General features: G+C 50.8%; 7 protein-coding genes and 1 long non-coding RNA gene across 16 annotated transcripts; 4 read left to right on the top strand and 4 right to left on the bottom strand.

Annotated features, from left to right (window-relative positions):
- Positions 1 to 16,155: 16,155 nt before the first annotated feature.
- Positions 16,156 to 25,018, top strand: KAT5 (lysine acetyltransferase 5). 5 transcript variants are annotated; one of them, XM_021685046.2, is made up of 14 exons: positions 16,156 to 16,173; positions 16,273 to 16,339; positions 16,665 to 16,733; positions 16,825 to 16,961; positions 17,246 to 17,401; positions 17,491 to 17,565; positions 17,671 to 17,745; positions 18,510 to 18,758; positions 18,837 to 18,926; positions 20,733 to 20,873; positions 20,952 to 21,045; positions 22,988 to 23,147; positions 23,272 to 23,353; positions 23,448 to 25,018. In XM_021685046.2, the coding sequence occupies exons 1-14, from the start codon at positions 16,162 to 16,164 to the stop codon at positions 23,580 to 23,582; spliced, it is 1,542 nt and encodes a 513-aa protein (XP_021540721.1). In that variant the 5' UTR covers positions 16,156 to 16,161; the 3' UTR covers positions 23,583 to 25,018. The 5 variants fall into 5 exon arrangements, with proteins under 5 accessions (XP_021540721.1, XP_021540720.1, XP_021540723.1 ...); XM_021685045.2 differs by having other exon boundaries at positions 17,219 to 17,401; XM_021685048.2 differs by lacking the exon at positions 17,246 to 17,401.
- RNASEH2C (ribonuclease H2 subunit C) lies at positions 24,086 to 25,322 on the bottom strand. Its single transcript, XM_021685049.2, has 4 exons — positions 25,112 to 25,322; positions 24,730 to 24,923; positions 24,532 to 24,651; positions 24,086 to 24,222 (listed from the first exon to the last, which is right to left on the bottom strand). Exons 1-4 carry the CDS (start codon positions 25,281 to 25,283, stop codon positions 24,196 to 24,198), a joined length of 513 nt encoding a protein of 170 aa, XP_021540724.1. The 5' UTR covers positions 25,284 to 25,322; the 3' UTR covers positions 24,086 to 24,195.
- An 18,256-nt stretch (positions 25,323 to 43,578) lies between these two features.
- Positions 43,579 to 46,733, bottom strand: AP5B1 (adaptor related protein complex 5 subunit beta 1). The gene is made up of 3 exons (XM_021685050.2): positions 46,708 to 46,733; positions 46,197 to 46,364; positions 43,579 to 46,093 (listed from the first exon to the last, which is right to left on the bottom strand). The coding sequence occupies exons 2-3, from the start codon at positions 46,344 to 46,346 to the stop codon at positions 43,610 to 43,612; spliced, it is 2,634 nt and encodes an 877-aa protein (XP_021540725.1). The 5' UTR covers positions 46,347 to 46,364; positions 46,708 to 46,733; the 3' UTR covers positions 43,579 to 43,609.
- A 7,404-nt stretch (positions 46,734 to 54,137) lies between these two features.
- OVOL1 (ovo like transcriptional repressor 1) lies at positions 54,138 to 65,531 on the top strand. 2 transcript variants are annotated; one of them, XM_021685553.2, is made up of 4 exons: positions 54,138 to 54,604; positions 61,905 to 62,122; positions 64,003 to 64,192; positions 64,454 to 65,531. In XM_021685553.2, exons 1-4 carry the CDS (start codon positions 54,505 to 54,507, stop codon positions 64,747 to 64,749), a joined length of 804 nt encoding a protein of 267 aa, XP_021541228.1. In that variant the 5' UTR covers positions 54,138 to 54,504; the 3' UTR covers positions 64,750 to 65,531. The 2 variants fall into 2 exon arrangements, with proteins under 2 accessions (XP_021541228.1, XP_021541229.1); XM_021685554.2 differs by lacking the exon at positions 54,138 to 54,604 and adding an exon at positions 56,228 to 56,238.
- A 1,214-nt stretch (positions 65,532 to 66,745) lies between these two features.
- Positions 66,746 to 88,825, bottom strand: LOC110575991. Its single transcript, XR_002480047.1, has 3 exons — positions 88,793 to 88,825; positions 67,100 to 67,260; positions 66,746 to 66,771 (listed from the first exon to the last, which is right to left on the bottom strand). It is a non-coding gene; the product is annotated as an uncharacterized LOC110575991 (long non-coding RNA).
- Positions 88,826 to 97,170: 8,345 nt separating this feature from the next.
- On the top strand, positions 97,171 to 109,194 carry SNX32 (sorting nexin 32). The gene is made up of 13 exons (XM_021685052.1): positions 97,171 to 97,206; positions 104,832 to 104,936; positions 105,319 to 105,429; positions 105,575 to 105,696; positions 105,883 to 106,006; positions 106,170 to 106,274; positions 106,468 to 106,573; positions 106,758 to 106,833; positions 107,094 to 107,133; positions 107,905 to 107,991; positions 108,110 to 108,269; positions 108,349 to 108,434; positions 108,767 to 109,194. Exons 1-13 carry the CDS (start codon positions 97,171 to 97,173, stop codon positions 108,818 to 108,820), a joined length of 1,212 nt encoding a protein of 403 aa, XP_021540727.1. The 3' UTR covers positions 108,821 to 109,194.
- A 1,033-nt stretch (positions 109,195 to 110,227) lies between these two features.
- CFL1 (cofilin 1) lies at positions 110,228 to 113,735 on the bottom strand. Of its 3 annotated transcripts, none has more exons than XM_021685053.1 (4): positions 113,537 to 113,735; positions 111,303 to 111,610; positions 110,974 to 111,050; positions 110,228 to 110,756 (listed from the first exon to the last, which is right to left on the bottom strand). In XM_021685053.1, exons 1-4 carry the CDS (start codon positions 113,696 to 113,698, stop codon positions 110,644 to 110,646), a joined length of 660 nt encoding a protein of 219 aa, XP_021540728.1. In that variant the 5' UTR covers positions 113,699 to 113,735; the 3' UTR covers positions 110,228 to 110,643. The 3 variants fall into 3 exon arrangements, with proteins under 3 accessions (XP_021540728.1, XP_044775437.1, XP_044775438.1); XM_044919502.1 differs by having other exon boundaries at positions 110,228 to 110,712; XM_044919503.1 differs by having other exon boundaries at positions 110,228 to 110,677.
- A 2,133-nt stretch (positions 113,736 to 115,868) lies between these two features.
- Positions 115,869 to 121,438, top strand: MUS81 (MUS81 structure-specific endonuclease subunit). 2 transcript variants are annotated; one of them, XM_021685054.1, is made up of 16 exons: positions 115,869 to 116,271; positions 116,360 to 116,489; positions 116,725 to 116,810; positions 117,361 to 117,459; positions 117,560 to 117,628; positions 117,800 to 117,885; positions 118,405 to 118,545; positions 118,742 to 118,837; positions 118,928 to 119,049; positions 119,143 to 119,240; positions 119,801 to 119,917; positions 120,016 to 120,111; positions 120,286 to 120,414; positions 120,490 to 120,593; positions 121,127 to 121,210; positions 121,303 to 121,438. In XM_021685054.1, the coding sequence occupies exons 1-16, from the start codon at positions 116,137 to 116,139 to the stop codon at positions 121,367 to 121,369; spliced, it is 1,659 nt and encodes a 552-aa protein (XP_021540729.1). In that variant the 5' UTR covers positions 115,869 to 116,136; the 3' UTR covers positions 121,370 to 121,438. The 2 variants fall into 2 exon arrangements, with proteins under 2 accessions (XP_021540729.1, XP_044775365.1); XM_044919430.1 differs by having other exon boundaries at positions 115,907 to 116,271; positions 118,928 to 119,056; positions 119,147 to 119,240.
- Positions 121,439 to 121,896: the final 458 nt, after the last annotated feature.

Raw genomic sequence — 121,896 nt, 5'->3', positions numbered from 1 at the left:
TTTGAGTTTTTTCCCCCCATGTTTCTTGTGCTTGAGGGAAGTTGAACTTCTTGGATCTATGAGCTTATAGTTGTCATTAATTTAGAAAATCTTTAGCTATTATTTCTCCAAATATCATCTGTCCCACTCTCCTCATTCAGGGACTCCAATCACACATGTCTCAGGCCACTTGAGGTTGTCTCAGCTCATTGATGCACTTTTCAGTTTTTGTATTCTTTTTCTCTGTTTCATTTTGGATAGTTTCTTTTATCAAAGATATAAAGATATAAAACTTGATATCTTCAAATTCATTAATCTTTTCTTCTGCAGTGTTTAATCTATTAATCCCATTCAGCATATTTATCATCTCAGACATTGTAGTTCTCATCCCAGGAAATTTGATATGGGAATTTTTGTATCTTATATGTCTCTTCTTAGCTTTTTTTTTTTTTTAAAGATTTTATTTATTTATTTGAGACAGAGAGAATGAGATACAGAGAGCATGAGAGGGAGGAGGGTCAGAGGGAGAAGCAGACTCCCTGCCGAGCAGGGAGTCCGATGCGGGACTCGATCCCGGGACTCCAGGATCATGACCTGAGCCGAAGGCAGTCGCTTAACCAACTGAGCCACCCAGGCGCCCTCTTCTTAGCTTTTTAAACATATGGAATAGTTATATTTTTAAATGTTCTTATCTGCCAATTCTAACATCTGTTCATTCTGGCTCAGTTTTAACTGACTGATTTTTCTTTTCCCTATGGGTCATATTTTCCCACATTTTTGCATGTTTGTCATCTTTCGTTGGATACCAGGCATATGAATTTTACTTTTTGGGGCACTAGAATATTTTTGTATCCCTATAAATATTCTTGACTTGTGTTTTGGGACACAGTTAAATTACTCTGAAATGGTTTGATCCTTTTGAGTCTTGCTTTTAAGATTTTGAGAGGTTTTTTTCTCACACCAACCGATTCTCTGACACCAACTGAATGTCCAACTATTCATTTCAGTTCTGACACTATTTGCAGTTAGCACAGACCTCACAGGTTAAGGGCTTAGTCTGACAAGACTGTTCCCCCTTCAGATGCCAGTTGCAGATGGGATGCCCAAGCTACCCACATTTCTGCCTGGCCTTCTACAAATTTGGGGGGTTCCCATGGCCCCCCTCCCTCAGGTTCAATAATTTAGTAGAACTCAGAAGACCTCAGGCAAGTACTTTACTTAGAATTACTGGTGTATCATAAAGGACATAACTTAGGAACAGCCAGATAGAGGAGATGCACAGGGGAAGGTATGGGGGTTAAAGAGCTTCCATGCACTCTCTGGACACACCACCTTCCTAGCACTGGGTGTTCACCACTCTGGAAGAACTCTGCATCCTGTTGTTTAGGAGTTTTTATGGAAATCTCATTATGTAGGCACGATTGATTAAATCACTGGCCATTGGTAATTAACTCAACCTCTAGTCCCTCTCCTTTTTTTAAGGTTGGGGGTGGGGCTAACAGTTCTAATCCTCTAATCACATGGTTGGCTCTTCTGGCTACCAGCTCCCATCCTGAAGCTATTAAGGGGCCCACCAATAGTCACCTCATTAGCCCAAATTTGAGTATCACTTTAAGGGCTCATTATGAATAACAAAAGACATTCCTATCATTCAGTAAATCGCAAGGGTTTTATGAGCTCTGTGCCAGGAACCAGGACAAAGGCTAAATATATATTTTTGATTATACCACAGATCTATTAGATGTGACCAGAGCAGCATTTAGTTTGGGGCTAATTATTCCTCACTACTGAGGCAAGACCCATCTAGGACCCAATGTCCCCATGTATTATGAAGTCTTTCATTCTGACGTGGGAAAAAAACACTATCTTTGTCTGTACCTCTGAAACAAATAATGCAATATATGTTAAGAAAAAAAAAAAAGAAGAAGAAGAAGGTAGCGGGAGGGGAAGAATGAAGCGGGGGAAATTGGAGGGGTAGACGAACCATGAGAGACGATGGACTCTGAAAAACAAACAGGGTTCTAGAGGGGAGGGGGGTGGGAGGATGGGTTAGCCTGGTGGTGGGTACTGAGGAGGGCACGTTCTGCATGGAGCACTGGGTGTTATGCACAAACAATGAATCATGGAACACTTCATCTAAAACTAATGATGTAATGTATGGGGATTAACATAAGAATAAAAAAAAAAACCCACTATCTTTGGCCCATAAATATCAGTTAGGTCAAGGTGGTCAATAGTATTATTCAGGTCTTCTATATACCTACTGTTATTTTCTGTACCTGTTTTTATCAATTCCTGAGAGATGAGTGCTGAAGTCCCTAATTGTGGATTTTTCTGTTTCTCCTTTTGGTTCTGTCAGTCTTTGCTTCATGTGTTTAGAAACTCTTACTGAATGCATACAATTAGGACTTCTATGTTTTCTTGATGATATAACCCCTTTACAACTATAAAATGTCTCTCTTTATCCCTGGTAGTATTTCTTGTTCCAAAGAGAGGTATAGCACTCAACTGCCAGGTCAAATGACTAACATCACAGCTCCAGGTAAGCCCCCCTTCCCTCCATCTCTACCTCAGATTCAAGTCCACATCACAAAAATTACTGAGATTAGCTTCCCCACCCTCCAGGCATGATGGACCTCAAAACAAAGATTCAGCTGAATTGTGGAGAAAATAAAGGTTCTCTGCTTTCTCAACACTGTTGGGATTACTGCATGGATGGAAGGACTGATGGATAGATGGATGGATGCTCTTTAATGTCATAGACAAAGCCCATCTATTCCTCCTGTGTTCCCCGTTTGTCAGCTTCCTCCCCAGCAGCAGCTTCTCTCTTGACTTCTAAACCATTCTCAACCAGCAACTCTCCCAGATTCTCTCACACATCCTCTTCCGGCCAGGTCCTCCACGCTCTGCCCAGCAAAGTCCCTACTCCCTCTGATCAATCTTCTGAGGACCCCAGAAGCCCCCTGAATGCAGCAATGAAGTCATTTTGCATCCTGATCTCAGCCCACCCCTTGGACAGCTCCCTCTCCAGTTCTCATTGTCAACTGCTCCAAACCCAAACCTCCTTTGGCCTCTACACCCATGCACACCTTCAACAAAGCACCTGGTCTCCCACTCCCCCCCAAAAAAGAGACCAAGGAAGAGGTTCTCAAACCTCACAAGACCTCAGCAGTGCTAAGGCCCCATGACATCACAAGCTAACCATGCAGTCCTTGATTCAACCAAATTTATTTTAGCTACTATCATTGTGTACTTACTCTACTGAAACCTTTACATTCGATAGTTATTTATCTGTCACAACTACCGACTGAAAGAGGTGTGATTATTCACACTTTATAGATTAGGAAATTGAGGCTCAGGGAAGTTAAATCACTTATCCAATCAGAAAGCTAGTAAGGGGCAGAGCAGGGATTCTCTCTGAAACATCATTTTTACTCAATAGTACGTTAAAACATTTTTAAGATAGGTAAGATTTGGGGGGCCTGGATGGCTCAGTCGGTTGAGCATCTGCCTTCGGCTCAGGTCATGATCTCGGGGTCCTGGGATCGAGTCTCGCATCGGGCTCCCTACCCAGCTGGGGGTCTGCTTCTCCCTCTCCCTCTGCCCCAACCCTGCTCGTGCTCTCTTTCTCTTTCTCAAATAAATAAAATCTTTAAAAAAAAGATAAGATTTACTTTAAATAAAAAAATAAAAGTAAAAGAATAAATAACAGTGTAAAATAAATTTCAACCATAAAGTAATATTGACAGGATATAATCCAAGTATATCATTCATTACACTAAACGTGGGGGACTGAAATGCTTGCAATAAAAGGTAAATTATGAGATTAGGTTAAAAAAAAAAACAGCCAAAAATAGTGTAATACTGGCATAAAAACAGAAATATGGACTGATTGGAATAGAATTGAGACCCCAGAGGGGCTCCTGAGTGGCTTAGTAGGTTAAGTGTCCAACTCTTGGTTTCGGCTCAGGTTGTGATCTTATGGGTCATGAGATGGAGCCCAAGGCGGGGCTCCATGCTCAGCTCAGTGTAGAGTCTACTGGGGATTCTCTGTCTCCTCTCCCTCTGCCCCTCCCTGTGCTCTCTCTCTCAAGTAAAGAAATAAATCTCAAAAAAAAAAAAAAAGAATTGAGAACCCAGAAAAAACTCTCACATATATGGACAATGGATTTTCAGCAAGTGTCAAGACCATTCAATGGGGAAAGGACAATCTTTTCAACAGATGGTGTTCGGGAAACTGAATATCCACATGCAAAAGAATGAAGTCAGACCCTCAACTTACATTATATACAAAAATTAACTCAAAATGGATCAAAGATAAATCTAAATTTTTAAGGAAAGCATATACCAATATGAACAGAATTATAATATCACATTGAAAGATGCTTTAAAAATGGAACAGGGGAATCTAGGTGGATCAGTTGGTTGAGCATCTGACTCATGATTTCAGCTCATGTCATGATCTCAGGGGTGTGAGATAAGAGTCCCACGTCGGGCCCTGTGCTGGTCGTGGAGCAGCTTAAGATTAAGATTATCTCTCTCCTCCTCCCTCTGTCCCCCCCCATGCACTCAAATGCTCTCTCTCCCTCCCTCTCAGAATAAATAAATAAGTAAGTAAGTAAATAAATAAATAAATATGGAACAAATAGTTATCTCAGGTTTTGGGATGGCTAGACAAAATAACATAAAATGGTCATGTATCCCCAAATTAATAGATACATTTCATATAATTTAAATTAGAATTCTAACTAGTTTTCTCTTTTAAATGGTTTAAATGATCCTAATGCTTATTTTGAAGAATACTACGCCTGGAAATAGTCAAAATATATAAAAAAGAATAGTGAGGGGGCCTTGCCTTCCTGGAAAGAAGTCATTATAAGGACACTATGATCAGGAGCACCTGGGTGGCTCAGTCAGTTAAGTGTCTGCCTTCAGCTCAGGGCATGATCCCAGGGTCCTGGGATCGAGCCCCACATCGGGCTCCCTGCTCACTGGGAGCCTGCTGCTCCCCCTGCTTGTGCTCTTTCTCTCTCTGTCAAATAAATAAATAGAATCTTAAAAAAAAGAAGAAGAAGAAGAAAAGGACACTATGATCAAATCAATATAGTATTTGCAAAGAAGTAGACAAATTTATGGAGCCAAATCAGGGACATAGAACTGGGTCCCAATCCATTTTTAGGATTAATATATGACACATAGGGTATTCTGATTCAGCAGGAAAGAGCTGAATTATGTAATGAGAGGTGCCAGCACACAGCTCACAGCTAATCTGGACCAAAATAAATTCCAGAAGGATCAAACACTTAAATGTTAAAAATAACATAATAAAAACCTCATAAGAAACTTAAAAGATGAGAAGACCGTCTTAACCAAGGCTGCAAACCCAGAACTTATCGTGGGAAGGATTGCCGTCTTTGATCTAATAAAAAACCCTTAAATGTACCCATGCCAAAGATGTCAACCACAAAGTAAAGAGACAAATGATAGATTTTTTTTTTAAAGATTTTATTTATTTATTTGACACACAGAGAGAGAGAGAGGAATCACAAGTAGGCAGAGTGGCAGGGAGCGGCAGAGGGAGAAGCAGGCTCCCCGCTGAGCAAGGAGCCCTATGTGGGACTCGATCCCAGGACCCTGGGATCACGACCTGAGCCGAAGGCAGACACTTAACAACTGAGCCACCCAGGCGCCCCAAGAATAGAAATATTTTTAAGCAAAAAGTATATTTACGGTGAAATAAAACTTTTTAAAAAATTAGTTTATGGGGGCGCCTGGGTGGCTCAGTCGTTAAGCGTCTGCCTTCAGCTCAGGTCATGATCCCAGGGTCCTGGGATCGGCCCTGCATCAGGCTCCCTGCTCAGCCAGGAGCCTGCTTCTCCCTCTCCCTCTGCTCCCCCGCCCCCCACTTGTGATCTCTCTCTCTCTCTGTGTCAAATAAATAAATAAAATCTTTTAAAAAATTAGTTTATGTATTTGGAAGAGAGAGAGAGAGGACACACATGTGAGTGAGTGCAGGGGGGAGGGGCAGAGGGAGAGGGGAGAAAGAACCCCAAGCCGACTCCATGCTGGGTGTGGATCCCGATGCGAGGCTTGCCCAGGATCCTGAATCATGACCTGAGCCAAAACCAAGAGTTGGACGCTTACCTGACTAAGCCACCCAAGCACCCCATGAGGTGAAATAAAACTTTGAAAAGCCTTCCTGAACCCTCCATCTTCAGGATGGTTCTAGGCAGAGCCCAAGTCAACCTTACGGCTCAGAAGACCACCTGACACGCAAAAGTGTGTTTATTAGGACAAATGGAGCAAGCACCAGATAAATGCTACCTAATAACAACAAGGAAAGTCCAACTTGTTTAGTTCGGGTAAGAAAATCTCACATGAACTTTAAGATGACAGACAGTACTTAAAGGATCTCCTGCCCAGCAGTCACTGTTGTAGCCACACAGACAACTGGCCAAGGCTCTCTGCTGAGGTGGGGTCTGTGCTCCTGGGGTCCCTGCCCCATTTGCTCTGGGTTTCCTAGCAGGGCTGGCAGTGGGTTGGACAGAGGATTGGAAAGTAGGGTCTGTGTTCAAATGATGTCTCAGCTAATCCTTGGTTCTATGGCTTGGTTAAGTCCCCAAACTCTGAGCCTTCGTGGTTTACCTGTCAAAGGGGTACAGCACCTGACCCCATTCGAGGGTAATTGTGGGGTCAGATTCATTTCTCCAGCAAATGTTCATTGAAAGCCTTTTTTTTTTTTAAAGATTTTTTATTTATTTATTTGACAGAGAGAGACACAGCGAGAGAGGGAATACAAGCAGGGGGAATGGGAAAGGGAGAAGCAGGCTTCCCGCGGAGCAGGGAGCCCGATGCAGGGCTCGATCCCAGGACCCTGGGATCATGACCTGAGCCGAAGGCAGACGCTTAACGACTGAGCCACCCAGGCGCCCCGAGAGCCTCCTTTTTGCAGGCCCTGGGAAATAGGGACAGACAATGCAGAAATGTCCCTGGCCCCAAAGAGCCTGAGTTTGGGAAGGTGGGGAGGGAAACAGACATGTCACCAGATGACAAGCAACCTGGGCTGTGAGGTCCAGAGGAAGAGTCATCTGAGCTGAGAAAGCATTATCACACTATCGAGAGGGCAAAGAGGAAGAGCAGAGAAAGGTCAGAGGAAGGACTCCAGGTGGGAAGGGAAGTGTCCTGGACCTCCTGTGAGAGGCATCAGCCCTTGTCTCTCTCTAGCCTCTAGGGGGCCTCTCTCTCTCCCCACCCCCCTCTCCTTTCTTTCTCTCACCTATGTACTCCTCCCTCCCCATGTATGATCCTGCCAAACCCACAAGTCATTCTGTATCTTTCACAATATTTTATATAATTTTATTTTTTTAAAGATTTTATTTATTTATTTGACAGAGAGAGAGAGACAGCGAGAGAGGGACCACAAGCTGGGGGAGTGGGAGAGGGAGAAGCAGGCTCCCTGCCGAGCAGGAAGCCCGATGTGGGGCTCGATCCCAGGACCCCAGGATCATGACCCAAGCCAAAGGCAGACACTTAACCAACTGAGCCACCCAGACGCCCCAATATTTTATATATTTTTAAATAAAAATGATTGAACATAAACACTGAATCATTTTCCTGTAATAGACTTGTATTAAAAGATTCAGGGCTTTCTGTAAAAAAGATATAATAATTGAAAGATTTATCATTATGAACCAATATATCACAAGACTGTATATGTCAATGACAACTAAAAATAATCTCCATCTGATTCAGACGTGTGAAGAGAGAAAAGATTAAAAGAAGGGAAATGAAGGGCCCCTGGGTGGCACATCAGTTAAGCATCCAACTCTTGGTTTTGGCGCAGGTTGTGATTTCAAGGTCATAGGATGGAGCCCCAAGTTGGGCTCCACGCTCAGCACAGAGTCTGCTTGAGATTCTCTCTCCCTCTCCCTCTGCCCCTCTTTCTCATGCAATCTTTTTCTTTAAAATAAATAAATAAATAATTTTAAAAGATTTTATTTATTTGTCCAAGAGAGTGCACACAAGCAGGGGGAGCAGCAGAGGGAGAAACAGGCTCCCTGATGAGCAAGGAGTCCAATGCAGGACTTGATCCCAGGACCCCAGGATTATGACCTGAGCTGAAAGCAGACACTTAACTGACTGAGCCACCCAGGCACTCTTCACTTCCTTTTTAAAAAAAATATTTATTTAGGGACTCCTGGGTGGCTCAGTCGGTTAGGCGTCCTTTGCCTCAGATCGTGATCTCAGGGTCCTGAAATCGAGCCCCATGTCTGCTCCCTGCTCAGTGGGGAGTCTCTCTCTCTCTCCCCTTGCCCCTCCCCTCTTTGTGTGCATGCACGCACCTGCTCTCTCTCTCAAATAAATAAAATCTTAGAAAAAGGAAATAAACAAGTTCAATGCCAATTAAAAGCCAATTACTGAGAATTAAATATGACAAGTATTTAATATTTAGAAGTTCCCCTTCTTAAAATGAAAATGTAAAACATACAAAGCATTGGGGCACCTGGGTGGCTCAGTCAGTTGAGCGTCTGCCTTCGGCTTGGGTCCTGATCTCAGGGTCCTGGGATCGAGCCCCGTGTGGGGCTCTCTGCTCAGCAGGGAGCCTGCTTCTCCCTCTCCCTCTGTGCTCTCTCTCTCTCTAATAAATAAATAAAATCTTTTAAAAAAAACTATACAAAGCATTAATTGGCCTACTTGATAGTCTTGACAATTATTTTGTGACAAATATTCTAGATGTAAAAACCTCTCTTTCATTTTACATTGACCTTTATCAAATTGTTGAAAGGGTGTCCGCAAGCAACTCCAACTTGGGCATATATCCTTCATATAAGCCCATTTCCTTTTTTTAATGAGGAGAATCTTTTATCTGCTTGTTCTGATTTTGGCTTTGCTGTTGAAATCAATATTGTTAATATTTCAGATCAGTTTCTGGTTTCCTGTTGGAAGTATTTCACAACATTCACGTCTTCTTCGTCTCTTTGCATTTCTCCCCTTGAAGTTTTTGCAAGGAACTGTAGCCTACAGCTAATATATATATATCTTTTAATCTTTAATTTTATTTTGAGCAGGTTCCGTACCCAACATGGGGCTCAAATACAACCCAGGGATCAAGAGCCGTATGCTCTACCAACTGAGCCAGCTGGGTGCCCCACCTACAGCTGATACTTAAATGCTGGAATATTCCAGTGAACATTATTGTGTGGTATTTGAATAATGTAACATTTGGATCTCCTAGCAGGATGTGCAGTACTATACAGAACCCCATGTCAAAATGACCAATTTAAGGACTTATTTTACTTCCAAAAGGTGTTAGCTCTTGGAACACCATTCATAGGATTTGTATGAAGGATACTTTGCATATAGACTTATTAGTATGTAAGTTGCAGGAATGATTCACTGACGTGGTCTATCCATGTAATGGAAAGTTATTCAGCCTTAAAAAGGAATGAAATCTGACACCTGCTACAACATGGATGAATCTTAAAAACACTATTCTAAGTGAAGTAAACCAGATGCAAAAAGACAGATATCATACAATTCTACTTACATGAGTTATCAAAAGCAGTTAAATTCTTAGAGAGAGAAAGTAAAATAGTGGTTATGAGAGGCTGGGGAGAGGGGGGAATGGGGAGTTATTGGGTAATAGGGGATTGTTGGGGATGAGGAAAACACTCTGGAGATGGATGGTGGTGATGGTTGCACAAAAATGTAAATATACTTAATACCATTGAACTGTACACTTAAAAATGGTTAAAATGTTAAATTTTATGTTATGTATATTTTACCAGAATTAAAACAAACAAAAACGAATGCCTCACTCTTAGCAGAGACAGGGCCACAAACCCATACTTGCAACATGGAAGCAACTATAAGCGAAACTAATTTCATCATGGTGACTTCTCCCTCATGTACTCCTATTTCTGCATTTGCTGTCAACTTGACATCAGTGTGTTAACGATTGCCCATCAAGCATTAATGTGCCCATGTTGACTGCTAAACTTTAACCACTGTAGGAGAATTATAAGACTTTTTCCTGATTTTGGGGGGTGGGAGGGACAGAGGGAGAGGGAGAAAGAGAGAATCTTCAAGCAGGCTCCATGTCCAGCATGACGTGGGGCTCGATCTCACAACCCTGAGATCATGACCTGAGCCGAAATCAAGAGTTAGATGCTTAACCGACTAAGACACCCAGGCGTCCCATTTTTCCTGATTTTTTGATGGATCAGGACCAGGCACACAATTTGTGGTGCCCTTGTTTAAAAGTTATTAAGAATTTTAAAGATGACAACAGAACATTAAACTAAGTGCAGGACCCTTCTAAGCTCTGGGCCCTATATAACCCCCTCTTGGCCCTGCTCAAGATTCAGAAAAACACATTTCCTGAGAAATGCTGAGAAGGAATTCCTGCATGGAAATGCTTGGTGTGAAAGCAGAAGTATGTGGCCCGGTGGCTACCGTAGGCATCCTACCACCTTAAAGGGAATCCCCTAGAGAACAAAGCCAACCCACTGAGTTGGTGGTCTGGAGAGACCCTAGGGGTGATGATGCCATCTTTGAGCTACTGGGTTAAGCAGTCTTGGGGCTGCTCTACCTCCAAGGAGGTAAGAAGCTCAGTTTATTAAACCAGTTTATTCTTGGCTTTCTGTTATTTACAACCGAGAGTGTCCAACTGATGCATGTCTTAAAGAAACTTCCTTCCTCGTCCTTACAGCCCCCTCTGGTTCCCCCCCAACCACTATCTTCCTTACAAAAAAATAAATGAAAGCTCATAGTGTATTTGTTTTTTTGTTTGTTTTTTTGGAGAGAGCAAGTGTGCGCATGCACACGACGCGGTGGCGGGGTGGGGGAGAGAATCTTAAGCAGGCTCCATGCCCAGCGTGGAGCCCTATGCAGGGCTTGATCTCATGACCCTGAGATCATGACCTGAGCTGAAATCAAGACTCAGTCGCTTAACCAACTGAGCCACCCAGGCTCAGCCCCACAGCTCATAGTTGTTTGTTTGTTTTATATAATTTTCTTCCATTTTTCATTTAAGCTTCTCTAACATTTCAAACTCAACCTACCCTAAAGGGGTGTCTGCTGCTTCCTCTTCCCCAACCCCTTTACAATCTAGCTTTCACCTACCACCACCTCAGCAAAGAGCCCCTCCTGAACTACTCAGTCCAGTGGGCATTTTCTTGGCCTTGCTCCTGTCTACACTGGTGATTCCCAGACCTGAGCCTTCAGCCTAGGATCCCGTGCCAAGCAGCCTTTATCGCCACTTTGAGTTCAGCGAGCATTTCAGTGGACTGGGATCTTATGAGGTGTAACTGCAGTGCGTGCTTTTGGAAAACACAAGTCCATGTTCATTGCCTCTGAAGAGAGGAGTTCTTGGCATAAGGATCCTCCTCCTGCAGGATCTGAGACCCCCAGAGATTTGGGGCCGGGGTGGAGAACCACAAGCCCCCAACAGGATTGAAGCCCCTGTCTTTGGGTCCCTGCCAGCCACGGCCTTCTCTACCACGCTTTTGGCCACACCTCAGTCTGCAGGCACCTTCAGTCCCTGCCCCATGGCCGTACGAGCAGTTGTACTCAGGCTGCTACTTATGCGTCGTGTCCCCAACAACCTTTATTTCCTCAGTCATCTTTTTTTAAAATATATATATATATATATTTTTAAAGGTTTTATTTATTTATTTGACAGAGAGAGAGAGCAGGAACACAAGCAGGGGGAGTGGGAGAGGGAGAAACAGGCTTCCCGCTGAGCAGGGAGCCCAACATAGGGCTCCATCCCAGGACCCTGGGATCATGACCTGAGCCAAAGGCAGACCCTTAACCTACAACCACCCAGACGCCTCTCATTTTTTTCTTTAAGATTCCACGTATAAGTGAGATCATATGATATTTGTCTTTTTTTTTTTTAAGATTTTATTTATTTATTTGACAAAGAGAGACACAGCGAGAGCAGGAACACAAGCAGGGGGAGTGGGAGAGGGAGAAGCAGGCTTCCCGCTGAGCAGGGAGCCCGATGTGGGACTCGATCCCAGGACCCTGGGATCATGATCTGAGCCCGAAGGCAGACGCTTAACGACTGAGCCACCCAGGTGCCCAACCAGTGGAATTCCATCCCCCTGGCCAGAGGCATTGGCTGAGGCAGAGACACATGCCCTAAGATGGTTCACGTTAAGGGAAGCCTAGGACTTTCCTTCCATAGCTGGGTAAGACATTTTTCTCCTTGGACATGGCCTTGGACACAGGTAGGCCCTAGAGCTGGGGCAGCTGTCCTTCGATCATGAGAGGAGCCCACCTTAATGTTGGAGGAAGGCAACCGTGAGGAGGCTGGAGTGGAAAGACAGAAGCTTCGTTGTTGAGGACACTGACAGTGAAGCCATCCTCAAGCCCTGCATGCCTTTGGGCCACATGGACCAAGACATTCCCTCACTGAACCAATTGGAAGCAGGGCACGGTGACACTCTGGGTGGTAGAAATCCTGACTGAAAGCCCTTAGAGAGGCCCACACTGACTGGGCCTCACTCTTGGCCAGATCACACTGTTTTATCGTCGACACTTACCAATCTCCACAGGGATTATTTTTGTTTTGTTTTGTGAACTGCTCTTGTCCATCCCCCTCGAATAGGGATCTCCTCTGTTTTCACTCAAGTTGCTCTGGCACAGTGCGGCACACAGTTGGTGCTCAATCAATGTTTTTGAATGCCTGATGCCCCGTTCACGAGCTGTTTCTTTTCTCCTTTTTTACTCTCTTTGTTCCTGGAATATCCCCAAGTCCTTTCTCTGGCTAACACTTACTCATCCTCTAAGCTGTAGGCCATATATCAGATGCTCTGGGATCCCTCCATGGATCTGCCTCCTTTGGGCCCTAGCTTTCCTTCCCATCTCACAAGACTAATCACTCTCTGCAGTAAATATCAGTTCACATCTCTGGCTCCTGGGGAGACCATGTGCTTAATCCATTTGACAGTTTTTAACTGAATGCCTACTATGAGTCAGGCACTATTCTAGAAGGTGGGAAAACAGCACCGGACAAAACAATATAAATACTGTGTTCATGGATCTTACATCCTAGTGAAGGAAAGACAGTTAACAAGTGAGTAAGAAAAACGATCGACAGCTGGTGATCAAGGCTATGTAGGACAATGAGCAAAGGAGGAGGGTGATGAGGTGGGTAGGGGATGGCAGGCTTAACTGGGGAGGTCAGAGGTGGCCTCACTGAGAAGGTGACCTTTGAGCAAAGGCTTGCATGAGGTGAGAGACTGAGCCAGGTGGATAAATGGGGAGAAAATGTTGCAGGTAGGAAACAGCAAAGGACCAGAGAAAGGAACTTCCTGCTATGTCCTGGAAACATGGGGAGGCCATTGTGGCTAGAACATAGTGAGGGGACAGCAGAAGAAGAAGCAGAGTGGTAATGGGATTGGATTTATACAGGGATTTTGAGTTTTATTCTGAGTGACAAACCACTGGTGGATTTTGATCATCAGGGTGACATGGTGTGAATTTATATATATATATATTACTTATAAAAATAATTTATTTATCTATTAGAGAGAGAAAGCATTTGTGCATGTGCACAAGTGGGAAGAGGGGCAGAGGGAAAAGCAGATTCCCTGACTAGGGGCTAGATCCCAGGACCCTGAGATCATGACCTGAGTCAGATGCTTAACTGACTGAGCCAGCCAGGCACCTGGGTGTGAATTAATATTTTTGAATGATCCCTCTTGTTCCTGTGGATGAGGCTATTGCAATAGTTCTGGGAGAAGATGGTGGTAGCTTGCATCAGAGTGGTAGTGGTGAAGGCAGACAGAAATGATGGAGCCTAGAGTGTCTGCTGACTGGCTGAGTGTGAGAGGAAAATTGGATGACTTCAAGGTTTTTGGTCTGAGAAACTGGATGGATAAAGCATCACTGACAGGGACAAGAAAGATAGTGGGAGGAGACAGTTGGGAAGGAAGACCAGGTGTTTGGTTTTGGACATGATCTCTAGACAACCAGGTAGAGATGCTGAACGGGCAGTGAGGGCTGAGTTGCGGGGAGAGATCTAAGCTGAAGATATGAATTTGAGAAACCTCAGCACATGAATGGTATTTAAAGCCATGAGCCTGCAGGGGATCATGAAGGGAGAGTGTGGAAACAGACATGAAATCCAGGGCTGAACCTGGGGCCCGTGAACATTTAGCGGTCATGGACAGGAAGAGGAACCAGCAAAGGAGATAAGGAGCAGCCACAGAAGTTGGATGAGAACCAGGAGGGTCTGGTATCCTGGAAACAAGGACAAGACTGTTTCAAGGATGAGACAATGACCAACCATGCCAAATGCCACTGCCAAGAGCATTAAGAAGCAGCCATGGGATTAACGTGGGTTGCTTGTGACTCTGACAAGGCAGCAGGGACTGAACTAGTGCTAACTGTGATACACAGCAGGCCCTGGATAAACATTTATTGATTTATTGACGGTTATCAGCGAACGGCCAATTTTGACAGTCTTCCGATTTGTCCTGTTCTGGTTTTACCTCCTTCAATCCAAGGACAGTGCCAGCAGGGTGATCTTTCCAAAAGGCAGATAAATCATTACCCCATTTATATCTTCTGTGCAAATCATGCTGGGATGAATATCTAGAAAGTTGTACATATAAAGAAGGATGCTTGTAGCACTGTTTGTAATAGGGGAAAATCAGAAATAACTTGGAATATTCAAGAACAATTGGTTATGGTAGCTAAGATGCATCTAAACAACAAAACACAATGTAGCCATTGAAGTAGTGCTATAGAGTATTTAGTGACAAGGGTTCAATTTATGTTGCTAAGAAAATGAACTGGGAACAGCACAATATACACAATCAAGAACCTACTTTTGAATTGAACAGACAACACAATAGTCTATAAAGCAGAGGTTGGCAAACATTTTCTGTAAGGGGCCAGATAGTAAATATTTTAGGTTTTGTGGACCATACCCCAGCACAATTATTCAGTCTTAATGTAAAGGCCTCATAGATAAAACATAAATGAGGAGTAGTCGCACCTCATAATTTTCATGTATCACAAAATATTCTTCTTTTGATGTTTTCCCAGCCATTAACAAATATAAAAACCATCCCATTTGCTGTAGGAAAATGAGCAGAGGGTTGGATTTGGCCCACAGGCCAGTTTGCCCACCCCCATTCTACAAGACAATCAACCAAAATGTTCACTCTAGACATTTTCTTCTGATGATCTGAGATCATACTTTTCTCCCCTTTATCGTGGTCTGTCTTGGGGGGACAGTTTCCTCCCAGATATGTGCTTGGCTCATTCCTTCACCCCTCTAAAGCTGTGCTCAAGTAATAGACTTACAGCCAGGCTTGCCCTGAGTACTCTATTTAAAACTGCAACCTCCCTACCCATCTCCTTTGGCTTGCACTTTTTTTTTGGGGGGGGGGGTGTTCTCATAATACGTATCACTTTTTTATATACTAAATAATTTAATTTTAAATACACTTGTTATCTATACCTCTCTTTCCTCCCAACCCACAAGGCTGTAAGCTCCATGAGGTCAGGCTCCTTTACCATATTCACTAGTGTATTACAGGCTCCTAGAATAATGCCTGGCACATGCTAGAAGATCACTAAATGTCTGCTGAATGCATGCATGAATATTATTTTTTGAGAAATCTAATATACAAAACAAGCCGAAACATCTGCATCCCCAACCCCACGGAAGGAAGTCCACAAACCCGACAGGCACAACGTCGGTTCGCAGTCCCGCCCACTTCTCCAGCCTCCCAGTCCCCGCCAGTGCCCCCCCCCACCGCGCCCCCGGCGCCAAGCACGCGCAGTTCCTCCTAGCGACACCTCCTGCTCCCACTAGAAGACGCCCGAGCCCGGCCGTCCTCGAAGCACAAACCTGGTCCCACGTGACCCGCGCCGTAGCCACGTGACCGGCGTCGCACCCGGTGGGCGTCACGTGACGGACTCCGCTTTCCTCCAATCGTTGTGCGCCTTTCGGGGATTCCGCCCAGGACTCGGACCGAAACTTAAAACACCCCACTCTCCCGCCAGCCAAAAGGCACGGCTGCCTGCTTCCAGCTGGGCAGCGGTGTCTCTCAAAAGTCTTCTTCTAGAGCGGCTTCAGGAGGCGCGGGCCTACAGCGCGTTCAGTCCCGGAAGTGACGTCTCCCAGAGGGGCCGGAAGTGGCAGTGGAGGGAGGGAAGATGGCGGAGGTGGTGAGTCCGGTGCCCGGGGCGGGGCGGAGGGAGCCAGGGGAGGTGGGTAGAACCCGAGGCCCCCCAGTAGCCGACCCTGGCGCCGCGCTGTCTCCCCAGGGGGAGATAATCGAGGGCTGCCGCCTGCCCGTGCTTCGGCGGAACCAGGACAACGAAGATGAGTGGCGTGAGTGACGTCGGAGGGCGGGGCTAAGGAACCTGAAGGCGAGGGGCGGGAGGGAGCCAACCGAACCCTCGGGAGGGGGTGGGACCTCCATAATCCTGGGGCGGGCGGGGCGCAGATACCCCCCGAGGGGCGTGGCTTTCTGCCGCACCGAAGAACAGGGCGGGGCTTGGAGAGGGGGCGGCACTTGGTGACTAAAGGGGGTTTGGGAGAAAGCTTCCAAGTGCTGGGGCTTAGGGATCCGGCCTGGGGGTGGAGATCAGGTCTCAGGAGGGTGGATTCTCATCGCCTGGCTCGACTAAAGCTCCTGCCTGTGTTGTTCCCACAGCCCTGGCCGAGATCCTGAGCGTGAAGGACATCAGTGGCCGCAAGCTTTTCTACGTCCATTACATTGACTGTGAGTCCTGGGCTGGGGTGAGGTAGGGCTGCAGGGTGGGGTTGGGAGACAGCCTCTGGCATTCCTTCCTGAGCCATCCCCACTGCTGCAGTCAACAAACGCCTGGATGAATGGGTGACCCACGAGCGGCTGGACCTAAAGAAGATTCAGTTCCCCAAGAAAGAGGCCAAGACCCCCACCAAGAACGGACTTCCTGGGTCTCGCCCCGGCTCTCCAGAGAGAGAGGTGGTGAGTAGGTCCCCTGTTTCACCTTTTCTCTCCTGCCTCCTACTTTTCTTATCTCTTGGCCTCAGGGGTTTTTGGATGGGTAGAAGGCTGCACCCTTCCACTCTGGCTTCAGCTTGCAAAGGATGGGGGCCAAATTGTAGCTTCCAGAGTCCAGTAGCTATTCCTATGTCCTTGAGAGGGCAGAGGGTGGGGCTTGATTACTCCATGTTGAGGGGCCCCTACTCCCCTTTCCCATACCACCACCATCCCCACCCCAGAGGAAGACCCTGGACCTATCTCTACAGCCGGCCTCCGCCCAGGCCAGCGGGAAGACCTTGCCAATCCCGGTCCAGATCACACTCCGCTTCAACCTGCCCAAGGAGCGGGAGGCCATTCCCGGTGGCGAGCCTGACCAGCCGCTCTCCTCCAGCTCCTGCCTGCAGCCCAACCACCGCTCAACGGTACCCTCAGCAATTCCAGGGACCTTGCTTTCCTCTGAGGTCCCACCTTCCCTACCTTCTGACCCACCTTTCTTGGTTTCTCTCTGCAGAAACGGAAGGTGGAGGTGGTTTCACCAGCAACTCCAGTGCCCAGCGAGACAGCCCCAGCCTCAGTTTTTCCCCAGGTGAGTCCCCCAAACCCTTTTCTTCTTCCTCTTGTTTTCCCTCTGGCAGCCGCTTTCAGGCTCCTCTCACCACCCTCCCTTCCGTTCTCACCACTTTACTTGCAGAATGGATCAGCCCGTAGGGCAGTGGCAGCTCAGCCAGGACGGAAGCGAAAATCAAATTGCTTGGGCACTGACGAGGTAGGTCTGGGGAAGAGGGAAGCTGGGTGAAAAGGGGGGGAACATAGGCAGAATGGAGAGTTCAGTGATTGGTTTAAAAATAAACAAGAAGGGGCACCTGGCTGGCTCAATCGGAAGAGCGTGCCACTCGATCTCGGGGTTATGAGTTCAAGCCCCACGTTGGGTGTAGAGATTAAAAATTAAACTAGGGAAGCCTGGGTGGCTCAGTCGGTTAAGCATCTGCCTTCGTCTCAGGGCATGATCCCAGGGTCCTGGGATCAAGTCTTGTGTCGGGCTCCTTGCTCAGCAGGGAGCTTGCTTCTCCCTCTGCCTGCTTTGCCTGCAGCTCTCCCTGCTTTGCTCTTTCTCTCTGATGAATAAGTAAATTAAGTCTTTGTTACAGTTGTGTTTTTTTTAATTTACTTTTTATTTTTATTTATTTATTTATTTATTGTAAATTAAATCTTTAATAAATAAATTAAAAAAAAATAAGCGATGGTAGGCAGTGATGGTTGTTGGAAGGATTAGGAGTCAGGTAGAGCTGGTTCAGGTCAGTCATTGGGTAATCTTTTTCAAACTGTAATTGAGAACTTTCCTAGTTTCCTTTTCTTTATTTGGAAAACGGGATATAATACAGTACCAGCGCCGCCCCCCCCCCGCCCACCCCCAACATAGGGTGGTTGTTAGGGTCGAACAAGGAAAGCTATGGAAGGGTTATGCGAGCTGTCAGGTGTCCTGCTTGAGCTGTCTCCTGTAACCTGGTGTTTTCCACTGGCCCCGGACAGGACTCCCAGGACAGTTCAGATGGAATACCGTCAGCGCCACGCATGACTGGCAGCTTGGTGTCTGACCGGAGCCACGACGACATTGTCACCCGGATGAAGAACATTGAGTGCATTGAGCTGGGCCGGCACCGCCTGAAGCCGTGGTACTTCTCTCCGTACCCACAGGAGCTCACCACATTGCCCGTCCTCTACCTCTGTGAGTTCTGCCTCAAATACGGCCGGAGCCTCAAGTGTCTGCAGCGTCACTTGGTATGAGGGGCCCCAGGGGGCTGCTTTCCTACCACCCCCCCACCCTGCTCCTGCCTCTGATCCTCCTCTCTTCCTCAGACCAAGTGTGACCTGCGACATCCTCCGGGCAACGAGATTTACCGCAAGGGCACCATCTCTTTCTTTGAGATTGACGGCCGTAAGAACAAGGTCTGTGGCTGAGGGGCAGTGGGGAGTCATTGGCACTGGTGGTCTGGGGGAAATTAAATGAACAGCTCTTCCCTGTTCAGGAAAACACTGAGCAGTCTGGCCAGCAGATTAGTTCATCTCATTTTTGTTGAGTTCCTGTCATAAGGCAGGTAATGGGAGGTATAAAGATGATCAGTAATTAGACAAAATCTCTGAGTTCACAGTCCACAGAAAAAACGGATTTGCCAGCATCCACTCAGATCCCAGGGGTAAGTGTCATGAAACAAAGGGTGGGTTATGAGGACCCGGAGATGGCCCACAAAGCTTCCCAGAGGAGGTGATCTTTGATCCTTGACATGAAGGATAAGGTGGGTAAGGGGATCCCAAGCAGTGGGGTTCTGAAGGGCAGGCATGGATGTACAGATGATGTGAAAGGTAAAGATCATTCTGGCTTAAAGGCAGAGAGGATGAGGTGAGGCGGTTCCAAGAGACAAGAGCTCAGGTGGTGAGAAGAAGGTCAGTTAGGGGAAGAGCAGGGGTCACTGCAGGTTTTGGGCTTCAAACCTGCCTTAGTCTGTGGCTGCAGGGAGGAAGGAGGGAGTAATGTGGATGCATTCAGCTAAGACTATGAGACCGCCCCTGGGGCATGGAGGGCAGTGAGGGAGAGGGAGGCATCCTGAACCGAGGGGAGAGCTCTGGCTGGGTGCTGAGGAAGCTTGAGGGAGATACTGCTGCTTTCACCGCTGTCCTGTTATTAAGTGTGGACTTAGGCATCCAGATGCAGTGCCCCGCAGGCTGGTTAGAAAGCCATGTCTGATGTGCAGGAGAACATACGTATAGAGGTAAAGCAGAGCAGCAAGATTAATCATTTGCTGGGGCGACCCCTGTGGCTGTTACTTTCTCTTTCTTCTTTTTTTTTTTTTTTAAGATTTTATTTATTTGACAGAGAGCGCGCATGCACAAACGGGGAGCAGCACGCAGAGGGAGAGGGAGAAGCAGGCCCCTTGCTGAGCCAGGAGCCTGATGCAGGGCCCAATCCCAGGACCCCAGGATCATGACCTGAGCCGAAGGCAGATGCTTAACCAACTGAGCCACCCAGGCGCCCCTAAGGCTGTTACTTTCAATTTCAGAATACCTTATCTCCGTTGTAGGACAGGAAATCAGTCTCCAGTAGGTGTGACTGTAGGCGGGAGAGCGTTGTGGTTTTTTTTTTTTTTTTTTTTTTTTTAAGATTTATTTATTTATTTGACAGAGAGAGAAACAGCGTGAGAGGGGATAGGGCCAGAGGGAGAAGCAGGCTCCGTGCTGAGCCGGGAGCCCGATGTGGGACTCGATCCCAGGACTCCGGGATCATGACCTGGGCCGAAGGCAGTCGCTTAACCAACTGAGCCACCCAGGCGCTCGCGTTGTGGTTTTTGACAGGCACATTCTTAGACTGTCACCAGGGTAGAGCTGCTCTCCTAAACCTTGGCAGAGTCTGTCTTCCTGGAGACACACCACAATGTGTTGACGGTTGGTGCTACAGCAGAGGGCAGTGGAAGCCCCCCCCCACCCCCCCAGCAGGAGTTAGCTGCAGGTGCGGGGAACGGGTAAAGCTGCCCCGGCTCCCCAGCAAGGCAGCTGGGCAGACACTATCCCGGAGCTGGTACCCGGGCTCCTTGACACCGAGAAGTAGCTGCCTGAGCGGCAGGGACAGCCTGACTGAGAGAATGAGGCAGGCCCCAGGGAGGAAGGCTTGTCCCGTATCAGCCTCGGGTAAAGAAACCACAATAACGGCCACGTTTAAGACAGGGTACCCAGAGTGGTGACAGGCCTTTTCCTTTGCAGAGTTATTCCCAGAACCTGTGTCTCTTGGCCAAGTGCTTCCTCGACCACAAGACGTTGTACTATGATACAGACCCCTTCCTCTTCTATGTCATGACAGAGTATGACTGCAAGGGCTTCCACATCGTGGGCTACTTCTCCAAGGTGAGCACTCACCCGGACCCTCTCTCAGCCCTGCCCCGAGCCGTGTCCCCTCCTCACTCACCCACTCCCATTTTGCAGGAAAAGGAATCCACAGAAGACTACAACGTGGCCTGCATCCTGACTCTGCCTCCCTACCAGCGCCGGGGCTACGGCAAGCTGCTGATCGAGTTCAGTGAGTATCTGCGCGCTAGGCCGGGGGCTGGGGGCTGGGGCCAGGCACCTGCAGGCCCAGGCCCGGGGCTGGTGCTGCCATCGCGCCTCCCCCATAGCCTTCTGGGTTGCTGTGATTGTCAGCCCTGCCACCAGGTGAGCTGGCCAGAAAGAAAGCTGGGACTCTCCCAAGGTTTTCTCCTTGCTCAGGGTGACCGCCCTGCTCGTCTGGGCTAGGTTTTCAGCCCCTCACTCTTCCTTGGCTCAAGTTCTAAGCACCACCCAACTTTTCCCAATCTGACTTCTATGCTCCCCCCGAGAGCCCTGGGCGGAAGCCAGGTGAGCCCCTGTTGCTCATCTGTCTGGTTCTGGACCATCATACAAATTCCTGAGTGAGGACCAGTGCTTTGTTTCCCTAGTTGTGGCCTGAGCCTTGCACACAGTGGATGTTCAAAATGCTGTTAACTCAGCAAAAGCAAGAAGCACTGACTCATGTGACTTTAGCCTCTGCTCCTTGGATTCGGGCAGGTCCATCTCATGAAGCCCACGAGTGACTCTGCCCCTGCGTACATGAACTCTTCTGTGTTCCCCAACTGCAAGGCCCCCTTCTGCTTCCCAGCAGCTTACCCCACTCCATTCAACTCACCACTTAACGGAACCCTTGGGATAATCAAGCTCTGACCTGAGAGATAGGAGGGAACCTGAGCTGTGAAGACATAGAGGCTTGACTTGATCCAGGTCATGGTCCATTTGAGGAACTTTATTAATAGAATCCTTAGGAAGCCCCCAGCTTGGTAGAACGGGCAGATTCTTAAAGAAAATGAATCTAAGTCTGGAAGCTCAGACCTCAGTGGAGACAGGACGTGGGCAAGGTCACCAGTGTGATGTGCTCAGTCCTGCCCTGCAGGAGTGGACAGGTGCCCCAGAAGTGCCCATTGCGGGCAGTCCTTGAGGGCAGGTAGATCCTCGCCGGGGGGGGGCGGGAGCTCCCTGCTGAGGCGAGTGTGGCCTCCAGCTGATCTGTCTGGACTCCACATGCACTGGCAGGCCCAGCAAAGCTGAGTGAGAACGCAGCCGTGCCCCCTTCCCCTTCCGTGCTGCCTTTCTCTAGAGCAGCAGCCTCTCTGTCCTGCTCCCAGCCAGGCTGCTTGGTGGAAGTTGCAGGAGATTGGGCCAGGCTGGCTGGTAAAGATGGGGAGGGGCGGGCAGAAAGGTCCGTGACCCAAGATAGTTATGACTGAGGGTGAAGAAGGGCTTCTAGAGGTAATGGGAGACACCCCAGGACCCTGAGGGAGAGAATGAAGACTCTGCCAGGAGACACAAAGCTATATAAGGTTTCACAGGGCCTGAGGGGCTCACTGGGAACTGTCTGCCAGTGGCCAGAAGTCAGCAGGGTAGAGGAGAGCAGAGTGAGAGAACCTCTGTAGAGGTCAGTTACCTGTGAGGAATGGCCGCCTTCTGCCCTGGGAAGTGCCTTGGTGCCTCTCTCTTGCTTCCTGTCAACACCTAGTTGGGGCGGCCTGGTCCTAGAGCAGCTGATGCTCCTCGGGTCACAGCTGGGGGGACTGATTCGACCGCAAATCCAAACATTCTCAGGCCTCGACCGCACGTGGGGGTCTGCCTTCCCTCTCACAGACCCAGGCAGAGTCTGGAAGGATGAAAATCAGAGGCGCTTGCCTTTCGTGTCATCTTCTCTGCACTCCCCTGGCTCCCGAGTACTCCTCCAGGTGGATTAGAGCTGCTCCCTCAGAACCCTCCACAGCACAGAGATGAAGAAGGAATTCTCCATAGTTCTTTTTGGGGAAACAGACACAGCAGACAAGCCCCATGTGCCAGGTCACAGACTCGCACGTGGCAGGGCCGAGATGAGAACCAGGCAGTTTACTTCTCTAACTCATGTTCTGAAACGTTGGTTGCACAAAGGTGTGATCGCTTACCCACCCCTTCCTGCTCCCTTGCTGTAGGCTATGAACTCTCCAAAGTGGAAGGGAAAACGGGGACCCCTGAGAAGCCCCTCTCAGACCTTGGCCTCCTGTCCTACCGGAGCTACTGGTCCCAGACCATCCTGGAGATCCTGATGGGGCTGAAGTCAGAGAGCGGGGAGAGGCCACAGATCACCATCAAGTGAGCCTGGCCCTACCTCCTGTCCTGGGGGTGCATGGCATGGCCCATCCTCACTCCTGGGGTTCCTGGGGGCTTGGGGCAGAGATGAAGGCTTCCAGAGGACCTGATCTTTGCCCTCCCACAGCGAGATCAGTGAAATCACCAGCATCAAGAAGGAGGATGTCATTTCCACTCTACAGTACCTCAACCTCATCAACTACTACAAGGTAGGGAGGCAGGCAGGGGGAGACAGGTGTGTGTAGGGCTGCAGAGTGCGGGCCCTGCGTGGGCTGACTCCCCCTGGCCCCATCTCCCATCCAGGGCCAGTATATCCTCACACTGTCAGAGGACATCGTGGATGGACATGAAAGAGCTATGCTCAAGCGGCTCCTTCGGATCGACTCCAAGTGTCTGCACTTCACTCCCAAGGATTGGAGCAAGAGGGGGAAGTGGTGACCAGACACTGTCCATGGCAGTGGCAACAAAGCAGAACTGGGGCTGACAGCACATCCCAGCCCTACCGGGGCCCCCAAGAGGCACACCAAGGGAGGTGGGGCTGAGGACAGCTCTATAAGGAGAGGACAGGTCTGGTAGGGCCTGGCTGGTGCCTAGCACCGAGGTGAGCTCAGGGCTCAGGTCAGCTCCAAGGTCAGCTGGCTGCAGGTCTGGCCCTGCTATGAACCAGGGACTCTACGGAGCCAGGCAGCTGTGTACAGTGCGAGGGAGGCGAGGGTGGGGGGGTGCGCTCTGGACAGAGGGCCAGTGGCTGTAAAAATTTCTTTTGTAAAATAGGAGTTGGGGGGCGGGGTGGGTACTGGCTGCAAAGTTCTGGCCTCTCTTGCCCTCACTGCCCCTTGGCAATAAATTGTTTCTATAGGCCAGAGCCATGGAAGTTCTTGTGGGAGAAGGGGCAGTGCCAACTTAGGGACTCCCAAGGTGTCCACAAACTCACAGGTGCTGTGAAGAGCTTGTTTATTGGGGGGTGATGGAATCCGTCAGTGGTTCCAAAATGAAGAGTTGGTTTACTGGGGTGGAGGGAGTGGTGGCTTTCAATGTCAAGTTCCAGTTCTCAGTCCTCAGGCACCTGTGCGTGAATCTGCAACAGGAGTCACTACTGGATTTTTGACATATAGTGACTCGGTGGCCCACATTCTCTCGGAGAGACCAAGCTACTCAGAATGTTAGCCCCTTCCAGACAGGTCAGAGGTGGGGAAGCCACACTGCTCCTGACCAGTCTAATCCTCCATTCAGACCCAAGCTCCATCTGCCCCATTGTACTCCCCAGCCCCGAAGCCCTGAAGCCCCGAATCCACTCGGGCAAGATTTTGGACAACCCAGGGAATAACCGTGAAGTCACAGGGTAATGGATGGGGCCTGGAAAGGTGAGGCCCATCCACCTACTCACCGCTGCAGCCAGACTGGGCCAGGTGAGCGCCCCGCGCACTTTGGCATCTGGACCGGGGATGGTCTCCAGGCCCCACAGCGTGAAGCGGCTGAAACTGGCGGTGGCTCTGATAAATTGGTCCTGAGGAAGGGGCCCGGCTCAACACTGGGACACCGCGGCCGCCCGCACCCCCCTCCAGCCCTGACCCCCTGTGCTCACGAAGTCCCGCTCCAGCGCCTCTGGGGGTACCGCCAGCTCCTGCTGCTCTCGCAGTTTCGACGAACCCTCCGAGAAGTCCTTCCCCAGCAACACCTCTCCCTTCTCTTCCATCACCATCACGTATCCTTCGAGGCCGGGCGGCAGCACCACCTCCTCGCCCCGTAGTCTGCGGCCCCGAAACGACACTTCGAGTCCTGTAGGAGGCGGCGCAGTGTCTCGGTGGAGGGCCTGATTCCGGCCTTGCGGGGCAAGCCCCTTGGAGCCCTCCCCCCACCTCCGGTGGACCACCATCCCCAGGAGCCCTCGCGCCGCTCCTCGCCGAGGAGACCGCGGCGTGGGCGCGGGGACTGCCGGGAGTCGTAGTCCGGCGCTGAGCACTCACCATCTGGACCCTGGCGGATGGCAGGGGTGAAGAAGCGCTCCACCGGGGCGGGTCCGTTAACCAGGACCTCGCAGGGCAGAAGGTGCAGCGTGGCGTGGGCGGCGTCGCGCAGCGTGCCGGGGCGCAAGTGGATGCGGCACTTCTCGACCGCCACCTCGTCGCTGCTTTCCATCCTTCGCCGCTTGCTGGCTAAGGCCAAAGCTGGCGCGGAAAACGCGCGGAGCCTGTCGGGAGGCCGGGGACGATCAGCGCAGAGGCTCCTGGGAGGCGTAGTCCTTCCCTGAGGCTCCTCTGAGCCTCTGTGAGCCCCGCCTTTCTGTGTTCAAGTCCCAGTCTTTTTTTCTTGAAAATGTTTTTCGGTGGTACGTTCTTATTGTAAAAAATTAAAACTATTCCGAAAAGTACTCTTTTTATGTTATTCGCAGGGAGAGTTGCTTGTTTGTTTTACGGGGTCATCAACCCTTCCTCAAATGAGTTGATATTTTATCTGAGTTTGTGTCTTGTTTTCCAAACCGTGACTTTTATTTCTTTGTAGTAGATTTATCAATCTTTTCTTCTTATGTCTTTTTTGTTTTCGCAGTACGTTTTCTTTTTTGGTTTCTTAAGTCCTCTCTAATGTTTATTTGTTCAGATACCCAAGTTAGATATGTTTTCTCAAGTTCTTTCATGAAACAAACACATACAAAACTGGCAATTAAGATTACAATTGCACTTAATTTATAGATTTGAGAAAGTGAAACACACCTCCAGACATCCAGATGCCGTGCGTGGTGTTCTGTTAAACATGAACAATTTCACAGAACATCAACATCAGAGGAAGTCACTCTGTGACGTGCAGGATCAAGACAAAAACAAGATCACTCTATAATCATGTGAACACCAACAAAGACAGGAACACTGTCCAAACCACAAAAATGATGAAACATCCCTCCTTCTTGGGTAATATAAGTGACATTTACCAATTACAGCTTTAGCTTTTGTCTAGGTAAAATTTGTTAACATATCCCATCCTAGAAATACTCTCACTTCCTGGCAGTATCCAACCCAGAGAAAAACTATGGCTTTCTTTTCTTTTTTTCTTCTCTTTTCTTTTTCTTTTTATTTATTTATTTGGCAGAGAGAGACAGTGAGAGAGGGAACATAAGCAGGGGGAATGGGAGAGGGAGAAGCAGGCTTCCCACCAAGCAGGAGCCCAATGCGGGGCTCTATCCCAGGACTGGGATCATGACCTGAGCTGAAGGCAGACGCTTAACGACTGAGCCACCCAGGCGCCTCAGAACTATGGCTTTCTTAAACCCTCCCCCAAATCACCTAGCACAAGCCCAAATCCTATAAATCCTTCCTAAACACCCTCTTACTGAGATGCCCAACAGTGTAAGAGTAATAATAAACCCATTTGTCCAACTATAGATGTATTCCTGGTAGTCTTTGGCTGGAGGGTATTAACAGATCAAAGAGTCTTGCTTTATTTAGTTTCTATCAAGAAAAAGATACATAATACCATTTCTTCACATCTTCTTTTATGTCTGTGCAATTGTGAAGTTTTCTTTGTATATAATAGTTATTACATATTTTTTAAGTTTATTCCTAGATAGCTTTTATTTGTTTCTGTTATAAATTAGATTTTTTCCATTTTATTATTATTTTTTTTAGAGACGAAGGAGTGGGGAGGGGCAGAGGGAGAGGGACAAGCAGACCCCGAGCTGAGCACAGAAACTGATGCCTGGCTTGATCTCATAACCCTTAGATCATGACCTGAGCCAACATCAAGAGTCAGTGGCTTAATCAACAGGGCCACCCAGGTGCCCCATTTTCCATTTTATTTTTAACTATTTTTTATCTAAAGCAGAGGTTGGCAAATCTCACATATGATCTCTGTCACAGTTACTCAGCTTTGTCATTGTAGCATAAAAACAGCTATAAACAATATGCAAATAAATAAGCATGGCTGTCTTCCAGGAAAACTTCATTTGCAAAAACAAGAAGTGAGCTGGATTTGGTCTGCAGACACAGTTTTCAGGGAAGCTGTTGATTCTCACACATTAGTTCTTAAACCAGATAGATACTGAATTCTTCTATTATTTCTAAGAGTTTTCAGTTTATTTTCTTGGGTCTTCCAGAATTAAGTCCTTCCACTTCCAAACAATGATAACTTTGCCTCTTCATTGCATTGTGTAATTTGTAGCATTTTCTAGCACTTTCAGAACAATCTCACATGTTACTAATATCAGTGGACATTTTCTTTTTCCTGAAATTTTCATGGGAATGCTTTGCTATTTCACCAATAATCATGAAGCTGCCTTTCGATTTGTTACACATGTCTGGTTAAAGCTATACTACTAACTGGTTGTTGTTGGGTTTTTTTAGATTTTATTTATTTATTTGACAGAGAGAGAGACAGTGAGAGAGGGAACACAAGCAGGGGGAGTGGGAGAGGGAGAGGCAGGCTTCCTGCGGAGCCCGATGCGGGGCTCGATGCGGGGCTCGATCCCAGGACCCTGGGACCATGACCTGAGCCGAAGGCAGATGCTTAACGACTGAGCCACCCAGGTGCCCCTACTAACTGTTTTTTAACTCAGGAGTAGATGTTAGATTTTATTTTTATATTTTTGGTTTTGCAACTTTCCCACAGTCTGGATTCTACTGATTGTGTTCCTAGCGTCATGGTCATCTGTCCTATATTTCCTGCAAATTAGTAGTAAGATCTAGAAGTGTCATCAGATTCTCTGGGGGGAGGGGGCAAGATTATTTCAAGGGGGTGGCATCTTTTTCTGTCAGGGGATACCTCATGTCTTTTTTGTGAGGTTAGCTGTCATAGATGATCACTACCTAGATCCTTTCATTCATGAGGGGTTACAAAAAGCTGATATTCTAAGTCCACCATTCTTCTTTTTTTTTTTTTTTAAGATTTTTTATTTATTCATTTGAGAGAGAGAGAGAGAACAAGCAGGGGGAGAGACAGAGGGAGAGGGAGAAGCAGACTCCCCACTGAGCTGAGAGCCCGACGTGGGACTCAATTCCAGGACCTGGAGATCAGGACCTGAGCCAAAGGCAGACGGGTAACCATCTGAGCCACCCAGGCCCCCCTAAGTCCACCATTCCTCTTTCACTCTCTATAATACTTCTATAAAGACAACTCCCCCTCATCAACTATCTGGTTGCCCCTTGGTACAGTGAGTTTAAGAAAAGCAAAATAATTGCTTGATGCTTTCCTTTTATTTCCGTTTTTAAAATAATAAGTTGTTTCCTTGGCATGCTCCAACTATGACCCTTTTAAAAAATTATTATTAAATGGTAGATTTTTAACATTTTGATATAATTTAGCTAATTGTGGTTATTATTCTTTTTAAAAAAGATTTATTTATTTATTCTAGAGAGAAGGGGAGAGGCAGAGGGAGAGGGTCTTTTTTTTTTTTTTTAAGATTTTATTTGTTTATTTGACACAGAGAGAGAGAGAGAGAGAGAGAAGAAGGAGGGAGGGAGCAAACACAAGCAGGGGGAGCAGCAGGCAGGGGAGAAGCTGACTTCCCACTGGGCAGAGAGCCCAGTGTGGGACTTGATCCCAGAACCCTGGGATCATGACCAGAGCCGAAGGCAGATGCTCAACCGCCTGAGCCACCCAGGCGCCCCGAGGGAGAGTCTTAAGCAGACTACTATGAGCATGGACCCAGATGCAGGGCCAGATCTCACAACCCTGAGATCAGGACCTGAGCCAAAACCAAGAGTCCGGTGCTTAACCAACTGAGCTGCCCAGGGGCCCTGTGGTTATTATTCTTATCAACCCCCACATTGTCCCATCCTGCCAATGAAAGCCTCTTCAAGTTAGCTCGTGAGTCTTTTTATGTTACCTTTTTTTTTTAGTCTTTTATAGTTTTTTTGTTTGTTTTCCAGAATCACAAGATGTTCCTGGCTCATCTAGTACCTCATTGCTTTTACTTTTTTATCTTTTTTTTCCTGCCCCAGATTGAATCATCCATTTCTCCAAGGATCCCTGGTTTTCTTACTAGGAAATTGTATTTACTAAACCAATGTGAAACTAGATGTGCTCATTGCCACTAGATTGTTTCTAGATGTTTTTAGTGGATGTTCTCAGTTTCTAGATGTTTTCAGTGGACAAAGCTAGGAAATATGTAGATTTCTCTTTTAAAGGGAAAATACCCATCATGAGATCCTACTGTTACTTCTAGGAGGACAGGGCCTTACTAGCCTCATTACTTGTACATTTGTATCCTTTTTTTCTCTTGCACTGAAAAATGCCAGTTCTCATCCACTTGGTTCCCTACTATATACACAACAGTCTCGGAAGAAAAATAACAACACCACAACTAACAATAATGAACAAACACATTTTAAGCATTTATTTTTATAGTTTCCTTTTTCCTTAAGATATATTCCACTACAGATATATATAATTCACTTACTGTTTTTAAAAGTCACTGAAACATTGGTAACATTGTTTATTCTTTTAAATCAGTAGCCTAAATTGATGTACATTGAATTCAATTTCCTGATATTTTGTTGAGGATTTTTACACCTGTGTTCATGAGCAGTATTGATCTGTACCTTTCTTTTCTTCTAATGTCTTTATCTGGTTTTGGCTCTAGGGTGATGCTGACCTCATAGAATGAGTTTGAAAGTATTACCTCTGCTTCTATTTTCTGGAAGAGATTATAGAGAATTTTTATTGTTCTTTCTTAAATGGGTTTTCACCACTAGAATTCACCAGGGGAACCAACTGGCCCAATGTTTTCCTTTTTGGAGGGTTATTAATTATTTTTTATTGTTGTTCATTTTTAAATAGATTTTTATCTCTTTCAGATTTATCACGGTATTATTGCTAAATTGTACATCATGATGATTTGATACATCGGGTTCCTCCCATCCAGTTAATTAACACATCCATCACCTCACATGTTTATTGTTATAATTATGTTATATATTAATAATATATAATAGTAACTTATATTTTATATACTTATTATTGATTCAAATTCTTTAATAGATATAGGTCTATTCAGATAATCTATTTTTTTGTGTGTAAGTTTTCTTACTTTATATCATTCAAGGAATTGGTCCATGTCATTTAAGTTACCAGATTATGGACATAGAGTTGTTTGTAATATTTCTTTATTATCCCTTTAATGACCATGGGATCAGTAGTGATGACCCCTCTTTTATTTCTGGTATTAGTAATTTGTGTCTTCTCTCTATTTTTCTTAGTCTGGCTAGAGGCTTATCAATTTTTACTGATATTTTCATAAAATCAGCTTTTGGTTTCATTGATGTTCTCTGTTGATTTCCTGCTTTCAATTTCATTGAGTTCTACTCTAATTTTTGTTATTTTTTCCCCTTTGCTTGCGTTAGGCTTATATTCCCCTTCCTTCTCTAGTTTCGTAAAGCAGGAGTTTAGATTATTGGTTTTAGAGCTATCTTCTTTTCTAAAATATGCATTCAATACCATAAACCTCACTCTAAGTAGAACTTTCATTGAATCCCACAGATTTTGACAAGTTATATTTTATTTTCATTTAATTCAAGATACTTTAAATTTTCTCTTGAAACTTCTTTGATCCATGTGTTATTTAAAGGGTGTTAGTTAATCTCCAAATATTTGAGAATTTTCCAGCAATCTTTCTGTCATTGATTTCTAGTTTAATTCCATTGTGGTTGAAGAACAGATTTCTATTCTTTTAAATTTGTTAAGGTGTGTTTTATGGCCCCAAATGTGGTCTTTCTTGGTGAATGTTCCACTGCACTTGAGAAGAACATGTATTCTGCTGCTCTTGGGTGTAATATTCTATAATCTATAGAAGTATTCTATAATTAAATCCAGTTGATTAATGGTACTGTTTTGTTCAACTACATCAATACTGATTTTCTGCCTGCTTGATCTGGCAGTTACTGATAAAAAGGTGTTGAAGTCTCCCACAAGCAGTGCATTTGTCTATTTCTCCTTTCAGTTTTACCAAGTTTTTGCCTCATTTTTTTTTTTAAGAGAGGGAGTGGGGAGGGGCAGAGGGAGAGGGCGAGAGAGAATTTTTTTTTTTTTAAGATTTTATTTATTTGACAGAGAGAGACACAGAGAGGCAACACAAGCAGCAGGAGTGGGAGAGGGAGAAGAAGGCCTCCCGCGGGGCTCGATCCCAGGACCCTGGGATCATGATGTGAGCTGAAGGCAGACGCTTAACGACTGAGCCACCCAGGCGCCCTAAAAAAATAATTTTTTTAATTTGTTGCCCTAGAGTTTGCAATATATGTTTATAATTCATCTAAGCCGCTTTCAAATGACACTATAGATACTTTGTAACAAAGTATTCCCAGTTTCTGCTTGTAACATTCCCTTGTTACATTGCTGCCATTCATTTCACATGTCCCTATAATTTCTTGAAGTTAACTGTTCCTGCCCGGCAGGGTCCCACTTCTGCTTTGCAGTCAAGTCTCCAGCTTACTATGTATTTGACCTCATGGGTAGTTCTCTAGGACCAACTAGCTGAAGAATAAAAAGTTTAAGCCGGGCTTACAGATGGTGTGGATCATAAGCTGGTACCAACTGGACATAGAATGCTGTATCATTATAGCCCATTGGTAGGGGTCCAGACGGAGAAGTGGACAGCTGGTTATCCACTTGGCCTAGAAAGAGGATGACCAGCAGTAGTATATCAAGATTTCTCCACCTTGACACTCCTGACATTTGGGGCTGGATAATTCTTGTTGGGCCTGTCCTATGCTTTGTAGGGTGTTTAGCAGCATCCCTGGCCTCTATACACTCAATGCCATAGCAGTGCCCCCCCAAGTCCCCTACAATTGTGACAACCAAGAATGTCTCCATCTATTGCTAGATATCTCTTAGAAAATGAGACACCTCCCCTCCCAGTTGAGAACCACTGTTCTATAGTGATTCACGGTGGAAGCTAAAGGTTAGGCAAATGTTCTGGGACATGGAAAGAACGTAATTAAAAAATTGGTGGCTCAGGGGGCGCCTGGGTGGCTCAGTTGGTTAAGCGACTGCCTTCGGCTCAGGTCATGATCCTGGAGTCCCAGGATCGAGTCCCTGGATCGAGTCCCGCATCGGGCTCCCTGCTCGGCAGGGAGCCTGCTTCTCCCTCTAACCCTCCCCCCTCTCATGTGCTCTCTCTCTCTCATTCTCTCTGTCTCAAATACATAAATAAAATCTTAAAAAAAAAAAAAAGTAATGAGGCATTGGGCCCAGGACCATGGGCATCACAGGTCTTACCTCGAGCCATCTTGGAACAGCAGGCTTTATAGAACAGTGGGGTGCTTACTCAAAACAGTTACTCTGCCTACTGGGGGACAATATCTTGCTAGCTTTAGGCAGCTCTCCTATAGGATATGGTATGTCCTTATCCTAATGGTACCTATAGATTTTCATCAATAGTGGTGACTGAGTGATGACATGGAGAGGTCAATGTCTTTGAGAGAAAAGTTCAATGTTACTTACAGTTCCCCTGGAAACAAGGGGCACAGCACGCCACACAGGGCCACGTGGGTAGCACCAGAGTTGACCAGGAGTCAGAGAGGGGTGAAGGGAAGGCATAGGCCACTGCCTTTTGGGGAGCTTCTGTGGGAAAGTCAAGGCAGGGCAGGGTAAACAGCTTAGGATTGGCTAGTTTGAATAATTCTGGTGGACTTTGGGACATAGGGACTGTCCCTAGGTATCTGGTACCAGGGCTGATTTAGGGCAGAGGAATATTGACTTGGTATTTGAGAAGTAAGTAGAGGAAGTGGTTCAGGGTTTGGGCTCTGGATCGCAGGGGAGATGTAAACAACTTTGGCTGTTAGTTTGGTGCTGTAACTAACAGCTGCCAAATAAACAAATACGGAATCTAAGAAAACAAAGAACAATCCTCTGAATCAAGGACTTATATGTTGTGTTTTTTCACTTTTGATCAGAATATAAGGGTCTGGGAACCAAGGGATAAAGTAGGAGTGGCTTCTTTTATATAAAATGATGATCTCACATTTTTTTTCAACTTTTATTTGAACTAGTTTTAGACTTACAGAGAACCTGAAAGAGTTCCCAAATACCCTTCACTTGGCTTCTCCTAATGTTGACATTTTATAGATCCAGAGTGCAATGATCAAAAGAAAGAAAGTAGCACTGATACAATACTATGAATGAATTTGCAGACAATATTCACATTTTGCGAGATTTCCCATCAATGCCCATTTTCTGGTCCAGGATCTGACCAAAGATCCCGCATTACATCTAATTATCATGCTTTCTAGTCTTCTCCCATATGTGACAGTTCCTTAGTTTTTTTTTTTTTCTTTTATGACCATGACACTTATGAAGAGCACTGGCCATTTGTTTTGGAGAATCTCTCTCAGTTTGGATTTGCCTGATGTTTTCTCCCAATTGCATTGAAGATATTTATTTTTGGCAAGAATACCACAGAAGCGCTATTGTGCCTTTCTCCATTAGCATATCACTGCACTTTTTTTAAAAAAGATTTTATTTTGAAGTAATCTCTATACCCAGCATGGGACTCGAACCCACAACCCCAAGATCAAGAGTCGCACGCTCCTTGGACTGAGCCAGCCAGATGCCCCATCACATATTACTGGTATGTTAACTCTAATCACTTGGTGAAGGTGGTGTTTGTCAGAGTTCTCCCCTCCAGAGTTACTATATTTTATTTTATAATTCATAAGTATCTTATAGGGAGATATGTTGAGACTCTGCAAATAATCTCTCCCTTATCACACTTTTCCCACTATTTAAGAATTCACTGATGATTGCCTGAAGCTATTACTACTATGATGTTTGCCTAGTGGTGATTCTATTTCTGACATTCCTTTGACATTGATTAATTAGAATTCTAAATATTTTATTTATTTATTTGACAGAGAGATAGAGAGCACAAACAGGGAGAGCAGCAGAGGGAGAGGGAGAAGCAGGCTCTCCACCGAGCAGGGAGCCTGATGCGGGACTCAATTCTACGACCCTGGGATCATGACCTGAGCCAAAGGCAGATGCTTAACCATCTGAGCCACCCAGGCACCCCTGATTAATTGGAATTCTAGAGCTTTCCCTTTCCCCTCATCTATTCATTCAATTACTTACTTATAGCAACATGGGCTCATGCATATTTACTCATTCTATAGGTTTTAATCCATTATTATCATTATTTTCTTACTTAACTCATTCCAGGCTTGGCCATCGAGAGCTCCTTCAAATTCCCTGCCTTCATACGTTGAAAAAGTCGCCATCATTAGAAAATTTCATATTGATATATAATTCACATACCATAAAATTCACCCCTTTAAAGTATAAAATCTAGTCATTTTAGTATATTCACAAGATTGTGAAACCACCACAATGATCAAGTTCCAGAATATTTTTGTCATGTTTAATGCTTTGCAACTTGAATTCTACTTTGCTTTATATCAAGAGCATTACCTCTGATTTTTTATTGTTTCCATTTACCTGGTATAACTTGTCCATCCCCTTTAGTTTCTCTGAATCATGTTGCTCTAGGTGTTTCTCTTGCAGGTAACACATAGTTGGGTCTTGCTATTTGAGTCCTACTGAAAACTTTAAAAAAATAGGTGAGTTAAGCCTTAGATTTACATTTATCAATATAATTGGTATGTTTGGTCTTAACTCTCCATCATAATATTTTATAATTATGTTTGTTATATTTGATATTTCTTTCTTTCCTCCAAGATTTTATTTAAATTCAAATTAGTTAACATATAGTGTAGTATTAGTTTCAGGAGTAGAATCTAATGATTCATCGCTTACATAAAACACCCAGTGCTCATCACAACAAGTGCCCTCCTTAATGCCCATCACCCATTTAGCCCATCCCCCCACCCACCTCCCCTCCAGCAACCCTCAGTTTGTTCTCTATAGTTAAGGGTCTCTTATGGTTTGCCTCCCTCTCTGTTTTTATCTTATTTTATTTTTCCTTCCCTTTCCCTATGTGCGTCTGTTTTGTTTCTTAAATTCCACATACGAGTGAAATCATATGGTATTTGTCTTTCTCTGACTGACTTATTTCACTTAGCATAATACCCTCTAGTTCCATCCACATCATGGATTTTTTTTCTATACAAAAATCTTTATTTTAACATTTAAAAGAATCACATGTTCATCCTGACCATTTTATTAGGCTTGACCACCCAATAAGTTATGCACAAACGTAGGTACTTGGAAGGTTAGTGCATACCTCTTTCACTGATGGAGTCAGGGTGAAGTGGCCACTCTCCCCACAGTCAGACCCCAACTTGCAAGTGGCAAGATTTCATTCTTTTTTGACGGCCAAGTAATATTCCATTGTATATATATGTATATATATATATATATATATATATACATATATATACATATATATACACCACATCTTCTTTATCCACTCATCAGCCAATGGACAGTTCAGCTCTTTTCATACTTTGGCTATTGTAGGCATTGCTGCTGTAAACATTGTGGTGCATGTGCCTCTTTGAATCGGTATTTTTTATATCCTTTGCATAAATACCTAGTAGAGCAATTGCTGGGTCATAGGGTAGTTCCATTTTTTTTTTTTTTAGGATTTATTTATTTGGGAGAGAGAGAGAGCAGGGGGAGGGGCAGAGGGAGAGGGAGAGAGAGAATCTCAAGCAGACTCCTTGCTGAGCGCAGAGTCTGATTCAGGGCTTGATTTCACGACCCCGAGATCATGACCTGAGCCGAAATCAAGAGTCGGACGCTTAACCGGCTGAGCCACCCAGGCGCCCTGGATAGGTCTATTTTTAACTTTTTGAGGAACCACCATACTGTTTTTCCAGAGTGGCTGCACCAGTTTGCATTCCCACCAACAGTGTAAGAGGGTTCCCCTTTCTCTGCATCCTCACCAACATCTGTTGTTTCCTGACTTGTTAATTTCAGCCATTCTGACAGGCGTGAGGTGGTATCTCATTGTGGTTTTGATTTGTATTTCTCTGATGATGAGTGATATTGACCATTTTTTCATAAGTCTGATAGCCAATTGTACGTCTTCTTTGGAGAAATGTCTGTTCATGTCTTCTGCCCATTTCTTAACTGGGAATTTATTTATGTTTTGGATGTTAAGTTTGATAAATTCTTTATAGATTTAGATACTAGCCCTTTATCTGACATGTCATTTGCAAATATATTCTCCCATTCTGTTGGTTGCCTTTTAGTTTTGTTGATTGTTCCCATCACTGTGCAGAAGCTTTTTATCTTAATGAAATCCCAATAGTTCATTTTTGCTTTGTTTCCCTTGCCTCTGGAGACGTGTCTAGTAAGAAGTTGCTATGACCGAGGTCAGAGAAGTTGCTGCCTATGTTTTCCTCTAGGATTTTGATGGATTCCTCTCTCACATTTAGGTCTTTCATCCATTTTGGATTTATTTTATTTATTTATTAAAAAAGTGGTCCAATTTCATTCTTCTGCATGTTGCTATTCAATTTTGGCAACACGATTTGTTGAAGAGACTGTCCTTTTTTCCATTGCATATTCTTTCCTACTTTGTCAAAGGTTAGTTGACCATATAGTTCTGGGTCCATTTCTGGGCTCTCTATTCTATTCCACTGATCTGTCTGTTTTTGTGCCAGTACCATACTGTCTGGATGATTACAGCTTTTAATACCCCTTGAAGTCCGGAATTATGATGCCTCCAGCTTTGGTTTTCTTTTTCAATGTTACTTTGGCTATTCGGGATCTTTTCTGGTTCTGACATTTCTTTCTCTATGAGGTGTATATTCTTTGATATAATTTTTAAAGATTTTATTTATTTATTTATTTAGAGAGAGTGAAAGTGTGTGCGGGGGAAGGAGCAGAGGCAGAGGGAGAGAGAGAATCTCAAGCAGACTCCATGCTGAGAGGGGTGGGGGATGTGGGATCTCACAACCCTGAGATCATGACCTGAGCCGAAATCAAGAGTTGGATGCTCAACCAACTGAGCCACCCAGGTGCCCCTATTCTTTGATCTTTAATTTATAAGATAAATAGGAAGGCTTATATTTTTTTGTTCTAGTGTTTACCACTGTATTTATACCTTTAAAAAAAAAAACAACCTCAGTTTCAAAACTCTGTCTGGCTTATCCATTTTTACTGGTACCTTTAACTCCCACCTATTGCCTGTTTTATCAGGGCCCGCCCAATCAGGAGAGAAATCACACAGTAATTTGAATGGGGGAAGTTTAATATAAAGAATTATTAACTATAACAGGGGACTGAAGTACCAAGGCATTGGCCAGTAATAGAAAAAGAGAACTCCAGAGCAAATAGAAATAGCAGATATAGGAAGCAGCTCCCCCCACTCCCCATTTACAGCAAGGCTGTGCCCGGAAGAGCACCTCCCTTCCTACCCACAAGTCTGAGATCCAGATCCGGCTGGACACAGCATGCCTGTGGCTCACAGGGTGACAGAGAAGTTACTGTGGTGCTGTGCTGGTAGAACTTGCTGGAAAACCATTCTGTAGGGTGCCAGGGAAGCCTGTTTATGGGGATGTGTCTCATTGGAGATACTTTTTTTTTTTTAAGATTGATTTATTTATTTGAGAGAGAGAGGGCACAAGTCAGGGGGAGGGGCGGAGGGAGAAGCATATTCCCCGCTCAGCGGGGAGCCCGCCGTGGGGCTGGATCCCAGGATCCCAGATCTCGACCAGAGCTGAAGGCAGATGCTAAACCAACTGAGCCACCCAGGCGCCCCTCTCACTCGAGATAGTTTGCTGCAAAACTGTCCAAGTGAGGTGCTGGCAAACTGCTGCCTGCTGGCTGCCATGCACGAGAGGAGGCTGGTGCGGGCAAAGCCATGGGTGCTGGAGTCGCTTGATCCCTGGAGCCTCCGGTACTGGAGAAGCTGCAGGAGGTTGTCCTAGTGAGTCCCGCCGACCGTGGACCGCAAACTTCCTTCTGCAGTGGCTCCTCTGCGCCCTCTGCTGGCCAAGCTTAATAATGAGCCAGCTGGCCGAGACCGATATTTAAAGGGCCCAGATTTATTTTCACAGAGCAGCCAATGAGAGTGAATTTGGAGCTGAGAGTCACCCCCACCACCAGTGAGCTTTATCCTATTTTCCTCCCTCTCTGTTCCTCTCCCACGCTTTTAATTACATTCGCTATCGCAATATAAAACATTTTTACTTATTTACCCTCATGCCACCTTTGTTTTAGCCTTAGGTCATACATACAGACATTCATCGTCTCTTGGTTGGATGAAGTGCATTCTCTTTCAGATTGGCTCATGGGTGCCGAATTCCTGAAGTACTTGTTGAAAAACAGAAAACTTTCCTATGGCCTTAATACTTGAAGGACAACTTGTTTGAATATAAAATCCTTGGTTCACACTTTAAAAAACAGAATGTTTAAAAAAAGCTGTCTCGGGGCGCCTGGGGGGCTCAGATGGTTAAGCGTCTGCCTTTGGCTCAGGTCATGATCCCGGGGTCCTGGGATCGAGTCCCGCATCGGGCTCCCTGCTCGGCGGGGAGCCTGCTTCTCCCTCTGCCTCTGCCTCTCATGAATAAATAAATAAAACATTAAAAAAAATAAAATAAAATAAGCTGTCTCATTGCTATATTGCTCTGTATGTTGGCTTTTAAAAAGCTGATGCCAGGGCGCCTGGGTGGCTCAGTCGGTTAAGCGACTGCCTTCGGCTCGGGTCATGATCCTGGAGTCCCGGGATCGAGTCCCGCATCAGGCTCCCTGCTCAGCAGGGAGTCTGCTTCTCCCTCTGACCTTCCTCCCTCTCATGCTCTCTGTCTCTCATTCTCTCTGTCAAATAAATAAATAAAATCTTTAAAAAAAAGCTGATGCCATTCTGATTCTTTTGCCTTTGTAAGTTATTTGATCTTTCTTCCTGAAGATCTTGAGCTTTTTTTTTTTTGAGAGAGAGAGAGTGAGTGAGCACGGGAGCCAATGGAAGAGAGGGCAAGGGGAGAGGGAGAAAGAAAATCTTAAGCAGGCTCCATGTCCAGCGCAGAGCCCGACCTCACTGAGATCATGACCTGAGCTGAAATCAAGAGTTGGAAGCTTAACCAACTGAGCTACCCAGGCGCCCCTTGAGAATTTTTTAAAAAATATTTTGAAATCTAATAGTTTTATGAGGATATGTCTCAATGTTGATTGTTCTAATTTTCCAAGGTTCCCAGTGGGCTCTTCCAATGTGCAGATTTTTTGCTCTTGGAAAGTTTTCTTACAGTGTTAATTATCAATTCTGGTTCATTGTTTGGTTTCTCTTCTAAGACTCCACTAATGCAAATGGGATTCCTTCTTTGACAATCTTCTACCATTATTTTGTTCTGACTTCTACTTCTTTATCTCATTTTCTTGGTTGTTTTTCTTTCTTCAGTGTCCCTTATTATACATTTATTTGAGTCCATTCTCCCTTGGGCATCTTATAATGTAATCTGTATTTCTGGATAATTTTGTCTGTTTCTTCCAATTCTCTCCTGAGTTCAGTCAACCTTCTTCATTCTTTTCCTGGGTTTTATCTATTTCCATTCTTTTCAAAATTTCTCATTCTGGGTGATTTTGCATATCTTCAAACACTTGTTTTGAGTATGTGTAGTTCTGTTTAGAGTGCTGTGTTCAGCTTTCTTACGTTTTGTGGCTGTTTATTCAGGGGTGTGTGTAAATTTTCCTTGGTTGATATGCAATGAAATTCCTTTTTTGATATTTTGCAATGACTCCATATGAACCTGTTAATCTTTTCTTGCTCATTTCTGTGGTGCTGGGTGTTTTATTCCAAGTTTAATTCTCCCTCTTCTGCCAGCTCAGCAGAGTCCAGATGCTTTCATGGATTTGTTTGGAGAGTGGGGAAGGAGTTGTGGGTCCTTTGATTTTGTTCTTTTGTCTTGCAGAGCCATGAAATTTCTCCATTGCTTCCCCTTTGACAGCCAAATGCCAAAAGGCACTTCTCCCTTCCTTTTTGCCCTTCGCTCTCCCCGAATCTGTGTGTTTCAAAGACTGCCCAGTCAAATCACCATGTACTTTGAAATCCCTCCCTTATAGTCAAAGCTCTGACCTGCTCTAGACATGTCTTCACATTTTCAGACTTCAGGTGGACTCAGTCAGGTCTTCCATCAAGCGTCAGACACTACTAGCTCCCCTCTTCTCCTAGTTTCTCTCCGCCAGTCTGCCCAGAGCCCGCGCCAGGTGGGGCTGGGACGGGGACGGGGACGTGGGAGATGGTGCGCTGTCCCTTGTTTTTTGTTTGTTTCTACTTACAGGTACTTTTAAGTTTGAGCATTTTGGTTTTGTGTAATTACATCTTTCTCTTTTCTTTATTCCAGATTACTTGGGTGGAGGGGGGCGGTGAGAACCTGCGCTGCTACTGGAAGTCTCTCTCAAAATATTGCCTCTCATCCCTCCAGTTTTGGGCCTTGCTAGTTTAGAGTCCTTGGTGAATGCTAATGGACACAGCACTGGTTCTTTTGAACTGGAAGGGAAGACCGCTACCTTGTTATTTTGCCCTTTTCATGCCTTAGAACCAACAGCTCTGAAAGGATGATTGGTCCTGATGAGCAAGGAAGAAATTGCTGTGGTCACACAATGCAGAGGGGGAGTTCCCAGGACTCAAAGAACTAAAGACACTCAACACAGGCAGACTTACCAAGGACTCAAGACGTCTCAGGGATGAAGGTCACCTTACTACGTAAAGAGCCTTTAAGGGAAAAAAAAAAAAAATATATATATATATATATGTATGTATATATATATATATATAATGGATCATAGAAGAAATAAGTTATAAATACCAACCTAGGGGTGAGAGATAAAATGCAGGACGCCTGATTATATATGAGTTTCAGAGAAATAACTATTTTTCTTTTTTGGGTAAAAGTATGTCCTAATGTTTGGGACATACTGATATGAAAAAAATCATCTGTTGTTTCTTTGAAGTTAACTGGACACCCTGTACAATGTTATTTGTGAAAGTTGGAAGCCCCCATCGTGGCCTTGTAACTCATTACACAATACTTTCTTCCTTGCAAGTAAAATATAGCTTAACAACTATCCCTGCCCATGTCTTTCCTCTTGTGTCATAAAAAGTGTGTGTTATTAATGATTGTCTTCTTAGTCCAGTGCCTTTGTTACAGGATACCAAGAGGGGATCGTGACCCAACTATTGAGCACATCCACATCCATGAACATTTCCACCACGGCCATGCCAGGGCGGGAGAGAGCCAGGGGGCTGAGTGCTAGCAGTGAATGTCTTGCCCCAGAACTGACACTCTCCGTTTCAGTAGCCAGAGCTGGTCTCATGGCAGGGCCTAACCTCAGGGAGGTGGGGAAGGGTATGAATGTACCAGAAAGTGGAGAACCAGCAACTGGAGAACATTGTGAATGTCCAGACAGGTGGCCAGTGGCCGATGGAAATTGGAGTCTTCCCTTTTGGCAAGAAATCTTGGTTGTAGGAGGGGTTGTTGCGGGAGCAGGTTGTTGTTGCTACGACCTTCGAGAAGTTGAAGTGTGAGCAGGGGTATGTGGACGTGGAGCAGGCAAAGGGGTAGGCTGTGGTGGATGTCGTGGGCTGGTTCGCTCATGTCCGTCCCTACTTTCCTAGGCATACTGAGAGAATGCAAAACTAAAAACTTTTAATTACTCAGACATCTCTTAGTCCAATTAAGCACATGCATGCCTTATGATTCAGCAATTCTGCTCCTTGTGTGTATGCTAGGGAAATTGTCACAGACACACATCAGGGGACATTTATGACGCCCACTGTGGCAGATGTGTGGTGGGGATGGGGAAGTTGGGGGTCATCTGGGGCCCAGCACTGGAGAGATGGGTGGATGCATGGATGGCTAGACAGATGGACAAAAGGATGGCTGGTGAGTCTTTACACAGGCCAGTGATCGTAATCTTAGGCTAAGGATTAACCCTACCTCCTGCATCTGAGGGCAAAAAGAAGAGGCATGTTTTCCAGACTCCCTTGTGCTGGAGGTCTCTGGGAGACATCCGGCCCACTCACTGGATGCCCTCTGAAGGCCGAGGCTGTTTGGCAGCTTCGGGAGCTCAGCCTTTCCGTAGGGTGCCGGCACGCCGGCGCTGCGGGGGGTCAGGAGGCCCTGCTGGCAGCTGCACCCACCTTCCAGGGTCTGTGCCCAGCACCTGGACTGCAGGCAGGGCAGTGCATTCGGGAACTCAGCAGTGCCAGGGCTGGCTCCCGGAGGCCCTCTCCTCTGGCCTTCCCAGCTGCCATGGAAGTAGTCGGTCATCTTCAATCCCTTTCTGCCACCAACAGCTGGACAAGCTGGTTTCCTGGAACCAACCCCTTCCTGATCTGCCATGGCTGGCCCAGATCACACGACTGACTGCCATACCTCAAACTCGGGACAGACCTCCTGACCTGACCCGGAAGAGCCCCGCTTGTCCCACGCCCTGCTCCCCTTTCCTGTTCTGCCGCAATCAGGAGGGGCAGGAATGGCCCACAGGAACCTGTGTGCTGGGAGCCCAAGAGGCAGGGGCCACAGAAGTTAGGCCCGAGCCCCTGGTCCTTCTGGGCCCAGCACTGCCAACTGCAGCTCCTGCAACCGCCCGAGGGCTGGCCCAGGGCGGAGAGGCCTGGGGACTCTGTGGCCCTCTGGCCTGCGCAGCTCTCCCTTCTGACAGTGTGGTAATGGAAACCTGCTCCGGGACGACAAAACACGATTACTAACCAGGTGGGTGACCACAGGAAAATCATTCAACCCTCTGGCCTACAGATTTCCTCATCTGTGGGGCCCTGCTGAGCTGTTGCAAGCATGACGTGAGGCATCGTCTGTGGGAAATACCAGCGTGGTGCCTGGCAGTTAGAGATGGCCTCAATACGTTTGAACCCAAAGCATCTCACGTATGTGGAAAAAGGCCACGGGGGACGAGTTTGTCTTATCTAGAAGATTCTTAGGCTCACAGGTGGGGTTGGGGTGAGGGAAAGTCAGCCTCGTTGTAGCCCACATTGTGGGGCCTCTCTCTCTCTCGGCTCCCAAACTGTACTGATGGGCCCTTCCTAGAGCTGGTTCCAATCAACACACCATGGGGAGCCCCCTCCCCAGGAGGGGGCCACCAGACCCCTGCAGCCTCCTCCGTTTCTGGCCTTTGGACCGTCGTCCTAGCTAGCCTGAGCTCACTGGGGCAGGGACCCCACAAAGCTCTGGCACTGAAAAGCCCTGGTCCCCAGGTGAGGAAGCCCAAGGCCAGCTCCCATGTTCCTAAGTTGCTGCATGGCTTTGGGCCAAGGCCCGACCCTCTCTGGCTCTGGGAAGCAGAGACAAGGATGTTTTTTCTCCCACTTGCCTGGCAAGAAGAAACTTTGGAGCCCTGCAGTATGGGGGTTCCTAGTCTGGAAGTTTTCCTGGAGCCTCTCCTCCCCCACCCCCGTGTGCATGCCCCCAGCCAGGGCTCAAAAGAAAACCAACCAGTGAAGGTCATTGGTGAATGTAAGTTTTTGGTTTTTTTTTTTTTAAAGAAAAGAGCCGCAGGACTGTGTCCTGGCCCTCGGTGCCCTCCTTTGGGCAAGACCGGCTCAGGGTCTGGCCTGGCCTCCCGGTTCAGACAGCGGCTGACAGCCCACGGAGGTAGTCCCCGGCCAGGGGCAGCACGGCCCAGTCATCAGTCCGCAGGGCCACAGGCACTCCGTCCCCCTGGGCCGCCTCCAGTCGCAACAACAGCCTCGAGGCTGGGGGCAGGCGGATGGCCACATGGTAGCTGGTGGGGGGCTGGGCCACCACCACAAAGGGCTCCAGGTGGCAGGCCACCAAGGCCTCCAGCCCCTGTGGCCCAAGAGGGCACCAGAGGCGACTCTCGGCGCCCTCTGGCAGGCAGGAGTCCCAGAGCTCCTCAAAGAAGCCCTGGTTGTCCCCGTCGGGTGCCCGGGGGAAAGGCAGGAAAAGGTCGGCGAAGTTCACCAGCAGGGGCGGCAGGTGGGCATGGCACGTGAGGCCGGCGGGGGTGGCGAACAGGGCGCGCACGGCCAGCCGCGCGGGAGCCGGGCGACGCGGCCGCAGCGGCAGGTGCAGAGGCCGGCAGGGGCGGCCCGGGAGCAGGCAGGGCACGTGGACCGCGCCCAGGGGCGCGTACAGCTGTCCTTCCACGCGGAAGCGCAGCTCCACGGAGTACAGAGGCTCCAGCACCTCCACCTGCAGCTGCAGCACTGGGACCGGGCCCGCCGCTCTGCGGGGCCCCACACTTAGCCGCATCGGGGCCGGGGCCTCCTGCACCATCAGCACGGCGGCAAAGCCCTGGTTCTCGGCCACCAGTGAGGAGGTCAATGCAGGGGCGGCCAGCGAGGGGCCCAGGGCCACCCCCAGCTTGGGCCCCGCCAGGTGGGCCAGGAGGATGTAGTAGAGGCGTGCGTGGTCCCGCCCATCAGGGTCCTCCAACTGTCTGGCCATTGCCTGCAGCAAGTCGGCCAGGCCTTCCGCGACCCCCGCGCGCAGCAGAGCCCGGCAGACCTGCAGCAGCGCCTGCTGGAGGCCCCAGTCCGAGCAGTGGGCCGCCGCCGCACGCAGGAAGCCTAGGGTGGCACTTGGAGCCTTCCCGTCTGCCACTTTGGACAGTATCTGCAGGTGCCAACGAAGGGCCTCGTCCCTGCCCGGCCTGGACACCACTTCCTGCCGCAAGGCCGCTCTCAGGGGCTCCCCCAGTTCAGGGCCCACCCTATCCAAGAGATCCACGAAATGGGGAGCCAGGGCAGGCCGGGCGCGGTACAGCTGGGCCAGTCCGTGGGTCAACGGTGTCAGCACCGTAGGTTGCGTGGCTAGGCAGTGAACCACCAGGTAGGAGGCCTGGAAGCAGAGAGTGGCCAAGGCCCGGGGGCCCCCATGCAGGGCTGCCCTCTGCCGCAGGCCAGCCAGCAGCTCCCCCAGGTAATGCTGGGGACACCAATCCTGGCCTTTCTCCTCCTTTTCTTCATCTTCTGCACAGAGCAAACACAGCAGATGCAGGTGGGCCAGGAGGGCTGACGGGTCATGCAGGAGACTGGGTAGGAGGCCACGGCACAGCCGGGGCCCTAGCAGCAGGGGGGCCGTCTCCTCTCCTGTGGGGCCTAGAGGCCAGTTCTCAGGGAAGTTCAGCAGGCAGTGCAGGTAGAAGAGATGGGCGGGCAGGGGCAGGGCTGGGTGCTGGGCGGCCAAGGTGAGCCGGCGGAGCAGCAAGGCCTCATCCTGGGCCGTGAACAGGGCTTCACCAAAGGCCGCCTTGAGCGCCAGAACGGCGTGTAGCAGCGTCAGCTGGGCCGTGCCCAGTAGCCGTACCAACTGTGGCTTGAAGAGCACTGGCGGCTGTCCCCGAAGCCCCCGCAAAGCCCAGCCCAGCAGCCAGAGAAGCTGGGCCTGAGCCACAGGAGTGAGCAGGTAGGAAGTGTCCAGAAGCTGGGCCACAGCAGCCCGCAGCTCCCGGGCCTCCTCAGGACTGGGCTCCAGCACTGCAAGGCCACACGCCTCCTCCTCGGCAGCCGGCCAGCTGGGTGCCTGGGGCTGAAGGTGGGCATCCCCGTCCTCAGCTAGTGTCCAGTTCCAGGGACCACCTGTCACGGGCGTATCCCCGGCCACAAGCAGGCCCTGCAGGCCGGCCCTCGCCCTGGCCTGTATCACCAACGTGTTGCGCAGAGCAAGTGCCAGCAGCAGGCTGAGCGGCTGGACCGGGCCTTCCTGCCCCAGCAGGCTCCGTAGCAGCCCCAGGTAGCCCCCCAGCAGCCCAGGCTTGCAGCTCTCCAGCTCCCGCAGGCACTCACACGCTGTGGCCTGCAGGGGGCGCTGCTCCGAGGCGGGGCCAAAGCCTCGGCCCAGATCGCGGCCCGAGGCCAAGCCAAGAAGTAGGGGCAGGAGCCGGCGGGAGGCTCCCGAGGTGGGGCCCAGCGCATCTCCGGCCGCCAGGGCTGTGGTGGCCGCCAGCAGCAGGGACCGCCGCAGGGCTGAGGGCCGTGGGGGCAGAAGGACCAAGGTGTCCAACAGGGAGGTGGCGGCTGCCTCGGCCGCAGCGGCGTCCGGCCACAGCTGGGCTGGGTACTCCAGGCTCAGGACCAGCAAGGAAACCTGGGGATGGGGGATTTGGGTGGGAATCACGAAAATGAGGTTCAGGGCGCGGCGGGCTGAGGTGGCGAGATGGGCCAGGGCAGGGGGTGCACACAGGGCCTACCTTGGTCTGTTCGCTCAGCTTCTCACTTCTCAGTTCGCTCAGCAGGTCACGACCCAGATCCTCACCCTCGGGACCGGCCATGAAGGCGGACGGGCTGGCCCGGAAGGCGCCCAGGCGCTGGGCCCAGGTTTCCCGGCTCGGGGGTCCCATGGTCCGGCACCCAGGTCCCTGCAAAGAAGCGAGGGAAGGTCAGGCCCGCGGCCGCCAGAGGGCGCCCGAGCACCTGTGCGCACTCCGAAGGGGCCTCCGTCACCCCAGGGCCGCCTCGTAAATCCCAGCCGCCCCCTGCCACGCGCAGACGCCAGCGGGGACCCCGCGCCCGGACCCCGAGATGAAACCGAGAGGTTTCGGGGGCGACGCCACAGCGGGCAACCACGGGTCCCCGCGGGGCAGGGCCGCCGGCGCGGGGTGCGTGCCGAGAGCTCATTAGGCCGCCCGCCCGCTGCCGACACCGAAACCACAGCGCCGCCCCGGCCCGCGGCGCCCGCGGTAACGGGCCGGCCGCTCTCACCTCGCCTGACTCAGCCGCGGCGGGCGCTCGGGCCCGCCGGCTCCTTCCGGGCGGCGGCTCGCGGCGGGGCGGGGCCCGCGGCGCGTGGGCGGCGGGGGCGGGGCCGTAACGGGGCCACCGCCTTCCCTCCCGCCCCGCCAGCAGGTGCCGACTCGCCGGTTTCGCTGGGGCTGAGTAACTGTCCCGCTGCGCGCGGGCCCCCATTCCCCGAAACCGCCTCAGGCCCGGGCAGAGGCGGTGGAGTTGGGTGGGCCCGGGCTCCCGGATGTCGGGGTCCCGTCCGCGCGCGGACTGCGATCCCAGGGCCTTGCGGGGGACAGCGCCCGCCGCGCCCGCGATGGCAATCAGCGCGCGGCGCCCGGGCGCTCCGCACCATGCGGGGGGCGTGGGGTGAGGGTCTCTGGGCTCCCACGGTGTCCGCTGGGGGGTGTGCGAGGTGCGGTCCCAGAGCGCCTGCAGGAAGTGCTCCTCGCAGACCCGGCCGAACCGGTCGGGCGGGCGCCTCAGGGCTTGGCTTCGCTTCTCCGACGCCGCCCCGGCCCCCCACCGGCTGGGCTTGGGGGCGCGGAGCCGGCGCCGGGGTCACCGCGGGCGGAAACTGCTGACCTTTGCCTTAGGCCATACCAATAGTCGACAGTCCGCAAGGGTTGCGGCAGCCGAGCCAGGGTAACGCTGGCAGGGCAAGGCCATAATCCTGGATGAAGCCGGGGAAACAACGGGATGCAGACGTGCCGAGTGGCAGGGCCCGGTGGATCACAGGGCTCACGGCATGCCTAGCACGGACCTGGAAACGGAGACTTCGCCACTAAAGACCTAGGGCCAAGCAGCCCATGAAACCAGCACTCTTGGAATTCCAGAGGGCTGGATCGGAGCTGGTTGGCGACACTCAGGGGGCTCGCCTGGAGCTCACCAAGCATTGTCTCCTGGGCCCGGGACCCCCACGGCAGATGCCCCACAGACTACAGTAACGCCTTTGGCTCTAATTAGCCGGCTTTGAAGATGAAACAGACCTGAGCCCCCATGTTAGCGCTGCCAACTAGTTTCTCTCCTTTCTCCAAGCTTCGCAGGCCCCTCCCTTACCCTGTCCTGCTGCCCTCAGATGGGAGGTGGTAGGGAGTGGTGGGGTAGAGAGAGCTGGAAAAGAGGCTGTCTGGGTGCCCGCGGTGCCAGGGATGCCAGGGGGATGGAGACAGGGATCCACCCCGAGGGACAGGTCCAGCTGGAAAGCCCAGTCCCAACTCCTCTGGGCCCTGGCTCCATAGTTGACTCACAGGCGACAGCCCCAAACCACTTCCCTCTAGGTGCCTCAGTTTCCCCATCTATAAAATGGGAGTGATGACTCCCGCCCAAGAGACTGTGGGGTGGGGCAGCCTGGCTAATTAAACCTAAGATGAAAGACGCCAGGATGAGAGCAGCCCTGGGAGGGAAGACAGCTTGGGGTAACAAGGAGCCTGTCTGGTTTCCCTGTCTGAGGCCCAGAGGGTGCTGATAACTACACACCCCTAGCCCTCACCACTCACAGGGAGGGAGCAATGATTATTAAACCTCGTTTACAGTTGAAGAGACAGGCTTCAAAGGGTCAGGAAATCTGCCACTGGCTTTGGCCCTCACTCAGCTTCTGACAGCAGCGTTTCTGGACCTTGGCTCCTTGGGGCCAGGGGTCTGGAACCTGGGGTTCCAGCAACCCTGGGGTACCTGGGGATGGGTACCATTCACAGATGAGGAAATGAAGGCCCAAAGAAGTGCAGTCACTTGCCCAAAGTCACAGAGCTCCTAAGAGGTGGAGGCTGGACATCAGCAAACGGCCCCCTGCTGCCCCTGACTTGGCCCTGCTTCCACACCAGCTACCCGCAGCCCTCTTGGGTGTCCAGGTCCTGGGATGGGCCTTCCCCTTACCTGCCTGCCCAGATGTCCCTGCCCTGTTCCCCTGTGGGAGGGTGGCACTGGTCTGTCCCTGGCACAGGCCAGGCAGAGAGTTAAGCTCAGCCCACCAGCACTGAGGGCATGAACGTTCCCTGAATCCGCAGTCAGCAGGCCTGCCTGGGAAAGGGACCTCCCAGCCAAGAGGGCCCAGGTGTGGGCTGCAGCCAGGTGGCTGAGCAGGGAACTCCCCCAACTCAATGTTCACACCTCATTCCTTCTTCTCCTGATGGGTTTCCAGCCTCCCCGGTGTAGGCCAGCTCTGGGGAGATCCTATACACAAGGCTTGGAAAAGGGAAAGTCAGTTTCCCGAGGGGTCCTGAGCCCGTTTTCTCATCTGTAAAATGGGGACATGGCCAACCCATCTTCCCAGCACTGGGTGCTCCCTGGGGATACAGGGATGCTTTAAAAAGAACACCTCAATAGGCAAATCCATAGAGAGAAAGCAGAGTAATGGATGCCAGCGGCTTGGAGAAGAGCAGAATGGGGATTGACTGCTAATGTTTACGGGGTTTCTTTTGGGGTGATGAGAATGTTCTGGAAGACCGTGGTGATGGCTGCACAACTCTGTGAAGATACCAAACCCCCTGAATTGTATACTTTAAAAAGGTGAATTTTATGGTACATGAATTATATCTAAATAAAGCTACTAAAACGGTGTTAAAAGAAAGAGGTCCCTTGTATACAGAACTTACGGTTGTGGGGGAGGGGGAGGATAACAGACAATAAACAAACAGGACAAACCAAAATTTCAGAGTAAAAGATGCTGCAAGGAAAATAGGACAGGGTAATGGGCCGGAGGTGACTAGGGGACAAGGATTTAGCTAGGTGGCCAGAGAGGCCTCTCGGAAGGGGGACACTTGGCTGAAACCTGAATGACAGAGGTAACCAGTCATCAGGTGGGGAAAAGCGTTCTGGGAGGAAGGCACACCGGAGGAGAGGCCTGAGCAGGACCAGGCTTTGGCAGGCTTGGTGGATGGCAGGCAAGCAGCGTGGCTGGCACACGCAGAACCAGCAGGAACGGAGAGGCGAGCGGTCAGGAGGCTGGGAGGGACCAGAGTGCACGAGGCCCCCAGCTGCCACGGGAGCCACGGGAGGGCTTGGGCCAAGGGGAGACAGCTGGCTGCCGGTGGGGGAAGGGGGCCAAGGTTGCTCCGGAGGCTGCCCTGTGGCCAGGTGAAACGCGCCAGGGCCTTGGCCCAGGGCGTAGCTGCGGATGGAGGTGTGGGCGTGTGCCCGACGATTTGGGAGCTCCCGGGACTTGGTGGTGGGTGGATGTGGAGGGTGAGGGAAGAGGGGACAGACAACTCTGGGCTTTGGCCCTGAGGACTTGAGGGCTGATGATTCCAGTCTCCGTGATGAGGAAGGCTGTGGCAACTGAGGAGGGAATAAAGTCTGGCAGGTCAGACCTGCAGCCACCGTGGAGAGGCTTGGAACCTTTGGCTTCTCTTTGCACTGTTCCAGAGGCTCCAGATGGCCCAGATGGCCCCTCCTCCTCTGGCTACTGCCCCCCCCCCCCCCTCCACCGAGGGGGCCTTTGCCCGCCCTGACAGTAGGACATTGGGAGGCCCACGGGCAGGAACTCTGCAGAGGTGGAGGGTCGGTGTCCTGACAGCACTCATGGCTTCTCAGGGGCTTTGCAGCTTCCCGGAGGCTATTGTTAAATAACGCTGGAGAGGCCACTGTTCGAGCCACTCAGAGGCCTTGGTGGCGGGGGCAACATCAGCCTGCTTTAAGGCTGAGTCCATTTTCAAAGGCTGCTAGACTTCCAGGCAAAAGCAAATCCACATCTCTTGACCGCTCTGAGGAAGAGAGCTGGAACTAGGAGCCCGACTTAACAGATGTGTAAACTGAGGCCCTGACAGGTTAGGTGGCTTGGTTCGAGTGCCCAGAGACTAAAAGTCTGGGGCAGGCCAACTCCAGGCCCTTTCCTGCTTGTCGCAGCACATCTCATCTCCTGGAAGCCCTTCTGCCTTCAAGCCTCCCTGCTTCCCAACCCCTGACCTGCCTCCACCCCCTCGAAGCTCCCCTGCTAAGCTTTCTCTGAGAACAGGAAGGGGTTGTTCCATGCCTTCTCCATCTAACTCCTGCCCCAGCTCTCCCCAGGCTGCTCAGGCTGGGAGCCCAGCACCAAAGGCGGGAGCCAGCCACCACTCTTTGGGGAGCACGGTCCTTGCTTGCTTGCTGGAGTTCTGCCTTGCTTCACACCCTTGTCCCAACACTATACCAACAAGAGAGGTCTACTCAGAACACCTAGAATCAGAGCTCATGGCTCCGTTTGCAGATGGCCCAGGCCACCGTCACCTCCTGCTCGGACAATTGCAGTAGTCTCCTTACTGGTCTCTCTACTACACCGTTCTACCATAGCTTCCCACCACTGAGCCTCACATGACATGGCACACCTGCCTCTTCAACCTCAGTTCCCACACCCTCCCATTCCCTCCTAATGCCACCTTGTCTTTTGGTTCATCTCACATACACTAGGCTCACCCCCACTCTGGGGCACCAGCTGTTCCTTCTGTGGATCTGGCTCTTGCCTGCTCACACAGCTGGCCCCTACCTCTTGTTCAGATCTCAGCACCCCCACCTGTCATTATCCCATCACTGAAGTCATGCATCACACTAAAAGTTTCCTTTTTTCTCTGCCTTGCATCACAGAATCATCAGTACCAAGCAAGTGATAGGTGTTCGATATTTGTTGACTGAATTAAGGAATGAATGAATGAAATCTGATACTGTGTGAATGGAGCAGAAGGTGCCTGCCCTCATGGAGCTTGGTGTTTATCCAAGTTCACGCACATTGTCTCGTTCCAGGGCTGCTCATGAACCACAGACCACACATCAGCAGCCTGTGGGTCAAATCTGACCCTCAATGGTATTTTGTTTGACTCGTTACATGTTTTTTTTTTAAAAAAACTTTGGTGGGGGGCACCTGGGTGGCTCAGTCGTTAAGTGTCTGCCTTCGGCTCAGGTCATGATCCCAGGGTCCTGGGATCGAGCCCCACATCGGGCTCCCAGCTCGGCGGGGAGCCTGCTTCTCCCTCTCCCACTCCCCCTGCTTGTGTTCCCTCTCGTTGTGTCTCTGTCAAATAAATAAAATCTTAAAAAAAATTTTTTTTGAGCCAACTTTTAAAAATTGGTAGATTTCACATACAAATCTGGGTTTTTGGCTTCTTTTCGAAAATGGACAGATGTGGCCACATTGGGTTTCTATGCTCAGATGACATGATTGTTACTGCCCTTTTAGACAGGCACATTCTGCACCGTCCCCACCACTCTCTCTGTCTTTCCCTGACAGCCCGGGTCAGTTGCCTTTTATCACCGAACCTGCCCTATTGCTTTCCTTATAATAAATTTGCTCTGTATCCATGCCTCTACCAAAAGTTGGAATATGAAAGGCTGAATGGGTCACATGAGTCAAGAAAAAGAGAGATTCATTCATGCAACAAATATTTATCGATAATCTACTATGTGCCAGCTACAGCTGTAGATACTGGAGATATAGGAGGGGACAGCATGGGTGACTATCCCCTCCCTCTGGACACTGTGTAACATTCTTACTACAAGTGGAGACATGGGAATTGTTCCTTACTAACCCCCCACCCATGAGAAAGACTGCGGTTCTTGTGTCCAAGGTCATCTGTGAAGACTTAGTTTCCACTAAGCACCTACTGTTTAACAAGCCCCTGGCAAGATCTGGCACAGCAGAAATGCTCAATAAATATCTGTTGAATTAATTAACTAAATTTACCTCCTAGACAGACTGTGTTAGGGGTCAATGTTGTTTCTCCAGGATTTATTCGAAAGGTAAGTGCATAGTAGGTGCTCACTTCATGCCAGTTGAACCAAAGGGTGCAGGTAAGAAGGGAGGGCTGACAAAGTACGTTTGGGGTGCAAGAAGGCAGAGCCCTGGGAGAGGAAGGGGCAAACAGCTATGAGCTGCGGGAGCCCACAGTGACCCCAGGAGGTAGGTGACAGGATTCTCAGGTGATAGACTAGGAAACAGGCTGGAAAGGAAAGCCCCTTGGTCAAACTCACAGGCCCCAGGAGGGAGTGAGGGAGGAGGCCCATCTGCCCCTGAAGTGCACACTCCCCCCCCCACCTTCGGGGTGCTCCTGGACCACCTGTGGGGGGATGTAGAGGGCCTGCCCGGAAGCCGACCACCAGCCTTCTGCTCCCCTTTGACTCCTGACTTTTGAATTGTGTGAATTCATTTATCAGACTCATTTTTCTTAATCTGTTCCAGCAAACATTTAACACGTGGGAAAGGTGTATGTGTGGTAGAGATCCTGAAGTGTTTATTTTATATGGGGGTAGAAGGAGAGCTAAAGAGAGGAAGGGGTCCCATTTCTGACCTCAGTAGGCCAGCTGGTAAGAGAAGCCCAGCAGCCGCCTGGCGCCAAAGTGTCACAGTAACTGGAAGGCAACAAGCGCTCCGAGGGGAGGGGGGGCCTCCCTCCAGCTAAATCTGGGGGCTGGGCAGAGCTTGTTGAATGATTGGGGGGGTGAGGGGGAGGGTGTGTGTCCCAGGCTGAACTTCAGCCGAGGATGGCCAACGGGGGAAAGCAGACAAGAGCCCTCTGCCCTGCAGTGGCTGCCACCAGGCAAAGTAGGTTGGGCCTGACTTCTTCAGGGGGCCTTGGCCTCGGCCTTGCTGCACCTGAAATCTGGCCCTTTGGGACCAGGATGAGAGTGTTTGCGGGAGCGTAAGCCCCAATGACTAAGGCGCTGAGGTCTTTCGAATCTCGGTGGACTCGGAGAGGTTTAAACGCCCCATCCTCCACGAAGCCTTCGACACTTCCCTAGCCAGAAAGCGGGCTCCGGGCCGTGATGAGCGATCTGCTCTCCGGCCGGCACTCTCCGCTTTGTACTGTGGCCGCGTCGTCCCCGCGGGCACGCCCACTGGCCTACGCGCTCCTGGGGCCTCGCGTGCCTACCCGCACGGAGCCGGAGCCCAGCAAATACCTCTGGGCTGAACCACGAATTGCTCAGCCAGGCCTTCGGGATCCGGGCCGCCTGGGCCCAGGCCCGGTTCAACAAGTGTGGGCGGGGCCGCCCGTTCCCGCCCGACGGCTTCGCGCCTCCCCAGGCGCCCGGGGCGCGCCGAGTCGGGCCGGGCCCCGTTGGGCGAGTTTCATTTCATCACCCGCAGAGCGTGCGAGCGCGGGTGCACATAACGTTGCCCCCTCCCCTCCTCGGCTCCCTCCGAAACTCCCAAACTTCCGTTGGCGCACGCTAGCGCTCCCAGCTGGGAGGTCCCGGGCGGGGCGAGCGGCGGCCCGGCCGGCGGGGCAGCCGGGTGCTGGGTGCCCCACGCCCGCCCCCCGCCCCCGCCCGGGCCCCCGCCCAGGCCGCGAGGCCACCTCACCGGCAGCGGAATGGAAACCGGTTCGACAGGTAACAAATAGGTGGGTTGTCACCGTTATTTCCCAACGCATGCGCCGTCGCTCCCCGGGACGCTCCAAGCTAATTAGCTCAGATCACCCCCCCCCACCCCGCCCCAGCCACCAACACACACCGCCGCGAGCCAATAAAGCGTGAACCCGTCCGTCCGGCTCGCACTTTAAGACTTCCCGAGCGGCCGCGGGGGACGCCAGTCGAGCCAGGAGACGCTTACCTGCCGCTTCCCCCCGCCGCCCGGTGCACCTGGCTGCAAGGGCCTCCGTTCGGAGGGAGGGCGGCGACGGCCCCGCGGAGTTGGAAACGGGCGCGCACCGTCCCGGGCACGGTCTCTCCGCCGAACGTGGGGGCACTTGGGCGACTCGTTCCCTGAACTGCCCCCTCCCCTCCCCCGCCTCGGGCTCGGCCCGGGAACGGTGGGACGGCTCCCGGCTCTAGTGACGGAAGCGGACGGTGCCGGGCGAGGAGGGTTCGAAAATGCCCCGCGCGTTTCTGGTGAAGAAGCCGTGCGTCTCCACGTGCAAGAGGAACTGGAGCGAGCTCCCCGACGAGGAGCGAGGCGAGATCTACGTGCCAGGTGAGGCCAAGTCCGCGGCCGCGAGCCCTCCGCCGCCCTCGAGACTGCGGCGCCCGAGGGGCTGGGGGCCCCGTCCAGGCGGCGGGCGTGCGGAGCGCAGCGACGCGGAGTTCCGCGGCGGGCGCAGCCGGGGCGCCCGATTTTATGTTTAAGCGGCCGCGGCCCCGTTAGCCCGCGGCGCGGGGGGAGGGGAGGGGAGGGCAGGGCGGCCGAGGAGGCGGCGCCGGGTGGGGGCGGGGGCCGCCGGGAGGGGGCGAGAGTCGTTGCCAAGCCCCGCGGCTGGGCAGGGGGCAGGCGGGTCCGTGGCGCGCGAACCCGCGCGGTGCCGCCCTCCCCTCCACCGGCCGGAGCCGCGGCGCAGGGGAGGCAACGGGGTGTGTCACCTCTCAGGCGACCCTCCACTCTCACGTCGTAAATCCAGAAAGCCGGGACTTTTATGAGGCGCGAGGAGGCACTGGAGCGATGCCACCTGGGGGGGGGGCACAGGGAGTGAGCTGGAGCTTCGGCCGCAATTTGTGCAAAATGTTAAGAGAAAACTCGTTTAAGCCGCCTTCATGGATCTGTCCGTCTTTCCCACACTCTGGTGGCCAGAAGGTCGTGGTGGGGGTCAGGCCGCCAGGGGTTCCCGGCCAGCCGCCCCACGGAGTGCGCGGAGACCGTGGAGAAGGCGCCCCGGCTGCACCCCGCTTGTCCTGAGGACCAAGGTGGGATCAGGTCTCACCACTGTTAGAAACGCGCCTTCTTGCAGAGGACATGGTTGCAGAGGACATAGTTGAGTGGAAAGTGTTTTTCAGGAGCCCAGCCCACAGCCAGGGGACCAGGCCCCCGGGGCAGCTGGTGCACCCAGCTTGTTTCGGGAGGACGCCGTGAGAGCGTCCGAGTCAACGTTGAATGAGTAACCCGAGTTGTTTCTCTCTCCAGGGGCATCTTCCTCTGGAAGCCCTGAGAACACTTTTGTGCCTTCCGTCCTCCTCCACACCCAAGAAAATCTTTATTCAGGAGAAAGCCAGCTTCCTTCGGAACTCCCCCTCCCCACGACTTGGGGGTGGGGCGGGGGCTGCGCTGCACACCCTGCCCAGCGCCTCCAAGGGAGGTGGGGGGCGGGGGCAGAGGTTGTAATTAACCAACCGACTTTGACCCTTGATCTGCAGGCTCCCTGGCAGTGCCCCAGGCCTTGTAGGAAAGTGGTGAAATGAGGGCAGTGAGGGGCCCTGTAAGGGCTCTTGCCTCAGTTTCTCTCCTGAATAAATTGGTGGAGACAGTGGGTGTACTGGTGAGATCTCTGTGGCCTGACCTGCCAGGATCCAATGGCCTGTGACGCTGTTGGGATGTTTCACAGGTTATCTCAAGGCGCTGCTTCTACAGCCTCCTTAAAACAAGGGGAAACTGAGACCCAAAGGCAGGTGAGCTGCCAGCTCACCTGAGGTGGATTAGGGTGTGGGCCCAGGATTCTGTTTATAGTTTCCTGTGTGACCAAGTTCCCTGGCGGGTTGGCAGGTTGGTGTTCCATCTCCAGAAGGGTCAGGAGAGGAACAGAGCCCCTTCTTCACTCCTGCCTCCTCCCTCACCTGTGTTTGTCTTGCTGCTTAGCTGCTCCTTCGGATCTGATAAACTGAACTTGGACTGTGTTAAAGGTGAGCTGAGCCTTGCGAGACTCCGTGTGCTGTTATTTTTAGTTTTATTTCACATCCCAATCAGTAACAGATCATGTGTTGACTTTTACAAAGGACAAAGAAATTCCGTTTGTTCCAATCATTGACTTCCTTGCATCCTGGTGATTTTCCCCACCACAGTTCTGGTGGCCGTTGCAGGAGTGGTGGGGGAGGCCTCCATCCCAGGGGCTGTCCCATCAGGTGACGGGCAAGGGCTTCTGGGTGCTCTCTGCCACCTGCTGGTGCTGTCCAGGTGAGGGGAGCTGTGCAGACCTCTCACTCTGTAGGATCGGCCAAGATGGTTGGGTCCGGGTCAAAACCTGGAGGGCACAGGTGAGAATTTGCCTCATCATTCTGCGGAGGGAGAGTCCTGTGGGGTGAAGCAAAGGTAGAAGGCAAAGCACTTAATTGAGCCTCTAAAAGCCATGTGGCCCACTGGAGAGTTTTCCCACAGGTTTTGGAAATGAGAAAGGGAATGTTCTCGGGCCACGCTTGGGTGCCTCAGATGGCTGGAGATTGGGGAGTGTGTTTTGTGGTGGCTTGTCCCCTGGCTGAGCCATTCCATCACTAGCCGACCATGACCCCAGGAGCCGGCTGGGCACGTTTCCTTCACCCCACCTCACAGACTCAGCACATTGTGACCAGCTAAGCATTGACCCCAGTCCCACCAGGAGAGGCCCTGGGGGCAGCTGGGGAGCAGGGAAGCATTTGAGGTCTGACCTTCCTGCTGGGGCCCTCTGAAACCCTTAAGGCATCAGAGAGCCCCTGGAAAGAGACACTTTTACTGACTGAAGGCTCAGGGCGCCAGTCTGACCAGCACTCTAGCCTCTCTCCCTGAGGCACGATTCTAGAAGTTCCCACCCCCGGGGCAGAACCTTTTCGTGGCCTCACTCCCCTTCCAAAGCCAAGGGAAAAGCCCAGAGGTGGGCACAGGGGGCTGAAAGCTCACAGCAGAAAGGAGATTGCAGGCTACCTATTTGGGCCCAAGAGCCTGGCCTAAGCCCTTCACTCCCCGCCCCTCATCTCCCAAGGCATTTCTCCTTTGTTATATCAATATTAATATGCAGATAGTAATGCTGGCTTCTTTTTTTTTTTTTTTTAAGATTTTATTTATTTATTTGACAGAGAGAGACACAGCGAGAGAGGGAACACAAGCAGGGGGAGTGGGAGAGGGAGAAGCAGGCTTCCCGCCGAGCAGGGAGCCCGATGCGGGGCTCGATCCCAGGACCCTGGGATAATGACCTGAGCTGAAGGCAGTCGCTTAACCAACTGAGCCACCCAGGCGCCCTAATGCTGGCTTCTTGAGAAGGAACCTAAGCACCTGTACCAAAGGGCTAAATTCCATCTCTTGGGCTAAAGGGGAAGCCGGAGAAACAGGGATGAAGCCCCATACTCCAAGCCCTTGCTGAGTCACAATGAAAAGCCAGGAAGGTACTTGAGGGTAGATGAGCCTGGTAGCGGCCTGGAAGCCGAAATGACATGCTCCCAGATGTGGGCATCCCAGGGCCTCTTCCAGGCCCCCAGGCACCCCCTTTCCGGCGTTGGGGCCTCTGCAATCTGTCCTCCCAGTTCACCAACACACCCACCCCTGGGAGGCAGCCAGGCCGAGGTGTGGGGGACCAGAGTTGCTCGGCCCGGCTCTGGCTAGGCAGTGCAGGGGTCTGGGCCGCTCTGTGTCCAGGCCAATGTGGACAGGCTTCTCAAGTCCGCTTTGGGCCCCAGAGTACGTGTGTGTGGGTGGGAGGGAGAGGGGCCTGGGGGAGGTCAGGCCCCCAGTGAGGGTCCTCCTCTAACTCCTGGGAAGTGCTGGCAGGGAAGGACGTATCTGCCGTGGATGGGGATGGGAGAGCAGCTTGGGCCTGCGCAGTGGCCTGGATGGGGCCAGGGCCTGTCCCGTGGGGCACTGTCCCATAAGCTGCCAAGCCGTTTGCTCCAGGCTGCGGTGACCCGAGACAGACTCCTGCCACACCATTTATCCCAGAAAGAGAGCAGGTGAGGGCAAGTCCTCTGGGCACAGGGAAGACCAGAGCGAAGGGTGGCCACTGTTGATGTTCACTTTCAACAAGTTCGCAGTCCCACGGGGTGCCCAGCCCCGTGCTGGCCAGAAAGAGGCAGGGAGGAGACAAATGGAGGCACAGTCCACGGCTGGTCAGGGCCACCCACCCTAGCACACGGGCTCAGGTGCCCAGTGTCGACTTCGTTACGGACACAGTACAAAAGGCAGTTGGGAAAGGGGAGAAAGATACTGCCTGCGAGAGAAACTTGGCATTCACAGAAGGGAAGCAGTAGGCTGAGGAACGGGCCCATTGTTTCCAAGGCTGCCCACCTTTCAGGCACTGCGAGCTGACCTGCGGGGGCTGGGGGAGATGGACACAGGGGACCCCTGCCTTTCCTCGTAAGGGGGCAAGGCCACCTCACCCAGCGTGGGTCTTGCTGATACATTGTCGCTCCCCATTCGGCGCTGAGTCACACCCCCCCACCCCCAGGTCAGCCCCCCCGCCCCCATGTGGTCAGAGGTTAGGCGTCCTCACGTGTGCCTCACCTGCTCGCCCTAGGGAGCAGCCGTGACTCCAGGCCCGGCAAGCGGTAGGACCTGGCCCTCTGTCCGGTATTTGGCCAGCTTGCCATCTGCGACAGAGGGGACTTGCTGGGGGCCAGAAGGGGGGAGCCAGCCCTTGGGTGGAAAGCTGCCCATGCCCTCAGCATCACCCAGCAGAGGTGAGCTGGGCCAACTGAAGGGGAACCGGCGAAGGCCCGAGGGAGTAGGGAGAGGGCCGGCTGGTCTGGCCTTGCCGTGCTCCGCAGCTGTGGGCGGGCGATGATAGCTGCAGCCGCCGCCTTGCCGGAAACTTCTAATTAGGGGACAGAGAGCAGCACAGGCAGGGCCCAACCAGTTCTGCTTCCTGCCTCCTGCCTCCTGCCACCCAGTGCCACCCAGTGCCAGGAGCGGGACGCTGATGAGCATTCCGTGTGCATGCGGTGGCAGCAGGGCCAGGCTCACGGGGGTGGCGGGAAGACAGGTTTGGCGGGGTGGATGGCATGAGGCAAACATCCCCACCCACAGGGTCCCCTGCCCCTGGCTCCCTCCCTGTCCCCTGCTCCTCAGCACCAGCTCGGCGGGGTTGCTGTGGAGTGGGAGAGGCAGGCACAGGAAGTCGGTCTCCCCGGTCTCCCTGGCTGGGGTGGATCCGCAGCGCCCCCACCCTGAACACTGCCACCCCCTCGGCGCAAGGGAGCCAAGAGTGACAACTCCTTCGGAGCACAAACCAGTGAGCCCTCACCTGTCATCACTCCTCCCTCGGCTGCTGCCTGTGCAGGCCGTTTGGCCAGGCTCCAACTTCCAGGAGCTTCGCTCACGCTATCCGATATGGAAGGACAGAAGAGGGAAGAGGTTTCTGTTCTGTTTGTCACTACCTGGATTGAGAAATGGAAATTGTCATTCAGCTTTGAATTCTTGGCCAAGAGCTCCCTCCGGTAGCTGGTAAAGTGGCATCAGAAGCTGCCAGCACTCTGCCACACCCCCGCCCCCTCCCAGCCCCCAGCCGGGGCGTGCACAGACAGCCGTCCCCGTGGGGAGGCCGCAGGGACCCCGAGAGCTTGGGCCTGCCGGCCAGCCTCCCAGGCTTCGGAGAGAGGCGCCACGCCAGCTCAGAGGCCGGGCCGGGGCCAGGCACCGGTGAATCAACTCCGGGAATGAGGTGGCTCATTAAAGTCCCCCGGACAGACGGACGCCAGTGCCAGCAGAACGGGTTCTGGGCGGCAGGCAGGCGCATTCTTCCCTTGTCAGACCTTTGTTGTGTTTTGAGGGGGCGAGAGCCAGGGCCTCTCCCGAAACTTCTTCGGTGCTTTCATATTCACGCTTCCTCCATCAGTAGTCCTCGGCCTTCCCTGTCTTCTGCCTCCAGCCCCCCTGCCCTGGGGCCGCCCCTCCCTGGGTCCCCGGCCTCTCTGTCTCAGCAGCCGTGAGGCGGGGTGCACTGGGCCTCTCTGTCTCAGCAGCCGTGAGGCAGGGGGTGCACTGGGCCTTGTCCGTGGGTCTGAGACCTTTACTCGGCCTCCCAGAAGCAACTCATCCTTTCCTTCCTCTGCCACTCTTGATTCTTCCTTTTGAAGCTTGGAAAATGCTCATAGCTTATGAGGTTTAAGTACAGCGAACCCTTGCCCAACAAGATGGGTTTGAACTGCACACCGGGCCACTCAGACATGGGGTTCTTCCCATAAATACACCACAGCGCTGTAAATGTATTTTCTCTTTCTTAGGATTTTCTTTTTTTTTTTTTTTTAAAGATTTATTTATTCACTTGAGAGAGCGAGAATGAGAGAGCACATGAGAGGGGGGAGGGTCAGAGGGAGAAGCAGGCTCCCCGCTGAGCAGGGAGCCTGATGCAGGACTCGATCCCAGGACTCCAGGATCATGACCTGAGCCGAAGGCAGTCGCTTAACCAACTGAGCCACCCAGGCGCCCTCTTTCTTAGGATTTTCTTCATAACATTTTTTTCTTCTCTAGCTTACTTTATTGTTATAATACACAGAATGTACAAAATACGTGTTACTCGACTGTTTCTGTTCTCGGTAAGCTTCCAGGCAACAGGAGGCTCTGGGCAGTTAAGTTTTGGGGGAGCCAAAAGTTATATTTGGATTTCTGACTATGGAGTTGGAGGATCAGCACCCCTAACCCCTGCCTTGTTAAAGGGTCCACTGTATAGAGTTTAGCCTTTGGGGAAGAAAACTACTGATGAATTAAAACATTAGCTAGTTTGCTCCGCTTTGCTCAGCTTTGAGACCCGTCCCCTCCGTGGCACTGTCACTCAGACAACTCTTCCTCTTCTCTGCTTCGCAACGGGGTTTAGTGTGAGGTGTGTGTCGTGGGGAGCGGCCGCCGCAAAGGGCTGCCAGGTATCGGTGCCTTGGAGGGTGGAGGTTGGGAGCCCAGCCCTCACTGTGCCGCAGCGAGCGGTCCCTGCCGTGGGGGCGGGTTGCATAATAGCTGGGCACGACGCCCAGGAGACTGTTAGGCTGCATCCACCTGCTGCTCCCTGACCTCCTCCCTGCTCCACCTCACCTGGCCTGTTTGCCTGCCAAGCTTGGCCAGTGGGAGTGGGGAGCCTAGAACCCTGAGGAGCTGCAAGAGCAGACACCAGCCAGCCTGGAGGACCACCCGGTCCCCCGAAGGCCAGCAGCTAAATTGGCCTGAAGCAGCAGCCCAGAGTGGCCCAGGTCACTGGGGACCCGTCAGGGCCAGGGATGAATCCCTGGGCCCAGGGCCTCCAGTGGTGCCCCTTGTCCACGCAGGAGCATGGATGAGACCTGGAATCCGGAGGGACTGGCCCAGGTGGGGCAGGCAGACAACTCGGGAGGGATAATTGGCAGGGCAGGTTCGGTCCTCCCAGTTCCGCTAAGACACAAATTACTCAGCGGGCAGGCCTGTGGGCTGTGGTGCTTGGCGGGTGTCCCCTGTAATTACCTTAATGGGGCAGGAGGGAGGGGCAGCGTGTATGGGCTGGGGGAGCTTGCTCTGCCATGTGCCTGCGAGGGGCAGGCGGAGGCTCCCGGGCCCAGCCAGCCCGCTGCCAGGCAACTGTCCTGAGACCCCAGTGAATCCTGTTCCCCCCACCAAACCCCTCAGCTGGCTGTTCTTCTCTCTGCAGTCAGTCTGGGCTTCTGCCCACCACAGCCCTACCGGGAACCAGAGCCGTCGGTGGCTGAACCCCCATCTTGCCCCCTGGTTTTGGACATGAGCCTTCGGGACTCCAGCTATAGTGTGGCCCCTGGACCCTGCGTGGTAGCCCAGCTGCCCTCCGAAGACGTGAGTCGTTTGGCAGACCCCCAGAGCAGAGACCACGGCTTCCTGCGCACCAAGATGAAGGTACTGCCCCTCACACTGTCTCCGAGGATCAGGAGCGTGTGTATAGACCTGTGTCCAGCCCACAAGAGCGGGTACAATGAGACCCAGACAGAGGCTGGCCTTGGATCTGGGTCCAGGTTTCTGCCGAGAAGTGGACCCAGCAGGGCATGGGGGGTGCAGGGAGAAGAGAAGCAGGTCTAAAGCGACAACGTCATGCATTGGGAAGAAGCGGCAGGGTTCTAAAGACATTTCACCCTTTGGAGTCCATTCCAGGAGTTATTTCGGTTTGTTTCTGTCCTTAAGGGGAGGTACCTCTTTGCTAGTCCTAGGAAAAGCGGGAGACGTGAGCCCGGCTCAACCCCTTCTCCTGGCTTCCCCTCCGTGCCGCGTCCAGAGTAAGCTCTGGAGTCCACTTGGTGGTTAGCTGTCCCTTGAGGCACGTGCCCGGTGGTCTCCGGCTCACCCGAGCGTGCCGCTTCCGGCCCCGTCGGCATCTGAGGCCTTGTACCTAGGGCAAGGCCGGGGGGGCGGGGAGCAGCCTGCTGTGCTCAGCCTCTGCAGTGGGAGCAGTAAGGAGGGCGTGGGGCAACAGAGATGCCCCTGCTTTTGAGGAGCGTGCAGACAGCGAGGCTGTCGCTGGCTGGGCCTGCATTCCTGAAAGGTCTAGGATCTGGAAGCACCTGCCAGCACCGATCTAGGGGAAGGAATCTTGTAGCTCTATTCTGTGTGCCAAAGGACTGAAGAAAGCTGGCAGCAGAATGCCTTTCCTTCCCCTCTTCCTCGTGTAGGCCAAGCGTGTGTTGTAACCAGAGGCGAACCACCCAGACACGTGCTGGTCGGTTGGCCGGGGAACCAGCACAGTGGCCCCAAGCCCCTGGGGCCTTCCTCTCATCCCTTGGACTCTGGTCGGTAGGGAGGGCATGGAGAGAGGGCAGAGGGCACGGGATGGCAGATGCGCCCGAGAGGTGGGTCCTGACCCAAAAGGTCTTGACTAGCCGGCAATAAGGGGCCTTTCCCTGGGGCCAGAAGCAGTAGAAGAGTGTGATGTGATGGGTGACAGGAGGAGGTGACAGCAACAGGGCCACCTGCAGCACAAGCAGCCTCTGGACGTTAATGGCTGTGGAGGACCGAGACCATGTCTGTCTGTGCCGGCCACAGGGCCGGAAAGGAACTGCCGTCACGCGGAGCAGCATCCTTCCCGAGGGGCAGAGCGTGGCCAGGATTTGCTTCCAAATGATCCAGGGCCAGGGGGAGGTTGGGAGGTAAAGATAAAACAAGACTGGCCCTAAATGACAGTCACCCTACTCATGGGACTCATCTCCACATCTGAAAAGATTTGAGCCTTTCCGTGGTTACAAAAGAAATGAAGCAGGTTTATAAGCAAGAGGGCTGTGAGGATGGCAAGGGGCCTCCCCTCATACCGCGTCAGGCCTGGCTCCAGTAAAAGCAGGGGGCTGGGCTCCAGGCTCCGAGCGGCGGCCTCGGGGGGCGATGGCCATGACAGAGGCCATATCCTGGTCGTGCCCCTGTCGTCCCTCAGAGAAGGCCGACAGAGGCCCAGGTGCAGGGCAGCAGCTTTGAGCCCCAGGAAGGGAGGCCTTCCTAACAGGTGATGGTGACCCCAGCTGTTTCTACAGGTAGTTCATTGCACATCTCTAGAGGTGTAAAGGGGCGGGTGGCAGGGGATTTGGGAACCCAACAGCAGGCCTGACCATTGACCCAAAGGTTCCTTCCAGCCCCACCAGCGCTGATCTGTGAGCCAGGGGCACAGAGGTGCGGCCTCCGGAGGGCGAGCTCGGCTTTCCGTGGGCGGCTGGGGGCTGGTGTTTGCATCCTCCCAGCATGCCCACCTGCAGCCCCTGCTCCCAGACGGCTGTCACAAACACCATCCTCGCCCACAGGTGACCCTGGGGGATAGTCCCAATGGAGACCTCTTCACTTGCCACATCTGCCAGAAGGCCTTCACCTACCAGCGCATGCTGAATCGCCACATGAAGTGTCACAACGACGTCAAGAGGCACCTCTGCACCTACTGTGGGAAGGGCTTCAATGACACATTCGACCTGAAGAGACACGTCCGCACCCACACCGGTAAGAGGAGCCCCTTGGCGTGGGGCAGTGAGCTCCTCCAGCCCCTGCCCAGTGGGGGATCCACAGCCTGGGAGGGGCGTCCTGGAGCTCGGGCAGAAGCCCCCCTCGGCTAATCGGTTTGGTCCCTCAGGGAGCTGGAGACGGGACAGGCCTCCTCGGTTCCCCTCCCCCAGAGTCAGGTGGCCTGGCCTCGCTGTGGTGGGGAAGCTGCTCACGGGGCTCCTGTCGGCTCCCTGACACCCCGTGCTCTCCTCCCTGCAGGCGTGAGGCCCTACAAGTGCAGCTTGTGTGACAAGGCCTTCACGCAGCGCTGCTCTCTGGAGTCTCATCTCAAGAAGATCCACGGCGTGCAGCAGAAGTATGCGTACAAGGAGCGGCGGGCCAAGCTGTACGTGTGTGAGGAGTGTGGCTGCACGTCTGAGAGCCAGGAGGGCCACGTCCTGCACCTGAAGGAGCACCACCCCGACAGCCCACTGCTGCGCAAGACCTCCAAGAAGGTGGCCGTGGCCCTGCAGAATACTGTCACCTCCCTGCTACAGAGCAACCACCACCTCTGAGTGGCACCGCCCGGCCTGGGTCGCCTGCCTGCTGCCCGGCCAGTCCACCCTCCCGCTGCCTCTCGTGGGCCACGGTGACCAGGCCTGGAGGCCCCCACCTCCCGCCCGGGCACACGTGCCGGCTTAGGCCCTGCACTGAGCTCTGTTCATGTTTGCGTTTTTGTCTGATGGGCAGAGGCCACTCCGAGCCCCGGGCCGACATGGGCGAGGCCCACCTTCAGAGAGAGGACTTCCCAGAGGAGGGACGTGAGGATGCTCGGCGGCCTTCCTCCTCTGGAGCACAGGGGCGGGGACCGCTGGTCCCCCGTGGACAGCAGAGGAAAGAGCATGGGCAGAGAGCAGCCGGGCAAACCCAAGGTGCTGCTGGGGGAGCTGGTGCCCGCCTGCCCCGCGGTGCATCCAGCGCTCAGGGCCGCGGGGGGCGAGGCCCTTCCCACAGGGAGATGCATACACGTGCCCAGCCGTGGACGCATGTGCGCACACAGGAGGCCTTTCCACACATCACCTCATTTTTAGGAAATCGACGACAAGGTGCCAAGGAAGTTTTATTTCCTTTTTTTAAAGATGACACATGTACAGATATATTAATATATTTTTGGTGCCGATGGCGGCTATTTTTAAGAGAGGATGGAGCTGGCTTTGTTCCCTCTCTATGCAGTTCTATTTATCCTGGACATTTCATACCTCCTCTGTGCCTTGGCTCTGGGGGGGCTGCCCTCAGCCACCCCCCCCCCTCCCCCCCAAGACCTTCCTCCCGCCCTGCCTGGGGGGTGCTGGTCTGTCTGTGGTGGCCCGGGGGGCCCCGGCCCCCCCCCCCCCCCCCCCCCCAGGGCTCTGCCTTCCTCCCACATCCTTTCAGGGCATGCCTGGGGGTTACTGAGAGCCTGCTTGCCTCCCAATAACAGACCTTTTGTGGAACAACTCACCAGTGTGGAGACCAAGAGTTTGTCCAGCTGCGGCTGTAGGAGAAAGGCCGGTGGGGTGATGAGTCTTTGATGCACCCAGAGTCCACCGTCGAGACTGAGAAGAGAATGGGACCAGACTGCAAGGCCTGCCCTTTCTCTGGTTGAGAGAAAAACCCTAGGGCAGCAGCAAAAAATTGGGACAGAATAATAACCAGACCCATCAGAGGCCTCTCGGGAGGGCAGTATTGGAGGGCTAACAAGTTCTATTTGTAGCCTATTTTCTGACTCTTTCACAGGACTAGGCTGGGTTGTGAGCACATAAGGAGCGAGCCATCCCGGGGCTGGTTGGCTCCATCGGAGGAAATCGGCCACCAGGCTCTATTGGTGTGGCTGTGTTTCCCGCTAAAAACAGGAGAAGGGGTGTGGGTCAAAAGGGAGAGAGGGGCAGGGTTGGAGCCAGCCTGACAAAGAATGAGAAGGCAAACTCGAAAGAGGTCCGAAGAATGCAGCGGGCTGGGTGGCGCAGCGAAGCCGAGCCCCTGAGCAGAACCAGCCCCAGACCGCAGGGAAGGCGCTTTCTGGGGCCGCCCTCTGTGTATAGATTGTTCTGGAAGACTCCTGTTTTATTTTACTTTAGAGTGTCTGGGAGCTGCTGTATTCTGGAAGTTATATAGTATAAACCTTATCTGGAAGCTCTGTTTCGTTTACATTTCTGTATCCCTGTGTTATTGCAATTGGAGGGAGTCCTAACGCTCTGTGTTGTCTGTTTTATTTTATAACTTTCCCCCCAACTATTAAAATCAAAGGATTATCGTTTTCTGTGTTTCTGCTTTTTTGTCTTCTAGACCTCTCTTTCCACCTGCAGGGAAATTAATCAAAACAGTGGTTGCATTCTAGTCAAAGCTTTCCCCTTTTACGGTTACCAGTGAGCTCCAGTCAAGCCAAGAATCTGGCTTGCACAGCCGGAGCGGCCTGCCCGTGGTCGCGGCACTCAGTGCCTGCCGACCGACCGCTGGGTTGCTTGCTTCACCTGCCTGGCACTCCCGCATCCTGACGGGGCCCTCCACCGGGCCAGTGTGGTCGCTCGGGGTCCAGTTTCCGCTTCTCTTCCTAGCACCTGCCAGGACCGCAGAAGGAAGACGGTGATCCCAAGTGACAGGGCGCAAAGGTCACATCACTTCCGGGTCAGGCACCTAGCTATAGGGCTGGCCACATTTGCATAGCACACATTCGGTGCCGGGCACACTTGTTTCACCCACAGTAGCTCGCTGCCATCACTGCGGGCAGAAAGAAGCTGGGTAGTGGGCCAGGGTCTCCTGACTGACTAAGGTGGAGCTGGGGTGCGAACCAGACTGCCTGGCTCTGGGGCTGTGTGTGCACTGCCCCTCCAGGAAATTCGAACCAGACGGGAATTTACAGATTAACTGGCCTTCCCCATCACCTACCTACGATCCCTTGCGGAGACCTGGTCACTCTGGGGACCCAGTTCCGTGTTCTTCCATCATGTCCCCCCTGCAAGGTGGACACCAAGGAGGGGGGCTGGCTGCCAGGCTTGGGCCTTTGATGTGATGTTCCAGGAGGTGTGAAAAGGGTTCATGCCCTGGTGCTGTGAAGAGAAAGGAAAACACAGGTCTGACGGTAAGGCTTCCTGTGAGAAGCCCAGAGGGTTGGCAGGGGCCCCTAACCCTCCTTATGTCTCTTTAAGTAGCCAGAGGATTTTTATCTCGAGAAGCCTCTCAGTGTGAAAGACCAACCAAATCCCGTTTTTACCTGTCCCAAGATGAGCAGAACCCATTGTTGGGAACCCGGATGATTAACTGCTGTGTCAACTTTAGGAGGAACCGGGGGATAAACTTCTAGGAAGCCAGGGGCGGGGGTGGGGAATGTTCCCGGGGCTCCCTGTGAGCTTCTACTTTCTCTCCCACTCCTTAGAAGACCTCCAGTGTAGGACACCTCTCCTAGGAGCCCTTCCCTAGCAGCATCAGGTCAGACAGCCCCATTTCGAGGGACCGTATGACCTGCAGACACTGTAGCATGAGTGCCATGAGAGAAAAAGGAAAAGTACGGGGCCTCTGCTGACTGGGAAATGGGCCCCAGCCAGGCAGGGATAAGAGAGGAATGGGCGTCAGCATATAACCCAGGACACGTGTGTGTCGCCAGACTACAAATGCCGTGGGACCTGAAAAGGAGTCTTTTGCATCCGAAAGAGTAAAGACTTCTTGGAAGACGTGGAGCCCCAGCTAGGCTGAGAAAACAGGGGATCTGAATAGAACCAAAGAAGTGGGGGGTGGGATAGGATCAAGCCCAGAAGGGAAGAGGTGTGGGCAGAGGGTCTCACTATTTCCATCAGCAATCTGGATGCTTGCTTCGTTCATTCTGCACGCCAGAGGCGTTTTTGGAACCCCGCCCAGGTGTCAGTCAGAGCTGATAAGACAAGATTCTGACTGGAGAGCCGGCTAGGGCCTAGCAAGATGGCCTTACCGAGAATGAAAGCAGAGTCCTATTTTTTTTTTTTTTAAGATTTTATTTATTTATTTGAGCGAGAGAGAATGAGAGACAGAGAGCATGAGAGGGAGGAGGGTCAGAGGGAGAAGCAGACTCCCTGCCGAGCAGGGAGCCCGATGTGGGACTCGATCCCGGGACTCCAGGATCACGACCTGAGCCGAAGGCAGTCGCTTAACCGACTGAGCCACCCAGGCGCCCCAGAGTCCTATTTTTATAGCCAAAACCAAAGCAAACAAATGTGGGGTGGGAGCACTTTACAACAGGAAGCGCTAGGAAGGTTTATACCTTATATTTTATGTATTTTCTAAATTTTTTTTTTTTACAATAAGCATATATTATTTTTACAACCAGAAGAAAATAAAACTATAAAACAATTTAGGGGGTTTAGCTGACACAAAGTTCAACACACCAGCCCCCCCCCAAAAGCCAGCGTGATCTTGGACAACATCAGGAGCGTGGCGTCAACAACCCTGCACCCTGGGCGCGTCCCCGGTCAGTGGGTCTGAGGCCCAGCCCTGTCTCATGCTGTCTGTGCGGGCTTGCGCAAGTGACCCAACCTCCCAGTTTCCTCATCTATAAATGAGGTGGGTTCCTGAGTTCAAAAGTCCCTTTCTGATATAAAGACTTTATGTCTCTAGGCCCCCATCTTGATAAAAGCTTTGAAGAAACTCACTGACACCTTGGAGTGGAGATGAGGAGACGCCGGAGGCCGAGAAGTTGCTCAGTGGTGGCAAAGACCAACTACCACGGTGGCTGGCTTGAAGCAGAGGGAAAGGCTTACCCCGGGTGGTTCCAGCTGTAGAGCCTGGGCCGAGAGGTGAGGATTAGACGGGGGGGGGGGGGGGGGCCCCCCCCCCCCGGGGGGGAAAAGCCCCCCCACCCCCGGCGGGGCTCCCCCCGGGGGGGGGTCGCATGGGGCAGGTGGGAGGGGAGGGCAGGCCCCCCCCCGCTGGGCACTGTCACTGGAGCGCTGAGGCTCAGAAGCCATTTGTTAGCGATTTCTAACAGGACTCTGTCATGGGACTGAAGGCTGGACAAAACAATCTTCAAGACTCTTTCTACCCTCAAATTCTAAAAGGCCAGGCCAAAGTACAGTGGTCATGACTTCCCGGCCTGTTTACCATTCCCAAGAAGGCAGAGCCAGGGTGAAATGCTAGTGAACAGAACGGAATGGGAAAGACAACACTGGAAAGAAGCAGCTGGGGGGCTGTCTCATACGCTGGGCTTGAGGTGACGGAGACCTGGACTGACTGGGGGACGCAGACCCCTTCTCACTGCCTCTGGTCCTGGCCCGTCCCCTAGGGCCACCCAGAACCAGGCCCCTCCCTCAGGAGATGGCAGCCACCTGACCCAGGGTGTCCCACCCTCTTTGTGTCCAAGACCAATGTGCCCTCCTCCATTCCTCATGCCAGCCCCCTTCCCGAGTTTCTAGAGTCTGTTTTGACATTGCACCCCCCATCACCCAGCCTCGCACCTCCCAGCTTTATTTTAGTTCCTGTAGCCAATCAGTCAACTCCTCTTGAGGCTTCCTCTGAGATTGCCCCTCTTGCCGGGCAGCTCTCCGCCCGGGTGGCAGGCTCGCCGGCCCGTGGGGCTCAGGCTGTGCGCCGCTGCGGGGCCAGCGCTGGAGGGGCGGTCGTCAGACACGCGGATTCTGGTCCCGGGCCAGGGCGGTGCATTGAGAGTTAGATCTTCCAAGTTCTGTTTCCTGAATGTAAGAGCTGGGTATCAAGTGACTGATTTCCTCTGTTCCTCCCTATTCTCTCTACATAAACTGGGTGAGAACTTCCACCCTGATCAATCTTTCAGAGTAGAGTGCAACACAAATCAGGTGTCCCACAAGGCGCTCGGAGGAGAGGGGCGGGCAGCCAGCTACCCTGTGTAACCTGCCTCGATCGCAACTGGGGCCACCACCAGCCCTTAGACTGCTCCTCCGACTTCAGGCTCAAGGGGCTGCCACCCCCACCCCCACGGAGAAGGAACCCGGGCAAGTGAGTGCCACAGGGTGGGCCGCTCTGTGTCCGGCTGCCAGGCCACACCGCCCATTGGCATCAACAGCCATCTCCTTCCTGAGAGCAGAAGGACCCAGAGAGGCCCTTGGGACACTGGTGTCACTCACTGCTAACCCCAGAACTCCTGGAGCAAGCGTTTGCCTCAGGAGGACACGTCAGCAGTCCTATAATAGCAGCTAATCACCGCTTCCATTCGCTGAGCTCCTACTACGTGCCAGGCAGCATCCAGCTTCGCTTCCCTCTGACGTCATCACTAATCCCCACAACGACCCCAGGAGGTAGCTATTACTGTTCTATTTTTAGACAAAGAAATTGAGGCTCAGGGAGATTAAATATCTTGCTCAAGGTCACATGGATAGCAAGCGATGAGGCCAGGCTCCAGCCTGAGGTTTGCTGGACTCTCAAGTTGGGGTTCTTTGTTGTCTCTCCGATTCTCAATGATTATGAAATGGGAGATCTTTTCCTTTCAGTTCTTTACTTGTTCTCTGGACCCTGAGCACCTCCTGTGTCAAGCAAGCACTGTGCTGACGGATTGGCTTTGCAAAGATGAATAAGGCATGGGGCCCGGGCTCCAGAGGTCACCTTCCTCTGGGGGAAACAGAGGTGGCCCGGTCCTGCAGGGGGTGGGACAAGTGCACGAGCAGGTGAGCACTGAGGACAGCAGGAAAGGGGCCAGGCTGCCCCAGGGCCCCACCCTCAAGCAGAGATCTCTGAAGCTCCCCAGTGTCACCCACGTCAGTAGGGTTGAGAAAAGGAAAGGAGGGAGAAAACTCAACATGGTTGAGCACCCACCTCCCATCCGTCTGATGTACTATGCACCAGCCCCAAGGTCGGCGCTGTTGCTGTCTGTCCAGACGAGGAAAGCGAAGCCTAAAGAGGTCACGTGCTGTCAAGGTCACCACAGCCACCTGGCACCTGGCTGGAACCCCCAGCCTCTCACTGTCGAGCATCTCACTGTCTTCCCAGAAAGTATGTGGAAATAGAAAAAGAGGGAGTTCTAAGCCTGGCTGCAGGGAAAAAGCCAAAGTCCTCTGCAGAGACCACGGGGGCCCAGAGTGTGAGAACCTAGCCCCCACCACGGAAATGTCAGGTGTCTTGTTCCTGTTAAAGTCACAGCCACGGCCATCTTGCAAATATGCCAAACCCGGAGAAAGGGCCGGAGGGGAGACCCTTAGGGGAGTGAGAGTGGGTCAGGGCATTCCAAACCCACAGGGGCTCCGAAGTGAACTCCCAACATCCACCCCCACGTGTACCCTGACCTCCTCCCTACAGTCCCAGTTTTCCAAGGTAGTACTCTTGGCGGGGAAGACACTCATCCTGTCCTCACCACCTCGGCTTGTCCTGTCCAGCTGGCTCCTGCCCAGCCCCCTCCCGGCCTCCCCGCCTCTGGTTGGGGGGGGGCGGGACTCCAGGTAACAGGCCTGGGCACTGCCTCCTCCCCGGCCCAGGGTGAGTTGCTGAAGGACACCAGGAGAACTGGTAGGACTTGCGTCCCTTCTGCCAGAGGCACAAACAAACCTCCCAGTGGTAGTTACAGGGCAAAGGAGCGGACTGCCTGAGACTCAGGAGGAGGACCGCAGGCTCGCTGCCAGCCACCCCCGCCACGAGGTCCTTGCTCAGAAGCAAGAGGGCCCTTGGAGAGTGGGGATCTCTCCATTCCTGCCACGAGAGACCTAATACTTCCTCCTCCACAAGACGATTCTCTTCTAGGGGCGCCTGGGTGGCTCAGTTGGTTAAGCGATTGCCTTCGGCTCAGGTCATGATCCTGGAGTCCCGGGATCGAGTCCCGCATCGGGCTCCCTGCTCGGCAGGGAGTCTGCTTCTCCCTCTGACTCTCCCCCTCTCATGCTCTCTCTCTCTCTCTCATTCTCGCTCTCAAATAAATAAATAAAATCTTTAAAAAAAAAAAAAAAGACGATTCTCTTCTAATACTAACACCCCCAAGCATTCTCTTCCAGCATTTTCCCAGGGGTTCTGAGAGGCTCACGTCAGGCTTTTCTGAAGCATTATGCAGGAGCCTCCAGGGGTCAACCTCACACCAACCCCCCCCCCCCCCCCCCCCCCCCCCCCCCCCGCCGGTGTAAGGGAAGGAGGCGGTAAGGAACTGGAGATCAGGGCAGAAGGGATGGGAGCCATCCTTACCGTCCTCAGTGCCTAGGTGGGGAGGAATGGCGTTCCCTAAGGAGGCCAGAGTGCTTGTGGGGGTGACCACAGGAGGAGGAGCCCTTCACAGGTTTACTTTGTTTGGGGGGAACTTGTTACAGAAAAAGTAGAGGAAAAAAAGCAAAGCATCCATGGTCTGGTTGGGAGAGTGGGGGAAATAAGTATGTACCCAAATTCAAAATGGTGCATTGAAATGCGATGTAAATGAGTTTTTAGCAGATACAATTTCAGTCTCAATATAAAGAGTTCTTACATATCGGTAAAAAAAAAGAAAATACACACCATTGAAAGCTGTAAATAGTATGGATGGGCTATTCATGAACAAGCTTCAAATGATAAAAATCATATGAAAAAATTCAGCTTCATTCAAAATTGACGAAATAAAAATTAAAATCAGATCTAGAACTCTATCATAAAACTGGTCATAATAATGAAAAAATAGGAACAATCTAAATATTTAACTCTAGAGTACCATTAAGAATTATAATGAAATACTATGTATCCAATAAATATGATGTTATAAAAATATTTACTAACAGGAAAATGTTTGCAATATAGTAAGTTTAAAGAGCAGATTCCAAAAGTGTTATGGGTAGGCCCATTTTACATTTTGGTAATCACAAGTCCACGCGTACATCATAAAAATTACAGAAGACTAAACTCAGCGTTTATAGTACTGACTTATTACTCAATGGTGGAATTATGGTTTTATTGTCTTGTTTTTTTGTCTATATTTTGTACTCTTCCTACAATGATCCCATTTTGATTTTGCAATGAAAACTTTTGGGGGACTTCAAGAGAGTGTTTGGCAGAGGAAATGTACGAAGAAGGCTGATGTCGGAGGTCACCCAGGGTGCAGAACTAGGGGTCAGAAAAGAGATCCAGGAATCACAACTGTGCTCTTACTCTGAAATCTCTAGGGGACCCATGAGCTTGTAGAGAAAGCCCAGAGGATTTGCAGTCAGAGGATGAGCGAATCTTGGTCTATCAGTTGACCCTGAGGAAGACACCGTATCTTTCTGAAACTCCATGTCTGTAAAGTGGAAGTAACAGTAACAGAGGATTATTGTGAGGATTAAATAAGATAATTATTTGCTTTGTGAGGTATAAATCCCTAAACAAATGTGAGATGTTTTCATTAATAACATTCATCTCTGGCTCAACCTTAGCAGGAAAGCAGGCCAAGTGCAAACTGGTCAAGTTTGCGCTGGCTGCTGAGAATGCTGGATACGCTGGGGGTGAGGGGCAGTTTTCCCATGTGGCTCAGGCAAACTGATGTCCTGGTCATAGAATATAAAAAGCAAAAGAAAGTAAACTTACTCTGAGCTCAGAGGAAGGTGCTTGGAGACCTTCTGACTGCCCTCTAAGGAAAGAATACCTAGCCTGTGATGAGAAATCCCTGGTTAGTCATGTGCTGGGCACCAGGAAAGAAGAGAAATGGCCCAAAGCACCGATGTCTGTGACTCCCTTTACCTACACTTGTTTACTGATGTTTTGGCAAGATGCTTGGGGGCTGAGTTGGGTGGACCAAGGATGCCACAGCTTGTCATCTAAGGAGACTGGGAGAGGCTGGGTGGTGGTTCTGGTTAGATGGGTCCGCACCCTGCACGGGACAAGGGAAGTCACGGCTTCTGGGTGGAGGTGGTAGGCACGCTCATGAATCATAAACCCCTCTCATTCATAACTGGTTAGCTGGTTCTGACAGGGCCACGCACAGTTTTTACGCAGTATGGTGCCAAGCTACACCCTCAAAGAGCACCACTTTCTTCATCCCACTAGATGAAAGGGATTTATTGACCAGATGACAAGCTTTCTGGGTACCAACCATGTTTGGAGACTCCATTTTGACCACACCACTCCAAAGGCCTTCAGATGAGGAGCATGATCTTCACTCTCCTTTTCCTTCTTTTTTGCTCCTTCTAGGATGCCCCTCCCGCCTTTCCTTCTGTTTACCTCTTTTTCTTCTTCGGAGTTGGTTTCATTGCTCTTCCTCTCCTTGTTCCTCAGGTTTCCTTCTCCTTCTCGTGACCACCTTCTGTGGTTCTGGATCCAGGCAGCATCTTCCTCTGCGCTCTTCATATCAGAGGCACCCGCTACTCGGAGCCACTAGATGCTGGGGTGTCCTGAGCTAGAGCCCACCTGTCCGCAATGTGAGGCTGCCCCTCCTGCGGGGGTTGCTGAAGCTTTGGGTTCATGAGCTTCTTTCTTTCTTTTTTTTTTTTTTTAAAGATTTTATTTATTTGAGAGAGAGAGAATGAGAGATAGCATGAGAGGGGGGAGGGTCAGAGGGAGAAGCAGACTCCCTGCCGAGCAGGGAGCCCGATGCGGGACTCGATCCCGGGACTCCAGGATCATGACCTGAGCCGAAGGCAGTCGCTTAACCAACTGAGCCACCCAGGCGCCCGGTTCATGAGCTTCTTTACTCCTTGCTTCACCTAGTCCCCTCCTCAATTATCCAACAAGCCTTTTCAGATCTTTCTGTAACTAAGTTTTCCTCCTAATCCTCCTGCCAACCCTGCTCCCCTGCCCCCCAGCCCCCTCTCTCTTCTGCGGGGGCCTCTGATCTATCTGTACCTTGCTGGTGCTGACATGTCCTAGACTGAAAGCCTGGTCCAGGTGTGGTTTCGCCTCCTTGTCGGTGGGGGGGAAGAGGCAAGGACAGCTGTGTGTTCCTGTAGGCTGCCCCCCCTCCACGCTAGGCTTTTCTAGGCTCTTCTGTTTATCCCCACGATCTAGCTGAGAGCCAGCATGGGAGTGTTTTCTGTCTCTTTTATTCCTTAGAACCTCACCCCACTGTATTTTTTCCAATCAAAATCTCATTGCGAAATCTCCTACTCAAAGGGTTTCCCAATGCCTCCCAGTTTTGAATCAACCTGCTGTTTATAGCACACCCAGATCAGGAATAGAGATGTCAGGGGGCACCAGATCTGATACTACGCCCTGAAGACACTCGTATGCCCGAATCAGTCATTGGACTGGTGGCACCTGGACAAACAAAACTATTTCCTCCTTATTTCCCAAGAAGGAAGAAACCAAGTAGGCTTCAAGCTGAGAATAAGGACTGGCCATAAGACAAATACCAACCTGGCCATATTCCTCCCGTGGGGAGATGTCTGAGGAAGGGCTCTCACTGCAAGTCCAGCCTGAACCAGGGGAGATCCTCTCTAAGCACCCGCAGAATTCTCTGCCCCTCAAAGTGCCCAGTCCCTCCCAGTGGGCCATTTCATAAGAATATGCATCCTAGTTCCCCACCTGTGACTAACGGGGTAGATTTCTGGTCCTAGAGATCCTGAGTCAGGAGCAGCCTCTAGAACAAACACAGAGAAGTAGGTCAGTGTTTTTTTTTTTTTTAAACAAGTGAAGCGGGTTGTGCCCTGCATACAAAGGTGACCCACCACCCACCTTGGTAACCTGACAGCTCTCTGTCACCAGCAAGAAGGGTCCACCTGTGGTCCTTCTTATTCTTCAGAAGAAGCTGAAGGATCAGTTTGGGGTTGAAAGGGCAACCTGGATATCTGCATCATGTTCTAGCCAACAAAGACATTTCACCTTGAATTTTATTTTAAAAATCTATCCAAAGACCCAATTCTTTTTTTTTTAAAGATTTATTTATTTATTTTAGAGAGAGAGAGCACGAGGGGAGGGGGAGGGGCAGAGGGAGAGGAAGGGAAGCAGACTCCCTGCTGAACATGTAGCCTGACCCAGGGCTTGATCTCAAGACCCTGAGATCACGACTTGAGCCAAAACCAAGAGTCCAACACTCAACCGACTGAGCCACCCGGGTGCCCCTCAAAGCCCCAATTCTGCATCCAATTCCCAGAGAGCCAATCCCTTCATCTAAATGAACAGAGTGCCATACGGACATCAAGCCAGCCTCTGGAGGCTCATGTCACCCTCTCTTTGAGGTGAATGCTGTGGACAGGAGCTAAATCTTTCTGCTCCTATAATTTGAGGAGAGAAAACACCATCTGATGCCACAGCAAGCTCCTATTCTTGGCACTTGGTGTCACTCTTGCTTCACCTTACTTCAGCTCAAAGCTTTCCATTGACTGGTGGCAATCACCACAGAGGGGCAGAACTCTCTCTCCTCCCTCTCCCTTCCCCCACGTACACACACACACACGCACGCATGCACAAATGTCCGGGCAGGAGCCCAGCTCTCCTGAGGAAGGGCAAGTGTACAGGCAGAGGATGACAGGAGTGCCACACGGTGAATGGTAGGAGGAAGGGCCTCATCTTCCCTGGGAAGGCTTGGGTGGAACCTAAGCTCCTGGAATTGTTGGTTGCTGACTTCGCCAGTGTTTTCTTAACACTCCAAATTGCTCAGAAGACAATCTAATAGCACAAACACGCTCGTACAAACACTAAGAGTCACTTGACATCAAATTGGCAAATTTTGGTGACAGAAACACAGAAATGACCCGTTGATAGCTGCAAGGCTTGCTGTCTCTCTCCTTTTCAAGACCTTGGCTACCAACCTTTGTCAATCCCCAGTGTAGGACACATTTTTTTTCTGCTAAGGACACCTTTTGGCAACCAAATAAATGCCATATTCCCTTTTAGTTAGTCTAGTTAATTAGCATAATTAAACTTCTCCTCTTGCATGTTCCACGGCCACTGTTCCACCTTCTCAATCTCTTTTAGCCTCTGCTATTTCTCTTTCCCCACTGCCAGGCTCCTCTCGATGAGGGTTTAAGGAGCTCCCACGGGACTCTGGGCTCACTCCAGAGTCTCCTTCTGCAACCCCCCGCCTTCCCCCCCACACACACACATTGTCTCTAGAAGATTCCTTTGTCCTTGAGGCTTTCCCATGGATGTTTAACCCTTAGGATCACTGTGGTTCCTCCTCCTCTGGGGCACACAGATCTAATATTCTTCTTATAAGAAATCTAACTCCTTTACCAGCCATGAGGGAAAGTGGTTCAGAGTGAAGGAGAAGCTTGAGAGTCCCTAGTGAAGAGCCACTACCCAAGAAGAGCCAGTCTGGAAAGGGCTGCCTGCCCAGGCCCTGGCCGCACTCCTATCCGCAGCAGCTTGCAGCATTACTGGCCTAAGAAGCACAACAGTATCTAGCTTACAGGGTTTGCAGTTACTTTGTTGTTCCCTGATCCCAGGTTAACTGGCTGTTCTGAGCCAGAGTTCTCTGGGAAGGTGGGGCCTCACTGTGGCCTCCCAGCAGAGTTCTGACATCTCAACACACCAGGGAGTGGGGGTCACCATTTCCCTGCTGCCTCGTCTTTGAAAACACCTTGTGAGAGTGCATCCTGGGTTCCTAGGTTCCACCCAGATCATCCCACCTCGAGTTTACCTTTTAATAGTTCCTGGAACAGGGGCTAGAAGTATCTAGCCTGGCAAGTCGCACCGGAGGTGACTGAAGGCCCTGTGATGAGGAGACACCGTGGCTGAACTACCACGTATCCTATTTCTGGAGGTAAGAGTGTTGATGCCAAGGTCAGGAATGAGCAGCTCCCAGCAATAGTACCCTGTGGTGCTGGGTCCCAGCCCCTCCTGTTTTCTCTAGAGCGGCATCCCCAGGATAGCAGATGGAAGCCCTAGACTGTGGGGGTACGTGAAGTGATCCAAGGACAGTAGCAAGTCAGGCTGCACTCTTCTGGAAGTAATTCAAAGTACTTTATGACCTTTATCTCATTGATCTTACTAACATCCGAGGAAAGAAAGAAGGAAGGAAAAGGGCAGAAGCCTTCTCATTTCATCAAAACAAAGTGAACAGGTGGCTCAGTTGGTGGAGAATCCGACTCTTGGTTTCAGCTCAGGTCATGATCTCAGGGTTGTGGGATCAAACCCCACGAACCCCAATAAAAAAAATTAATGACAAAAAGAAGTACATACAAACTTAAAAACATGGACCCTGGCCCTATGGCCCTAGCAAATGAAACAGATAGCTGATTTGTGTGCGTGTGTGGTGGGGGTCCTCTACTCTGGCGGTCTCTGGTAATCTGACAGTTCCGACTGACTTCAAAAGGTGGCTGAATTGGATCCCCTCTATGCTGAAAAGCGTACCAAAGCACAAATACACCCCCCGTCCTGCCTTCCTCAAACTTTGTAAATAACAGAGACGCTCACTAGAGTAATTAGAACAAAAACTGTCAGCTAAGTGGTTTGAGAAGGTGTGGCTGGAGCATTCTATGTGTCTTCTCTAAAGCCGGACGTGTAGACCGTCCAAAATACAAGTTTAATGAGCTTATAAATTCGGAGTGACTCTTCATATCTTGTAGTGAGGTCTGGAGTTCAACTACTTCACCCTTGACATCAAAGAGGCTGCTATAGGGTGCTCATCCCTGAACATTTCCTCCAGACTCTGCTCCAAGGACTTCTTCCTCACAGTTTCACCATCTACCCACACAGGCAACTGACCCAAATGATTCAGTCCCCAGGGTTCTGTGGAGGGAGGTAACTCCTGGCATTCAACGATGCTTTGTGAGGTTTGATCTCCTGCCGTCCCTCCTTGGTCTGCCCCCGGCTACCCGAAATACCTCTTACACAGTGTGGAGATCCTTTAGGAACTTAGATGCTTCTTGTGAGAGATGGTACCCATCCTGGTTAACTCCTACAAATTCACAAGCTTCTCTAAGGCTCCAATTCAAAGCTTTTTAATTTCAGTAATCTTTGTTTGCTATAGTGCTTTCTAGCCTTTTCTACCTACAGTATTTCTAAACCTTAATTTAATTGAACTTGGATTGTGCGTAATGTGCCACAATGTGGAAAACGAATCATATAAACAGTGTCTTGCTGACAGGGTAGGTCTAACACAGGAATAACCCTGTCAGCACTGTTGGCCCACATAGGACTACAAATCCAAAACAACCGCAGGTGCTCCCACGGGGCACACATGGGTGACATCACTGGGCTGGACCTAAGATGCTCACCCTTTCCAGCCAGTTTGTTTTTAGAACCAATATCTGGGATGCCACTTCAATATTTTACTCTATTTCTGATCAATACCAGCCCAGGGACTTAGATAAAATAAGCCTGAAGCTGAATACTTTGTCACCACTTTTTCCAAAGCCCCAGGACAGCATTGTTAATATCCAGGGCCGCGCGTGACCTTGTTATCCCACACCATGGAACGATCTATTAATTAAACAGACAGCCAACCTTATAACTAGGTCAACCTCATATATTCCAACTTAAGCCCTTGATTCCATTCCTTTCTCTCCAAAATTATTTAGAGGAAATTTCTCACCGACCAATAACGCAGAAGTGTTCTTATGCCCCGAGGTGGACTCTTCAGTCCACAGCTAACCCCGAATCCCCCACAACTTTTTTTTTTTAAGATTTTATTTATTTATTTGAGAGAGAGAGCACATGAGAGGGGGGAGGGTCAGAGGGAGAAGCAGACTCCCTGCCGAGCAGGGAGCCCGATGCGGGACTCCAACCAGGGACTCCAGGATCATGACCTGAGCCGAAGGCAGACGCTTAACGACTGAGCCACCCAGGCGCCCCTCCCCCACAACTTCTGACATCTACCCCAGTATGCGGAGCCTCCTCTGTGAGTTTTTATTTTTCAGCCTCTATCATCCTCATGGGTTTTCCTGTGGTTCGGAGGATATAGCCGAGACAAAAGGAAAGTCCCAATCCTGTGTGTGCTGGTTGAATGAGTAAAAACCTTAAGACAAGGGACTCTCTCGGAAAAATCATCATGACATCCTAAGAAGTCATGGTGCCAAAGTTCCTGACGCTACCCTGCCAGCCCCGAACCAGGTGCAGACACAGACCCGCCCTTCCCTGGGCTGATTTAGCTCCACCAGTTAGGCATCTACATCTGTGCTCTCTCCCATTGAATCAGTGCCCAACTGGTTACCTCCCAGGGCTCCTCGAGGGCATCACCAAGTAGAAGTCCTACCTAGGTGGGGGACAGCGCCATTCAGGAAGCCTAGCATCACCCCGACAGTGCCACCCAACCCCTGTGCCTTTGGTGGGTACATGGGGAGGACTCAGGAAAGAGGGGTGTCTTGCGATGTGGCAGCCTGGGTCGAAGTGAGTAACTGAGCCCAGGGGGCAGGGAGAGGGCCTGAACAGGGAAGGAGTCTCCTGAGACACGGCTGCACAGGTCTGAGCTAGAGGCCCTGCTAGAAACTGAATGATGAAACAGAAACACCTTCATAGTGGTGATTGAAATCCCAGATTAGCTTGGCTTTCTTTCTTTTCCGTTTTTTGTTTGTTTGTTTGTTCGTTTGTTTTAATTTATGTCTGTATGAATTTTTTCCTCTGGGCACATGAAACTTGCATTTTTTTCTCTTCTTCAGTACTCCTCCAGGGGCAAGAGAAATGGGAAACACCGGGTTCTGATGCTATGACAGATTAGGTCACAAGTGGATAGCTCTTTCTCCCGACGTGCATCAAATCTAACTAATAATGTGTCAGTCTGACATTCATTGAGTGTTGTGAACCAGTAACTCCAGCAGCGAGGAGCCATGAAAGGCACAGTCTCTGCATTTAGGAGCTTTTGTGGGACTGATCAGGCCAGCGTGGCTATTCCTGGCTTCTGGCACATGCCCCTAAAAGAGTCTGTGCAAGGTCAGATTTTTCTAAAGGGAAGCCTCAGCCCTTCCTGACTTGCTGGGTAATCAGACCCTTTATTTTCACTTAAGACTCATCTTCCACTGGTAATAGCTTGTGATAGTTAGTCTCCAGGTTTTCTGTCCTCCCTCCTACTGAAATGCACCAGAAGAGCTTGATGTTTAAATAAGTCCAAGCATGAATCTTTCTATAAAACAAGTAAGTCTTCCCAAATGCGTTTGCCTCAGCTGGGACTGGCATAAATCATTTTTTTCTAGAATTGGCCTCCATTGCATATTACATATTCTTTTCATCTTTGATTTTTTTAATTTTTTATTTTTTTAAAGATTTTATTTATTTATTCATGAGAGACAGAGAGAGAGAGAGAGGCAGAGGGAGAAGCAGGCTCCCAAAGAGCAGGGAGCCCGATATGGGACTCGATCCCAGGACCCTGGGATCACGACCTGAGCCGAAGGCAGACGCTTAACCATCTGAGCCACCCAGGCGCCCTGATTTTTTTTAAATTAAAGAAGTCTGCCACCTAAACTGCAAAATGGTTGATAACGTGTTTCTCTCTTTCTGCATCAAAATCTTTAATGTCCTACAAATACAAGTAATTATTACCAATGCACCTGTATCATAGGCGAGAAAGGAATCGGAAGTATCCCCACCAGTGCAGGGAGCTCGGGGGATCGCAGCTCGGCTTCACTGCCTGGGTAAGCTCACTGCTAAGGGGATAACACCTGTCACTGCCCACAGGCTTCTCTGGTGACCATATTTTCAGAACCAAGAAGTGGCGGCCGTCTGAGGCATGACCTGGGAAAGGGCCAGTGTATCTTCTGTCTCTAAAACTGAGATTGTCCCAGAAAACTGATGCTACATGGCTGCCCACAGGACAGCTCCGAGAAGCCATTCTCCACTGCATTCAGCCTAGGGCCCGCTCAGGGGTCTCTAAGTCATCCTGTCCCTCGGTTCTCATCCCAGCCCACTCTCCTTGGACACTCGGCGTTGATTAAGGCAGACATTCAAACAGTCTTCAAACTGCCCTATCCACAATGTTCATTTTCCTTTCTTCCCACCATATCGGTCTCCCCACCCACCCTTTTTTTAAAAAAGATTTTATTTATTTACTTGACAGGAAGACAGCGAGAGAGGGAACACAAGCAAGGGGAGTGGGAGAGGGAGAAGCAGGCTTCCCGCTGAGCCGGGAGCCCGATGTGGGGCTTGATCCCAGGACCCCGGGACCACAACCTTAGCTGAAGGCAGACAGTCTCCCTTTTTAAAAAGAGAGGGATCAGCAGTAAATGAACATAACTGGGTCTACTCGTTCCCGGGGCAGGAGGTGTTACTGCTCTCTATCAAACTGGCTCTTTCCAGATTAAAAAAAGTAATTATTCTGAAAGGTTTTATGGTTAAAATTAAACCACAGCCCCAAAGCTACCAGAACCTGGACTCTGGACAAATGCCAAAGAGGACAGTTGTGCGCATCTCGCTGAGAAGCCGCGAAAGGGACCCACTTGAAGGAAGGCAGCTCAAATGGCCATGTTAAAAAATTAAGTAAAATGTTGGAACCTGTTCAACCACCCTACTTCAGTTAGGAGGCACTTTTTAACAACATTGGGAAAGCGAAACTAGCTGTGGGTGGGGTGGGAATGCTGCCAGGTCACCTTGCCTAAAGAAACCCGGCGAGTGCGCTGACATGACAGACGTGCAGTGTTGGCCCCGCCAGGCCACCGCCGGACCACGTGGCTGCGAGGACCGCGCTAGCAGTTTCTGTGGCTCTCTTCCCCGGGGCCTGTACCTAGGTTTTGGTGATCACTAGGCTCGTCACTTGAGGTAACTTGGGTTCCCAGCCATGATTTGTTATTCCACAGCGTGATTAAGAAACAATCATCCAGGAAAACACAGATGCACGCATCAGTGTGCAAGAAAGGCCGGAGGGTGCTGAGAGCTGGCTGGGTCAGGAGTCCGGGGGAGGGGGGGCGGGGCCGCAGGAGGCCGGGACCCAGGAGGTCGGGTGAGGTGGCTCCCAGGCCAGCCTAGCAGCGCCCTCTCCTGGAAGGCTGGAGCACACCAAGTGGGCTGGGTGGACGCGGACCAGCCCTGCAAGTCTTCTTCCAACCAGGTGCATCACTGACCCCTATGGGGCAAAATGCTTCTCAGCTTTACCAGACAGAGGGCTAAAGCGAAATAAAATCCCCACCAGGTGGCATGAGGCAAGGTCTCCGTTTCCACATCTATAAAATGGGCGCAGCGCTAACACGAGCTGTCCGGGCAGACCTCCACAGACTGCTATCAGGAGGAGATGAATGAAGTACCACTGCTTTTACTTCCGCCTGCCTTCCCGCTCTCTGCCCTAACATAATCCAGGTCACTTCCCTGAGGTGATCTTTCTTTCCAGTGTCTCTGACACAATTATAAAAACAATACGGTCGTGTTAGCCTAAGCTTTACTAGCTAGTGGTATCTCGTTGCTGGTAGCTTTAATAATTCCACAAATACTGGGGAGCCTGGGTGGGCTCAGTCAGTTAAGCGTCCGACTCTTGATTTCAGGTCATGATCTCAGGGTCCCGAGATCGAGCCCCACATTGGGCTCCAAGCTCAGTGGGGGGTCTGCTTGTCCCCCTACTTCATCTCACACACACTCTCTCTCAAATAATAAAATCTTTTTTTTTTTTAAAGATTTTATTTATTTATTTGACAGAGAGAGACAGCGAGAGAGGGAACACAAGCAGGAGAAGTGGGAGAGGGAGAAGCAGGCTTCCCGCTGAGCAGGGAGCCCGATGTGGGGCTCGATCCCAGGACCCTGGGATCATGACCTGAGCCGAAGGCAGACGCTTAACGACTGAGCCACCCAGGCGCCCCTCAAATAATAAAATCTTTAAAAAAATAAAAAATAATTCCACAAATGTTTTAAACACAATTTTCAAAGCATTTTTTTCATATAAGCATTGATCTAATTTATTTTTCTTTTTTTAAAAGATGTATTTATTTATTTGTCAGAGAAAGAGAGAGAGCACAAACAGGGGGAGTGGCAGGCAGAGGGAGAAGCAGGCTCCCCATTGAACAAGGAGCCCGATGCGGGACTTGATCGCAGGAACCTGGGATCATGACCTGAGCTGAAGGCAGACGTTTATTTTTACTTTATTTTATTTATTTTTTAAGATTTTATTTCTTTGACAGAGAGAGACACAGCGAGAGAGGGAACACAAGTAGGTAGAGTGGAGGAGAAGCAGGCTTCCCATAGAGCAGAGAGCCTGATGCGGGGCTCGATCCCAGGACCCCGGGATCATGACCTGAGCTGAAGGCAGACGCTCAATGACTGAGCCACCTAGGCGCCCCTGAAGGCAGACGTTTAACCCACTGAGCCACCCAGGCATCCCAAGCATTGATCTAATTTAAATTAATTTTCTGGTAATTATATATTCAGTGTCTAGATCCCCACTAGATTATGAGTCCCCTAAATGCAAGGACCTGTGTGTCCTTTGTCACTGTTGTGACCTCAGTACCTACCTAGCATAGTACCTACTGCATAGTAGATGCTCGATATCTGTTGAATAAACACACGGATGAGTCATAGGAACTGATGAAGGCCAGTCAGAAACAGATAGGACAAAGTCAGATATGGGGGGGAGGGACCTTTTTTCAAGACTGGTGACATAAACTAATATGAAAAACTTAAGAGTGGGATGATAAAAAGTTTGAAACTAGACCGAGGTGGTAGTTGCATAAGAGTGTGAATGCACTAGATGGCCACTGGAGTATACACTTTAAAATAGGTAATTGTATGTTATGTGAATTTCTTTTTTTTTTTTTAAAGATTTTACTTATTTATTTGAGAGAAAGAATGAGAGAGAGAGCATGAGAGGGGTGAGAGTCAGAGGGAGAAGCAGACTCCCTGCTGAGCAGGGAGCCCGATGCGGGACTCGATCCTGGGACTCCAGGATCATGACCTGAGCCGAAGGCAGTCGCTTAACCAACTGAGCCACCCAGGCGCCCTGTTATGTGAATTTCACCACAGTAATAAAAAAAAGGAAAGGGCAGAGCTGTAATATAATAATTATAATCCTGATGGTTTAGACACTCTACAAAAACTTGACAAAGTCAACACAAAGAGGACAACTTTTACACAGTGCTTGATGGTGGACATAAATATTTCTATAAATGATTTCATCCGTTCCTCCCAACAAGCCCACAGGCCTGCAGACAAGGAAATGGTGGAGTCCAGGAGTTCAGCTGGTGACTTCTTCTTTCTCAAACAGTCCAGGCCACTGGCCACTTGGAGGATCTGCCCCTGTGGCCACCACCCCACCCCCCACCGGGAAGGACTTCCTCCAAACTGCTGCTTCTCCCTCATCTCCTGCTGGGCCCTGCTTGGAGTCACCTCATCAAAAAGACCTTCCTAGCCACCCTACCTCAAAGAGCAGGCCCCCCACCCCTGCCTCGGGTCATTCTCTCTCCCTCACCCTGCTTGGTTTTTCTTCAAAATTCTCAGCTCAGATTACATATTGACACAATTTTTCAGTCTCCTTCTGTGATAGCGTAAGCTCCAAGAGAATAGGGGTATTTGACAGTTTTGTCCTCTCTATAGTCCTGACATCTGGCTAATAATAGGTGCTTACTAAATATTTGTTAAATGAATGAATAAGTCGAATTTTACCATGCACTTGGCTGAGTTTTGGGGGGAGCCTACGTTTTTTAGGCCACACTACAAAAATGAAATTATAATGCGACTGAGACAAAATACCGCTTGTTTTAGTACTGAAACAAAGTGCCACCTGGTTCACGAATGAATCCCTGCATGCTGATCTTGTCCCCAGGAGCAAGGGCACCTGTCTGTTGTATCCCCGGCGGTCAGCACGGTGCTAAGTACCTAGTATCGGGCACTTGTCTATATGATATCAATAAGAAACCACGGTTTCTGAGTGGTACGGACAAGAACTGAAGAACTGGCTGCAACACATGCTGGGGTCCCACCCTGGGTGTGTATATCAGAGGCGGGGAGTCTCTGAGTGGGAGGGGAAGGAGGAAGGAGAATGTGCTGGGCAGGGGTCAAAGTCCAAGGAGCAGCAGTGTGGCCTCATGAGTCCGGCGTTAACTGTGTACAAATGGCTCCAGAGACTGAGTTGATCTGCAGTAGGAGCCTTGTACGGGGATGTCTAGCTCCCAGGGAAAAGCCTGCAGGGCTGGCCTATTGAGAGTTGGGTCATTGTGATCTGATAGCACAGATGACCCTTTCGAGATGGACAGTGAACCTCTGAGACCCACTGGACACCCGAGAATGGTGCCTGGAGGCCTCTGAGAAATTCACGCAGCTCATCAGCAGCTGCTTTCCCCCAGTTCCTGAACGGGTGGCGGGCATGAGGACAATTTTTCCGGTGTCCCACAAAGAACACCGATTAGGAGTCAAAACTCCTGAAGCTCCGATGTCAGCTCTATTTCTTGCACCTGTTTGAACCTGTGTCTCTAAGTGTAGTTTACAAACTGCAGACAAACACACAAGCATAAAACCCGTCATTTGTCCGACCTGACCACTGCCATGGGGACTATTACATCTTAGACGTCACAAAATATTTAATACGGAAAAAATACCCGTTTGCCATCCTGTGACTCGCATGTTAACTTAATTGTACAGAAACATGTTTTCAAATCTGTGATAAATCATTAAACTTAGAAAATAACATTTTGAAACTGCAGAGAATTCCAAGCGATGGAATGTAAGCTATGGCCCACCCACACCCCACAGGCATGTATACGTGCGTGCATATTTTCCCCCAAAGCTTCCTTATAATACGTCTAAAGTACACAGTTCAAAATTCAAGCAAATAATTAATTACTGAACAAATTAAACAGAAAGAAGTCACAGCATGATTTGTAAAGCTCCCATTATGTCTGCCGTTTCCCATGGTATGATTGACATTTTCTTTTACCTGGTGCTGGCTTTGGGAACTACGACCATTCACCTTCGCCCTGCGTGACCTGTATGTCACCCTCCTCTTGTGGGCGCTCAAGTGTGAGCAGCAGTTATTTTTTCTCAGTTCCCACAGTATGAAGGGAAAAAACAAACAACACAAAACATGTTGCTGTTTTTATCTTATATTCCCTAAAGTTCGAAAAGAGTATTTAACCATCAGTGGAAGCCTGGGCTCGACACAGGATTAAATGCACAGACACAGCCTAGCATCAAACTGGACCAGCTTGTGGTGGAGAGATGCAAACTCAGGTACCTGCAGAGGTGGGCATGGATCCCAGGCTAGTGGGCTCTGGCCAACGGGGGGGCACAGGCCCTAGCTGAAGGAAACACAGAAGAAGCAGCAAAGGTTGCTGCTATATGGGCCCAGTATGGCCAGATCTTCTCACTTTTCAAGATAATCCAGCAGGTTTTAATGTGAATCTCTCAATTTTTTTAATGTTAGCAGTTAGTTCCAAAAACTTTAAAAAAAAAATTCTATAAACCAAACACAACATGGCTATGACCTGATGTGGTGCCCAGCCTCCTGTTTGTGAACTCGGGGTGGGCGGGGGGGGGGGCAAGAACTGGTTCCAGTGGGTTCCAGGCCCTCATCTGTCACTCATTAACTGCTTCCTGAGGTGTTCACTTCACTTCCCAATCACTTGGTACCAAAATCCAGTCAGCTGCTGACGCTACTGTGTAGTAGCTAAGGGTGCTGACTCCCTTGGGTTCGAATCCTAACTACTACCACACTATATACCTGCCTTGTCACTTTGATTGACCACTCCAGGCTCCAACTCCCTCTCCTATAAAATGCAGAAAGTAATACAACCACTCTCATAGGGCTACTATGATTAAAAAAGATACTGCACACAAAGTGCCTAACTACAGAGTAAGCCCTGGATGACACATGTCAGCTATTGTTATCTGTAAGCCTGGAGCCTCCATCTATTCACAATTGATTAGAATCTTGTTCACTCAGACTTCTGGAACCTTCTCCAATCTATCCTCTGGTTTTTGCCCCCACTTTCTCTGCCTTAGTTCATAGCCTTGACCTCTTTATCTTGAACTGTTCATTATAATGATCTAATTAATGATCACATCTCCTGTTTTACTGAGCACCTACTCAGCACCCCACTCTGACCCACCCTCATGCTGCACCCACTTGATTCCACCTCTCAGCTTGGTAAACTATGTAAAGCGAAGATTTCATGGTGTCATTCTCCTTGTCACCTAGAGAGCAAAGGCTAACTTCCTTAATCCTGCATTCAAGGCTATCCCCAGGCTCTCCCAAGCTCACATTCTGCCAGTCTCTATAATACTCTCTCTGCTCCAGCTGTCCCAAACTACTGCTCTTGCCCTCTCCTGAGTGAGCTATGCAGTCCCTGGTCATGGTCAGCAATCTTCTTCTTTCCGCTCAGAATGTTTGTTTGCCCTCTCCTCATCCAGTGCTGACCCCTTCTCAGCATTCTTCTCACTAGTCCAGCCCCAAGTGGTCAAAAACATGAGGAAGCCTTCTCTGATTGCCCCCCTAACCAGCCTCATGGCCAGGCCCTCCCTTTTCTGCAGTTCTACCACACTTAGTACATAGCACCCTCCTAACCTCACAATGCACAGACATCTACCTGTAGAGATGTCTGTCTCAACACGAGATAGGAGGCCAAGGGCAAGAACCTGGTCCTACACATTTGTTGCATTCCCAACTGGCACATATAAGTGTTTGGTGTTTGCTGAATGAATTACTGGGACTAGTGAAGGGGGCATTTGACAAAAGCCAAACAATAATGTCGTTTTTAACATATCCTGTTGCAAGAAACAGGGATCTTTGGGAATATCCAAAGAAAGACTAGGATACTGGAGATACATAAAATCACTCAAGAGCCCTCAATTCCCTCAAATGTGTTTACTTTGATTAATTTTAGTAAAAAAGTATATCACATATACAAAGTTCTAGCTACCTAGATGATTGAAAATATCTGCACTTACAAGGTGGCTGCGATTTGTCGTGGTGTCTTGATCTTCACTACTTCTTTCTGTGGCCTCAGTTGAACGATTCTGATATCCCAGGAGAACATGTAATCCAGCCAAAGAATGAGTCTGGTTATTTGGTTCATGATTTATATGCTGTGCAGTGCCATCTGAGAGACCCACACAGCTGTCTTGATGTCATGCCTGTGTAAGCCTCCTATCAAAGAGGCAACAATTTCTCAGTGCTCTGAGATTCACCAAAGGAGGCTAAGAGTAGATGATCTTGGGAAGGCAGAGATCTGGGAAAGAAAATAAACATCATTGCTTTTTGGCATTTATGTTCTTAAAAACTTGCCACTGAAGCACTCATTCAACAAGCTTCACTGAATAAATGGAAGGGTTGTTACTCAGCCTCATTCCCCACCCCCTAGGCAGGATTGCAGGCCTGGCTTTGGCAGGCTGGTAACTGAGTAGTGGGGCTTTTCTAATACGAACAGAGTGGGCAGTTCATCAAAGTGGTTTCCAGTACAGCTCTGGGATCAGGCTGCCTGGGCTCAGGGCATGGCCCTGGCAGTTTCTAGCTGGTAGAGCTGACACAGTAATAGTTCCTGTCCCAGAGAGTTGTTGGAAGGATTAAATGATAGAGAGCATGTAAAAAGTGCTTAGCATGTTACCGATGAAAGTATTCAGATTATTATAAGAATTCAGTAATTGTTAGCTATCATCACTTGCCAAAAAGATTCTACTACCAGGTTTGAGCCTTCTGTAGCTTATCTTTACAATTCTGCCCACACCCAGTATCTCTACTTTATTGCCCAACTGTGGGATCAGAGTTCCTAGAGCATGGAAGAGAGAGCAAGCTATAAACTTCAGACCAATAAATAAGCAAAAACAACAGAGAGAGGGAGAAGAAGGCAGACTACATACACAGATCACCTGGTCGGGTGCAATGGCCACGCATGAAGGGAGAAAACAAAGGGCCATGCCTTCAAACTTCTGAGGGAAAATTCTATACCTAGACAAACCTCAAGTATGGAATAAAGACATTTTCAGGCATTTGAGGCTTTAAAAAATGTGAGATATTCTAAGGAACAGGGCAAATTATTACAGCAATTTCTTATTAGATGTTAAATAGTACTGACACAGGTAAAAGCACTGAATGTGACTTTAATTCATACCACAAATACATGCTGAGTGCCTACTATGTGTTGGTTAGACAGCAGACTAGAACAGGTAACCCAACAGGCACACATTGATTCCCTCACGGAACTTCCATTCTAGAGGTGAAAGATAATAAACAATGACAGAAGGGAAACTTGGAGTCAGAAGGTGATAAGTGCTACAGAGAAAGAAACCAGGACCTACAGCTCCAACTCCCAGTGCATAAAAACTACAGTGGTTAGAAGAATGAACTAAATGACACCATCTAGACACAGTCAGATACATAAAAAATGCTGGACATCTATAAGCAAATAGGCTTGAATTCTTTAAAAAAGTCAAGCTTGTTAAAAACAGAATTAGAGGAGGGCGCCTGGGTGGCTCAGTTGGTTAAGCGACTGCCTTCGGCTCAGGTCATGATCCTGGAGTCCCGGGATCGAGTCCCGCATCGGGCTCCCTGCTCGGCAGGGAGTCTGCTTCTCCCTCTGACCCTCCTCCCTCTCATGCTCTCTGTCTCTCATTCTCTCTCTCTCAAATAAATAAATAAAATCTTAAAAAAAAAAAAAACAGAATTAGAGGAGATCAATGTAGATTAAAAAGAATTAACAAGCACATTCAACATATGAGCCCTGATGAGATGCTGGGCCAAGGAAAAAGGTTATAAAAGATCATCTGGGGACATGGAAGGAACTTGTAATATATATTGAATATTAAATGATATTAGGGAATTTTCCTTTTTTAAGAGATTTTATTTATTTATTTGACAGAGAGAAAGAGAGAGCACAAGCAGGGGGAGTGGGAGAGGGAGAAGCAGGCTCCCTGCTGCGCAGGGAGCCCAATGTGGGGCTCGATCCCAGGACCCTGGGACCATGACCTGAGTCGAAGGCAGATGCTTAAGTGACTGAGCCACCCAGGTGCCCCTAGAAAATTATTCTTAATTTTTAATTTATTAAATTAAAATAATTTTAATTTACTTAGGTATTATGGATATGGAGGAGAATGTCTTAATTCTTAGGAGATATGTGCTGAAGTATTTACAAACAAAGCAAACAGGGCAAACTTATCAGCTGCTGAATCTAGGTAAAGAATATTTGTTAACTGCTCTAAACTTTCAATTTTTCTGTATATTTTTAAATGCCCAATATAAAAAGTTAGATAAAAAGGAATGGAGAAGATCAGAAAAAGTAAGCATAGACTACTTTTGGGAGGAATTCTGCTGTAAAGGGAATGTATTAGTTTCCTAGAGCTGTTGTAACAAATTACCACAAACTGCATGGCTTAAAAAACAGAAATTTATTCTCTCTGGAGAATAAAATTCTGGAGGCCAAAAGTCCAAAATCAAGGTATTGGCAAAGGCTGTGCACATTTCCTACAGAGGCTCTAGGGAAGAATCCATTATTTGCCCTTTCAACCTCTGGTGGCTCCTGACACTGCTTGACTTGTGGCCAAATCATTGTGGTGGGTCTCTGGGGTTAAATGGCCTCCTCCTCTTCTGGGTGTCTGATCTCCTTTGTCTTTCTCCTATAAGGACACTTGTGATAGCATTTAGGGCTCACCCAGATTATCCAGAATAAGCTCTTCCTCTCAAGATCTTTAACTTAATCACATCTTTTGCCATGTAAGGTAATATTCATGCTTCTGCCATATGATGTAATATGTAGAGGTTCCTGGGACTAGGAAGTGAGTATATCTTTGGAGGGCCACTTTTGTGCCTACCACAGGGAGCAAGAAAAATGGGGCAGTAGCTAGAGGGGAAAGTGGAGTCAAGAGAAGGTTTTGTGCTTTTTCAAAAATGAGAGCAATTACAGCATGTTTATAATAACTGATGTAGAGTTTGCTGTACACTGAGGTTTATTTGTTCATTGTGCTAGTCACTTTCACACAGGAAAATTCATAAAGGAAATAACAAGTTACCTTCAAGATGAAAATCAGGGTTACACTTAAGAATTCAATTAAGAACAATCAAAATGTAATGGAGGAGACTTTTTGTCAAACATGGCAGATTGAACACATACATGTGTTTATCTCCAAACCCCATCAAGATGAAAATAAAAGGATAAATACAATATAAAACAATAGAGAATGAAGACCATCAATTAACAAGCCCCATCTGTGCACAGAGAGTAAGATCAAATATTTTAGGAAAACCTCCAACACACACACACACACACACCCCAGCAAAGGGGGAGGAGAATTCAGAGGAAATAGTATGAAAAGCAGAACACTTAAAAACAGAAAAATTCTTCCTTGGAGATCTAAAAGAACATGTACACAAAACAAAAAACAGAGGTGCTATAAAAAAAAAAAAAGAAGCAAAAAAAAAAAAAAAAAAAAAAATAAACAAGTTAAAATTAAAAAAAAAAAAACTCAATAGAAAGAATAACAAGATAAAATTAATGAAATTGTCCAGAGAGTAGAATTAAAAAAAGGACAAAAGTAGAAAAAAGATAAGAGCTCTAACTCAGGCTCCAATGTCCTGTAGTAGAACCATAGAAAACAGAAGGAGAGGGACGCCTGGGTGGCTCAGGCGGTTTAGCATCTGCCTTCGACTCAGGTCATGATCCCAGGGTCCTGGGATCGAGTCCTGCATCGGGCTCCCTGCTCCACGGGGAGCCTGCTTCTCCCTCTGTCTCTGTCTCTCATGAATGGATGAATAAAATATTTAAAAAAAAAAAGAATCTTAAAAAAGAGAAAGAAAACAGAAGGAGAGGGCAGGGTGAGCCATTAGAGTGGTAGAAAACAGGTAATTTATATAGGTCATATCCACAGAATAAAAAAAATTTTTTAAGAACAAAACTGCAATTATAAAACAGCAACACTCAGAAGTTAGAAAAGAGTGGGGCAATGCCTTTACAGTTCTTTTTTTTTTTTTTAAGATTTTACTTATTTGACAGAGAGAGAGAGCACAAGTAGGCAGAGAGGCAGGCAGAGGGAGAGGGAGAAACAGGCTCCCTGCTGAGCAGGAAGCCCGATGCGGGGCTCGATCCCAGGACCCTGGGATCATGACCTGAACCAAAGGCAGACGCTTAACCGACTGAGCCACCCTGGCGCCCCTGCCTTTACAATTCTAAGGGAAAAATATTTCCAACCTCGAGCCTCATAGCTCTTCATCCCCATTCCCTCCTCGCAGACTCAGATGCTCTCCCTTCCTCTCTCATATTTACCCCTTCAACATCAATAATGTTATGCTTGGCTCTAATTTATCCTCTTCGACTTGCAATAAATCCATCAAATATGAGAGAAGAATCAATATTTTCAGGCAGATAAGCTGTCACAAAGTTCACCTCCCATGATCTCTTTCTTTGGAAGCTATTAGATGATGTGGTTGGCCAAAATGAGGCTGTAACACAAGAAAGAGGGAGAAGATCTAAGATCCAGGCAGTAGGAGATCCAACACAAGGAAACAGAAAGAAGCATTAAGAAGCCCAGGAAAGCAGCAATGGGGCAAACCTAGAACGCAGCCACTCTACATCAGACCCAGAGGATAAAGGACTCAAAGAAGGAAATTGCCAGGGAAAAAATGAAATTGGTGAATTATCATTAGGTCTGACTACATGAACAAAAAATATGGCATGGGGTTTACAGATCTTTTGGAGGCTTTGGGGAAAATCAGCAAAGGGTATGTATAAAACAACTAAAAAACATGAGCCTATTATAAATCTGTGTCATGATATTTGTGATATGATGAAGTTTCTACTCCTCAGAAATATTAACAGACTTTTTTTTTAAGATTTAATTTATTTATTTGACAGAGAGAGAGAGCACAAATGGGGAGAGCTACAGAGGGAGAGGAAGAAGCAGGCTCCCCACTGAGTAGAGAGCCCGACGTGGGGCTCCATCCCAGGAGCCTGGGATCATGACCCGAGCTGGAGGCAGACACTTAACTGACTGAGCCACCCAGGCGCCCCAATATTATAGACTTTAAAAAGTACATGGGGGAGGGGCACCTGGGTGGCTTGGTCGGTTGAGTGTCTGACTCTTGGTTTCAGCTCAAGTCATGATCTCAGGGTAGTGAGATCGAGCACTGCAATGGGTTCCACACTGGGTGTGAAGCCTGCTTAAGATTCTCTCCCTCGGGCGCCTGGGTGGCTCAGTCGTTAAGTGTCTGCCTTCGGCTCAGGTCATGATCCCAGGGTCCTGGGATCGAGTCCCACATCAGGCTCCCTGCTCCGCGGGGAGCCTGCTTCTCCCTCTCCTGCTCCCCCTGCTTGTGTTCCTGTTCTCGCTGTCTCTCTCTGTCATATAAATAAATAAAATCTTAAAAAAAAAAAAAAAAAGATTCTCTCCCTCTCCCTCTGCCCCCCAACGCCACTCTCTCTCCCCTCCCAAAAAAAGGTATATGGGGGGAAAAGGGTGAAATATTTCTTTCATCCAAACTATCCATGGCTGCTTTTTTCCACCTCCTATATCCCTATCGAAGAGACAAACAGGATCTAAGAGCCTAAGTTTTGATGTTGATGTCTTGACAGTAGGCACTCAGGGAGTCTTCTCTCTTCCCTGGGATGAGAGTAGATGATGGATGGCATATGGAAGTCATAGGAGAAAGCCCCAAAGGAGACTGACACGAGGGGAAAAGTCCACGTGATTAGATGAATAACCAAGTCAAAGATGGAAACAGTAATAATACAAACAGTTGAGGTAACTTCATATCAAGTCTGAGCAACTCAAATTTGATGTGTGGAGGTGAGGGAAACCCACGGAAATGGTGATCATGGTGAATCGAGCCCAGCATTATTCCGGCTATATTTGGAGGCTAGTTAGAGGATAGATCCATGAGGATGGGCTTGGTCCAGATGTATAGGGCCCCGCGAGAGGCCTGTCCCATTCGATTGTAAAACTGGCTTACATGGGAGAGGGGCGTACAGAGAGAGTAAAGGAAATAACTTTAAAACCCAACAAACATAATCATTATGATGGGATTTGACTTCTTACCTTTTTTCTTCACTTCTTTCTTTTCTCTTGCTTGTGTCACTTTGGAGCCCCTCATTCCTCTTCAGGATCCTCTCAGAAGTTTTCTTTCCTTGCTCCAGCTTGCATCTTCCTTCACAACCTTCATTATTTACCCTTTATCCTGCTGTAATTCCCCATTTTTCTCACTATGCATTCTTCTCTAACTTATAAACCAACCACACATTAAACTAAATCCTCTAGCCCCTCCCAAATCCATTTCTCAAACATTTCCCAACAAGCCCTTCAGTCACAGCTCTTCTCCAAGAAAAAAATCTCCACCTTTCCTCGACATAGCAACACATTATCAGATCCTTTCCATATCCTCAAAATGTTCCCATTTCCCTCCTTCTCATTCTTCTTCATTTCCTTTGGCCCTAGCCTCCACCTTCATCCTTGCAAATTCTTCATCCCCATGCTCTCCTTACCTCTCTCATATTTACCTCTTCAGGGTCAATAATGCTCTGCTTGGCTCTAATTTCTCCTCCTTGACTTGCAACACCCTCTATCTGCCTCTCTTTCCTTCATTAGCTTCAGTCCTTCATCTGCCTCATTCACCATTACCTTCATCTATAACCTCTTTCTCTTCCATAGAAACAGATTCATCAGCAATATCATTCACTCCACCCAAGACATCCTCAACTCCCACTGCTTCCTCAGTCCCTTCTAGCTCTTCATCACTTCCTTCCACCTTTTCAAAAGGATTTTCCATCTCAGCATCAGGAACTTTAATCCATTTTTTATCACCAGTAACTTCTACCATTCTTTCAGTTGTCTCTTCAGTTATGCTCTCCATTCCTGAACCCTCTAGCTTCTCTGCACTTGACTGCAATTTATCTCCAGTGGATCTCAAATCCTCTCCACTACTTCTCAGCTTCTCTCCCCTGGATCCCCCCTTCTCTCCACTTGACCTCAGGTTCTCTTCACTCAGACTCAGCTTCTCACCACTTGATGTCAGCTTCTCTCCACTTGACCTCAGCTTTTCTCCACTTGATCTCAGCTTCTCTCCACTCAGCTGCTCTCCACTTGACCTCAACTTCAATCCACTTGACCTCAGCTTCTCTCCACTCAGCTTCTCTCCACTTGACCTCAGCTCCTCCTCATTCTGCCCTCGTGTATGTGGTCTGGATCTCAAGTCCTCTCCTTTGGTCCCCACCCCAGTAAATTTCAACCTCTCTTTAAAACCAGACCCCCTCCTAGACCCTGCTGTAGTCCCTGCACTCTCGGATTCAGCGCCTATTTTGCCTCTAATTTCTTGCTTTCCCCCCATCTCCTTTGGGCTGTTTTTCCCCAAACCTGCTGAAGCCCATAATGCACTTGCTACACTGTGCAGTAGCTTCACATCCATCCTTTCCTGACTTTGGCCTGACTTCGCTTTCAAGACCATTTTTTCCACATCTTCTCGTCCCCAGTACTCAGAGTCAAGCTTTGGGTCGCACATCCTAGGCTTTTGTGTATTTCTACCCAGGAGCTCCATTCTCTTCCCGATCACAATGAGCCCGTTCCAGGGCACCCACAATTTTTCTCGCAGCATCTGTGCCCCTCTGCTCCCCGGGTCCAGGTGCGACCACCCGTGGACCCGGGCCTGGACTCGGGCGCCCTGGCCGCGGGCCTTACGGCGCCTCCTCACGGCTCTGTACGCCTTACCCCGCAGATCCCTCATGCCCCAGAGCGAAAATTCTAACGGAACCCCTTTCTCCACAGACACTGACCCTCACCCTTATCCCTGGTCCACCATCCCACCCCTCCTCCCCATTCCCCCAACCCACCCCACCCTACCCTCCCACCCTGCCCACTGGCCCGCCGCCTCGCCCACCGCCTGGAGGGCGCGCGACCTGGCTAGTGCGCACGCGCAGACCGCGCGAGGCGGTTGGAAGGCACGGCCCGGAGTTGCGGCAGGCGACAGACTGCCAGCCTGGGGGCAGGGGCTGACGTGGCTCGAGACCTCAGTAACCCCAGAACCCCCGACCCCAGCCCCCATGCTGTCGCCCGTTCCCGGCCCTGGGTTACGCGCTTCCCCTTAAAAGCTGGGGCCAAGCAAAGGAACGACAGGCGTTGCAGCCAATGGTGTCGCTCATGGTGAACCTGGTACCCAATCAAAAGGCGCAGCTGCGAAGGAACGGGTGGGATCCACGCCTGATTCCAGGTGACTCCTAGCAGGGAGGGGAGAGTGTCTCCGTCAGCCGGTAGGGTCGCGTGCCTCGGGCGAGTTACCGGGGACGAAGCTGCGGGAGCGCGCGGGCAGGGGCCCGCCGCGGAATACTTGTGTGCTGCGGCCAAGAAGAAGGGTGATGGAGGGGCGTCAAGAGGCTGGGAAGGAGAGCAAGGTAAAGAAAGGATGCAAACCCCCTCCCAACCTTCACCTCACTCCATGATACCCAGTGATGCCCAATCAGGGAGTGAGGCGTGTGTGCGTGTGTTCGCGCGCACGCGTGAGCTAGAGAGACCTGAGCAAAGGGGTAAGGGGGTGGGGCGCCTCTGTGGCACCTGCATGGGGCTTGATGAGGATGCCAAAGGAGGCAGGGTTTACCTTTGCCCTGACAGATGGAAAGGGACCTGTCACTGCCACTCCTCCCCTCCCCAGGACCAACTCACGATTCTGGCCTAATGGGGAAGAAGAGGAAGGAGGGATGTTAGGGATTGAGAAGAGGATGGAGTACCTTCTCCTTTGCCAAGGAGGGAGGAATCCAGTTCAGCACTAATGGCTTCATTTGTGTACCTGTGTTCATATAATCATAAGATCACTAATTCTTCACTCTTTCCTCTTGATTTCATTCAACAAATAGTTATTGAGCATCATTGGGCTCACAGAGGTGCACACTTTTGAGCATTGGAGGCATGTGCATAGTGGGCTGTGGCTGAGGACAAGGATGGAGTAGCTGTGGTCCATCCTTGAAGTTCCATCTCTCTCAAGCAGTTACCAAACAGTACAGGTTAGAGCAGAGATACTAAGGTAGCAGGAGGGAGACAGGAGAGTTAGGGGCCCCTTGTACCAATGAGCCAGATTGTGTGTGTTGGGGGGGTTGCAGTTGGACAAAGGGGAAGGCTGCCTGGGGATGTCAGAGAAGCCAAGTGAGGAGTTTGGAGAGTTGAGAGGGGCTGAGAGACACAAAGTATAGAGCAGAAAATATCTGTTTCAATGCTTATGTTCATATTCATGGCTAAATCAGTTAATATATGTAAAATGCTTAGGTCAGTACCTGGCATATAGGAAGCTCAAGTATGTGTTAGCTATTTTGTTGTTGTTGTTACTGTTATCATATGGGATGTATACTGGGCTATCAAACTGATGGGTCCATTCCCAAACTTTGTAGGTGCCAGACTCTCTCAAAGTCCAGTATTAGAGCCTGTCCTCTAGAGTAAGCATCGCCTTCTCCAAGATTCTCCTTTAAATAGGAAGAAATGAAAAGAATACTAAATGAAGATGTAAATAAAAATATAATAGAAGAGAAAATGAAATAATATAAAAATACTTGACTAATCTAACAGAAGGCAAGGGAAAAAGAATAAAGCAACAAAAAAACAGATGAGAAAAAGAAAAAAAAACAAAAAGCAAGATGGTAGGTTTATAGCTTATGTCAGTAATTACAGTAATTATGAATAGACCAAACCCTCCAATTAAAAACATATTCAGGGGGTGCCTGGCTGGCTCAGTTGGTAGAACATGCAACTCTTGATCTCAGGGTTGAGACTTTGAGCCCCACCTTGAGTGTAAGGTTACTTAAAAAAAAATTGAGACTGGATTTTTTTTTCAGATTGGATTTTTTTTTAAGTAGGCTTCATGCCCAGCATGGAACCCAACATGGCGCTTGAACTCACAACCCCAGATCAAGACCTGAGCTGAGACCAAGATTCTGACACCTAACCAACTGAGCCACCCAGGCACCCCTCAGATTGGATTTTTAAAGACAACTATATTCTGTCAAATGACACATACTTTAGGGGCTCAGCAGGGAGTCTGTTGAGATTCTCTCTCCTCTCCCTTGCACCACGCCCGCCTCTCACTCTCTCTCTCTCTCTCTCTCTCACACACACACACATACACACACACATATACTCTCTCTAGAATAAATAAATAAATAAATCCTTTTTTTTTTTTTTAAGAGACATGTTTTAACTGTAAGGACACAAAAAGAATGCTAACCAAAAGAATGATGGCATAGCTACATTAATTTCAGACAAAGTAGACTGTAAGACAAGAAGTATTACTAGAAATAAAGAGGGACATTTTATAATGATTAAAGAGTCAATTCAACAGGAAGATAAAACAGTCCTAAATTTATATGCAACGAATAGCATCATTTCAAAATATGCAAAGTAAAAGATTACAGAATTAAAAGGAGAAATAGACAAACTCACAATTAGAGGTTTAACACACTCTCTCAACAAGCCCCCTGCCCCCAAATCAAGTAAGGATTTTGAAGATTTAAAATACCATGATTAGGGATGCCTGGGTGGCTCTTTCGGTTAAGCGTCTGCCTTCGGCTCAGGTCATGATCCCAGGGTCCTGGGATTGAGACCCATATCGGGCTCCTTGCTCAGTGGGGAGCCTGCTTCTCTCTCTCCCTCTGCCTACCACTCTGCCTACTTGTGCTCTCTCTCTCTGTCAAATAAATAAATAAAATACCATGATTAATCAACTTGATCTAATTGGTTTAATTAGAGCTCTGTACCCAACAACTGCAGGTAACACATTCTTTTCAAGTGCCACTTGAAATATTTACCAAAATACATTATATGTTGGGCTATAATGCAAGTATCAACAAGTTTTGAAACATTGAAATCATAGAATGAGATCTCTGTCCCATTAGAATTAGCAGGGAATCAAAACAAAAAGATAACTAGATTCCAAAATATTTGGAAAGAAAGCAACATGCTTCTAAGTAATTCATAGGTCAAAGAAGAAATTAAATGAAAATTAGAAAAAATTTTAAAGAAATGATTTTGAAAATATGATATATCAAAACTGGAGATGCAGCTAAAGAAGTAGCCAGGGGGAAACTTACACCTCCAAATGCATATTTCAGAAAAAAAGAAGGGTTGAAAAAAGTCAATGATCTACATTTCTTTTTTGTTTTGTTTTTTAAAGACTTTATTTGTTTATTTATCAGAGAGAGAGCACAAGCAGGGGGAAGCAGGCTCCCCGCTGAGCAAGGAGCCAATGTGGGACTCGATCCCAGGACCCCAGGATCATGACCTGAGCTGAAGGCAGATGCTTAACCAACTGAGCCACCCAGGGGCCCCAGTGATCTACATTTCAATATCAAGAAACTAGAAAAAGAAGAACAATTGAAACCCCAAGAAAGTAAAAGGAAGGAAATAATAAAGAGCAGAAATCAATTAATAGAAGGTAAATATACAAATATAGGAATTCAAGAATGCCCAAAATAGTTTTTTGAAAATACTAAAAAATTGATAAGCATCTAGCAAGACTGATAAAAGAGAGAAAGAGAGAGCAAGAGGGAGACTGAGAGGGAGGAAGGGAGAAAATATTAATTACCAATATCAGGAATGATAAAGTGCACATTGATAGAGATGTTTCAGTCATTAAAGAGATATTAAGAGAGGGGGCCTGGGTGGCTCAGTTGGTTAAGCGACTGCCTTCGGCTCGGGTCATGATCCTGGAGTCCCGGGATCGAGTTCCGCATCGGGCTCCCTGCTTAGCGGGGGTCTGCTTCTCCCTCTGACCCTCCCCCCCTCATGCTCTCTCTCTCTCTCTCTCAAATAAATAAATAAAATCTTAAAAAAAAAAAGATAATAAGAGGGGCACTGCCTTTGGCTCAGGTCATGATCCCGGTGTGCTGGCATCGAGCCCCACATTCGGCTCCCTGCTTAGTGGGGATTCTGCTTCTCCGTTAGCCTCTGCCCCTGCCCCCGCTCATGCTTTCTCTCTCTCTCTCTCTCTCAAATAAATAAATAAAATATTAATAAATAAATAAAAATAAAAGAATTTAATAACAAGCTTACGCCAACAAATGAGAGAATTTAAACAAAATGGACAAACTACTTGAAAAATGCAACTTACCAAACCTGAAATAAGAAGTAGAAAATCTCAATAGTCCTATGTCTATTATAGGAAGTAAATCTATAATTAAAAACTTTTCCAAAAATACCTAAGCAATATAATTTCACATATGAATTCTTTGAAGCATTAAAGGAAAACTAATACCATTCTCATATAAGTTATTCCAAAAACAGAAATAGAAGGCACAGTTCCAACTTATTTTCAGAGGACAATATAACCTTGATACAAAAACCTGTCAAGAGGAAGTAGATGATGGTGATGGTTGCACAACACTGTGAATATACTTAATATCAATAAACTGTACACTTTAAAATGGTTAAAATGGTAAATTTTGTGATATGCATATTTTACCACAAAATATCCTATCAAAAACATTAAAAGAAAGGAAAAAACACAGGTTAATCTCTCTTGTGAACATAAATGGAAAAATCACAAATAAAATATTATCAAGTTGAATAAGCAATATATAAAAATATAATACTTCAGGGCACCTGGGTAGGTCAGTTGGTTAAGCATCCAACTCCTGATTTCAGCTTAGGTCATAACCTCAGGGTGGTGGCATTGAGCCCTGCATTGGGCTCCACACTCAGTGCAGAGTCTGCTTGTCCCTCTCCCTCTGCCCCCGACTGCCTGATCACTTGCTTGCATGCTCATTCTCACTCTCTCAAGTAAATAAATAAATAAAACCTTTAAAAAAAATAAAAACTAAACAAAAAGATAATACTTCATGATGAAGGCCTTATTCCAGGAATGCAGGGTGGTTCAGTATTTGAAAATCAATCAGGGGCACCTGGGTGGCTCAGATGGTTAAGTGTCTGCCTTTGGCTTGGGTCATGATCCCAGGGTCCTGGGATCGAGCCCCACATCGGGCTTCTGGCTCAGCGAGGAGCCTGCTTCTCCCTCTCCCTCTGCCTCTCTCCCTGCTCATGCTCTCTCTCTCTCTCTGTATCTCTGTGTCTCAGAGGAATAAATAAAAAAATCTTAAAAAAAAAATCAATCAATGAAATTTGGGACATTACAGAGTAACAGGAAAACCCACTTGATATCTCAATAAAGGGAGGAAACATTGATAAAAATCAGCACTCTTACCAAACTAGGCATAGAAGGGAGTCTCATTAATCTGATTCAGAATTAATCATCTTCAGGATTACATTTTGAATGCACCCTCTGAGATCAGGGACAAGGATTTCCTTTTTCACCATGTCACCACTTCTGCATTGTGCTAGAGTTTCTAGCAAGTGCAATAAGGCAAGAAAAAGTAAAAGGTATAAAGGTTGGAAAGGAAAAACTAAAACTGTCATTATTTTATATTATAGGATTGTATATGGAGGAAATCCAAAATAATCTACAAACTATTAAAAGTAGTAAGTAAAGGGTGCCTGGGTGGCTCAGTTGGTTAAGCAACTGCCTTCAGCTCAGGTCATGATCCTGGAGTCCCTGGATCGAGTTCCGCATCGGGCTCCCTGCTCCACAGAGAGTCTGCTTGTCCCTCTGACCCTCCCCCCTCTCATGTGCTCTCTCTCTCATTCTCTCTCTCAAATAAATAAATAAAATCTTAAAAAAAAAAAGCAGTAAGTAAATATAGCAAGGTTCTTGGACACAAAGTAAATATATAAAAATCAATTGTGTGTTTCTACATACTAGCAACAAATAACTAGGGAATGAAATTTTTAAAAATATTTCAAATAGCAACAACAATAAAAAATCATAAAATATTTAGGAATAAATCTAACAAAGATGTGCAAAACCTTTACAGAGAACACTACAAAACATTACTGAGAAACATTAAAGAAGATCTAAATAATTGGAAAGATATTTCATGTTGATGGATTGGAAGATTCAAAATTGTAAGAATGTCTATCCTTCCCAAATTGATGTATAGATTCAATTTAATCTCAATCAAAATCCCAGCAAGTTTTTTGGGTGTAAATTAACAAGCTGAGTCTATAATTTATATGGAAATGCAAAGATCTATAATAGCCAAAATGATTTTGAAAAAGAACAAAGTTGTTAATTCTATCTGATTTCAAGTTTGTCAATTATAGTAATCAAGACAGTGTGATATATCAAAAATACAGACATATGGATCAGTGGAAGAGGATAGATAGTACAGAATTGCTAACACTTACGAAGTCAATTTATTTTCTACCAAGATGTGCACCAAAGCAAATCAATACTCAAAAGATAGTCTTTTTTAAACAAATAGTGCTCAAATAACTGGCTATTATATGGCAAAAATGAGTCATAACCTATACCTTACACTGTTTACAAAATGAAGTGAAGGTGGATCATAGACCTAAATATAAAAGCTTAAACTATTAATTTCTAGAAGAAAAAAAATAGAATATCTTCATGACCTGGGCGTAGGCAAAATTTTCTTCAGGAGTACACAAAAATCCTTAATCACAAAAGACAAGACTGACATATTGGAGCTTGTAAAGTTGTAGGTCATTAAAAGAGTGAAAAGGCAACCCAAAGAGTAGGAGATATTGGCAACAGATATAACTGACAAAGGACTTGTCTCCAGGGTATATAAAGAGTCCCTACAAATAATAAGAAAAAGACAATCTGATTTTTAAAAGAGGAGGGGAGGGGAAGGGAGGAGCAAAAGACTTGAATAGGCACTTTACAAAAGATCTCCAAGTGGGCAATAGATACATAAAATGGTGTTAAACATCATTCCTCACCAGGGAATACAAGTTAAAGCTACAGTGCTCAATGACCATGCCCCCACCAGTATGGCTATGATAAAAAGGACTAACAATTCCAGTATTGGCAAGGATGTGGTGCAACTGGAATTTTCATACAATACTGGCAGGAGTATAAATTTGTACAATCACCTTGAAAAACTGGCGGTGTCTACGAAAGCATTCAAACACATGCCTACCCTATAAAAGACATATGCAAGAATGTTCACGGCAGCTTTATCTATAATAGGCCAATCTTGAAATAATCTAAATGACTACCAACGGTAGAATAGATACATAAGCTATGATGTATTCATATGGAATACTACATGGCAATGAAAGAGAATTCCTGCTGCACTCAACAACATAGATGGGTCTCACTAAAGACCACGGACACAAGAGCGTATATACTGTGTAATTGCACTACCATGAAGTTTTAAGTCCAGGTGAAAATCATCTGTGGTGATAGCAGTCAGAATAGTCGTCCATAGTTGTGCCAAATGTGTGCCAAAGCCTGTGAGAGAGAGTGAGGGGAAGTGAGCCATGGGCAGGTGCCAGTTTGTATATTGGTGAGCAACGCTTGAAGGTACAGTGGCTTCTTCCCTTCACTTGGCACAGTGGTATAGACAGGGTAGGTGTTCAATAACCGTGTGTTGAAAAGCTCAATGCAAGAACGAACTCGTAGTTTGGTGCCTCACGGATCTTTTCACTTAGAGAAACGCATGTGCTTTGCCCACAAGCCAATGCCTCTTGGCACTAAACACGGTGAATAGAATGGTTTCAGGAACCCCTCAAAAGGGGTGAGAGCTTCTTATCTAGCTCACTCTAGGCTCTAGTGAAAGGGTGCCTGAAGTAACCAGCTGGAGAAGAGGTGAGCTGGTAGCTGAGAAAGTACTTGGGGTTTGGAATTTGAGAAACTGGGTTCAAATCTGGCCCCGCCATTTTGCAGTTGTGTGATTTTGGACAACTTATCTCACCTCTCTGGTGGTCTCAGTTTCCATATCTATAAAGCGGGGAGAAGTCGGCCTGCTTCTGAGGATGGAAGTGTGGGAAAGTGTTGTAGTAATTGTAAAGCCCTGAGCAGTGACTTATCAGGATCCCTCTAGGGGTAGCTGGTGACCCCAGGGCATTGAAGAAGCAATGCTGCTGAGATGGGCTTTGCAGGAGGACCTGAAGTCTGCAGTGAGGATGCGGTGAGGGGCTGTGGTCAGTCATGTCAGAGACCTCCCCTCCCCAACAGCCCTCCTCCGTATCAGTGGACCTGCAGGGAGACAGCTCCTTACAGGTGGAGATCTCTGATGCAGTGAGCGAGCGGGACAAGGTGAAATTCACCGTTCAAACCAAGGTGAGGCTGCCAGGGGAACGAGAGGGCAGTTCAGGAGGCTGCCTCAGGAGGCTTCAGGAGCTTGAGGAGCCTGCTTCCCCCAGCCTCGCTTGCCTGGGGCTTGGGGAGCAGATGCCAACATCGACTTTGGGCCCTGCTCCTCAACCTGACTCCTGCCCCCTGCTTCTCCGAGAAAGCAAGCATTGATTGTTGGCCGAGTCCTAGCCATGCCCTGTCCATCATCCTGACAGAAATCATGGACACCTGAGTCACCAAGGCCCACCTTGGGCCTCACCTGGGATGTGGGACTGGGGAAGCCCCAAAGTGGGTGCCCAGGATGCTTGGTGGGTGCAGGATTTGGGAGGGGAGGAGAGATACCTCAGACAGGCTTCCCGACTTCCAGAGCTGCCTCCCTCACTTCGTCCAGACGGAGTTCTCAGTCGTGCGACAGCATGAGGAGTTCATCTGGCTACATGACGCCTATGTGGAAAATGAGGAGTACGCCGGCCTCATCGTGAGGAAGGGCCGGGCGGGCTGGGGCTGTGAGGGGCAGGCCTGGGTGCTTGGGCGGGGATGGAAGGCTGGGCGACACTTCTGGGTGTGGGTGATGGCCTTCTCAGCAACGAGAGGCCTGCCAGCTCTGTCCCTCCTTTGAGCAGATCCCCCCAGCCCCTCCAAGGCCAGACTTTGAGGCTTCAAGGGAAAAGCTGCAGAAGTTGGGTGAGGGTGACAGCTCCATCACGCGGGAAGAGTTTGCCAAAATGAAGCAGGAGCTGGAAGCGTGAGTGCTACTTCCTTTCCTTGTCTATGATGAAGCTCCAAGCCCACCCCCGTCCTGAAAGTCCCAGGATTTCATCACCTATGGTTAGTTAGAGACCCTGACCTCTGACCTCAGGGCTTCTGAGGGGAAGGGGGCAGGATAATCAGAGCCAAGGAGGGCCCATGAGCTGCCTGCCATTTTCTGCAGGGAGTACCTGGCTATCTTTAAGAAGACAGTTGCAATGCATGAGGTCTTTCTGCAGCGCCTGGCGGCCCACCCTACCCTGCGTCGAGACCACAACTTCTTTGTCTTTTTGGAATATGGCCAGGATGTGAGCTGGGCCAGAGCACACCCTTGGGTCACCCTTGGGGGTAGGGGGCAGGGCGCTAGGCGGGCTCAAGCCTCCGTCTCATCAGCTCCAAGAGTGACATGAGCCTGGGGTGGGAGGTGCGAGTGCCCACCCCAACACCATACTCTCCCCCTGTGTGCTTCAGCTGAGTGTCCGAGGAAAGAACAGGAAGGAGCTTCTTGGAGGATTTCTGAGGAATATTGTGAAGTCTGCAGATGAAGCCCTTATCACCAGCATGTCAGGGCTAAAGGTGACCCCTGGGACCCCTCTGTGGATTCAACCCAGGGCCTCAAGTCCACAGCAAACATTGAGGCCCAGGGTGGCTGTGGGAGGGAAACCACTGGTGGGGCATGGCCTAGAGGGAAATTGTGCTGCCCCTGCGTGTCCATGGCCGCCATGTCCCTGCTGACTCAGTTTAAGTGGCTCCTGTCTGGCTCCCTTAGGAGGTGGATGACTTCTTCGAGCATGAGAGGACCTTCCTGCTGGAGTACCACACCCGCATCCGGGATGCCTGCCTGCGGGCAGACCGTGTCATGCACTCCCACAAGTGTACGCAGGGCCCAAGGGGCCCTGGGTTCCCTGCCCCTTCTCCCCGGCATTCCTACTCAGCATTCCTACTCCCTGTGGGGAGAGGAGAGCAAGAAATGCCCTGTGTCTCTCCATGACACAAACACCGGGGGTGGGGCTTGATGTGCAGACCAAGGGGGTCTGATGAAGGGCTGTTCCCCAACAGGCCTGGCAGATGATTATATCCCTCTCTCTGCTGCACTGAATAGTCTGGGAACACAGGAAGTCAACCAGCTAAAGACGTGAGGACTCCCTCTCACCCCTCCTGCCCCTGCCCCCCACCTCTCTCTATGCCTGTAATACTGTGTCTGCCCATGAGGAGTCACTGTGGAAATGTACCATCAGCTGTAGGTGGGAGGTGAAGTTCCTGCTGGGATTTGGTAAAGAGCAGAGGGAGATTTCCCCACTGCAGGGCATTAGGGACAGCAGCGCTAAGGGCAGGGAGGCTTTAAGCAACACCCTCTCAAGACCCTTGCCCTAACTCTCCCCCACTGCCTCCTAGGAGTTTCCTCAAATTGGCAGAACTCTTTGAACGACTAAGGGTGAGTCCTGCCTTCTGTATTGGAAGGGCACCCAATCAATGATCCTTTGCAGGGAAAAAATATCTCCTGAAAGAGGAGAAAGCTCCAGGATCATTTTGGAACGTTTGGTGATAACTTGGGCCCAGTTGATACCCTGGACTCACCCTCAGTTAAACCCTAGTGAAATGAGATGGAGGGGGGACAGGGATCCAGCCAAGTGTGTGTGTGCAGTGATGCGGGCAGGGGTGGGAGCCAGGCCTGGCAAGCCATTTACAAGGATGTGCCACGTGCCTCTGGCAGGCTGCACCACATTGCCAACATCCTGCCCCAGACACACACTTCCTGAACTCTTCTCCAAGAGTCACTGCAGTGTGCCAATCTTTCTAAAATGTCTGCTGGACTACCTCTCTTCTCAAGGACCTTCAGTGACCCTGCCCCTCCCAGAAACTACCCAAAACACAAAGCCCAAAGTCCTTAGCTTACATTTTAGGTCTTTCGGAATCCAGCCACTGCCACCCAAATGCTCCCACCGACCTCACGGTTCCCTGAACACATACGAGGCTTGCACACCTGCAGGGCCTTTGGCTGTTGTCTGATTCCTAGTCAACCCCCAAGATCCAGGTCAGATGCCACTCCTCTGTCAAGTTTTCCTTGGCCTGCTCCCCTGAACATCAGGGTTTGACCTAGAGTGGTTATCAAGTGACTGTTGGATATTGAGATGAGCAGCAACACGCCAGCCCTTAGCAGCTCCTCTGCAAGCTCCCTCCCCAGCCTCCAAATTTCCTGATTCAGAAGCTGGAGGGCCGAGTGGCGTCTGATGAGGACCTCAAGCTGTCAGACATGCTGAGATACTACATGCGAGACTCACAGGCAGCCAAGGTGAGCTATGGCCCCAGAACAAACTTCAGGGCTGGAGGACAGCAGGACTGGAGTAACAGGGGAGGGCAGGCCGATGAGGCAATGGGCAACAGTGATCCCGCACCCCTGCTGGCCCCAGGACCTGCTGTACCGGCGGCTTCGAGCACTGGCTGACTATGAGAATGCCAATAAGGCCCTGGACAAGGCACGCACTAGGAACCGGGAGGTTCGGACTGCTGAGAGCCACCAGCAACAGTGCTGCCAACGCTTCGAACGCCTCTCTGACTCAGCCAAGCAGGGTAAGCCCCATGGCCCCAGAGACCCTGCCACTGGGCTGCCTACCCTGCCGGGCCCCCATTTCTCCTCCCTCCCCTCCAGAGCTCATGGATTTCAAGTCCCGCCGTGTCTCCTCCTTCCGCAAGAACCTCATAGAGTTGGCAGAGCTGGAGCTCAAACATGCCAAGGTGAGCCCTCCACCCTCACTGCGCCCTCTTGCTGCCTTCCTGCCATCCACTCCCAGACCTCTAGGTTCTTACCAAGTACTGGCAAACAAGTGTTGGGGGAAGGTGGTCTGGCAGCCCTGAGCAGCCCCCATTGACCACGGTCATGTTCCATCTTGGACCAGGACTCTTCCCTTCTCATCACTAAGCCCTCAATAAATGGCAGCTATTATTGCTAAGGACAGGAATGCAAGAGGGAGGAGGGCAGGAGTTAATAGGTGTGGAAAGAACAGCACATTTTATCAGGCAGCAGGCTGGCAGTGGGTGGTGGACATCAAGATCTCTCTCCTCTGCAGGCCAGCACCCTGCTTCTCCGGAACACCCTTGTCGCCCTCAAGGGGGAGCCTTAGTGCAGCCAGAGCCTACAAGAGTCCCCCAGATTTCCCACCCCAAGATACCACCTCCCAACCACAGCAGCCACTAGCCATGCCCCGTGATCTCCCAGGGCAAGCCCAAGCCCCACTCCCACCCAAAAGTGCCAGGTCCTGCAAGAGAAAGCTAGGGCAACATGGGTACCATACTTGGGCCACAGGTAAGAACCCCAGCCTAGGGGAGGCCAGGAGCCTGGACCTCCCACCTCTCCTGGAGTCTGAGAGGCTGCCCCCAACCCTCTGCGCCTCCCGACCCTGCCAAAGCTCGTTTTGTCCCCAGCCTGTTCACAAATAAAAAGCCTGCTTTTTGTAGCCAGGAGGCCTGCCTGTCCTTACTTCCCACAGCTCCAGAGCCCACCAGGTACACCTTTACCGGGCATGATGGACACCAGGCCCTGTGCACCACCCCCTGCAGTGTCAAAAATAACTACCCTTCCTGCTTCCAACTTAGAGATACTGGCAAGCTCTGAAGAACTAAGGAACCACCTTTAACAGGCTTTTTCCCCCCACAGTTCAGGTTGGTGTGTAATAAACCCTGCATTCACACCCTTAGGGTGTGATTTCTAGGATACCTTTACCTCCCAGGCAGGCAAAAACCCGAAGTACAGATTGGAGAGAGCCTGCAGCAATGCTAGCCAATACCCTCTTGGTTAAACACAGGGAGGTGGGACCCAAGACACTTGGGTCTGAAGTCCTGGGCTCCACCTGGCTTGGCCCCACCCTGGACTCCAGTCACATCTGCAGAAGGCCAAAGGCTCACTGGCTTCTGACTCACAGCAGCCACTGGACCCGGCCCTCATAGATGAGTCAGCCATCCATGAAAGAAGGCAGAGAAAAACCAGAGAGAAGACAGAACAGCTCAAGAAGCGCTTTGTAACTTGCAATCTCACAACCCACACTAGGCAGGCCTGAGCATGGGGTTGGAGAATAGGCCTCACTGCCCAGCTGCCCACCCGAGTAAGAGGCTACAGGAGAAAGAGTTCAGGCACAAAGCCCCTTCTGACCAAAGGGCTCTTGCAGCTGGCAGGACACACACCCCAGTTCAGCTAACTCCCCAGCGGTCAGTTTGGGCCCAACTGTGGTACCACCTATGAGTGACCACTGTCAGAGGAGGCTCAGCCAGTCGCTGGGGCCAAATTAAGGGGGTGGATGGAAGCTGGGTATAGAGAAGGCATGCTGTTCATTACCTCAGCATACCTTCCCCTGCAAGGTCCCCTGGGCCCCAACCCTGAAACAAACATCCCATTAGTGAGCCTTTTTATTCTTGTGTGTGTGGTTTTTTTTTTGTTTTGTTTTTTTTAATTGAAGGTCCCTTACTGGTCCTGCTTCCATGGGTGGCCAAGACCAGGGGAAAAGGGCAGGGGAACCAGGCGGCGCAAGGAGGGATCATCTCCACAACATTCCATTTATACACAGAACTAAACAGACAAGCACAGAGTCACTATTGCGGTTAGAAGTTGGCAGCATGGGAAAAGGGGGGGAACAGGTGGGGAATTGGGGTGTCGTTAAAAAAAATACAGGCCTCCCCAAACTGGGGTGCCTAGGGGGAACTTGGTCTGCTTCAACCCAAGAGGAATCAGAAGATCAAAAGCAGTTTGGGAAGGCCAGAACCGTCAGGGATGGAGGGAGGAGGAAGGTCCAGGGGGGTGAGGGGGGGTTGTTTGGCAACTGGGGTGAAGGGATTGCCCTCCCCCTGCTGGGATCCCCCCAGCCCCTCAGGTCTGGCAGGAAGGGGGCAGCCTGCAACCCCCATGGGCAGGTCTGGGGCTGCCAGATGCTCCAGGCAGGGGGCTGGAGGGGGCTCACAAAGGCTTGCCCTCCAGGGAGATGACAGCACTGCCCCCCAGTTTCTCTGCCAGGGTGCAGCGGTCCTTGACTTCCTCGTAGCAGTTTGCTTGTAATTCATGCTTGATCCCTGTGAGGAAGAAGGGGAGCATCTGTGAGCAGGATGCACTGGGGGAGGGGAAGTTGGGGCTGGGAAGGAGCCAATCAGAACAGATGGAAGGGACAAGGTTACCTTCCAGCAGGCAGGGAAGAGGAGGGGGGAGATATCTCATATACCATGCCTTTCACCCCACCCCGGCAGCCAAAGCCTGAGCAAAAAAGTGCGTGGCACCAATGCTGGCCCTTACCCGTCAGCTTTTTCTTGATGGCATCCTTGGAGCTGGCATAAATCATTTTGCTCTTAAGGGGTGCAGACTCAGGTGCCCTGGAGGAAAAGGACAGTCAGAGAATATGCAACAAAGTTCCCTCTCCAAGTCTGCAAGTGCCCTCAAGTGAGAGAAGACTTCGAGAAACCCTTGAGCTGGTCCCAGCACTCAAGCTTTGACCAAGTTCCCCACCAACAAGTGTTCTGTTACAACACCCTCCCCCCAAACCCACAGAGGTTCCCATGCTGAGAAAGGAGGGCGAGGCAGAGCTAGGGCAAGTGGTAGGAAGAAGCGGCCGCAGGGGAGCTCACCAGAAGATAAACACCAGGTCCTCCTTCTTGCTCTCCTTGGTCTCATAGGTTGCGTCATAGAGCGCATAGCGGCAGTCCTTGTCTGGCAGCATCTTGACAAAGGTGGTGTAGGGGTCGTCTACAGTCTGGCCCACATCACCTACCAGGATCTCCTTGCCCTCCTCCAGGATGATGTTCTTCTTGTCCTCGCTCAGGCAGAAGAGTACCGCCTTCTTGCGCTTCTTCACCTCCTCTGGTGTTGAGGACTTGCGCACCTTCATGTCATTGAACACTTTGATGACACCGTCAGAGACCGCCACGCCGGAGGCCTAGGGGACGAGCCACATATACTTCATAAAAGAAAGACTTTGGGACTCCCCCTGAAGTCCCTCCTTTGCAATCTTAAGAGATCCATCTTGGATGCCAACAAGTCCTCTCAACCAAGAGATCATCAATTCCCCTTCCCAAGCCAAGTGTCACTATTTTCCCACCCAAGCCACTGTCCAAGGACCAAAGAGAAAACCCCAGAATGGCAGCCTTAAAAGAAACCTCTAATCATCTAATTCAACATCATTTTTCCTCACCCAACATCTTACAGCCTAGAAACTGAGGACCTGTAAGAAGCAGAACCTTGGCTTTGATGTGAGCCCAGAACTAAAAGAATCCACAGGCTACTGACTCGTTTCTTACTCACAGTACTCCATCTCAGCTTTTGGATGATAGTGCTGACTCAAAATTTCACATAGGAAAGGGAGACTCAAGGCATCCAGGTTATAACCATCTCTTCTGGAAGGAGAACCAGGATCCCACAATGATAGACAGGACACCAACGAGTTTAACAGTTCTCGTTAAGTCCATCAGAACTACTCAGTGCAGTTGTTCACAAACCACCCTCTTCTTTGCTGGGGTCTTCTTCAACCAAGGCAAGAATCACAATCCCTAATTAAAGCCCTAACCCATTAACTCCCCGTCCTCCGGGGAAAATGTAGGACCCAAAGGTCGGTGACATAAGTTAGCAGGTCAGAACCAAATATCCACGGTCCTCGAGAGCTCTTTAAACGTCTATTTTGGGTCGTGTTGGGGGGACACCCTAGCCAGGAGGGGGGCTACTGTCCACAGTGAAATCTGCCGCGCCCCCCGCTCCCGGAACTGCAGAGGAAGCCGGCCACGTGACTCAGCCGCTTCCGGAGTAGGCGGGTGGGGGGGAAGGCGCTCGCCGGGGTCCGGCCCCGTCCGGGAGAAAGCAGTACCCGGAGGCAGTAGCACCCCAGAACCTCAACCCCGAGGACTCGCCTTTACCGACAAGCGTATCAGCCCCCTCCGCTGCCGACCGGAGCCTGGACGAGTTACACAACCCTCAGTTCTCGTAGCCCTGGGGCCGAACACAGGGGGCGGGGTGGTTTCCGGGCGGTGCCTGCCTGGGTCACTTCCCTAAACTCGGCTCCACCCTCAGGCCCCATCCGGGAGAGCCGAAGGCCCCGCTTGTCCAGGGCTTCGGGCCCAGCGGCGGGGGCCTGAGCGTGTGCGCACGCGCCGGCCGACTGTGCCGTTCCAGCCTTTGCCGGATGTACAGAGCAGAGAACCCAGATCGCTTTATGGGCTCCCTCGCAGGGCCGTGACCTCCGCGGTGCAAACCCGCGGCTCCGGGTCGCGCGGTGCAAGCCCCTAATCCCCAGCGCTAGCACTCGGACCCCTCCGCCCCCGCATCCCCGTTGGCCCTCCGCCCCGCCCCTCCTGGGCGCAGACATCCCTGCCACCTGCTCTCTACAGACCCGCCAGCCGAGGGAGGGTGACGCGGAGACAGAACAGCCCTTGGGTGGGGCGCGCGCGCCGAGACCGCTCGCGCGCTTTTCCCTCGCCGCCCCCGGGCCGGGTTCGGAGGCCGCGTGCTCCCGTAGAACGCGCGCCCCCGTGAACCGACTTGCCTCAGCGCGCGCCACCGGCTGCTCCGCGAGGGGCGGGCGCGCGCGCGCCACGGACCCCTCCCCCATAGCCGGTGTCCGCGCGGGCGCAGCAGCGTGGTGGGGGAGGGGAAGGGAGTCCAGGGGGCGCGCGAGCGACGGCCGAGCCAGCCCTCTCCAGCGCCCGCGGGCGCGCACGCGCGTCCCAACGCCGCCCGCCCCTCAGCCCGAGACCCTCATCCCGCCCGGGGCGCTGGGGGAGGGGGTGCCGACGTCGCTCCACCGTTCCCTCCCCTGCGCGCAGACGACCGACTCGCAGCCGCCTCCCGTCAGTCGCCAAGGCCTGCTGCTCACCATGTTTCCGGAAGCGAAAGGAAGATAGCAAGGAGAGCCAGAAGAGATGAGAGCCTCTGCAGCTGCTGCCGGGATCCGACTGAACGCGGCCTCTCCCGGCCCCTTCCGTTTAGTATGAGCCGCACAATGAGGGGCGGGGCGGGCTTCCGGCGCTCCCCCCATGGGCCGACGGGAAACGAAGTCCAAGGGTCCTGCGCCGTCCTCGGGCTCACTGGGTAACAGAGTCTTTTTCGCCAGCCGGCCTCCCAGCGCCGCATTACATGCTGGGAAATGTAGTCCGAGACAGCAAAGAGGGACTAGGGCTATGGCACGGAGAGCGCGCCCATTGGTCGAATTTTCTAGGAAACGCTCAGCTGAGCAAAGGCCCCCCGCGCTAGGTAATGTGACCCGAAAATGAGCCCTCGACCTCGCCGCTCTTCACCCGCGGCGAAACTGTTTCCTAAGATCCATCTTGGCAGGTTCTGGTCTGAAAATTCTGAGTTTAGTGTTTTGCTTTTCTGAATTGAAGCAACTATTTATTGGCCTGGAATCTAGTCCTAGATAGAGCAAGGAGAATCGCAAGTGTAAAGTGTCTTCAACCCGATAAACAATTCATTGAGCACCCTTCATATGCAAAGCCACTCGTCTCCTGAGAAAAGGCCATATGCAACTTCAATAAAATTAGAGTAAGAGGAAAAAACACAAGAGAAAGGCTACAAGGAAGTCTTTTAAAATAGAGCTTTGTCCTTGTTTGTCTGGCAAATTCACGAAAAATAAAGGGAGAAGGGCAGGGGGTTGTGCGATCAATTCAAAGATTGTGTGCCTTTTACTAAACACAGTGAAAAGAAGAAATAGATATTAAACCAGACTTGAATCATGTTCTCGAGTGGATAGCCAGGCATACAGTTAACTTAAAACCCGGAAAAATTAAGACACAGCTCTGTGTTAGCCTAAGTTCTGAAAAAAGAAACGGGTGGGGACTACGGGAAGTTTTCGTTGGCCTCGCACTACGACCAAGGCCTTAGGCTCTGCCGAAAGACACTACAGAGACGCAAACAAGGGAACTGGGAGTATTGGTCCCATCAGCTGAATAGTGTAAATGAAGAGCTGGAAGCCTGGTCTTCAAGACCGGGAGTGGGGCACCTCGCAGGGCATGCCGGGGATTGTAGTCAGGGACATCCCGCTGCACCGCCCACCAACCGAGTTCCCGGGAGCCCCAGGTGGAGGCCGCCGCTCGACCCCCAGCCGGGTAAGCGACCCTCCCAGAAAAAGAGACTGGCTCCACTTTTTTCAAGCCTCGGAGTTTCCAAGAGTAACGAGGAGGAGGAGAGAGACTTCGAAGTTACCCTGGAGACACGCTCCCACCCGCCCCTAGCCACGGGATGCCCTAGATGTCCTTATTAGGACAAGAGACTGGAGGGGGTGGGGCCAACCCGAACGCCCGATGGAGGCTCCTTATAAGGCAGCCTCTGGAGGGAGGCGGGAGTTCGAAGCTGGCTCGGTGGGGAGGGAGGGGCGGGGGCGGGGGCGGGGGCGGGTTCGCGGTTGGGCGGAGTCTGGAGGGGCGGGCTTGGAGCTGCAGTTCCCGCCTCTCCGCTCCACGAAGGCCCCGGACTAGCTCCTCGCGACTTCCGTAAAAGAGCTGGGGGAGAATGTAACTCCCTGGCGAGATCCTGGAGCCGAACTCGGCTGTATGTGTCCCTCAACCTGGGACCCTTCTGCATAATCCTAAACCTAAACCCCCTTGAGGGTCTCCCACCTCCAAATGACTATGTGTTCTCCCTTTCCACCTTCGTCCGGGCTCTTACCTCCCCTGAATCTAACCACGTGCCTATCTCAGACCCCCCTACCCGCTCTGAGGCCCAGCACCTCCTATTTGTCCCCCTTCTACTTGTTCTCTGTTCCCTCCGTCCTCCTAGCTTTGGCCTTCCCTGAATGTCCCCTACTTCGCGCCCCTCCTTCACTGCTGGATCTCCACGCCCCGCTCCCACCACCCCAGCTCGGGATCACCTTTCCTTCGGAGGGTCCTTTAGGTCCTCCTACATTACCTTTGTACCTTCATCCCCAGTACCCCTTTCTAGATGTCCCTCCTACAAATATACCTGCACTCATTCCTCCCCCACTCCCACCTCTTGGGCTTTTCAGAAGCCCAGTCTCTCTCCAGCATCCTCAGCAAAGGTGAGACTGAAACTGACAGCCTCAGGTTCCTTGATGTTAAGCACCACCCCCAGCCAGCCCTCCCAGCCACACGGGGACGCTGTCGGCTTTCTGTCCCTCACAAAGAGGACCCCGCTCTCGAATCTGGGATGGGAGGAAGGGGCGGGTCAGGGCTGGGGTGGGGCGGTCTGGGTGGGGCCAGTCCAAAAAACTAGTTTGGGCCGGGAGGGGCGAGAGGGTGAAAGGCCGGAGAGAAAGAGCTCGGCACCAACCACTTAGAGTAGTGCAGGGGCGGGGAGGGCAGCAGGAGGGGGCTGTTCTCTAGTTAGTGCCCCGCGTGGGGCCACGTGATTGGAGAGGTCCCGCCCTCACCCTCCAGAGCCAGGTGTTCGAATCCCGTCTCCAGAACTGGCGGCGTCCTAGTCGGGTCGGCGCGACGCGCCAGAGGACCCGCCCTGAGGCTCATGGCAGCGCCGGTCCGCCTGGGCCGGAAACGCCCGCTGCCCGTTTGCCCCAACCCGCTCTTCGTACGCTGGCTAACCGAATGGCGGGACGAGGCAGCCAGTAGGGGGCGCCGCAGGCAATTCGTGTTTCAGAAGGTGGGTCCCGGCTCGATGCGGACAGGTGCGGGCGGAGCCAGACAACCAGGCCCGCCCTGACCCAGTCCGGTACCCCTGCCCTCGCCAGGCCCTGCGCTCCCTCCGGCGGTACCCACTGCCTCTGCGCAGCGGCAAGGAAGCTAAGATCCTACAGCACTTCGGAGACAGGCTCTGCCGTATGCTGGACCAGCGGCTGCAGCAGCACGAAGCATCAGGCGGTGAGCGAAAGAGTCAGGGCCGGTGGTCCCCTGAGCCTCCCCCAGGCGCAGCCTCCATAACCACCTGGGATACCTTAGCTTCAGGCTCCCCACTCACGTCCAAGTTGCTGTTTGACCTCAGGCTAGTGGCTGGCTTGCCGAACCTCACCCCTCTCACCTACCACGGGAGCTGGCAGCGTTCCAGACCTTCCCGCCTGCTGGATTCCGTGGCACTGACTCTCTTCTGCTCCCGCAGGTGACCATGCCCCGAGTTCACCATCTGGAGAGAAGAGTCCAGCCCGGGAAGGGCCCCTTGCCAGAGTCCAGGACTCTTCCAAGCCAGTGAGAAGTGGGCGAGGGCAGTGAAAAGGAAAGTGGGAGCACCGGGAGTAAGATTTTCTGGCTTGGGTGACTTGGCAGGCCTGGGTCCAGATCTGCCGCCAGTGAGGCCTGGCTTTGGGCAAATGACTTACTCTGGTACTTAGTTTTCTTCTCTGTAGGTGGAGATATTGAATGATAATAGAGTCAGGTGAGAGTTCCACGATCAGGCTATTTAGGGGGGCAAGCCCAGTAAGTCGTGAGGATTGCTATTATTGGCTTTTCTTGCCTTATCACCTCTGTTCTGCAGCCAGTGGTAGAACTGAGGCTGGGTCAGGCAGATTACACCCCTCACCCCATTCCCACCCCCGCAACCCTCCCACCGTCTCAGCCCAGCTTTACAGGTCGTCCCATCATCAGACCCATTTTCCAGGCAGGGAAACCGAGAGGCGGCTGGGGGACTTGCTCGGGCCATGTAGCCTGCCGAGACAGAATCTGACCCTCAGCCCTGCCAGAGATTCAGTCCACGATGGCTGATTGGTTTCTGCGTCCAAAGCCTCGGTGTGTCTTTCAGATTCCAGCCCAGCCCAAAGCAGGGGTCTTGGGCGGCTACTGGCCGGCTCGGTGCTCGGGCGCACGCGCAGTGCTGCTGCTGCTCTACAGGGAACACCTGGTGAGCACGGGGCCGACCCAGGAGTCAGGAGCACCCAGGCAGTGGGGCCCGAGGCTCCTGGAGGGGGCCGGCCCCAGCACTGACCCTCCCTTGGTTACAGAATCCTAGTGGCCACAGCTTCCTAACCAAGGAGGAGCTGCTGCAGAGGTGTGCCCAGAAAGCTCCCAAGGTGAGCCCTGAGGTGGGAAGGGAGGGAGCCGAGTGAAAGGATGGAGCTGTGGATCAGACCCTAAGCCCACCAGAGACTTCTCTTCTTGGGAGCCAGCAGTGGTTTGGGGCCCAGGGAGTTGGACTGTGGTAGCACCAGGAGCTTTCTAAGGGTCTCCTCCCCTATGGACAGGTGGCCCCTGGGAGTACTCGGCCCTGGCCAGCCCTCCGCTCCCTCCTTCACAGGAACCTGGTTCTCAGGACACACCGGCCAGCCAGGTGGGGTCAACTACGGGGGGGGCAGTGTGTGTGGGGGGAGAGAACGTGCATGACGTTCTGAGTGGGGCCCTACAGTAACCCAGCAAATTGCAGGCCTCGTGCTGTTGAGATGGGTGTGGGAAGGGAGGCCTTACTCCCAAGAGCCCATACCGCGGGCGTACCAAGAGGATCTGAGAGACCAAGCAGTAGGTAGGGGGCAGGAGAGGGTGCCACAGGTTATTGGAAGAGCAGAACAGCTTTGCTGAAGACAGCATTTGGACACATCTTAGAATTTAGTGGGGAGAGATGCAGGAGCAGCACTCCAGAGAGGAGGGAAAGGTGATCTGAGACGTGCTTGTTGCAGACTGAGAAATGTCCCTGGGCAGGTCCAAAGGAGGCTGATCTGAGGAACGAGAACACAGCCTGGGGTGACTTGTTTGTGCAAGGGTCGCCAAGGCTGGTGAGACCAGCCGAGCTGGGGGCAGGCAGGAGAGCCTGCCAGGTGTGAGTGAAAGAGGGAGATCTGTGTTCATCTACCAGGTACTCACTGACTCCGGAGGGTCTGGAGCTGGCCCAGAAGCTGGCTGAGTCAGAGGGCCTGAGCTCACTGAATGTGGCCATCGGGCCAGAGGAGCCCCCTGGGGAGGAGCCAGAAGTGCCAGGAGCAGCCTCTGCTGAGCTGTAAGGAGGAGGAGGAGGGGCATGACAGGGGAGCAAGAGGGGTCCCAGAAATGAGGCCAGCCCTCTCTCCATCATCTACAGCTGAGCTGCCCCACCCCCTGTGGGTTGCGGGGGGTGGAGGGGGCGGTGGGTGGGGGGACTGCCTGGCACTGATGTTCTGGCCTCAGACACACCAATACCTCCCTCCCCCTTATAGTGGCGCCAGCGAAGGGAGTGTCCAGCAGCCGCCACTGGCGCTTGGGCCTGGAGAGTACAGGGTGCTGTTGTGTGTGGACGTTGGTGAAGCCAAGGGGTGAGTGTGGGCGGGCAGCAAAGGAGAGGATGCTGGGGGGGCGGTGACAGGGGCCTGCCCTGATCTGGGCCTCCTGTCTCACAACTCCAGGGCGGGGCACAGGTCAGAGCTGCTCCTCGAGCTACAGCGGCTGCATGTGACCCACACAGTGCGCAAGCTGCACGTTGGGGACTTTGTGTGGGTGGCTCAAGAGACCAGGCCCAGAGACCCAGGTAAGGGGTGTGGACAGAGGGCGGGTATCAGAGGCAGGGCCTGGTGGGTTGGGAGGACGTGAGCCAGCAGAACCTTTCTTGGCCTCCCGGCAGCAAGACCTGAGGAGCTCGTCCTGGACCACATCGTGGAGCGCAAGCGGCTGGACGATCTCTGTAGCAGCATCATAGATGGGCGCTTCCGCGAGCAGAAGGTTCCTAGACTGGCCTCGCCATGCTCCCCGTTCCCTGTCTGCCCTAGGGCTCCTCCGTGGCCCAGAGGTGTCCAGGGCACTTCGGACTGGCCTCAAGGCAGAGCTCCCATGGCCGCACCCCCGTTAGAGCTGCGCCCAGGCAGCCCAAGATCAGACCCCTCGGGGCCCCTGCAGGTGCACAGTAGGTGCGCAGGGTGACTGGCTGGACTGAGGAGCATAGTCGAGACCCCTTGGGTGGCCAGGCCCTCCAGTCTGGGATAAGCAAGACCCAGACCTCAGTGTAGGTGCTGGCTGCTGGGCTGACCACATAGTCGTGCCATGTGTAGGCCAAGAGAGGTTTGAAGAACACACATCATTCAGAGATAGCGTAAGGCTTTTCCGTGCAACGGTAATAACAGTGTGAGCAAAGGTGGAGGCCCTCTGAAACAGGCAGAGAAGCTAGGGAGGACGAGGAGGTGGCTTGGTGGGGCCAGGGTCCCGTGATGATTTTGAATGTGACATGATGGACAGCTGGCCCATGGGCCTCCAGGCCTGACCCTCCTGCCTGTCTGCCACCCCAGTTCCGGCTGAAGCGCTGCGGCCTGGGCCACCGAGTGTACCTGGTGGAGGAGCATGGCTCGGCGGACCACCTCAGCCTTCCTGAGAGCACGCTGCTGCAGGCTGTCACCAACACTCAGGTGAGCCAGGAGGGCCAGGCCAGGCTGGTAGGGACCCCACGGTGCGTGGCTCCAGCCAGGAGTCCCCTTCCTCTTTTGGGTGGGTTCCTCTTCCCCAGGTCATCGATGGCTTCTTTGTGAAGCGCACGGCGGACATTAAGGAGTCAGCTGCCTACCTGGCCCTCTTGACTCAGGGCCTGCAGAGACTCTACCAGGTGAGCAGGCGCCCGTGTCCCTGGGCCCTATGCTCCCCCCGAGGAAGTGAGGAAGTGAAGTGAGCAAGAGCCCTGTTTTTCAGGCTGGCCCACGGAGGCCTAGGATTTGGCAAGGACTGGCTGGGGGCTGGTCCCCTAGAGCTCTGTCCTGGCCTCAGTTCCCTCTTCCCTCAGGGCCATACCCTTCGCAGTCGCCCCTGGGGACCCTCAGGGGACCCTGACTCAAGGCCTGGGTCCTCCCCAAATCCTCTCTGCTCACTCCTCACCTTCAATGACTTCAACGCAGGAGCCATCAAGAACAAGGTACTGCCTCCACCCAGTGCCTCCTTACGCGGCCCGGCCCTGGCCCACTCCTGATACAGTCCTCCCCCACCCCAGGCCCAGTCTGTGCGGGAGGTGTTCGCCCGGCAGCTGATGCAGGTGCGCGGGGTGAGTGGGGAGAAGGCAGCAGCCATAGTGGACCAGTACGGCACCCCTGCCAGGTAGGCCCCCACAGAGCTCCCCGGGGGTCCTCTGCCCCTGCCCTACCTGAGTGGAATTCGGCTCTACCTGTGCTTTGTGCAGGGGTCTGGCCCTGCCAGGGCTGGACAGACCCAGAGACGGACAGACCTGACTGAGGTCACGGAGGTCAGGTGGTTAAGGCAGACAGAGCCAGCTCGGACCAGATGGACCAGGCGGACCAGACAGGATCTCAGCCACCAGGGGAGGCTACAGGAGGGAGGGGGACCCGCCACTTGGTGCAGCAGAGGCTTCTGGAGGAGGGGGTTGGGCCATGAAGACGGGGCCAAGGGTGGCCATACCTGGGGCACATTTGCCGCTGCATGAAGGGATGGTGAGCTGGATGGAATAGGGCCTTGAATGCCAGGCTCAGGAAATGCAGCAGCGGTTCCGACTCCCCTACCCCATGCTGACCCCTTCTGCCTGTCTCCCCTGATGGTGGCCCAGCCACCCAGAGTGGGCCAGCTGCGTGCTATTGTCAAGCTTTAGAAACTCAAACACCCCACCCCACCCCCAGCCTGCTGGCCGCCTATGACGCCTGTGCCAGCCCCAAGGAACAGGACATGCTGCTGAGCACCATCAAGTGTGGCCCACTGCAGAGGTGACGGCAAGGAAAAGAGCCCAGAGGGAGTGGCTGAGGCTGGGGTGCTCTGGCCCACGGCCTGACCCTCACCTGCCTCTCTCTTTGTGCAGGAATCTGGGGCCCGCTCTGAGCAGGACCTTCTCCCAACTCTACTGCTGCTACGGCCCCCTGACCTGAGCTGTGCCACGAGGCTGACTCCACCCCTGCCCACCTTCACAGGCCAGCCAGCCTTTTAATCAGAATCTGTTGGGCTACAATAAAAATATAAGTATTTGCAGCTTTGTGTATTATGGAGGTGATGCCAGGCCCCAGCGGCCTCGTGAAGTATCCAGGCGGGAACCGGGGAGACCAGCAGGTCGTGGTTTTTAAACTGAGCTCCTCGGGACTCGGGTTCCCTGGGGGAGCATTGATACCACCAGGGAGATGGAGTCAGTGAGGCGTTGCAACTTTGAATCTAGTTTATGTCATCAGAGTTCCTGATCAAATAACATTTCCTTTGATAACAGGTTCCGTATTTTGGAAAAGAAATGTTTGGAAAGCGCTCATACTCTAATTGCCTCATTTTATGAATTAGAAAACGGAGGCCCAGGAAGCTACTAGGGTTTAGCCAAATTGATTGAGGACAAGCTGGAATTGAAACCCAAGGCCTCCATTGTCTACCGTGGGGTTTCCTAGGTCCCCCACAAACCAGTCGAACCCCAGTT

Source organism: Neomonachus schauinslandi, chromosome 11 (genome assembly GCF_002201575.2).
Source record: "Neomonachus schauinslandi chromosome 11, ASM220157v2, whole genome shotgun sequence".
NCBI lineage: Eukaryota > Metazoa > Chordata > Mammalia > Carnivora > Phocidae > Neomonachus > Neomonachus schauinslandi.
Note: the sequence above shows the minus strand (reverse complement) of the source record. Positions and strands in the feature narration are given on the sequence as shown.

Coding starts and splice junctions, on each gene's coding strand:
- KAT5 (XM_021685044.2), top strand. CDS start 16,162: ATGGCGGAGGTGGTGAGTCCGGTGCCCGGGGCGGGGCGGAGGGAGCCA. Junction 20,874..20,951: donor TCGTGGGCTACTTCTCCAAG/GTGAGCACTCAC, acceptor CCCATTTTGCAG/GAAAAGGAATCCACAGAAGA. Junction 23,354..23,447: donor ACCTCATCAACTACTACAAG/GTAGGGAGGCAG, acceptor TCTCCCATCCAG/GGCCAGTATATCCTCACACT.
- RNASEH2C (XM_021685049.2), bottom strand. CDS start 25,283: ATGGAAAGCAGCGACGAGGTGGCGGTCGAGAAGTGCCGCATCCACTTG. Junction 24,924..25,111: donor CATCCGCCAGGGTCCAGATG/GTGAGTGCTCAG, acceptor CGCCTCCTACAG/GACTCGAAGTGTCGTTTCGG. Junction 24,652..24,729: donor AGGCGCTGGAGCGGGACTTC/GTGAGCACAGGG, acceptor CCCCTTCCTCAG/GACCAATTTATCAGAGCCAC.
- AP5B1 (XM_021685050.2), bottom strand. CDS start 46,346: ATGGGACCCCCGAGCCGGGAAACCTGGGCCCAGCGCCTGGGCGCCTTC. Junction 46,094..46,196: donor AGCTGAGCGAACAGACCAAG/GTAGGCCCTGTG, acceptor CCCCATCCCCAG/GTTTCCTTGCTGGTCCTGAG.
- OVOL1 (XM_021685553.2), top strand. CDS start 54,505: ATGCCCCGCGCGTTTCTGGTGAAGAAGCCGTGCGTCTCCACGTGCAAG. Junction 54,605..61,904: donor AGGCGAGATCTACGTGCCAG/GTGAGGCCAAGT, acceptor TTCTCTCTGCAG/TCAGTCTGGGCTTCTGCCCA. Junction 62,123..64,002: donor TCCTGCGCACCAAGATGAAG/GTACTGCCCCTC, acceptor CCTCGCCCACAG/GTGACCCTGGGGGATAGTCC.
- SNX32 (XM_021685052.1), top strand. CDS start 97,171: ATGGAGGGGCGTCAAGAGGCTGGGAAGGAGAGCAAG. Junction 107,134..107,904: donor AACTCTTTGAACGACTAAGG/GTGAGTCCTGCC, acceptor TTCCTGATTCAG/AAGCTGGAGGGCCGAGTGGC. Junction 108,270..108,348: donor CTCTGACTCAGCCAAGCAGG/GTAAGCCCCATG, acceptor CCTCCCCTCCAG/AGCTCATGGATTTCAAGTCC.
- CFL1 (XM_044919502.1), bottom strand. CDS start 113,698: ATGGGGGGAGCGCCGGAAGCCCGCCCCGCCCCTCATTGTGCGGCTCAT. Junction 111,611..113,536: donor CTTTCGCTTCCGGAAACATG/GTGAGCAGCAGG, acceptor CTCGTCCCCTAG/GCCTCCGGCGTGGCGGTCTC. Junction 111,051..111,302: donor GACCTGGTGTTTATCTTCTG/GTGAGCTCCCCT, acceptor CTTTTCCTCCAG/GGCACCTGAGTCTGCACCCC.
- MUS81 (XM_044919430.1), top strand. CDS start 116,137: ATGGCAGCGCCGGTCCGCCTGGGCCGGAAACGCCCGCTGCCCGTTTGC. Junction 118,546..118,741: donor GGAGCAGCCTCTGCTGAGCT/GTAAGGAGGAGG, acceptor TCCCCCTTATAG/TGGCGCCAGCGAAGGGAGTG. Junction 121,211..121,302: donor AAGTGTGGCCCACTGCAGAG/GTGACGGCAAGG, acceptor CTCTTTGTGCAG/GAATCTGGGGCCCGCTCTGA.